General features: G+C 44.8%; 8 protein-coding genes and 1 long non-coding RNA gene across 13 annotated transcripts; 4 read left to right on the plus strand and 5 right to left on the minus strand.

The window, feature by feature from the left end:
• Positions 1 to 3,904: 3,904 nt before the first annotated feature.
• On the plus strand, positions 3,905 to 7,437 carry TUBA8 (tubulin alpha 8). The gene is made up of 4 exons (XM_030238139.2): positions 3,905 to 4,166; positions 5,198 to 5,346; positions 5,897 to 6,577; positions 7,096 to 7,437. Exons 1-4 carry the CDS (start codon positions 4,139 to 4,141, stop codon positions 7,381 to 7,383), a joined length of 1,146 nt encoding a protein of 381 aa, XP_030093999.1. The 5' UTR covers positions 3,905 to 4,138; the 3' UTR covers positions 7,384 to 7,437.
• Positions 7,438 to 10,448: 3,011 nt separating this feature from the next.
• Positions 10,449 to 24,629, plus strand: USP18 (ubiquitin specific peptidase 18). Of its 2 annotated transcripts, none has more exons than XM_050969798.1 (11): positions 10,449 to 10,719; positions 13,528 to 13,725; positions 14,384 to 14,480; positions 16,164 to 16,309; positions 17,842 to 17,921; positions 18,720 to 18,866; positions 19,279 to 19,374; positions 19,879 to 20,049; positions 20,769 to 20,900; positions 22,498 to 22,547; positions 22,920 to 24,629. In XM_050969798.1, the coding sequence occupies exons 2-11, from the start codon at positions 13,557 to 13,559 to the stop codon at positions 22,996 to 22,998; spliced, it is 1,167 nt and encodes a 388-aa protein (XP_050825755.1). In that variant the 5' UTR covers positions 10,449 to 10,719; positions 13,528 to 13,556; the 3' UTR covers positions 22,999 to 24,629. The 2 variants fall into 2 exon arrangements, with proteins under 2 accessions (XP_050825755.1, XP_009093454.1); XM_009095206.4 differs by having other exon boundaries at positions 10,451 to 10,719; positions 13,549 to 13,725.
• Positions 24,630 to 27,593: 2,964 nt separating this feature from the next.
• Positions 27,594 to 39,021, plus strand: LOC103820473 (aldo-keto reductase family 1 member B1-like). Its single transcript, XM_050970074.1, has 9 exons — positions 27,594 to 27,659; positions 30,774 to 30,941; positions 32,214 to 32,330; positions 32,990 to 33,067; positions 34,422 to 34,544; positions 34,761 to 34,867; positions 35,640 to 35,721; positions 36,191 to 36,274; positions 36,677 to 39,021. Exons 1-9 carry the CDS (start codon positions 27,594 to 27,596, stop codon positions 36,761 to 36,763), a joined length of 912 nt encoding a protein of 303 aa, XP_050826031.1. The 3' UTR covers positions 36,764 to 39,021.
• A 4,958-nt stretch (positions 39,022 to 43,979) lies between these two features.
• Positions 43,980 to 53,188, minus strand: LOC103820474 (aldo-keto reductase family 1 member B1-like). The gene is made up of 10 exons (XM_009095145.4): positions 53,026 to 53,188; positions 52,605 to 52,772; positions 52,029 to 52,145; positions 50,909 to 50,986; positions 50,388 to 50,510; positions 47,083 to 47,189; positions 46,854 to 46,935; positions 46,221 to 46,304; positions 45,328 to 45,410; positions 43,980 to 44,606 (listed from the first exon to the last, which is right to left on the minus strand). The coding sequence occupies exons 1-10, from the start codon at positions 53,089 to 53,091 to the stop codon at positions 44,564 to 44,566; spliced, it is 951 nt and encodes a 316-aa protein (XP_009093393.1). The 5' UTR covers positions 53,092 to 53,188; the 3' UTR covers positions 43,980 to 44,563.
• A 5,103-nt stretch (positions 53,189 to 58,291) lies between these two features.
• Positions 58,292 to 66,086, minus strand: LOC103820526 (aldo-keto reductase family 1 member B1-like). Its single transcript, XM_030238075.2, has 10 exons — positions 65,967 to 66,086; positions 64,124 to 64,291; positions 63,694 to 63,810; positions 62,299 to 62,376; positions 61,630 to 61,752; positions 60,433 to 60,539; positions 60,230 to 60,311; positions 59,432 to 59,515; positions 58,608 to 58,690; positions 58,292 to 58,334 (listed from the first exon to the last, which is right to left on the minus strand). Exons 1-10 carry the CDS (start codon positions 66,030 to 66,032, stop codon positions 58,292 to 58,294), a joined length of 951 nt encoding a protein of 316 aa, XP_030093935.2. The 5' UTR covers positions 66,033 to 66,086.
• Positions 66,087 to 66,702: 616 nt separating this feature from the next.
• LOC103820475 (aldo-keto reductase family 1 member B1-like) lies at positions 66,703 to 72,345 on the minus strand. Its single transcript, XM_009095147.4, has 10 exons — positions 72,239 to 72,345; positions 71,990 to 72,157; positions 71,572 to 71,688; positions 70,297 to 70,374; positions 69,932 to 70,054; positions 69,323 to 69,423; positions 69,089 to 69,170; positions 68,524 to 68,607; positions 68,044 to 68,126; positions 66,703 to 67,323 (listed from the first exon to the last, which is right to left on the minus strand). Exons 1-10 carry the CDS (start codon positions 72,311 to 72,313, stop codon positions 67,281 to 67,283), a joined length of 954 nt encoding a protein of 317 aa, XP_009093395.1. The 5' UTR covers positions 72,314 to 72,345; the 3' UTR covers positions 66,703 to 67,280.
• A 123-nt stretch (positions 72,346 to 72,468) lies between these two features.
• On the plus strand, positions 72,469 to 106,381 carry BPGM (bisphosphoglycerate mutase). Of its 4 annotated transcripts, none has more exons than XM_050970251.1 (4): positions 72,469 to 72,752; positions 87,280 to 87,327; positions 94,568 to 95,223; positions 103,208 to 106,381. In XM_050970251.1, the coding sequence occupies exons 3-4, from the start codon at positions 94,623 to 94,625 to the stop codon at positions 103,399 to 103,401; spliced, it is 795 nt and encodes a 264-aa protein (XP_050826208.1). In that variant the 5' UTR covers positions 72,469 to 72,752; positions 87,280 to 87,327; positions 94,568 to 94,622; the 3' UTR covers positions 103,402 to 106,381. The 4 variants fall into 4 exon arrangements, with proteins under 4 accessions (XP_050826208.1, XP_018775359.1, XP_030093936.1 ...); XM_030238076.2 differs by lacking the exons at positions 72,469 to 72,752; positions 87,280 to 87,327 and adding exons at positions 91,005 to 91,081; positions 92,107 to 92,199; XM_018919814.3 differs by lacking the exon at positions 87,280 to 87,327.
• On the minus strand, positions 74,047 to 75,471 carry LOC127059073 (uncharacterized). Its single transcript, XR_007776644.1, has 2 exons — positions 74,783 to 75,471; positions 74,047 to 74,340 (listed from the first exon to the last, which is right to left on the minus strand). It is a non-coding gene; the product is annotated as an uncharacterized LOC127059073 (long non-coding RNA).
• On the minus strand, positions 75,739 to 80,378 carry LOC103820476 (aldo-keto reductase family 1 member B7-like). The gene is made up of 6 exons (XM_050970252.1): positions 80,171 to 80,378; positions 79,629 to 79,796; positions 78,525 to 78,641; positions 77,324 to 77,401; positions 76,552 to 76,674; positions 75,739 to 75,822 (listed from the first exon to the last, which is right to left on the minus strand). The coding sequence occupies exons 1-6, from the start codon at positions 80,234 to 80,236 to the stop codon at positions 75,817 to 75,819; spliced, it is 558 nt and encodes a 185-aa protein (XP_050826209.1). The 5' UTR covers positions 80,237 to 80,378; the 3' UTR covers positions 75,739 to 75,816.
• Positions 106,382 to 139,072: the final 32,691 nt, after the last annotated feature.

A 139,072-nucleotide genomic window follows, 5' to 3' on the forward strand; every position in this document is an offset into this window, starting at 1 on the left:
AGCACAGTGTACCATGTGTTACATGACCAGGCTCCAAATCAATAAGCATGCCAGCCCTGGCTGCACTGAGTTTGCAGCCTGGGGTGTCTCTGAACCCAGGCTGTGTGGGAGGATTTGCCCAGGAGGGTGCTGGAGGCAGCAGGGTGACCTCGTCCTGCGGCGCTGTGACGCTGAAGCGCAGCAGCAGGTGCTGGTGCCCGGCCCTGGGAGCCTCCTGCCCTGCAGCCCAGAGCCAGGCTCCTGCACAGACCTGCCAGCAGTGACCCCAAAGGGAGGGAAACACCTCTGGAGACACCATGGTAAGGGGGATGGGGGAGCCCCAGGCACAGGGGGACGGGGAGGGCAGGGGGTGAGGGAAGGCAGCGGGGTCTGCTGTCATTATCAGGAGGTTTTGCCACCAAACCCTGATCTCACACACCACTCATCACATAAGAAAATGGGAAAGGAGTGCAGAAAATCTCACTGAGGCATTACTGCATTAAGTTTCTTCAGAGAGTCCCTAACTAGTGGGATTATAAGCTAATTTAGGTGTGGAGTCTTAGCTGTTTGGTACTTTCTGTTGTGACCACATTTTCTCAACACCAGTTCATTTTCATACGAGACAATTCTTTTTTTTTAGAAATAAACCAAAAAAGTTATTTACCTTTGTGTCTGTTTCAAATTAATTTAGCCCCAATGGCTATACTGTCCATAGCTATACAGGGTATGCATGTGTGTTTCTGGAGTCCATTAATTCTTTTATATATGTATGCATTTAAGTAAGTGAAAACTTGCCCTTTGTTTTCAAGTTTTGGTGGATTGCTATAAATTCATAGAAATCTCTCAAAACCTCTTAAAATGTGAAAAAATCCATTTCACCTTGGACCCCATTATATCTCTAGCACTGAGTCTAATTTTGGTGCAGAGGAAGAACTATGTTACTGCCTGCCAGCTCATCTCACAGGCAAAATACTTCCAGGGGCTTCCCAGACCTAGGGACGTGAGCGAGTTTGTGGAACAGCTGGAAGACTGAAGTCTCCCTTTTACAGTAAATCCTGGAGAGAGATTGGTTTTTTTAAGAGTCAAAGCTGTCCCAGGTGTAGTTTCACAAAGGATCTGGTCCTTTCTACTGTTTCTTTGTTAGACCTGTCCTGGGTCTACAGACATGAGTGGTGGGATGTGAAACATGAGTTTGGAAAGGGCTCCAAATTAAAATATCACGTAAAGATCAGTTTACTCTGACTGGGACGCTGAAGAAGGCCCACCCTCTTCCCTGCTAAAAGTCTGGCATCTGTTTTAATGCTGTTCACTATGCAAAGTCAGAAACCTCTTTCTCACTGTCTTCTCTCTTTGGCAGAATATTTCCAAATTACTGCTGGGGAAGGAGGAGATGAAATAGCTCAAAAAGCAGGGTCGAGATGTGGTTTCAAACTAGTGCAGCTGAAAACTCAGTCTGAAAAGTCTTCAACTCCAGTGCTGTATGAAGCTTTACAATCTTAACTTCTTAAGACAGCATTTACTTGTTCTATCTGTGAAAAACAGACCAATTCCCCTACAGACCTGAAGAAATGAGCAAAGCAGCTCTTAGTTAAAATACTGCTTGACTTGTAATTGTAGTTTTGCTTTAAAAGATATTCTTTTTAAAAGCCAGCTGGCCTCATTGCTGTGTTGGAAAAGAAAAGAAACCCTTATTTTTCTTGCTGCCTGCCAGCCTCACAGATTCACAGTGGGATTGGAAAGAAAAGGCAGGAGCCTGCCCTGGGGAAAGTCAGAATTAATTGAATTCTCTAAGCCCAAGTATGCCTTTGGTGTGTCCTGAGTAATCTTCCAGATTGCAACACGCTGACTTTTGAAGCCCCACTGTCACTCAAATCACTCAGAGACTTTTGCACAGCTCAGTTATGCACAGCAAAACAGGATTGTGCAAGTACACTTGAGAGCACATGCATTTGCAGAGTCAGCAAAAACTTAAAGCTTAGAAATTAGTACTGAATAGAAATAATATATTTCATTGAATAAAAGATTTAAAGAGCTTTCATGTTCATTTGAACTTCTGGGGATGACTAGCTAGGGCAGTGGTGACTTTTGAAATTCTAGTTGCTTCTGAAAAAATGTCTTCAGTTATGTTTCTTAAACACAAATTTATGTCAATTTGTGAAGAAAACACTGCTCCAGAGATGTTGCTGGTCACACATTGTGACTGAAAATTTAGTTTATGGGGAGGATACATTTAATTTTCAGGTCACAGAATGATTTTGCTGGGTAAGCAGTTACAGAATTTAATTAAAAAAAAAAAAAGTCAAATCTGACAGTGCCATTGGTTATCTCTAAATGCAATATTACAAAACAAGAATGAGTGAGGACCATCCTCTGCCCTTAAAGCCAGGCCTGCTTCACAGCTGGGCATCTCAGTTCTCCTTCCCTCTCCAAAGCCTGGCAGTGGTCAGTGAGATGCTCACTGGAAGCCATTCTTGACAATGAGTTGTTTTCTGCATGGTGCCCAAGCATTGTCTGGAAAAATTTTTAGTGTCCTAAGCCAAAACTCTGCCAATTTTTTTGAATTATCAGTCAGCACAGGAGATCACATGCCAGTGTTCAGTACTATGTCCTGACTTTTTTTTTACTCCCTAGTATAGACAGGGCCCTGGGGATCACAAAACCAGAGCTCAGGCAGCTTTAATTGCTCCAAAGCAGAAACCAAATCTGAAAAAAATCCACATGCCTGAAACCACTCTCTCCTCAAAAAAATGCCTTTCACTGCATCCAGTGTTGCAACTGCTGGGACTAACCCAGAAGCATTTGCTTTATGATTGTTTGTGAACTTATGAAATCCAGCAGTTTTTACAAGCAGTACTTTTGAGTGTACAGGATTTTGGAGCAATTGACACCAGCCTACTTTAGGCTGGTGTTACACAGTTTTCTCTTCCTGGCTGCCACTGAAATAATGCTGGAAATGATGCAAATACACTTCACTGCAATGGCACTGCCTGACAAGCAATGGACCCATGACGTAAAATTAGTAAAATTAATAAAATTAGTGGCTGCTCAGAAGCTGGAAGGAAAATTTATTTTGACCAAGAAAATCTGGAATAATTTCCTTAGGTGAAAGCAGCTCTTCCAAATTTCCACTCTAGCCTGCTGTCAGAGGGTAGAAGGATCAAAAGACATAATCTGCCTTGGCTTACATAAGGGTGAGGGATGCCACATGGCTGTGTCAGGTTCCAGCCAGGAGTAAAAATAAACTAAACTGGGATGTGCTCCTCAGCAAGGCAAACACAGGAAGAAAGGTGGGGTTTGTGTCATTGAAATTTATTTTTCCTGACTGTTTCAATATACTTCTGTAGTACAGCACACAGATCTCAATTTTTTAAAGAGTTGTCGTGCCACCGCCATATTTTCTGAAAAATCCTCTTTGCCCAGGATTCTTCTCCTGGGAAGCTGAGAAGCCTCAGAGAAAAAGGGAAACAATATTATCTCCTTTGCTTCCCCTGTTTGCTGCTTTAGAATGTGGCTGGAGATTGTTTATGCAATATGTGGATTGTTTTGACTTAATGACCAATCACGGTCAGGCTGTGCTGGGACTCTGAGGAGAGAGTCATGAGTTTTTAATTAGTATCTTGTTTAACCTTCTGTAAGTATTCTTTCTCTATTCTTTAGTATAGTTTAGTATAGCATTCTTTAATATAATATAATATCATAAAATAATAAATTAGCCTTCTAAAAACATGGAGTCGGATTCATCATTTCCTCCCTTCGTCGGGGAACCCTGAAAATAACACACTATCCCAGTATCTGGCATGTGCAGTCTCATGGTGCTCGTGGGGCTGAACAACCAAACAAACAGCTGACAGTGACAAGTCACTGATTTTTTGGAAAAGCAATACACTGGGAAGAGGTAACCAGCAGGAACAGGGAGGGCTAAGGTACACTGATTTTTCTGACCCTGTCTCCTCTCTCTCCTCAGCGTGAGTGCATCTCTGTTCACGTTGGCCAGGCTGGAGTGCAGATAGGAAATGCCTGCTGGGAACTCTTCTGCCTGGAGCATGGCATTCAGCCTGATGGCACCTTCAAGGACCTGCAGGACAAACTCAGCTCTGATGACTCTTTCACCACATTTTTCAATGAAACAGCCACTGGGAAGCACGTGCCACGGGCTGTAATGGTGGACTTGGAACCAACTGTGGTAGGTCAGTATAGAAATAAACCTGCAAAATGGAGATGAGATTCTTTTCCTCACACCACCGTGGTGTGCCTCCAGTCTCCACTGGCACAAAGTGGCCCTTTGCACCTTGGGCTACCACTAGGTAGCATGAAATCAATTTTCTTGTGACACAGGGTGCCAGATTCTGTCACAGGTGTTACAAACATAGGAACAAGAGGATCCCCAGCAGTTTAATGGCTGGTACATGTGGTGTGTACCACTTCTCTTTGCATCATTATTTAACTTTTGGGTTTGTTGATCATGACATTTTTGCCATTCAGATTCTGCTTTTCTTCAGTTTGGGTTCAAAGCAGGAGCCTGATCGCTTCCCTCCCGTAGTAGAAGAATGTCTAAAAATTGGGACACCTGAATTTTTTCACTCTGTTTTTTTTCTGGGGTCTTGTGGATGCAGGCTGTACTTGTCACCAACAAGCTCATGAGAAGATAAGTGGCTGGACTGAAGATGCACAGTAAACAAATGCAACAATGAAAAAATGCTCTGGAGACACTTCCCTTCTCCATCAGCATCTGTCTTTTGGCATCACGAGCTCCTGTGACTTGAGAGAATGCACTGATGCCAACAACAACCAGAATTTGTTGGCACCGGAGCATATTCTTACTGTCACTGTGATATTTTCTGAAAAATCCCGTTGCCAGGATTTCTTCTCCTGGGAAGATGAGAAGCCTCAGCTTCTCCATGTTTTCCTGCTCTGGAATGTGGTCTGGAGATTGTTTGTCCAAACATGTGAATTGTTTTTTGTAAATGACCAATCCCAGTCCAGTTGTGTCAGACTCTGAAGAGTCAGTCACGGGTTTTTATTATTCATTCTTGTTAAGCCTTCTGTCTGTATCCTTCTCTTTCTTTAGTATAGTTTTGTATAGCATTTTTTAATATAATACAATATCATAAAATAATAAATCAGCCTTCTGAGAATATGGAGTCAGATTCTCATCTCTCACCTCATCCTGGGGACCCTCACAAAGACCACATTCTTACAATTTCATTTTCTTCTTCAGATGAAGTTCGGGCTGGCACCTTCCGGGAGCTTTTTCATCCAGAACAGCTGATCACTGGAAAGGAAGATGCAGCCAATAATTATGCCCGTGGCCACTACACCATTGGCAAGGAAAGCATTGATATGGTGCTGGATCGTGTCCGTAAACTGGTAAGTCCCAGCAGCTCTGAAACAGCAGTCTGGACTCTGCAGAAGAAAGAAGAGCAGAACTAACAGCTTGTTAATTGCAAATGACAGCAATGGTTCAGCAAAGAGATTGCAAGTCATACAGATGGCATCTGGGACATGGTACAGAAGGGAGAAGCCCAGTAGTTCACTTCCCAGCTGCATGCCTCCAGGCATTTTTATAAAGTGGTTAGGAATATGTAATTTTTAATTATTAGCACAGCCCTTCAGCACCAATACTGATACTGAAGGGTGGATTGTGCAGTTGTACATTGCTGGTTTCAGCTAGAATAACAGAGCAGTGTGAAGTTCAGAGAGAGAGAGGCCTGGACAGATCCCTAGGTCGTAAGTTGAGACAGTGAGGAGAACAAAGGTTGGAACTATCACCAGCCCCTCCCCAGGAAAATCTGACATGAAATCTATGCTGTATACTGCCTATGACTGATCATTCCTTCAGCTCCGGATAAGCTCACATAGCAAAGTCTTTTCCACCTTTTTCAGCTGCTGCTGTTTCACTTCCTCTTTTGCTTTCTAGACTGATGCTTGTTCTGGGCTGCAAGGATTCCTGATCTTCCACAGCTTTGGTGGCGGTACCGGCTCCGGCTTCACCTCCCTGCTGATGGAACGCCTCTCTGTGGATTACGGCAAGAAGTCCAAACTGGAGTTCGCCATCTACCCGGCGCCTCAGGTCTCCACTGCTGTGGTCGAGCCCTACAACTCCATCCTGACCACACACACCACGCTGGAGCACTCGGACTGCGCCTTCATGGTGGACAACGAGGCCATCTACGACATCTGCCGCCGCAGCCTGGCCATCGAGCGCCCCACCTACACCAACCTGAACCGCCTCATCAGCCAGATCGTGTCCTCCATCACCGCCTCGCTGCGCTTCGACGGCGCCCTCAATGTGGACCTGACGGAGTTCCAGACCAACCTGGTGCCCTACCCGCGCATCCACTTCCCGCTGGTGACCTACGCCCCCATCATCTCCTCCGACAGGGCGCACCACGAGCAGCTCTCGGTGGCCGAGATCACCAACGCCTGCTTCGAGCCCAACAACCAGATGGTGAAGTGTGACCCGAGGCACGGCAAGTACATGGCGTGCTGCATGCTCTACCGGGGCGACGTCGTCCCCAAGGATGTCAACGTGGCCATCGCTGCCATCAAGACCAAGAGAACCATCCAGTTTGTCGACTGGTGTCCCACAGGCTTCAAGGTGAGTAGGGCTGCTAGAGTAGATATTTTTGCCCGATGTCTGGGAGGAATGGTGCATCTGACTCCATCTTAACCAAAGGCTAATGAATTACTTTATTATACTATAATATTCTATATTATAATACATCTATAATACATCTAAACTGAATCTGCCAAGCACTCCACTGCCCAGAAACTCATGACTGTCACTTCAACAATGAAAACTTCCAACTGGGAACCAGCTTTTTATGTTAGTTCCTACAGAGTATTTAGGTGAAACTCTATGTTTAGTAGCTGTCTATGTTTAGAAAGCTACAAACTCATCAGTGTGCATTAAACAGTAGAATACTATAGATATTAGAGTGTTTCATGCTCTTTGACATTTGTAATGGCCTTTGCCACCTGGCACCACTACACCCCACCATCTGTAACTTCACTCACCTTTCTTCAGCTCTTTGACTGCCTCCTGCTCCCGCTGTTAGGAAATAATTTCTACATATAAATAAGTTGTACAGCCTTCTCTCACATCCCTGTTTCCAGGTTGGGATCAACTACCAGCCCCCTACAGTTGTTCCTGGAGGAGACCTGGCCCCAGTGCAGCGGGCAGTCTGCATGCTGAGCAACACCACGGCCATCGCCGAGGCCTGGGCAAGGCTGGACCACAAGTTTGACCTGATGTACGCCAAGAGAGCTTTTGTGCACTGGTATGTGGGAGAAGGCATGGAGGAGGGAGAGTTTGCAGAGGCCAGAGAGGACCTGGCTGCCTTGGAAAAGGACTATGAAGAAGTGGGAACTGACTCATTCGAAGAGGAGAATGATGGGGAGTAATTAAAAAATGCATTTTGTCTGTGAATCACTGTATGGCATGTGTCAACAATTAGCTCAGATTTTCTGTACGTTGTAAACATAAATTTAGGAGAGGACATTTTTTATCACATAAATGACAGGCAAATTATCCTGTAAGATATCATCAGCTGTAGTCTGGGGTCCCTGGGGCACACTAGGGAGGGATTGGGGGGCACTTGAGAGGGACTAGAGGCACTGGGATAGGATTGGGAAGATGAAATCAAAAAGAGAAAGAAAAAGGATTTTCCCTGCACCCCCACCTGCTCAGGTGTGCTGCTCCCCTCTCCTGCGCTGCCCTGGGGCACAGGGATTGTCCCTCTGCACACCTGAGCAATGCCCCAGGAGCACCCAGGGGTTCCCCCTGCCTGCAGATGCTGTCACTGCTGTCCTTTGGGAGATTCTCGGGTATCACCCGCTCCAGCAGGTACAAGAACCCCCCTGAAAGCAGCCCTGAGCAGGGCCAGCCCTTCCTCATCCTCACTGATCACACCTGGGGCTGCCCCGACCCTCCTCATCCTCACTGCGCACCCCGGGGCTGCCCTGGACACGGATTTCCGCAGGGTTTCGCTGAATCCCGCTCTGAGCCTCACTCACCCAGCAGAGCAAACCTCGCTGCTTTTCACATTAAACCTGAGGCTGCCTGAGATGAAGGAAACCCGAACCGATCCATCGGGATCGCAGCGGCACCGTCCCAAAGTTACCGGGATGGGCCGGGATGGGGCATGGCAGAAAACCCGGAATGGATTCACCTGGAATACAGAATGGGGAAAAACCCGGACTGGATTTACATGGAATACGAAATGGAGAAAAACCCTGACTGGATTTTCCCGGAGTGTGGAATGGGGAAAAACACGGTCTGGATTTTTTTTTTCCTGGAATACGGAAAGAGGAAAACCCGGAATGGATTTGCCTGGAATACAGAATGGGGGAAAACTCAGAAAGGATTTTTCCTGGAATATGGAATGGGGGGAAAAAACAGACTGGATTTTCCCAGAGTGTGGAATGGGGAAAAACACGGTCTGGATTTTTTTCCTGGAATATGGCATAGGGGTAAACCTGGACTGGATTTACCCTGAATTTGGAATGGGGGAAAACATGGACTGGATTCTCCTGTAATATGGAAGGGGGGAAAACCCAGACTCGATTTTTCCCAGAATATGGAATGGGGGAAAACTCGGACTGGATTTTTCCTTGGAATATGGAATGGTGGAAAACCCGGACTGGATTTTTCCCCAGCATGCAGAATGGAGAAAAAATCCAGACAGGATTTTTCCCAGAATATGAAATAGGGAAAAACTTGGACTGGGTTTTTTTTCCCCTGGAATAAGGAATGGGGAAAACCCGGACTGGACCTTCCTGGAATATGGAATGGGGGAAACCCAAACTGGATCTTCCCAGAATACTGAAGGGGGGAACTTGGACAGGATTTTCCAGAATACGGAATGGGGGGAAACAGGGTTTGATCCAAGTCTTCTGTACAGAGCTGTATGGCAGAAACAATGTTCCTAAACCAAAAAACCAAGTTCCTAAACCAAGCAAACTAAATTGTTCCAGCAGTGTGTGCTGCTCAACACTCAACCACCACTGGAACCACCCAGGTGCTGTAAGAGACCGGGCTGTCAGTGCTCATGGCTTGAGCAATCACTGGGTGCTTCTCCAGCGATGCACGGAGGGGCCTCCCAGGTGCAGAAGGGCGTGCACACCTGAGGCTTCAGCCTGGGTTTCCAGATAAAGAAGAGGCTGATAAGAGGCAATCCTGCAAGGTGGGATAAGTCCTTGTCATCCCTCCCTTACACAATGACTCAGCTGTGGAAACTCTCCGGAGAACTGGGACATTCACGTCTCAGATGAGGCAATTCATGTCGGCTGATTTGCCATTACACTGGATGTGGATTTCTAAACTTCCCAAAGGCTTTTTAGATCTCATCCTGACCACCAACATTACAATTTATTTTATTTGCAAGGACACAGTGATCAGGAGCCCTGCTCTTGAAGCAGTCAATGCACTTTTTGGAGCTATTTGGACATTAGGAGTGCTGTGGCAATTATCAGCAGCTAGCAGCTTTTGTCCCAGGGGCACTGTGTTTGGACACTCAAACACTGCACTTTTCAGTTTGAGCCCTCCCTTCGAGCCCATTTCCTGGGCTCAGCCTCTGCCTGCTGCCTGCTTTGGAAGGGCTGTGTCATGACTGAGTTCTGCAGCAAAGCTTAAAACATTCTTAGGACATAATACTCCTCCAAACTGAGCGTCCAGGCTCTCACACAGGTCTCCTTACCAAAAGCTGTTTTAACTGCACGCTGCTTTACCAACTTCCACCTGGCAGATCTAGCTCCTGTTTAACCTCCAGTGTCCTTTTGCACTTTGCTCAGGTGGTTTCGTTCTCTGTGGGCAATTGATGGCTTAGAGGTTCTTTCTCCCTTCCTTCCTTCTATCGGGCAGTCACCACACAAGCCAGTAATAGAAAGAGAACATCACTAAATTTAAACTATTACTGAGAGCCTCTGCCACAAGCCAAGGCACTGAGTCATTTGTGCCCTTCTGCTCAGAAGTCCCTACAGATACCCACATCCCCCCTGTGACGATTCAGGACAGTTTTCACTGTCCCTGTGCTTCGACTGAAGACCGTGTACTGCTGAGAACTGAAGAGTTGTGTTGCCTCCGGCAGAGCCAGGCAGTGTGAGCAGATTCCCCAGGGGTTTGCAGCTGGGACCTCTCCACAAGGGCAGCTCTGATGGGCTCTGATGACCCCTGTGAAAGCCTCCCGTGCGTGTCTCCTCCCCACGGCTCAGTGGGGGCTGCACAGAGGTCCCTGACACAGGGCTGGCAGCGCAGCTGCGTGCAGACAGTTCAGCCTCAATGCTTCCCCCAGAAGTCACACGCGTGGCGATCCGCATTAAGGGACAAAGAACCGGCAGCGAAAACTCCTCGGCCCATTTCTCCCAGCCCCCTCCGTGCCGCGAGGCGGCGCAGGGCGGCTCCGAGTTTCTCTTTCTGTGCCTGCTCCCGGCCGAGCGAGAAATGAAAACTGGGCGGCTTTGAAAGCGGGGCGGGCTCTGCCGCTGCCTGACGCGGCGGGGCCGCTCCTCTCCTCTCCTCTCCACTCCGCTCCGCCCGCTGCCCTGCCGGCTCCCGCTGCCCTCCCGAGCTCAGCTGCCGTCCGGAACCCCGCAGCCCTCCCGAACCCCGCTGCCGTCCGGAATCCCGCTGCCCTCCCGAGTCCCGCAGCCCTGCCGCTCCCCCGGATGAGCGGTGCCGGCAGACGCGGTGCGCCGTGCGGTGCTGCCCCGTGTCAGCCGGTGCGCTGCGAGAGTGAATTGGTAAGAAGGCGTTTTTTGCTGCTTTGTGGGATTGGATGCCGGAGGTGTGTCAGGAGGGGAGGAAATAGAGAGGGAAATAATAACGGAGAGTAGTTTAGTAGCTAAGTGGGAAGTCTCCTTGCGGTTGCATCCCATTGAGGTGCGGAGGTGATGCGCTCTTAAGTGTTTCCTTCCCCTGGAGGGTGGTCGTCACACCGAGTCTCTACTGCAGCCAGCACCTCAGGGGGACCATGGAAACAGAATAGTTTGGGTTGGAAGGGACCTTGAAATCATCTAGTTCCAGCCCCCATGCTGAGGACAGGGACACCTTCCAGGAGAATAGATTGCTCAGAGCCCCATCCAGCCTGGCCTCCCTGCTGCAGCCACTGCTTGCCTTAGCATCACCTGCACCCCAGGATCCCCAGGGAGAAAAAAGAGCTGATGGAAAGGGACAAGAGTACCAGGCACCCCAGATCCTCGGGGAGAAAAAGGAGCTGACAGGGAAGGAATGACAAGGGCCAGAGGTGGGAGCCCTCTTGGGCACAGTGAAGGGACAGCTCGGGGTTTGTGGTGAGAAGCCGGTGTCTTGGGAGGGCACATGGAGACTGGAGCAGGCCAGGGAGAAAGGGAGAAAGGGCTGGCTGAGGGAGAGGAGTGTGAAGGTAGGTAATGGTGGGCTGGAAGGTACCAGGGGGTATCACTGCTCCCTGTTCTCTGCCCGGAGCTGGTGCCAGCTGGGGCACTGAGGTACCAGTCCGACCCCCGACCTGCAAAGGAAACCAAAGCAACGCTGCTGCTCCAGTGAGAGAGGAGAAATGGGGGGCAGGAGGAGAGCCTGCTGCTCAGCTCCTTGGCTCACTCACCTGTTGTTTATGGACCTGTGCAGGGAAAAGGAGGTCAAGTGCAAGTCTTAGGAAGGCTGTATTTCTGAAAGCTGAAACAAGGAGTTCCAAGGGTTGGGAAGTTCTGTTTGTATCCCTGCTCCCGCAACAGGATCCCTTGCATTGGTGACTGGGAGAGAATCTTATGGAACCAGAGACACAAACCCTCTTGTATCCCCCTGCACCTTCCTGCCCTAAGATCTTTCCACCTTTTCCTCAAAGCTGTTCAGTGCCACGCTCGCTCTTTAATCCCACTCTTAGTCCTCCATTTCCTGACCAAACCTGTGTCTTGCATGTTTTCTTTATCCCCAGTACATCCCTACCTATGTTTAGCTACCTCTGCACTGCTTGCCCCTCTCCTTTCTGTCTCTTTCAACATCCCCACTGCCTGGGAGCATCCCCTACCTCCTGAATTCCATCCCAGCTAAACTCCATCTCAGCTTTCAGAAACCTGAACCTGTTGTTAAATCATCCCCAGGAAAACAGGCAGTCAGTGTTCCGGCTCTATTTTGAAAGAAATAGAGAAAAGAAAGAAAGAGATCAGATTAAATTTATCTTTGCCTGTGTAGCTGTTCTAATCACCATGTTTGGGTATAAAAAGTAATGCTCTTGAGTCTGTCTTTCAGCGTTTGGTTTTTTTTCCTCCTAAAAAAAAATTCTCAGCAAATTCGACAATATTTGGTGAATCTTAGTGTGTGACACTTAGAGATCAAAAGTAATCTTCAAAAGTAAACAATCAAAAGTAAGGTGGAAACAAGTATACTTAAGCTTAAAGGTAATGATCAGGGAAAAAAAAATAATTTCTAGCTTTTCTGCCTGAATCTTCAGTAACTTTGATATCTGACATTATCAGGCAAAGTTAACCCAAAACCATGCTTTTAACACAAAGATTTTCTTTTTATTTTCATGAAAGGCAGAACCAGGATTTTGCTTATTTCCTTTTCTTAGTAACTTTTCTTCATTCTTTCAGTGCTTGGCCTTAGGTTGATTTTATGTGCTGTTTAATATTTGTAAAATAATAATTTCTGAGCGTTTTTTGGGTCTCCAGCCCCCCCTTTCCCCATGAATATCCACTTTTTTCTGATTCTGTCTCCACGTTGGCAGTAGGCTTTTAGAAAGTTTCATTTTTGCATAGTTGCATATGAACTTTTTTGATTGTTTGGTTTGTGTACTTTTATTTTGCTTTAGTAGCTGAGTCCCAGGAGACTGTGGGGGTAATGGTCTGTTGAATACTCCCGTAAAAATCAAGGCATTATAATGGTGCTCTTACGTGAACAGCTACTTTGCCTGTGATCACTTGAAGGAACAGAAAAAGAAACTGGTTTGTTGGTACTTAAATATCTTTCAAAATTACAGTCCAAAGTGCCACAGTAGTGCTGTGTCTCAGGGCTTGAAAGCAAGGCAGGGAGCCCAGTACAGAAACCAAAGGTGCTTATCTGGCCAGAAGAGAAGGTGAAGCTTGACCTTTTCAATACTTGGGCTACATTTTTTTTATAAAACACTGCTTTTTCCAAAACAGAGGAGTTTTGCAACATCTGCTTTTGGGCAATTTTAATCACCTTATTTACCAAATCTTCCTGGACAGGGATATGTGGAGTTCCTTGGCTAGATGGAGCTGTTTCTGTGGAACTGAAGGCTCATTTATTTATTTATTTAGCCACAAGAGGAAGACAGGATGAGCAATTGTCATCAGACTCCGCTTCTGTCCCTTAGCAATAGCCTGCACACCTCAACACCCATGTTAATTCAAATACCCCACATGCTCTTGCAGTAATCTTTCTGATTTTATTGATATTCCAGGCTGGGCTGGATGGGGCCCTGAGCAGCCTGGTCTGGTGGGTGACATCCCTGCCTGTGACAGGGAGTTGGAATTAGATGATCTTTCAGGTTCCTTTCCAACCCAAACCATTCAATGGTTTTTTGATTTCACCTTTTTCATAATGGAAAGGTCTCTTCTGTCCTTGAGCAGAGTTGTTGATGGGACAAACGAGTGGACGTCAAGAAAGAAGCAAGAAACCAGAGGTGGCACCAAGAGAGGTCATGGAGGCAGAAATTGAAATACAAAATAATAAAGACGAAACCAAAGAGGTGAAGGCCAAAAACCAGAAGCTGACATCAGTCTTTGGTCTGGCAGACTTAAAAAATGGTAATAAATGTTTTGCTTATTCTTCTCTGTCATATTTTCTTTTTCTCGTGCCTGCTGTTCCCTGTTCCCTTCCCTGTCCATAGGCTTAATTTTCTCCCATTCCTTATCCCTTCAGTGAGAAATATACAGATGATTCTCATTTTGCCTTGCCAAGTAACCATTCTGAGGTTTTTTTTAAATGGAATGCATGAAGATCTCAAAGCTTTTTCCATATTTAAGTCCTCAAATTGGCCATTGCATCCAAAAATGCCTAGCTGCTGGCTCTGTCTCTGTCCAAACACAGCCAGCATTGCTGGATTTGCTAAACCATGGACTAGGCACAGGTTATTCCCCTCATACAGGCAGTCTTTGCCTTCTGTTGTTCTATTTTATGTTTAGATGTGTTGTGAGAGGACTGAAAAAGAGGAACTGGGAGATATCTGAGCATCATTAGCCAGGTTTCCTTGGATTTTTTTCTGCCAGTTGCCAAAAAAACCCAAATGTTATCTGCTTGAACAACAGAAGAATAGATTGAACACTTTTTCAGGTCTGACCAAGATGCTGAGCCCATACACTGAACACCTGGATATGCACAAGAAGAGTTTGCCACTTTCAGATAACTTTCACTTTCTTTTCTTGTGCCTATCCCAGGCCTCACTTGGTTTTTTCTCCCCTGCAGAGGCCATTGGACTGTACAACCTTGGGCAGAGCTGCTGTCTGAACTCCCTGCTCCAGGTGTTCCTCATGAACATCCGCTTCACAAGGATACTCCGCAGGTACCCCCTGCTGGAATCCCTGAGATTCCATTGCTGCACTCCTGTCTCCCCTCCTGCTGTTCTAGGGGAAGGCTTGCATCCCTGAGGTGCTATCAGGGTACCTTTGTCCCTCAGCAAGGTCCCTGCCTTGTCCTGTCTATCATGCACTGACAGGCCCTGCAAAGGCAGAAGCTGCAGTGTTCAGACTTGTAAATCATCTCTGGTTCATGTCCTGAACTGACACTTTATGGCTTGTGTCTCTCTCTTTTCCCTAACAGGATAAATTTACATAATTTATAATTTTTAAAGAAATTATAATTCATACATTTAATTATAAATTACAATACTATTATAATATTATTATATTTAATATATCAATTATAAATAGACAATAATATATTCTATAATTATATACAATAATATATTAATATTATAAATGCAAATAATATGTTATTATATATTATTTTATATATAATTATAAATAGAAGTACATATAATTATAAATAGAATATATAAATATTAAACATATATTACATTTATACATTATTAATAAATTATAATATTAGATATATACATATAATATAAAAATTATAAATTATAATTTATAAAGTATAATTTATAAATTAATTTATAATTCTTATTCTATACATTAATTTATAATTTTATATATAACAATTATAGATAGTAATTATATTTATTTAATATATTTATATATTATAGAAATATATATATATTTACAAATCTACATAATTTATAATTATGTATATTTATATATATATATATAATATATATATATATATATATATAATATATATATATATATATATAATATATATATATAAAATTTATTCCAGGATTACTCACAGACTTTATAATAAAGGATATGTCATGTGTAGCCATATCCACTATTAATTTTTCACTTGAAGCTCTGGGCCCTGGCTAGCCCCTGACAGAGAAGTGTTGCTGCAGATCATGAATATCTAGCATTACTTTGTTTTGCCTGACTGTTGTCCCGGTGTGTTTTGAGGAGAATTTGAGCTTCTGTCTCCCTCCTGACCACAGTAATAACTGGTTTGATTTGTCTTCAGTTTACTCACTTCACTGCAGATTTAGTAATCTAAGTGGATCATGTCCTTTTTTACACACTCACTGCTGAGCAGAGGAGAAAAGAGAAATTTCAGACATGCAGAAATGATAATTGTCATCAATGGGCAAAGCTAAATAATGTAGACTGTAGGTTACCATGCTTATTTGAAGAAAAAAAAACCTGTGGGCTACAATGAATTGAGGGAGAATTAAGATGTTTTGTTGGCATGTAGTTGAAATAGAAGCATTATGAAATATGTGCCCAAGAAATTCTGAGGGCATGTTGAGAGTAAGGACATCAATGGGTGGGAGGCAAAAAAAGTCTGGAACTGGCTGTAGCTAATGTTGTTTCTAGAGGCCAGGAAGCACCTGAGGTCCTGCTTGACTTGTCTCTTATTCAGGAACAAGCCAACTTAAAAGTTTGGCCTTTTATTTAGAGCTGCCAGCCTGCACTGTGGGATTCCCTTTCCCTTTTCCCTTCTTTAGCTGAAAACGTTCCCATTCTGGTTCCTCTTGAGCTGCTGTCTCTGCCACTGACCTGTGCTCCTTCAGGTACGATGTCTGACATTTCTCCTTTGAACCTCTAACCACCCCTGGTGTTGCTTCTGCCCCTTCCAGGATCACAGTGCCCTCCTCTCCTGCCCAGAGGAGGAGCAGTGTCCCCTACCAAATGCTCCTGCTGCTGGAGAAGATGCAGTGTGGCAAGTGCAAAGCTGTTGGTCCCACAGAGCTGGCTTGCTGCCTTTCAGAGCACAGAGTGGAATGTAAGCAGCCCTGCCTCTTGCCCACCTCTGTCTGCATTTATCCAGCACTTACAAGCAACTCAAGCTCCAACATCTCCTCCAGGAATTCAGAAATGCCAGGAGTTAGGGACACAGTGACACAGGGCTCCTTGTAGCTGCCTCCCAGCTGAGTGCAATGCTGTGTCTTACTTGTGAAGAGAGGCAAAAAACAAACCCTGCTGGATGTATTTGCTGATATCCAAAGATCAGCAAATAGAAGATTCAGCTAGGTGAATCTGCTAGAAGATTCAGCTGGGGATGCTGTGCAGGGCAGAGAGGACAGTTCATGGTTTGATTTCTCTTGCCCTACTGGCATCATGATAGTGAAATAGCTGCTGTTACTTATTGGAAGAAAGGGATGGTGTGGAAAAGAGAATGAGTTTGCACAGATCCCCCTCCTGCTCCTTCTTATAAGGGCAGAGAGAAGAATTTGCAGACTAAATTTCCCAGCTGGCCAAAGTTCTAAAAGAGAGAGGTTTTTAATGCATGAGTGACCAGTGACAGAGGCATGCCAAGAGTCTCTCTGTGTGTAATACACTGGGTATAACCAAATGCCCTTATCTTTGTCATATAAAAGCCCAAACAGCAGTTTTCAGAACTGAAAGGGGAGGTGTCCTGACCTTTATCAAAGAGGAACACAAGACAAACTCAGTATCCCTGTTTGCCTCATTTTTCTCCTGATTCTGAGTGGCTTTGAAGTCAGCCATCTCTCTCCCAGTTAGAGAGATAGGGATCAAGGGGTTTATCTTTGGTGTGTGAGACATGGGGATAGGGCCTGCTGTCATTTTAATCTCAGCACTCAGGAGCATTTTAGCCTTCCTGGGGCAGGAGGGGATGGGGAAAACAGGTCTGTGGAGTAATAAAGGTGAAAAGAGAACAGAATCTTCCCTGTATTGTTTCTGAGGAGGATTCAGTGGGGACTGTTCACAAGGACATGTGAAATAGAAGGGATAGGATAAAGGGTTATGGCTTGAGATGTGAACCAGCTTGAGAGCTGGTTTAGATTGAATATTGGGAAGAAATTTTTTACAGTGGGAGTGGTGAGGCACTGATGCAGGTTGTCCACTGTGGGTGCTGTGTCCCTGCAAGTGTTCAAGCCAGATTGGAAGCTGTTTGCTGGTCTAGTGGAAGGAGTCTTTGCCCATGGTGGGGGGGAGTGAACCATATAAAATTTAGGGCTCCTTCCAACCCAAACCATTCTCTGATGCTATGAATGCACTCCCCAACCCAGTGAGCCATCTGAGCCCTCCTCTGGTAGGTATTGAGCATCCTCTTGTCCCTGCATCTGGTGACACTGGGTGGTGCAAACACTCCTGTCTTCTCCCACTGCCTGCTCAGGTCACGTGGAGAAATTGCAGCTGATGCCCAATCCAAGCTCAGTCCCTGCAGGGAGGAGCAAGGGACAAGAAACTGGGTCTAAGGGAGGGAAAATGTATCTCCCTTTGCCATTGTGGGAAATCTGTGCCTGGTGCTGTTCATGACACTGACTGAGGTTGTGTTTTCTGCTCATGCAGTGTTTGTGCAGCACGATGCTGCTCAGCTCTTTCTGACTCTCTGGAACTTGTTAAAGAAGCAGATGAAAAAGCCAGAGCTGGTAAGGATGATGACTGAAATGAACCTTTGCCCCTTGTCACATGTGGTTTCCTCTGCTCCTTGAAGGAACCCATTCACTTGCAATTGTCCTAAGTTAAAGTTTAAAAATGATCTTTTCTTTCATTGCATCTTTCAAATGGGACAGAGAATTTTTGTTTCATAAGCTTTGATATTTTGAATCACAGGTAAATTTTGCTCATCCTGCTTCCAGGGCATGCCAGTGTCCATTCTAATGGGAGAGCTGATTAATAACTAAAAGACTGATCTTTTTGCAGCATTGCATTTAGTTATATTTAATTTCTTTCACTCCCCAAATTTCTGTAAGCATTTATTGGTATATCTTGACACAGCTTTTTTATTCTTTGAAGTCAGCCACGTGCATTTCACTCTAATTAGTCACTGATAGAATGTGATGTACACAACAATTCCTCCCATGGGAATGGGAAGAGAAAAGTGACTCTTCCCTGACTGACTGTCACAGTTTTAGTAATGCAGAAGACAGGCTCCTGTTGCAGTTTCAAGCAAAACAGAACAGTTCTGCATCAAAGCAGATATTTAACTCTCTGATCTTACAGGCTGTGTCTTTCCCCTCTGATAGGGAATGAGGGGAAGGAGTTGTTCTCCTTTAGATTGTGGGAAGTGCCCTGTCCTCATAAGTCATTGTCACATCTTGGTTCCAACCTCAAAGGAATAACCTGGCTTGAAATGTGTGACCACAGGGACTTTCCCACCCACAGGGAAACAGCTCAGCTCTCTTCTTCATAAACCTTTTTTTGGCCTTTTTTTTTCACCCCTCCAGGTTGAAGAGCTGTGTGATTTGTACACGATCTGCATACAGGAGCATGTGGCCTGTCAGAAATGCTCTTTTGAAGTAAAGAGCAAAAGCACCATGTTAACCCTTCCACTCCCAGTGCTGGATGCCAATTCTCACAGGCTGAAGACTCTGGTAAGTTTGGCAGAAGCACTTTTTCCTTAGGAGAGGATTCCCCCCTGTTCACAGTGGATTTTTCAAATGCCAGTGGACCACTGGACCTTATAGATTCTCTGACCACTTTACACTGTTCCAGCATAAAGGAGCTGCTTTGGAAACCTTTAAGGCTTTGAAGTAGGTACATAAGGCATTTATACATCAATACCTTCTTTGTGGAATATGTGTATCCCTTTTTCCCCCAACTTTTATAATCACAACAGCAGCATTTGGGAGAAATGAGATACCTTTTGTTTCAGGCTGCAGTCTTTTGTCCTTTGAATAAAATATGCCTTCTGTAACTTTGCTGTTTTCTTGGACCCTCTGAAATAATGTAGAAATAAAAATTCAGCTGAAGGAATTCAGCTGAAAGAAGTTTCTGTCTTCTTAGGAGGACTCTCTGCAATACTTCTTTCGTCCAGAGGAGCTGACTGGACAAAACATGTGTTTCTGTCAACAGTGTGGGAGGAAAACAACTTTTCTGCAGGTGACTGGAGAATTATTTCCCCATGTCTCATACCCACAACTCCCTTGGGGACTGGGGAGGGTGGGGAAAGGACTCAACCATAGGGAGTTGAAGAGGAGATCAACAGCTCAGATGTGCCAGCACAGCAGTGCTGTAAGATGAAAACCACAGACACCTTTCCTCCTGTTAGGAAGGAGGTCCTGTGGTCTGATGTCCCAAGGAACCTGATTTGCCTCTAGTGCTACCAGCATGGGGCTAGGAAAGCACATGAGAGGTGCAGCAGCCCTTGAGACAGCCAAGGCTGGGTGCTGATGACACTAAAGCTGAGAAACTTGGCTGTCACAGCTCTGCCTTGTGTGCAGATGGGCTACCAAGGTTTGGCAGCTGCTGTCCGTGGAATTGGCAAATACTCACTGGGGCACTGGCTGTTCTCCAATCTACACACACTGGCTGGCAGTGGCTGGTTGCACCCCACCTCCCCAGGGTTGGGCCCCAGTTTTCAGCTGCATTTTTGATTCTTTCCAGAGCATGAAGCTGGTCCATCTGCCACAGACCCTGACCTTGCACCTGAAGCGTTTCTGCTTTGAGAGATCCTCTCGCACACACAAGCTGAGCCACTCCCTGCCATTCCCACAAGAGCTTGATCTCAGGCAAGTCTTGACAGAAAGTCAGTGCCAAGCAGAAGACAGTGAAAAGGTGAGATACTCCTGTTCACAAAGGGCAGATTTTCTTCTCCTCTCTGCTTCATTCTCATAAAAACTTAAGAGATCACACCAATACTTCTCTCACTTCAAAGTACCTGTCTTAAAAATTTGTGTCTCAAACTTTGCCTGTGCCTGGTGTTGTCTCACATCCCACAGTTTTAACTGGTTCAGCCACTATTCAACATTCTGTGCCCAGATTAAATCACCAAAGGCTCCATAGCTGGAGCTTGCTGCCTTAAGGACAAAGCCAGGCTTTGCAGATCTCACCTGTCCAAGACAGGGCAACTCTGCTCTTGGTATTTCCCATGCAGTATTGTTGATATTTTTGGCCACAGAGTTTGGCACTGTTGGCCACACCAGCTTTGCTAGGTAGCTGAGATGGATCTGCCCCACTGTGGGTCTGTTTCTCCTCCTGGGAAAAAACAAGGGGAAGTGTGGCAACAGCAGAAGTCACCGCTGCAGGGTTGGCTGTGTGAACCTCTTTGCTGCTCCTTGTCCTGCTGCCTTTTTCACAATCCTCTGGTCTCCAGAGGATGGAGGCTGCCAGCCCATAGCTGATGGGCAGAGGTGAGGGTAGGAGCAAAAAAAGGCAGGATTCTTAAGGATTCTGATTTTTTTTCCTTACAAAATGCACGTCCTTGCTGCCCTGGCCGCTGCTTCTCTAGGGTGAGAATTGCTGCCCTGGAAGTGTCTCTTTGTGTCTCTTGGCAGGCTACCTGGCAGTATGAGCTCTTTGCTGTGGTTGCTCATTCAGGATCAGCCAGCTGTGGCCATTACTGTGCCTACATCCGGAGCCTCACAGACTGTAAATGGTATTGCTTCAACGATTCTGAGGTTTGCCAGGTGAGCAGAGCCAGCCACGTTCCCTCTGTGCCTTCCAGGACACCCCTCCAGTTCTCATCCAGTCTGACTGGTGCTGACTAGAGAGAACAGGGAAAGAAACTGAGGCTGCAGAGCTTCACCCACCTCTGCTACAGGATACTCTGGGCTGAGGGCAGAGTGACTCTCACTTCTGCACCAAACGAGGCCTCAGGTTCTGTTTTGTGTGGGATCCACATTCTCTGAACCTGAAAGAAGCAGAGAAAAGAATGATCAAAGCAGTTCTCCTCTCATTGGCTGCTCCTGTGCTGTGCCAAAGTGGAATGCAATGTGGAGATTGTGTTCACCCAGAGTGATGGGGTTGTGCTTCCTTGGCCTGTCAGGGCCAAGGGCATGTCCAGACTGCTGGTCAGGAGACAGTGACATAATTTTGTTCAGTGGAGTTGAGTGCTTGTGCAGTTTCAGTTTAGATGAGGGATAAGATAATCAGTAAATAAATAATATAAGATAATATAAGATAATAAGAGAATAGATAATAGAATAAAAAAGAATATAATAGAATATAAGAAAGATAATAATAACAATATAAGACAATAGATACAAATATACAAGAAATACAATAGAAACAGAAAGACAAGAGACGACAATACTACAAATACACAATCGACAATACAATACTACAATACAAAACAATAGACTACAATGACAATACAATATACTACAATACAATACAATATACTACAATACAATACAATATACTACAATACAATACAATATACTACAATACAATACAATATATACAATACAATACATATAATACAATATAATATAATATATACTACACTATAATATCATATCATATACTATAATATAGTAATTAATTAGCCCTCTGATATCACAGATATCAGATATCCTGCCAATCAGGCAAGAATTACTCCAATAGTTTTGTGCATTGCAGAAAGCAGAAGCATTCTGAATATTGCAGAACATTCAGGATATTTGCTGAATATCCTACTTGATGCACCCTACATGTGTTTAATGCATACTATTGATGATATTTTTGCCCCTGATGAGGGGGAGAGAATGATGCATCTGACTCCATCTTATCAGAAGGCAAATTACTTTATTATACTATATTATTCTATATTATATAACACTATGTTACATTAAATCTAAACTGAATCTGCCAAACACTCAACTCTGCCTGAATCTCGTGACACTCAGCCCACAGTCCCAACAAACACACACCTGGCCCTGACAGGCCAAGGAAACAAAACCCCATCACTGTGGGTAAGCAATCTCTACACTGCATTCTGCTTTGGCACAGCAAATGAGATAAGAATTGTTTTTCCTTTCTCTGAGGTTCAGAGAATGTGAAGCCCAGAAATATTCTTGGGAAGAATTGTGCCTTGCTTTTCTCTGTGAAGAGAAATGTGGTGACAATATACATTCAGAACTGTTTTCCTCCAAGAGTAAAAGCAATAAACCAATTTACTGAAAGGTGTTTAGTTCTTGGAAGTGCCACTTACACCACTCCTGTGAGAATTCCTGGGATGGTATCAGAATTTTTCCATCTCTTTGAGTTTTTACCAGCCTCCTCCAGTGTGTTTTTCTTCTCTAGGTATCGTGGGATGATGTTAAATGCACCTATGGACATTCCAACCTCTACTGGTATGCAAATGTATCCCTGATTTTTCCTAATGCTGCTCTGGACTTTGGAATGAGGGTAGCAAAGAGAGGGGAGACAAACTGGTCTGGGACCGGCCTGGGGGTGTAGGGGGGGTGCAGGAGAGCTGCAGGAGAGGTGTTAGTCAGGATTTCTCCATGCTTTTTGTTTTGATGCATGGTAAGAAAATGAGCCTTCAGGAGGGAGATAATCTCTCCTATAAACCACAGCACTGCCAGCAAATCTTGGGAGCACTGGAGAGGACCAGCTTAGTTGACCTAAAGCTCAGAGAGCTGAGCAGGAGCAATTCTGAGATGTTACCTGCAGCCTAGATCTTCAAACATACCTTATGATGTGCTTTCTCTTTGCCTCCACAGGAGAGAAACAGCCTATCTCTTGTTTTACATGAAGAAGCACCCTCAGCAGCCCTGGCCAGGAGTATCAGAATGTCTCTGACAGCTGAGCATTGTCCCTGGAGCTCAGCACCTCTGTGCCACTGAGGACATGCACAAATGTTTCACAAGAAAATGTTTCTGCACTCAGCAACCTCAGGCTTCACATTTTGTGAAGAAAGTGCAGCAGACACTCAGCTAGAGAAAGGATCTAGGAATTGTTGCAACTAGAGAACTTTTTTTTGGTGTGATTTTTAAAAAAATATATATTTATGTGACTCCACATGTTCATCTCTTTAAAAGATGGTGAAGTCAGTCCTTGTCTCTGCTGCTTTACTGTTTTCCTTAGTGCTGATGCCTGGATCCCATTCCAGGGGAAGTGTTTGGCCTGACAGCCTGTGTGATGCTCCAGGGAGGTGTGTGCTATGACTGGAGAGCTCTGGGAGCCATACAGAACCTGGAAGAGTTTGAGACTTACTTTGTCCTTTTAGCACCATGTTAGGTGCTGGCAGGCTGGGCAGGAGACCCCAAAAATCACCCCAGAAACAACTGGGGGAAGGATCAGAACCCTAATGGCACACACTCCTCAAAACCTTCCTGAAAATGAATCACTGCAGGGGCTGGGATGTGTCAAGAGCTGTCTTAAATCAGGAGCTATCAGAGCAGTTCTGATTTCCAAGATGAGTTTGTTTAAATTTGTGCAGGTGATTATTATTTCAACAGGCTTATCAGGCTTTTAGATGCATTTTCTTTCCTATAGAGGAAAATATTCAGGGCAGCAGAGATTCTGGAGCTGGTTAGTGATTTTGCACAGTACAGGCCATACATGGTGATAAGGGAAGTGAGATACCTTGATGTGCTTGAATTTTTGGGATTTCTGGTTGTGTGGCTTTTAAAACACTCTTGCTGATCCTCTTGGATTGAGGATCCCAGCAGTTTGGGATCTGGAAGTACCTTCACCCTAATACACCTTATGACTGTATCTTTACAAGGGTGCTGTTTTTGTGAGATTGAGCAATTCTGAAATTATATTAAAATTATATAAATTATGTTAAACTATAAAACTAATATAGATATTCTGCCATCTATGTATAACCTAATTTTTGTGAAGTTCACAAACCATGTCCATTTTCTGAAGGTAAACTGGAAAATCTTAGAGCATAGCTGTGGAATTACTCTTTCATGGTGTAGCAGGTATTTATTTCACTGTATTGGCAAGGTCCATTCATCTGTTCAGCTCTGTATTTGTATTATTTATTCTGTGGGAAAAAAATCCCAGTGTTAATTGCCATCAGGATGAGGAATTTTCAGCCTGTTCACCTTCAGGAATGCATTGCACCCTTTCTAAAGCATCTTGCAATGGGTGAGTAAGAAAACAGTTTCTGTTTGCTTTTTCAACACTTTGCCTCTGTGAAGGAGCTGAAAAAAGCTGCATTTTTCTTAGCTGAATTCAGAAGTCAATGGGATAAGACACTGACATTTCTAATTCGCCATAACTTGAAATTTAAAAACTTATGCTTCTGAAAAATGCCTTAAATGCATCAGAACCTTCCAGGGATAACCCATCAAGGAAACAATTGCAGAGATATATTTAAGAATCTTTTCAATCTGTGAAAAAACCCCATTCAATTCCAATGAAAAGGAATCAGTAGTTTTTTTTGAATAAAATATTATGGGATACATCCCTTAAAATCAGTCTTGTGGTTTATTCTTGATCTGTTCTTCCTAAACACTGAATGCAGGTGGAGTATTCAGGGTGGAGCTGCTGCTAATGTTTATCTCCAAGAGCCCTGGTGTCTTGGTTTGAAAAGACAGGTCTTTGTTCAGAGGCAAAGTGTAATGGAAATGGAAAATGTAAACCCCCTCCCTCTGAATTATTGTATTTTTTGAAACTAAGAGGCTCTCAGGCAAAGAAATGGGAATAGGAATGACAGTTCTTTAGCAGGAAAATTGAAAATACAAATGTAATAGTTAAAAAAAACAACCAAAAACCAAAACAAAACAAAAAACAACAACAACAACAAAAAAAACCCCAAACCAAAACAAAAAAAAACCCAAAAAACAAACCAACAAAAAACCACTGCCAGAGTGAGAAGAGGAGCTGCCCCCTGTGTGTCAGGGTGGTGGCACAGTCCCATCCCAGGGGGGCTCAGGGTGGTGGCACAGTCCCATCCCAGGAGGGCTCAGGGTGGTGGCACAGTCCCACCCCAGGGGGCTCAGGGTGGTGGCACAGTCCCATCCCAGGGGGGCTCAGGGTGGTGGCACAGTCCCTTCCCATGGGGGCTCAGGGTGGTGGCACAGTTCCATCCCAGGGGGCTCAGGGTGGTGGCACAGTCCCACCCCAGGGTGGTGGCACAGTCCCATCCCAGGGGGGCTCAGGGTGGTGGCACAGTCCCATCCCAGGGGGGCTCAGGTTGGTGGCACAGTCCCATCCCAGGGGGGCTCAGGGTGGTGGCACAGTCCCATCCCAGGGGGCTCAGCCCTCCTGCAGTGCCAGCTGTGGCTCTGCTGGAGCAGGGATCCTGCACAAGGGGGGAGTTTTCCTCTGCAGCTCCAGGGCTGCTGGAGATGGGCCTGCTCTCCCTCTGGGAATGCAGGGCAGCAGAAAGCTGCTCCTCTGGGAATGCAGGGGGCAAAGGCTGCTGGGCTGTTCCCAGGGCAGATTGGATCCAGGGAGGAATGTTTGGCTCCTCCCCTGGGCAGAGCATCTCCCCATGGGATGGTGGGATTTGATCAGCCCTGCAGGGACACTCAGTGGCCATGGACAGCAGAGATCTCCTGGAGGGAGGATGGGCTGTGGGGGAGATAAAGAAAACTGCCCAATTAACAGAAGATAACTGCCCAGCTCTGACAGATGGCAAATAGAATACTGTCACCTGTTTTTTCAAGTTTTTCTAAGCCCTGTGATGTTTACATTCTTTATGTAAATAAGTTATTGATTTGCATTCTTTTGTAGAGGAAGAGAAATTTGATAGACTGTTGGTTTGTCCAGTTGCACTGGAGAGGTGGCACTGTCATCCTCCCCAATCCACTGTCACTTTTGGAAATCTATAAATGTTTAGGTTAAAAATTAAATACCTTCTTTTTTACCTTGAAAAAACCAAAGAAAACAAAATAAACATGCAAAAATCAAACCAAAACCCAAAAAACCCCAAGAAACAAAACAACAGAATACCCCCAAACCACATCTTACACCTCAGGACACAGGGAAAACCAGCTAAACCTGGAGACTTCACCCTTGAGCTGGAGGCACTGTGAGTTTGTTTTCAGGTTTGCTGTCACTTGAAAGCTTCAATTGCTTCCACACAGAGCTGGGCCACGGGAGAAGCAGGGGGTGAGTGAACTGCAGGGCAAAAACTCCAGTTTAAAAACTCCCAAGCTGAGCTGCTTCTGCAAAAAGCCACCCTGGCTGCCCCTGTGTGCACAGCAAAGCTCAGCCTTGTGCTGGATGAACTGCCCAAGGAGTTATTTTCATTTCTGCCAGAAACACTTTTCTACCAAAAAAGTGCTGCAAAGGAGCTGGGATTATTTGTCCTGTGTTTGAGTCACTGTGCAAATGAAGCCCAGCACCAATGGCAAGGGATTTGAAAAGCCAGATAAAGCCAAGAGGATGTGTTTGGAGAGATTACTGCAGGTCCTGGTAATTCTTCATTTCTGTTTTTTGTTTGGTTTGGGATTACCATGAAGTAGCAAATTACACATCCTCTGCTCCATCCCTGACTGGCTCTTCCTCAGGTTCAGGTATTCCTCACCTTCAAGAAATGCACAGAAAAGCAGGGGGACAAAAAGTAAATACATGTAATAAATGTCTCACAAAGGTATAATTTCTAAAATGTCAATATGTAATTTACAAAATCACTGAAGGACGGGGAAACAATGATTCAGTCATGGTCATCACAGATCTCTCCTCTACATAATCCCCTTTTCTCACAAAGAAGGAGAAAATCCATGTAGGGGAAAGAAATCTCTACCTAGCAGCTCTGGGCACTACAACTGCTGGTTAAACCCTGCTCTCATTGCAGAATTCAGGTCATCAGACCTGAGCTTTTTGAAATAAACCTGATCTTTCAGAAATAAAATTAAAAGGGTTCTGAATGGAGTGACCACTCACCACAAAGTGGCTGAGAGCAAAAGCTATGGGGAGTCTTGAGATCAAATATATATATATATATAAATAAATATTAATAAGTACAAAAACATAGGTGCCTGATGCTGTGGGGATGAAGGCACATTAGGGATTTAAAAAAATGGTTCCTCCTGTGGAAAGGTTAATGCTTCCTCCTGAGACAAGCAGCTACCTGGCACCTTCTGGTGATGTGTTCAGGACAGGTGAGATGAGAAATGCTTTTGGGGCATGTGCCAACTCCCCAAACACCACTTTTCTTGCAGGAAAGCAGAGACTGTGAGGTTTACAAAAACCTGCAACCTCCACCAATGTAAAATTGCCAAAATTGCCATGATGATCTCACTCAGTGCATTCTTGAGGAGTCTGCAATCAGTTTTTATGTTCTTCAAAGGGTGAGCTAAACCAAAATCCCTGCCTCCTCTTATGATAGCCCATATTTTCCTTGTCTGCAGCCAGTCACAGGCAGGAGGGAGGGGCAAAGCTGATTTAAAAGGTTTTGCAAGATCCCACAGCCTCTCCTTGCCTGACTGCACATGGCCACTCACCTGGAGCTGCCCGCTGGTGGGAGGATGCCCATCCTGGGACTGGGCACCTGGCAGGTACCTGGGGACCTCTGATTGCTGGGAATCACAGTAGATTTTATCAGCCATCTCCTCTTTGGGTCAGGAGAATGCAGCAAATCCTCTGTGCAATATTTCCTTTTGAAATGTCTCAGGTAATGCAGGTATTTATTCCCAGCCTTCAGGAAATCTCAGGAGTGAGTGGAGGTAGTCAAGTAGGTACAAGATATTTTAGCTATGGAAAAAAAATTGCATGCTACAAAAGTAAAAATTTCTGCCCAGCTAATTTTTCTTTGTATTTTTTGTTTTGTTTTCCTTTGGTTTTTTTAATTTTTTTTTTCTTTTGGCACTGGGTATTAATATCTCAGCATGACACGTAGGTGTCATCTTGATGAGTGTGTGTAGATATGGGAATTAAGGGGCAATAAGTAAATTTGGAAATGGGAACTCACAATAATCCCTTAGAGACCTGAGGATAACTTGTTTTTATTGGCAGCAGATGAGTGTGCAGAACTTTGCAGGAATATAGTTTGGGTGGTTCTTTACCTGCAAATGTTACCTAATGGACTTTTGGTAAGAGAGAGTAGGTTAAAGAATATACTGAATTATAAATGTAAAAAGAGTCTGGAAATGAGCTGAAAATTTGAAGAAACTGATATTAAGAAAGATAAAAGGATTTTAAAAAGTGAACTTTCCCCTGGATGTGAGACTGGAAACAAAATATTCAAATCACAACTTCCCAGCTCCATGAAACACTTTTCCAGTCACCATAAAAATATCTTTAATTCTTGCCATATTTTTGGGCCAGTTGATCTAACCAGCATTTAACTTTGTGTGCATAAATGGGGGTGAGTTTGTTTAACCCTTTCAGTCTTTATTTTTCTAATGACAAAGGACACTAAGAAGCCTAAAGTAATTAAAGTAGGTTTTAAAAACCAAAGTGTGCCTTGGGGGGCTCTCAATGCTGTGATGGGGCAGCTCTCTGAAGGAAACTGTTAAGTTGCTAGTAGAAACTGGTTAGGAAAATTTTGGGCACAAAATCCCTGCCACCACAAAACAATGTCTTCTGTTATGCAATGGAAACAAGGCCCAAGCCCATGGTGATAATTTCATTAAAGCTCTTTGATTTCAAGGTTCTCACAGCTCTGACTCGAAGCTGAGCTCAGTGAGCACCTGGGGAATGAAACAAAGGATTATTTTCTCTGGAAAACATCTCACATGACAGAGTTTTATGTAATCTCAAGGGCAGGTTGTTGCCTTTGCTCTCCAGCCCTCAGCAGCTTTCCCAAGCTGCAGCAGCACCCAGAAATGTGGGGGGCCAAAATGCCTCAACTTGGCCCCATTGCCTGTGCCTGATTCCTCCTGCTGCACATCCAGGGAGGGATGGGTGGGGAAAGGGACTGCACAAAAAGAAATCCTGTAAAACTTTCAGGTGGGTCTTTAGTTGTGTGCAGAAAAAAATTGCTGCATTTTCTGTGTTTTTGTTGTTAATTTAGGTGAACCAACTAAACACCCTTCGACTGGAAAAACTTGGAGTAGTGATGTAATTAAAAAAAAAAAAAAACAAAGGAAAAAAGTAGGAGGTTGTTGCTGTCATGTTTTTTGAAAAATCCCTTCACTAAGATTTCTCCTTGTGGGAAGTTGAGAAGCTTCAGCTTCTCCAAGTTTTACTCCTCTAAAATGTAATTTGAAAAACTGTTTACCCAGCAGGTGAATTGTTTTTAATTAATGGCCAATCACAGCCAGCTGTGTCACTCTGAGTCTGTCATGAGTTTTTATTATCATTCTTGTCTAACCTTCTAATGCCTCCTTTCTCTTTCTTTAGTGCAGTTTTAGTATATAATTTTCTTTAATATAATATAATATAATAAATCAGCCTTTTAAAAAATATGAAGTCAGATTCATCTCTCACCTCGTCCTAGAGACACCCACAACACCACAGCAATTAATAAAATTAATAACCACAGGAGGGGGTCCTGGTTTTGAATCACGTTTCTGTTGGGAGTGCCATTTTCTGGATTCAGTTATCAAACAGCTCTTTGGTGCCTCCAAGCCAAGAATCTCAAGTGTTTTATTTTGCTGTCAAGCACCGAGTGTGTGTTTTTCCCAGGAGGTGGCACTGTCTGTAGTGCTTTGAGTCCCCTCACCTCCCTGTCCTGTGTCAACAAGAGCTGGGGTGTTTTTGTGCAGGGCCACCATTCCAGAGGTGATTGGTTTCCTCGTGGCACCAGTCTGTCACACCGAAGTTGCTTTTAATTTCTTGGGAAATTAGAACTTATTTCAAGATAGCCTCGTGTCCCAGGGTGAACTTCCAATACTTAGAAAAGGGTGGATGAGCTCAGGCACCTCACCAGTAACTCCCTTTGCCATTTATCTCACAAAACTAATAAAAGCCAGATCTAGGCTGGTGTTGGAACCCTAAATGCTGAGAATTTTAAACTTTCTGTGCTGAAAGGCACAGACTTGCAAGAGAATGCTACATTTGACCTGAGGCTGTGAAGAAGGCTTCCAAAATTGATTAATAGCATTGGGATTATGGGTGTGTAGCTGGTTAGAAGTGTGTAATGTCACAGGGTGGAGATTTAGAGTCTGCAGTTTTAGAATATAGTAATAAATATAAAGCAGGATGGAAGTTTTAGGGCAGGAGCAGGTTGTTCTTCTTTACCTTCTTCTTCGTAAGTTTGGGTGATATTTTGTAATTGAACAGAAAAGTCCGCAGTGAGGACTTCAAGGAATCAGTTATTAGGTTAAAAATGAAAATAATTTAGGTATAATTTCTTTATTTAGATAGTTTAGTCTTAAAAGACCTTGTAACAAGAGATAGCAAGCCATTAGCAAGCCATTTTGTGCCTTGCTTAGGAGAGACTACAGAACTCACTACAGTGAGACTATAACATAAATAAAAATAATAAACACCTAAATCTAAACAGATAATAATAATAAACACCTATATCTAAACAGAAACTATATGCTCAAATACCTTCAATCCTAACCCCAACAAAAAAAACCCCAAAAAACCAACAAACAAACAAACAAAAAACCTACAGCTGGTTTATATCTTGTTATTCCGGGGGCTTAAAATTGCCAGATTTTCAGAACAGCAAAACTCTTAATTGTTATTTAGCAAATCACTGGCTTCTCTTGTGGTTTCAGTCTCTGCAGGGGGCAGCCAGGGAGGCAGTGAAGTTTGCCATCGACGTTGGGTACCGACACCTGGACTGTGCCCACCTGTACCAGAACGAGAGCGAGGTCGGGGCCGCGCTGCGGCAGAAAATGGAGCAGGGCGTGGTGAGGAGAGAAGAGCTCTTTGTGGTCAGCAAGGTGTGTCCTTGGGAATGGCTCTCACATGGGGCCAAGCTCAAAGTCCCAGCATGGGAAGTGCCATGGGATGTGTTGGAACCCAGGAAATTCCTCTGGCTGCCCTAGGTGATTCGAGACCCTGGCAGGGGGGTTAGAGACCTTGGCACAGAGTCAAAGACACCTGTGCCTTCATTTTAGCCCATGGAAACAATTCCCAACTTTGTGCCAGGAGTTACAAGCCACAAGGGTTTGAGTAGAATGACAGTGAATTTGTCACAGAGTGAAAAAGTAGAATTTTGGGGTTTTTTAGAATGTGGGTTCAGGAGGGAAGATGGAGGAATCTGGGCACATCCAATCTTTCTCCTTCTTCTTCTTGTCCTCCATCTTCTGCTGTGTTGGTGGCACTTCTGGATTGGTTTAGAGACAAACTGTCTAACATAGGTGATAGGTAGTGGAAAATTATTGTAAATAAAGTACACGTAGTTCTTAGTATAAAAAGCCAACACCACTCCAAGGCAGTCAGTGTGCCACAACCTGACCTGCTGGACAGATCTCAGCAGGTCAGAGAAAGAATGTGATAGATCAGAGAAAATAAACAACCTTGAGAACCAGAGCCAAGGAATCCTGACTTCTTCTTCGATCTCAGGGCTTGGAAAAAAAAGAGACTTTCTAACACCTTGGGGTCATCTTGACACCAGAGACCTCGTCAGGGATGAAGCTGGGAATTACCTCCTCTCTGTCAGGGCAGAGCAATCAGGGGATGGTGAGGGGAAGGAATAGTTCACCCCCTGAGAAACAAAAGGCTGGGTTTGAGAGGGGTTTTTTTGTAGTCCATGTCCATTGTCAGCCATGGAGACAGGAACTGAGGCTGTGCTCTCAGTGGCCTCTGGGAGAGGAAGCAGGGCTATTGTTTTTGTGGTCACTCCTGCTGTGCTGCCGGCCTCAGCCTGTCAACTCCTGTATGTTATGCTTTGTTTTGTTTTTTCCCCCAACAACAATGGTAGGAAAAATAAAGTAACTTCTATCTGCTGGAAGCTGGTGGGTCGATTTTCACCAGGTTCACTTATTTTCTTTGTTTTAATTGTTGCAATAATTGATGGAATTTCAGAGTATCCCATTCTCATTTTAGTTACCAGTACCACAAATAAATTGAGGTGCCTTAAGTGGCACTTCCTCAAGGTGAGAAGATGTGCCACACCCTGAGCTGCCTCTGTGCTCTGTGTTTCCCTGCCAGGGATGCTCTGCCATTGTGAGGGCAGGAGAGCAGCTCCCAGGCTTTGTGTTTCCCCACAGCTGTGGTCCACCTTCCACGAGAGATCCCTGGTGAAGGAGGCGTGCCAGAAAACACTTGCTGCCCTCCAGCTGGATTATTTGGATCTGTACCTGATGCACTGCCCCATGGGATTCAAGGTATTGCAACTTTAAGTCCTGGGATCCATCTGTCAGGGCTCTGCCCCTTTTGCCTTTGGGACCAGACACCTTTTTAACCCTCTCCAACGAGGAGTGTTGGTAAACTTCATTAGAACATAATGATAAACCTCTGCAGGGAGAGCCCAGGAGGAAAGGAGAGCTGCTCAAACTAGTCAGTCTTGTAGTACAAAAACCACCTTGTTTTTCCCTGCACAGCATTTTCAACTCATGGCTCTAATTACCATCCAGATCACATTCCTCTTACAGTGTGGGCTTTGGCTGCCATTTCCTTATCAAGAACCAAACGTGTAAACTACTTAGTTCAAGAGAGATTTTTCTCTTCTCTCTCTACCCCCAGGTAATATAAATCCTGGTTTCCTCACTGTGTCACCTCCCTGGCCTTCTCCCAGCCTGAGGCACACAGAAGTGCCTGCAGGACAGAGTCTCAAGAGACAGATTGAGAAAATTTCTGTTTCTTGAAGATTTCTCTGTTGATACAGGCTAGCTGTTTCAGCCATGTCTCACCCCACCACAAACATAATTCAGAATATCCAGCTCAGTGTCTCCAGCTCCACTTGCTTGCCCAAATTTCTGAATGATTTCTTGAAGTTCTTAAAATTCAGCTGACCTTCAGGTTGCTTTTCCTTTTGTGCTGCTAGGCAGGAGAGGAGCTATTTCCTGCAGATGCAAACGGCATGATCATTCCCAGCGACACAGATTTTCTGGATACGTGGGAGGTACATTCATTTACAGGCCAAAAATATCTTGCTAGTTTGAAATAACAGCCTGAAAACTCTAAGCTTTCCACTGTGGGAATTGTTCTGAGAGAGTTTCTAACAGAAAGTATTTGAGATTGCTGATTTCTCTGCGTCCTTGGGCTCCTTTTTGTGTCACTGTGCCAAAATTTAGGTATTTTTATATCTGCTGCTTACTGAACTGGCTGGGTTGGCATGACAAGAGGAAATCTTTGACTGTGTGTACCCTGCAGTGCCTTGAGCTAACAAATGCTGTCTCTCCCATCCCTACCCCACTCTGGGCAACTTTTTGTGGCTTTAGTTGTAGCCATGCTTACCTCTTGTTGTACCTGAGCTGTCCAGACCCCAGCAAAGCCAACACACCTGTGCCAATGTACCACAGCACCCAAATTTCCGTCTCTGGAAGGTAGTGGGACTGGCCAAAGTCCTTTGCTAAGCTCTGTGTGCAGCACAGGCTGCCTGGGAGGCCAGGCTTGGTGAGTTCAAATTCCTGCTTGGCTGAGACTTTGGGCTTCCATTCCTTTCCATTCCCATGTGCTCAGCACAGCCAGGCCAAAAGCAGGTAAGAAACTCACCAGAGTCAGAAGAATTCACTGGTGCTTTTTGCCTTCTGTCAGATGAAGAATAAGGCACATTTCTGTTGTTCATTTGAAGGAAAAAAGTGGAAATTTCAGGCTGCTGCTTATGACAGCAACTTTAAACTAAAATTATTTCTGCTTTGGAACAAGGGTATCACAACACAAGGGTATCTTCTGTTCTAAAGGCTGCTAGCAGATTATTTTCCCATTTCTTTTCTGCTGGATGTAACAATCTAATTAGGGCTGTCTGGCTGTTTTATTGCTCCTTGGTGTGAAAGAAAATAGGTTATGGAGGGGGAACACAGTGCTGCCTATCCTATAATCCAACTGCTAAATGGTACATCTCTCTTAGGAAATTAATCAGTGTTGATCACCAGTATCCATCCTGTTCCAGATGTCTTCTGACAGTTCCTTGTTAAGCTGCTCTGTCCCAAAGAAGGTGCTTTTTATGATGGGCTGATTATTTGGTTAGCTGAGGAATTACTCTAAAAGAATCTCTTTCATCTGTGTGAAGGTCTGCCTGGGGATAGTATTTCAAAAAAGTCACATTTTACTGAAATAATAACAGTTCAGGAGTAGTGTGAATATTGCTGTTATTTATCTGTATGGTGACACACAATGAGAGATCAGGTACTGTTCTCACAGCACAGGAGGAGTCCAGCCAGGAAGGTTTTTACCACTCAAGTTGTTGTGTGAACATTTTTTCCATATAAAAATGGAAGAACTTGATAGGAAGTGTGGCTCTGTGGTGTTTCTAGGCTATGGAAGAGCTCGTGGATGTGGGAATGGTGAAGGCTATTGGAGTCTCCAACTTCAACCACAAACAGATCAATCAGCTCCTGGGCAAACCAGGCTTAAGACACAAACCTGCAAACAATCAGGTAAATTGTCCTGCAGCTCCTCAGCACTGACATCACACCTGTCTGGGGTGTTGCACTGGATGGAACATCTCTTAAAAGTCCCTTAAAAACCCCACACCTCCAAAAAGAAGCACCTTTTCAAAGCTGATGTGGCACAGTGATGCTAAACCTTGAAGTACCTTCTGCTTTTGAGAGGTGAAAGATAATTTTTTTCCTTTTTTTTTTTATTTATTTGAGATTGAGAGCCACCCTTATCTTCCTCAGGAAGAGCTGATTAAATTTTGCCAATCCAAAGGGATCTCTGTCACTGCATATTGTCCCCTTGGAGCACCCAACTGGCCAGGGTAAGAATGTTTTGTGAGATTTCTTTCTTAGATGTAGCTTGAAATCAATGCAGAAAACCAGTCTTAGGAGGTGGATGAAACCTCAGAGAAAAACTGCTGTAATTAGAAAAAGACTCACTAATTAATTAAAAATCACATCCACAGAACCTCACACTTATTGTGATATTCAGTCCACTAGTTTAATATTTTGAAGAAAAATGATCAATTGGTTGATGAAAGCAGAGAAAAGAATTCTTAACTGAGCTTTGGTGAGTTTATTAAACATGTAGGAGAATTTCTGAAATAAAAAAACTCTACCCACAACAAACCAAACAAAAAACCAAAGCAGATGCTTATGAAAATAGCAACATTGCAGTCCTGCTGAGACAAAGGGATTAAGTTTGTAAATGGGGAAGTTGCAGAAATTTTGCTTTTACTCCCATCCCCATGTCTTTCTCTGACCTGGGACAGGGCTTTTGCCAGAGCAGCTGTGCTTGTGAAGAACAAGATGAAATTCTTGGGATCTGGATCAAAGAAATTCCCAGCCTGATCTCAGGCTGGACATAAATGTGTGACAGTGACCTGTTTTTACTAGAAACCACAAGCCTCTTCTCATGTGCTCACTTGTTATAAAAGGAAAGAATGAAGGCAGCAACTGAAGTAATGAGATGTTGAATTAAAGTGTACAAGATTATGCTTTTTAATAATTTAAACAATGTTATAATACAGGGCTTGAGGGAGAAGACAGTGGGTTCTTCAACTACTGAAGCCTGGGGTTTTTTTATTTTTACAGGTCCAAACCTGACCATATTTCCCTTCTTGATGATCCTCAAATTAAGGAAATTGCACTCAAGCACAACAAAACCCCAGCTCAGGTTAGTACTGGTCAGAGTTGTTTTCCCTGCTGACATGTATTCTCCTCACTTGTGCTAAGACAACTACTTACAGAGGTATTATGGAATAATAATGTGGAGTTCCAGCTGTGTCTTGTACACAGTTTAATGCTTTAGAAAAATAGTCTCTCTACCTTAGTTTTAGTGATGGACAGAAGATTACCAGTGGCTTTGGGCTTTAATTGGCACACTGGCTGCCTCTCCACACAGCATCCTACCAATCCTGAACTCTTGCTCAATGCACTCCCTTGCTGTCATCTCAGCTTCGGAGATGGATAAGGATTTAATGAGTTCATGCAGTAATTAGGAAGGGTTTAGGTAGTGCTTCTCTGTGAGCCCTCTCTGGTTACCAGTAGAGCTGCTCTGTGTGACCATGCAGACACCTTTGGTTTTCAGCTTTCAGAAGACAGGCAGCACTTCTCATCTGTAAATTCCCTGTGTGCTCCTGCAGGTGCTGATCCGGCTCCAAATCCAAAGAAATGTGAGTGTGATTCCCAAATCTGTCACTCCACAGCGTATTGAAGAAAATTTTAAGGTAAGAGGGCACTTTACAGAGTCATTAATGGAGTTAAACTACAAAGGAAAAAACCCCACTCTGCCAATGGTACAAACCATCCCCCTCAAACTTAGAACTGCCAAAACCTTTGCCAGATACCACACAGATTATTACTTCTTTATGAATGCAAAAATTCACTTGGAAAGTAAAGAGCCATGTCCTTATTAGAACACATCAGGTAAGAGCCAAACTCTTCCACCTTGTGGTACCATTTTGCTGCAGGCAGAGCCCACCAGCACTGTAACCTTACACATTTATTACTCACTGCTCTCCCTGCACACCTCCTAGTGCTTCAGCCTGCTTCTGCTCTTCTTTCTGCACAGAAACTTCCTTGTCTCACTACAAACTGAACTAACCCAGCTCTCTGGGACCTTCATGCAGGTGTTTGACTTTGAGCTGACTGGAGAGGAGATGGAGACCCTCCTTGGTTTCAAGAAGCGCTATCGCATCTGTGCATTAAGCCAGTGAGTACCTCCTCCTCCTCCTCCTGCAGGCTTCAGAAGGGTTGGGTTTCCACTGGATAGCTTGGATTACCACTGGGTATTCTCTTAACAGGCACTATTTAATAGCCCCTTAAAAAGAGAAGGAGCCTCAGCCAACATCTGGTCACATCTGCTGGAATTTCACCCTGGGGTTTATCAGAGCCCATCCTGTCCAGGTTGGGAACGCTGGGATTTCTGCAGGCACAAGGTTCCTAAGATGTCCTGTTCTGGATGCATACCAAACTGCTGTCTGAAAATCAAAATCAGCTGGAAATTCCAAAAATAAATAAGCAGCCATTTCCCCCCAGCGTTTTCTTTGGCTCCTTTACATAAGGGACACTCAGAGTAAATAAACTCCATTTTAAGAATGAGAGTTGTAGGGTTTTTTTGAAGGTAAGAGCTGTGCCTATGTACTCCTGCCAGTGTTATCTAGATAACAGAATGGTTACAGACTCACCAAGATCTGCATTTTATTCTGTTTTTCCCAGGTTACCCACTTGTCTAACAGCACTCTGGGGGCTTGGGAATTCCCAGGAGAGAGGTTTAATATCTCAGGGAACTTTGGCAATTTCATCTGAGCATAAGATACATTGTCCTTTGAGAAGGAGGTCACTGATACATGTGAAAGTTACAGAGAATTCACTTTCCCTGCCCTGGATACACTAAGCAGATATGTGCTTTTAATGTTGTTCAGTTTCAGTTCTTTTACCAGGGAAAAAAAAAAAAAAAAAGCTTTTCCTCTAAGCTATATCCTTAAAATGTTTTAATCATGCTCTCTTTTTCTAGATGCAAAAATCACAAGGACTATCCTTTTTTAGAAGACTGACATAGCCATCAGCTTCAGAGCCTCTGGGGGATCCAGACCATTTATTGTTATTCCAAGCAATTTGCAATACTTTGTGTATTAATTAATAGATAAAAGGGGAATATGTATTAAAAAATGGGAGAAGGTAACTCACAGATATTCTCAAGAGTCATCTTTGAACATGGAAACATTTGCTTCCTTAGTATCAACCAGTTGCATCACTCCTTTATCTGCTCTTGTAACACAATTTTCAGTTGCAGCAAAATCTATATTCTCTCTTAGTTTAGTAATGATAATGAAGTTTAATAAAGCCATAGATTTGTATTAGGGAAAAGCATTTTTTCTCATAATTATAAATCCTGACTAATTTTAGAGAAAATTATAATTCTCTAATTAGTTATACTTTTGGACAAAGGGTCAATACATTTACTATGTTTTAATTATCAGTACAAGACAGTCCATTTAACATCAGAAGATCTCAATGACATGACAGGCTGCTTGAGATGCTAAATTCAGTAATTTCAGTGTAACAGACTGAAAGCTCTTTAGAGGACACTGCTGAATTATGAGTCAGGAGCTCTTTTCTTAATGATGTTTCCTATTTATGAACTGCTAAAAGCTAATAAACTACTAAGAGATTTGGATGTTTGGTTTATAGTATCTGCAAGAGTATATAAAAACTGCCTTTATCAGTAGAATGGCTGCAGTTGAGACTGAAAATCTAGAAAATCCAAAATCTGATAAAAGAGACACACAGGAATTATTTTGTTTGGCAACTGTCATATTTAGCAAGCAGAAAAGCTGGGCAGCTTCACAGCAGCCAACAGCAGATTTTCACTCTCCTGTACTGTTCCCTAGGTACTGTTTGCTTGTGTTTTGACTCAAAGGATGTCTCTGGATGCTGTTGTCTCTGGTTAAAAAAATAAAAAAGGCAGTGCTGCTGCAGCCCATGCTGGTGTTTTAATGAGGTGTCTGTTAATTAAGACTTGCTCTTTAACAATTGACTCAAAACTCTTGTGCTTGCTTTAGGCTCCTGCAGATCAGGATAAGAGCAATGTGGCTCTGCATTGCATGCAGAGAGAGGGACAATGTGGAATTAAGGTTCAGGACTAGGATACACACTTTATGGCTATCCTTTTCCAACTGACTTTCTTTGTAGTTAATAAAGGAAACTATGACATTATCTTTGAGCTACTTCAGGCTTTTCCAAGATGTTGGAATAACAGGTACTCTAGAAACAACAGGGCAAACTCCCATCAAACTGGATTTCTCACAGGGACTCTTCTAAAGAAAGAGATCTGAAAAATCTACCAGGAATTACCACTGAACAATTATCTGCAGTGATATGGACAGGAGGGTGCCTGTAATGGGCATTCTCTTTTTTTCTCCTCCTGCACATGCTACATTTACAAGGCCAGTTGCAGGATATCATCCTAGATGCAATTAGAAACTGAACTCTGTGGAAGGTGCTCTGCTGCCTGTGGTCACTTGTCAATCCCCAGGAGTGGCAGAAATACCTACTTGAGGCTGTAGCACACAGCCTGTCTTGAAATATTCTCTACTTCATAGGAATTTTCTAACCACATTCCAATTTAATCACAGCTATCAGACTTGAAGCTATTTACAGGATGTTTATAGACTGTGGTAGGCAGGAAGTCAAACTAGATGATCACAGTAGCCATATAATAGTAAAAAATTCAAAACAAGTTAGAAGCCAGAGATTGTGCATTTGTTTCAGAGACAATAGATCTTTTTCAGCTGCAGAGACTTTAGTAAAGGTAAAAGGAGAAGAATTTGGGTGGTGTCAGTTGCTGGGAAATAAAGCCCCCCTGTTTTGCAGCAGAACCACAGCCCTATTTAAAATGTGCCTTTCTTGAAGAGAGTTGCTGCCTCACAGCAAGCACAGCCCTGAGCCTGCTGAAGGAGCTGCACGGAAAGGTTTACAGTATCCCAAGTTAATTTTCAGTTTCTATCAGCTGTGCAGCAGTGCTCTTGCACCAAAGCCACACATACATCATTCCTAGTCAGCAGTGACATTATCTGAGCCCAGTAAAATGAAAACACCTTAGCTTAGCAGTTTGTCTTTGTACCACAACATGTTGTCCCATGACTTCAGCTTTTTATTGTGGAGTTCATCCATTCTGGTAGAGTCAAGCCTCATGAAAAGTTCCAAATGGGCTGGGTGAAAAAAAGTAAAGTGTTATGTCCATGTTTTGGAGGGAAAACTGGACAACACAGGTAATGAACAACAGGTAGAAATCCAAAACTCTTTGCTGATCATCACTGCTCAAGTTCTCCATCTATGGGAATTCCAAGCTCTCTCATATTGCTCAAAAGAAAACTGATTGAGAAGCCTAAAGACTGTCAGATACAAACCTACTTCATGAACTTTTTGCATGCAGTCCTACACAAGAAGTACTGCTCTTTGCCTTCCTCTGAATCAAAAAAAAAAAAAATACTTACAGAAGACTGATTAGGATAATCAATGGCCTAGGAGTAATTTCTACAGATGGCAATTAAGTAGACTAAGGCTTTTCTTGACCTGTTACCAGTACAAGGAGCTGTGTCAGATGTTCATCAAACCTGCAAAGTGTAACTGGAAATATACCAGTTATTATTTCCTCCACCAGCAGAATCAAATGAATCTATCAGCAAATCAGCCCAAAACAAATAAGAGATGGCAATTCTTCAAACTGTGAGTGTGAAGCATCATTCCCTTGGAACATAACAGAAGGTAACTGAACAACAAAGAGTTAACTGATGGCTGTTAAACACAAAAGAACAAGCTGCTGTCAGAATATTTAAATAACACTCTGCTGCAATGCTCAGTTTACTCATCTTCACCAACTTATTTTGACCACAGCTGGACACAAGGTGCTGCAATATGTGGATACTTAGTCTGATTCAGTTCAGCTGTTCTTAGGAGCAATTTCCAGCTGGCTTGCAATCAGGCTTGTTTCAGTTTAGAAAAGCTTGATTTTGCAATCAGCTTTTCTTTTCCCTTAAGAATTTGGGGGGAAATGGAGTTTTGCAGCTGTTTGCACTAGTGGTTCTGTATTATGCACTTTAACAAGTTAAAATGCAAGAGCAATGTGGCCTATTTAAGGGTTTTAAGAGCTGCCTCACAGCTAAAATAAACAAGGTCCTGCCAGAATAAGACAGGGCTCTGTACTTTTAAAGAAACCAAGGGCAAGGCAGAGGGAGGGATGACAAACAAACAGTTACTGACAGTTTGTAGGTGACACACTAGGGGAGTATTAAGCGCCTGAAGTGAAAATAATTTGTCCCAAGGTAACTGTTCTGTGCCCCAGTTAAGCAAAAGACTCCAGATTTCTAGCTGTATCTTCAGCACAGTGAATACACATAAAAATCCAAAGACAGGATTTTCTCTTCCCATTTTATACTGGAGTCTCCTGTGCCCCACTTTTCACAAATGAAAACTGAAACAAGTGCATTCCATTTGTGCAAGTCTTGTGAGCTGAGCAAGAGGAGAGGTCCTGTCTCCTTTTTCCCTGAGGGAAGCAAACACCAAGTTAGAGAGCATCATATGAGAAGTGATTCCAGCCAGGCAGGCCTGTGTATTTGTGTTTCCATACCAGAAGTAAAGCTATTTTCTCTCAAAGGGACATCAACTACAATCTGAAACAAACATGCTGTGCCTGTCAGACTATCTGTGCTGTCCTACCTTCAACCATCAAGATGCCAATTGCAAATAATTCTTATGTTCTCCTCTATTACACAAAAAAATCTGCAGAAAATAGTATCTTGATTTCTCTAATGAGATAATTGCTAATTTTCTCTACCTGTTTTCCCTGATAAATCAGTTCACCATCATTCCTTGCTACTAAGTAAATGGATTTGTCCTGTGAGAGCCAATTTCTCCTAAACATGAAATAAAGGCCTGATAATCTGGTATCATTTGGAGCAGTGAGTGCAGCTGGAAGTGATTTTGTGCAAGTACTGCTTTTACCAGTTCCAAGGACATGTGTTTTTTCTGTTAATCTTTCCTGTAGGCTGGAAATCCTCTTCCCAGGGTGTGCTACAGTATCACACCAGCTCAGCTGCTGCAGCAGAGTCCCCAGAATGTCTAGGAAGAGGCCAACAAGGTGGAGCTGAACTACAAGTTCTTAAATTAAGAACACAAAACAAAACACAACCAACTTTTCATTGGAAGAGCTACAAGACTCTATTTGTCCTTAAAAATGTCTTTGATCAGAAACCCAGAGATCTGTCAAATCACAATACAAAAACAAATGCTGTGAACAGTTTCAGCAGGAAGAGCTCAGCTGGCAGCAATGCTGAGCTCCGGATATTGAACTCTTTGATCTTTCCACTTTACCTTTTAGGAGATGAAAGGAAATCTCTGCCCTTGCAGGCAGAGAGTATGGCACAAGCATGGGGGTACAACAGGCTCTATTTTACTGTAACAATTCCTAGATCAACTAGACTAAAGGAAAACTGCCTCTTCCTCCATCTCACCTTAATTATATGCTTGGAGAAGCAATCCAAAACCATTAATCCAAATCCAAAGCCATTAAGGGTGACAGGGTTTCCAGTCACTCCCTTCCCAAGCTGACAACAGCCTGCTTTCTGTTCAAGCTTGAGCATCATGACCCCTACACTCAGGTGTTTCTCTGCTTTCCCTCTATTCCCACTCTGACACTCCAAGATCCAAGCCCTCTGCTGGCTAAGTGCTGCACTGTGTCCCAGAACGACCCTTTCCAAATTCCTTCCCACTAAGTCATGCAGTGAAATACAGAGAGAGCCTGTTACAATGCCACTCCACCCCAGTGCTCTCCCTTCTGCTGTGCAGCAGTCTGCCTCCAGTAAAATTCCTACTTCCAGAATGGAAAATTTCATTTCAAACTTCCAGAAAGCTGCAGTGAAATGAAAACAGAGGAAGCTAACAGAACCTGATGTACTATTTTGGAAACCCTGACCCTCAATGTAACTTCTTGCCAGAACACACTTGTCACAAAAAATGTTATTTGCAAGCAAGTCAACATTGCCCCAAACAGTTTTCTGTCACAGCTCAGACTAAGCAAAGAACATCATCTCTTCTGGCTTTTCTACATGCCTTAAGGCTTTTGTTTATCACATTAGAGATTCCCAAAAACACTTGCAGAGTTGAAGCTTTCTGTACGTGCTTTTAAGTCCAGAATTTAAAGTGATTTATAATCAATTTATCTTAGAAGAACCAGCCTTAGAGGAGCATATTGCTTTAAGTCAGGCACTGATAATTTCCTCCTCATATTTTAAGTTAATTCAATCTTGTCTCTTCAGCCTATTGTAAATTACTGTGACCAAAAACATGTTGCATGCTAATTCTGGTCATAGCATTACTGGAAAGTTTTACAAAAATACTTTTAAAATTTTCTATTTAATAAATACTAACTGTTACATTGAGAAAGCAAAATTTTTTGTAATTTTCAACCAGTATGATTCTTTAGTCAACAGTCCTTTTGCTCAGAACCAGGAAACAAACCACCTATTTCACAAATACTTGGATATCAAATTGCCTTAATGTTACATTTTAACCTGGCCAAGTTCACTTTAAGGTTTCCTACACAGTTATGGAATCACAATCCTACATTTATGCATTAACAGCCCTGGTGTCTCCCTTCTTCCATCTGTTCAGAGAGAACCCCCTTTCTGCCAGGCCTACACAACCTCCTCAGAGGGACCACTCACATCCCAAATCTACTCAGACATCTGAAAAACTCACAGGATTATGCAAGAAAGCCACCCAACATTAGCCACTGCTTTTACCTGTGCCCAAATGCATTTTGTGAACAGTCTTGAGCAGCTCTCAGGTGGCAGCAGCTTTAAAATCACTATGTGCAAGCATTGTGAAAACCACAAAAGGACAAACAAACACAGCTCACAAAACAGAAGTTCAGTTTCAGCCTGTTGTTCTGTGCTCCCTGAACAAAGTTTTACACAGGATTTTCTTGGAAATCCATTTTTACTATATTTGCCAATGGTATCTTGTACAATCACACAATTACTTCCTGCATCATGTGCTCCCTGCTGGAGAGGGCAAGTTTTCTACTGCTTATTAAAGCAATGCTGTGTAGGCTTCAAGTCTTCAGTGGAATGAGTTTTCTATTAGCAAAAGTATAATATCACCTCAGTAAGATAAAAACTGAATTAAACATGACTGCATTGCTTGTCAGAACCATACTAGTTCTATTTAAAGAGAGGCACAAACAGACTCACTGGCCACAAGCTCAGCCATGAGAACAGCAGGCAGCTCCCAGGGCACATGTAAGAAGTCAACATCAACAGATGATTTTGTGGGGGATGGTAATTTTCTTGCTTTTGTGTCATCTCTAGAGACAGCTGATATTATACAGCTACTCCAGCATGACTGAAATAACCATCTCATTACACACAGTAATGAAACTGTATTTTATTATAAGCAAAACAGCTTTTATATCACTGAGAAACCAGGATCTATACACTTTTCAAAGAGCTACCCATGTAGAAATCACTTAGAAAACAACTTATACTTCCAATTAGAGGGGGGAAAAAAAAAAAGGAATGGAGTGTTACAAAGAAACAAAACCAACCCCAAAAGTAACCAGAAAAAAGAAGCAAACCTCATTATGCAACATCTGCCAATATCCTGGTCCTTCCAGACAATAATCACCAGCTCCAAATCACAGTATTCCAAAATAAAAGTGACTGCTTGCTCAAACTTTCTCAATGCTTTCTGCTTAGCAATTCCAGACTTGCTTTTGGCAAAGAAAATCTACTAGTCCACAAAGTGTGCTCTTCAGAACCACTTCAGCATTTCCTTCTTCCAAAAAAGAAAACAGCACAAAGTCACACAGTACATCTACTGCATCTTTGTGGGGGAAAAAGAAAGGAAAAACTGGGGTTGTGGAGGGGTGTCTGATGCAGTGAAAAAGCTACACAGACTCAAAGGCAACAGCAGAAGCATATCTGGGAAGCCTGGAGAAAGGCAGGGAACCATCTTCAGTATTCTGCATTGAAAGGGTAGCCCTTGTGAGTTTTGCACCTGGAGGAAATCAAAAAGCAAAGATTATCTCACATCCCAAAGGCATTGATGCATCTGTAACCTCTTCAAAGATCCACAAGGGAAGAGATGAATGTATAAAAGCAAAGTCTGCTTCTCTTTTCCTTGGTGACATGCTGCATTTCCAGACAAAAGATTCTGAGTGCCTTCTGTTGTTTGGATGATAGGACCTAGAGGTGCTTTGCAGATAACTAAGTCAAGGTTTTGCTATTTACTGACAGGAAGACCTATTTTGCAGCCTTCCAAAAAAGATTTCATATCTGGATCTACACTTCCTAGTAGCAAATCCTCATGTTATATTTTGAATGTTCATCTGCCTTCCCAACAACTCCTGAAGAACACACAGATCTTGGAATGTACTTCAGACAAAACACCACAAGCAAAATTAATCAAGTTTTAAAGTCTGCATCATGCTCATTCCTCCAATATGGACAAAAAAATTACAAATAAGAAGCCTCCTGATGCAATTTCAGCTACAAAGAGTTTCTTGGCAACTGAACTGAGTTTGTTCAATACTCATCATGTTTTGGTTCACAAAATGAACATTTAAAAACAAATTTTACTCTGGAAAGTTATTTTGAAGATGACCCCTTTAAAAATGGAGTTTGCATATCCTGAATTTCAGTCAAGACTACCATCTGTAACTTCATTTACTGAACTATGTGATAACTCAATAGTTTAAAGAAAAGGAAGTGCCACTTACGTAAACATTTCACAGGCTCTCCAGTTTCTATTAAAGCCGAGAATAGTTGCCATCTCCTCTTTAGTCAATTCAAAGTCAAACACCTAACAGGAGAAAAAGCCAGAAATCACCTCTTTGAACAAAACAGCACTTGTAAGCAAAAAAAAAAAAAAAAAGGAAAAAACCCCCACAAAATTACAGAATGAGTCCACAGTGTAGGCGCTTGTTGGAGGTGACTGTTTCACAAAGGAAAGGAAAAAGACAAGACTCCCTGGATTTGTGAGCCTTCTCTAGCTGGAGTGGGAGAGGGAGGTGAGCAAGGAGAGGCAGGAATTAAAGAATCTCAAGCTGCTGTTACACATGCCAGTTGCTTGAAGAATTTGGGAGCACTGTGTAGCAGAATGCCTCCATCTCCCATTTGCAAAGAATGCATCTTTCTGTGCTAAGCCAAAATTGTAGCTGCAAGACCTCCACATTCCACCTAAAGTCACTGAGTGTTTGGAAGCAAAATCCTAATACTGGGTCCAGTCCAGGACCACTGAATCCAGAGCAGCAATATTGTTTATGGACACCAGGACTACTTCCTTAAAAGTGCTTGCTCTACAGAAGTCTTTTGGGGTGTGCTACACTCAGGCCCCAAATAAGCTGTCAAATGACTCATTCACATGACACAAAACAGGAACAATCACAATGTGACTGCTTAGATTATCAGGATACAGCGTTTCCCAAAGCTTTGGTCACTCCTGCTCTCCCACTGTAATCTTAAATTCAACCCTCAGGAGACTGTAGGTAAACACATGGAGGAAAAGCCCAGGAGAGCACCTGGGAAGGGTGAGAAAGTCCCTGCTGGCTGTGCAGGGAGAAGCCAAGCCATCCCTGGACATGCCATGCATCAGCTCACTCCACTGACTCACCTGGAAGTTCTCCACAATGCGCTGTGGGGTGATGGATTTGGGAATCACAACCACGTTCCTCTGGATGTGGAACCGGATGAGAACCTGCAAGAGGCACAGCACTGCATCAGAGAGGGCATGGCTCCTGCTCCATGCAAGCACAGCCTGTTCAGCTCTGCTAAACAGTAAGTAATTTACAGCTACTTACTGTAAATGGTACAATTCAGCAGAATTAACCCACTCCGTGGAGCTGCTTTTCAAATTTTACCTGAATTCTAAGCAGCATTTCCTGAAGTGCATGTAGAGGAGTTGTGGAATCACACAAGGCTTCCTTTCTCCTCTCCCCTGCCATTTAGTGACACTCAATTCCTTTCCTTCTCACCCAGATTTTGAATAGGCTATTCAAATGTTCCCTTCTTTGCAACAACACTTGAGATGCCAAGACAAATAAACACAGCAGCATCTGAAGATGAGTCAAGAAAATGTTTTTTTGTGATGATCAGAGCACCCTTGCAAGCATGCATGGAAGGCCACATAAGGAACAAACCTGCGCTGCTACCTAACACCACAGGTGACAGGGGATGAGGAGCCAGCCTGTCCTCTGCATTGTCATTAGCTTGTGCTACAGGAAGGGGTACTGTGGCACCTACCCACCTGTGCTGGGGTTTTGTTGTGCTTGGCTGCAATCTCTTTGATCTTGGGGTCATCCAGCAGGGAAGGATCCTCAGGCTTAGCCCTACACAGAGAAAACAAATCAGTGGCAAGAAACCCCCATAGGTCCAACCTAGTAAAGATCTGTATCTGGATGAAAAATCAATGCTGTACACATAGTCTTAGTGCTTCCAGAATAATCCACACCAGATCCCTGGCAAAGCAGGCTCACCATGGTCTGTCAGGAGAGCCCAGGGGGCTGTAGGCTGTCACAGCAATCCCTTTGGATTGGCAGTACTTGATCAGCTTCTCCTGGGTAAGGTATGGATGACACTCCACCTGCCAACATAAAAAGTATAGAGACTGATAATGACTTAACTGCTTTAACATGTTCCAGGAATCAGTTTAATTAAAGGCTGATTTTTGTGCTAACTCAATAGTCTCTAAGCAATATTATAGTCTTTATTTTCTCTATCCCCACCCCCTTACTACTAGTTATAGGAGCTCTCCTTGCAGTGAAGGGTCCAAGGACTGTGAAAAAACTCCTTAAAACTTTGCTGATCTGGATCATCTCCAGCATACAGGTGACCAGCTACACAATTGCTTCAATGAGACAGTAAAATGCACACCCAGGAGAGCTGTAAAATCACAGCAATAGGATTGCAGACCAAAGTTCTTTTTTCACCCCTAATTAAACACACCATAATATTTTTTTTACAGCTACCATATTAACTTCAAGGTCAGCATTGTTTCATTAGTCTTTATTTGCTTTGTGTCAATACTTACACTAAACACCTCTAGTCTGAAATTGTTGAGAATGGTTGCCTGCTCCAGATTTTAGACCTTCAGCCCAGTGCCCATTACAGACCTTTTACAAACACACGTGCACTTAGCATGAACTTCCATAAGAAGAGTTGCATAATGGAATACAGACTCCTTCCCACTGGGTAAGTGCTCTGGCAGGCACATTCACAGATAGGGAGTGTGGAGCACGAACTGCTCACGTGTCAGGTGGCAGTGAATGAGCATGAATATTTGATACTTTGCACAGAGGGACTTTCAGGATAGCTGCACACCAGGGAGCACTACTTTTCTTCCAGCAGGCAACAGCAAGAACCACTTGGACTCTGCTGCCATTTGAGCCTCCTGCAGCTGCACTCTGAGGGCAGTCCCTGGAAACTCGTGCTGCTGGCAGGTGGAGCAAGGCAGTGCAAAACATGGAATCAGTTTACAGCCTGGAGCTCTTTATTTGGTTCTAGCTGCCTGCTGTTATCAGAGGCCTGCATGCCTCTTTCCCCTCTGAGACATGCTGGAATATTAAACAGAACAGAGAGCTCCATTTTTAGGACATATTATACATATTTATTTTGCTTCAGCAGTTGCAGAAAGACAGCTATTTAAGAGTAATAGAGCATCTAGTTTTCTCAACTATTCAATAAGCAGAATTTATGCAACATAAGCAAGGCACAATCATCCTCACCTCTCCACTGACACTCAAGTTGAAAAATTAAATTAAGTATCAGCATCATTGTTATGTAATTACTACCTTGCCAAATTAATTTCTCAGCACAACTGAAACCAACACAACCTGGCTGCAGTCAAATAAAGAATGAAAATGACAAGAAAGACAGTGGGTTACATATGAAGTAACTGCACAGAGAAAGTGTTTTCAGGAAGCACTCTCACTATTAGCCCAACTGGTAGTGTTAGTAACAGCAAGCTTTCAGGCTTGCAGGCAATTCTTCAGAAGCCATAGTTCATATAGGACAGGGACCAAAGACCCAATGCTTTGTGCTAAACTTGATTATAGTCAATAATAATTTAGAGCCTGAGGGCATTGACAAGTTTGAGAGGACAAAGACCAGTGGTCCCTATGCCAGAGAAGGTAATTGATATGATAATAATATTAATGATATTATATAAATAATAATAATGTAATTGTCATATAGTGATCGTGGCAATGAGCTGTGGCAGATGTTGAAAGGTTACCACAAAACTTACACTAAGTTTTCTGAAAGTGCTTTGGAGCAGATAAGACTCAAGTTACCACAATAAATGACCCAGTTTTAATAATCAGTAACTGACTAGAGTCCTTCAAATGCCATAAGAGTCCAGTCAACTCTAGGCAGACCCCACTGGGGCCTGTCCTGGGACTTGTCCTCTTCAGCAACCTGTGCCAGTCTATAATCATGTCAGTCTTGAAGATGATGTCAAACTGGGGAAAAACCACTCAAGGGCAGGACTGCCACTGTAGCAGGACCCATTCAGGAAGAAACAACAAGCAAACAAAAACCTGAAGGAATTTAAAAAGGCTGCACACAAAGCCATACACCTGAGAAGGAAAAGCCCCTGGCAATAGCATAGGCTGGAACCTGACTACCTGTAAAGCAGCCATGCTAGAAAGGACTGGGGGGGTCATAACAGACTGAGCAGGACATGAGCCAGCAGTGAGCCCTGGCAGCAGGAACACAGCCAGTAAATTGTGAGAAGAGATCATTTGCCTCTACTCATCCTTGCCAGACCACCTTCATAATACTGTGTCCAGTTTTCCTCTTCCCAGCTCCCCTCAGTAGCAGAAATATCACAGATTGCCAACAATTCAGCAGAGAAACTCCAGGATGGCTAAAGGCTGGAGAACCTGCCAGACTGGGAAAGGCTGAGAAAGCTGGGCTTGTTGTGCCTGGGGAAGGGAAATCTTCAGGCCTCCTAGTAGCAGCTTTTCAGCACCTAAAAGGGGTCATTCAAAGACAAGCCAAGCTCTTTAGTGCTGCTTGGGGGAAGGCAACAGATGCAGGCTGAAAACAAGAGAGGTTGAGATTGGATGTAGGAGAACTCCCCCTCCCTGTCATACACTCAAGGGGGTCAGGGAGCAGAGCACACTGCCTAGAGAGACTATGCAGTCTCCACCCTCACAGGTTTTCAAGATGGATAAAGCCCTGGACAACCGGGTCTGATCTCAGGACTGGTGTTCCTCTGAGCAGATCATCTCCCAAGGTCTCCTGCCACCTGAATTTTTCTAAGATTTCATTCAAGTGCTGTCTATACAATTTCTACTCTATGGCCCACCCTGCAACTCCATCTCCTCCTAACCCTCATGAACTCTTGAGTCCATAAAGCATGTTCCTGATCAATTCCCTCAGTCATCTGCAACAGGAACTGGCTTCTCCACGAAAGTGTCATGAAAAAGTCATCCAATTCTCTCTATATACATACACCAAGTCTTACTCTACTGCAAGGAAGTTTTTCCAGCTCATCTGAGTTCCCCCTCCTTTCCTCCTACAAGGAGGGATTCTGGAGCTGCTCATTACCAGATTTCCAAGCAGTGGCACAGAGTTCATAAAACCAGCACCTTGGCATCACCTGGAGGGTGAGATTGAAGAATATGTAGTCTTTGAAGTAGAATATGTCTATTCCAGTCTCTTTCTATAACCTTTTTTCAAAGTAAGATCTTTGAAATTTTCTTAAAAATACCCACAACAGACCACCACACAAAAAAGAACACCACCAGACACTTGCCTCTGCCACTTTGCAGCTCACCTGATTATTTGCAGGTTTGTACTTCAGTCCTGGCTTGTTCAAGATTCTTTCAATCTGCTCATGGTTGAAGTTGGAGATTCCAATGGCTTTTACCAGGCCAGCATCCACCAGCTCTTCCATGGCCTGGAGGAAAAGAAACACAAAGTCAGCATCTAATATACAAAGGCAGGGCCTGAACAGCACATGCTTCCTGACATGCCTTGTTTCCTTCATACGATAACTAAATGAAGTGTTTAGACTTTCAGAGTTCCAACCTTGAGGGAAAAAACCCCAGAGCACTGGTGTTTATGTGCCATGCCTCCCATACTCAAAGGACTCATTCTTTGAGATTATGGAAATTCACAAGTCAGAAGTGGAAAATGATGAATTGATACATGACAATTTGCTATTGCACCAGTGAGTCTTTCCAAGTAATTCCAAGTACATGAGATTGCCCTCTTACATGAGACTGCTCTCAGCAGTCTCTGATGCTCTCATTACCTTCATCAATCTAAACCTTCTCCTGCTGTGGCTGAACTTACCTCCCACGTGTCTAGAATATCTGTGTTGCTGGAGATACCAATGCCTTTGTCATCTACAGGGAACAGGTCCTCTCCTGCCTGTCAGTGAGAGAGAAATTGCTTGAAACACACATTGTTGGGAGGTTGGGTTAACACCAGATGAAGACCATGATCCAAAAGCACTTATTATACTGATTATCTACATATGTATCAGACTTTAATACTCACTATCTATAGTCTTCAGTCTTTTGTGTTCTCATGGTACTGTGGTGGTTTTTTTGCCTACACTCAAGCCAGTAAGGACAGATACTTCTGATGGACACTGTGTCCACTGGCTCATTGAAATCCATCTAGTTGAAACTTAAGTCTCCACTTGTAACACAGAAAGTAGATTCACAGCCAGTTTACAAAAATACACAGTTGTTACCTGCTCATAATGAAGTGTTTTAGTGAAATGCATAATAAGGACCCACTTAGGACATGTAATATATTCACCTTATACTGGACCAGATCTCCTTCATGGGGAGTCTCATTGTTTAAGTTGCTGGCACAGGGGAGGTTAGAACACCCTGTGCCCCTGTTAGGACTATCTGCCAGGTATCAACTTCATTCAAAACCAGTTATTTTCTACTCATTCATTATTTACACCACAACACATTTCCACTTGAATAGTTCTGTCCATGTGAAAATAATTTTAAAAATAAAGGTCTTATAAAGAACAGTTCATCTTGGTAGCAAGAGGTAGAAAGAAAATTTTGGTCAAGTTCAACAGCAAAGTAGAGCCCTCTTCCCACAAAGAGGGAACCACACTGAGTGTAGCTTTGGATTTGTAGAAGACAACACAAGCAATAATCAAACAGAAAGACACATAACTTCTGCCCCCAGCAGGTAAACCCATCCCTAGGGTTCAAGGTCTGCCTCTTCCGAAAGGGCAGCAGATGCCGTGCAAGCAGGGATCTCAGAGGCAAAAATCAACAGCCTGGCTCTCATGGCCACAGTAAAGCCGAGCAGCAGATCAGTGCTGTTACACAATACACATAGAATGATCTGTGCAACTGAAGCAATCACTGGGCTATAAAGCCATACAGCTCCTCATAATTGCCACTCACAGACAAAGCTAAGGGCACTGATATTACTGTACCTTCAAACCAAGAGGCCAGTGGATGAGGTACAGATCCAGGTAATCCAGTTTCAGGGCAGTAAGAGTCTTCTGGCAGGCTCCCTTCACCAGATGCTTCTCATGAAACGTGCACCACAGCTGGAGACAAAAAGCCAAGGCACATTGTGACCTCTTGGGTTAAAGCTCTTGGAACTCTTCTGTACTGCTCAGCAGGGTGCCTGTCCCCTCGGGAAAGTGATGTGAAACCAGGACATTCTACAGCTCTTCCAGTGGGGCTGTTCTGTGAGTAGCACTGGCCTGTGATACTGGGCCATGTGTGCAGTGGCAGCACACATGACTGCACAGTGTCCTGGCAGACAGCAGAAGTAGTCTTGTTTCACTTATTAAGACTAAAGCTGAAAGCATCACCCAAATCTGGGATATAGACCCTGCATAATTCTCAATACAGGATGAGGTAAAGCAGGAGTCTCAGGAATGGCTTAAGTCATGCTCTGAATTGTTCCACACTGCACAACAGAAGAGGTAAGTAAAGAAGCAGGGAGTTACTTGAAAATAAAAAGGTATTCCCTGGTATATCCTATATCACCAGACCCCTACCTTACTGACGACAAAGAGGTCCTCTCGTTTCACAACACCTTCCTTGATTTTCTGCTGGATCCCCTCCCCAACTTCGTTCTCATTCTGGTACACATAGGCACAGTCGAGGTGGCGGTACCCGGCATCGATGGCAGCCGTCACCGCAGCTGTCACCTTCCCTGGGGGGGACTGAAAAAAGCGATGGCAAGAAAAGCTCTCATCAACACAATATTGAAGACCTCTCTCACGGCAAGATAACACTGAGAAAACCACTACATCCAAAGCAAACCCCAACTACAATAAAGCGAAATCGCGGCGGCGGCCTGGCCGGGTGTCGGTGGCACCGGCAGCGCTCGCAGGGCCCGAGCCGCGCTCCTTCCTTCCTTCCTTCCCCGCTCCCCATCGCCCTCACGCCGCCAGCCCAAGGGAGCGCCTCCGGTACCTTCCACGTGCCCAGCCCCAGGATGGGCATCTTGGCCCCGGTGTTGAGCTGCACGTAGGTCGCCATGGCCGCGCCAGCAGCACCACCACGGCTGCGGCCGAACCCCGCGCCTTTAATAGCGAGCGGGGCCGGGCCCGCCCCGCCCGGCGCGGCGCGGGGCTGCCGGGGCGGCGCCGAGCCCGGGGCCGCGGCCGGGGTGCGGAGCAGGCCGCGACTGAGGCTCGGGGCTGGGGCATCGACCCGCAGCTCCCGGGCTGTGCTCACCGCACACGGACCCTCCCGCAGAGCCTCGTCCCCGGGGCGGGGGTGACACAGGGGACGTAAGACACAGCTGTCCACCGCGCCCCAAGAGCTGAGGGCGCTGAGCCCCGTGTTCCCACAGGGGTGGCGGCCCGGGTTGGTCCCCCTTGCCGGAGTCTTGTGGCCCTGTGTGCTGATGCAGCGACACGACAGCAGAAACCTCGGTGGTTTCTGAGAGGCAGGAGAAACCTCGGTGGTTTCTGAGAGGCAGGAGAAGCTGTTCCTGTCAGCCAAGGGGGACAAACACGGCTTCCACTGCGAGCTGTGGCTTAGGAGTAATTTAAGGTAGAGTGAATCTAAGAAAACCCCCAGCTCTATTTTGAATTTTGGAAGAGTTTTTTTTGAAACTGTTTTGAAAATCTCAGAAGAGGAGCAGTGACTTTTTAATGAGTGACATAATGATCGTGTTGTCCCTCTGTCTTTAGGGAGGTGCTGAGGACATTGCAGAATAAAATGCACAATTGTAATCACAGGCAGTAGTGGCCAGCAGTCTCCCATCACAAACTGGCTTTGATGCTCTTGCAGACAAGCATTTGCTGTTCTGCTGAAGACGTCACAGCGCAATGGAAAAACCCAGACTTGCCTGGGAGGCTTTGCTGCTTATTCACATGTGAAGAGTTTCTTCAGGTGCGAGCATTTGCTCTGGGTGCCTCTCCCTGCTATCTGCAGCTTCATATTTTTTGCTCCATTTAGCTAAGGACGGCAAGGTAATTGGTTTTCCTCTTTAATGTTCCTCCTGTTTCATGTCAGCACCATCAGGCATCCCGGCAGGATGCGATGTGCTTTCACTTGGTTCACAAAATTTTTACACAACTTGGTGCTTATCTCTTGCTGATTGGATTGAATTTTCCCTTGTGATTTCAAGTCAGAGAGATGCCTTCATCCTGTCACAAGAGGCTTCAGGCAGAAGTTCTGTATTTTGTTTTTTCTGTTAGCTCTTGCGAGCTGGAGCCTTTCCCCTCAGAGCTGTAAGGCCACTCAGCTTTCCAGTGTTTGCCTCTCCAGAAGGTCTGGTGGGGACCTTGGGGGAAGAAGAAGTACTGCACGTGTCACCACCCTGTGACAGCCAGCCTGGTAAATCTTGTGCCCTGTGTCCTTGATAACATGGCCATGCCTTTACAGAGACCACTGACATTGAGGAAGTGCAAGGCGGAGGAGGGTCTTGCTTGCTTTTTTTTTTTTCCTTGATCCCTGTCCACTGGAACAGGAGGAGTAATCTCATGAGTTTTCAGTTTGTTTTGCTGACTTTGCATTTAGCAACTGTAATTTCACCACAAGTTGTGACTTTGGGGACCAGCAGTGTTTGGAATCAGGACCCAAAATAAGGGAAGTGGGTATGTCCTTATGGGCAGTGTTCACCGGAGAGACCCACTGAGAACACATGAAGGCAAAGTAGGGAGATGACAGTGTTGTGAGGTGTGATCATACCTACAGCTAAGGGGAAGAGCTGCAGGGGTCTGTACAGACACAGACATAGCTGAAACCAGAGTTTGGAGGTGAGGGCATGCAGGTTTCACGCTTGAATCACTGGGAAGCACAGCAGGAATTTCTGCTTTGCTTGGAGGGGAGATTTATCTTGCTCAGTGGGGGTTCCAGTTCCACCTCTGGATGCCAGGAGGCAGATCTCAGGGGCTTGGCCAGCCCTGACTGTAGAAGGTCTCGGCCTCTTTTTCACTCTGAGCTCAGATCAGCCCAGGACCATATCTTGGTGGATCTCCCTTATTCTCAGAGCTGATGAAGCTTTTTGTCCTCATGCTTTTGTCCTTTAATTGCACCTGCTGAAATAACAAGCTCCAGGCACAGCCAAGGATGAGGAAGTGATCTTGCCACCCCTCTGTGGTGATTATTGTGTGGGAAGGGCAGGTTTAGTGCAGCAGGGGAAGCCTGGACAGGGGGAAACCATGAACTGCCCCAGACTGGTCAGGGCTGATTCTGGCAGGCTCTGAAACTCCTGCTGTACCTGGGATGACTGAGTTCTGGCAGATGGAAAGCACCTGTGTGTCCCTCACAGTCCCCCTGGCCCCTGAGGAGGAGGGCAGCACCTCACTCCAAAGGGAGCTCCTGTGGGCTGGGCCACCCCTGCTGGGCAGGACAGCAGCAGTCCTGGGGACAGTGGCAGTCCTGGGGACAGCAGACTGCCCACCCAGGAGCTCTAGGACACGGTAAGCAGGACTGAGTGGTGAAAGAAGCATCAGGCACCCAGCATCACCCTCTGAGCCACCCTTTGTTCCAGGGAGAGACTGGGATGGCCTGGATGTAACTGTAGTGACAAAGGCAGGGTGGAGAGGAGGACAGGGAGTGGACTGGTGTTTGGCTTATACAGAGGCTGGGGAAGGGGGAGAAAGGCATTTAATCATTTGTTTTTCTGTGTTCTTTCTTCTCTCCTCAGTTACCCTGAGCCACAGCCCAGAAGTGGAGTAGTGAGAAGAACTCTGGAAGGAACAAAGATCCTGGCCCTGGGAATACACAATCCTGGAAGTGGAGCAGCCAATGCATGTCTGGGGGGTGCACACAGTTTTCAAGTGCCTGAAGAGAGGAGGCACCTGGGCAGACCAGTGCTGGGTGGGAAGGTGACTTGGAAGAGAGAAACAGATGCTTTCTGAAAGCTGACAGCAAAGTGAAAACAAAGCCTCTTCAGGCAGCCTGAGTTGCAAGGTTAGGTAGGCCTGTGGAGGTGGGAGTGCTGCTCCCCAGAATCTGAGTGCTCTCTTGACAGTCCTTTGCTGAGAATGAAATTGCAGAAATATTGAACACTTATTGAACTGTCCCTGCAGTGACTATCCATGCTCAGAAACGGAAGCAAATGGGATAGAGGTTTTTGCTTTGTAAGAGCAGAGTTCTGGGAAGTTTGGGGTCTCTGCTACTAGCAGGCACTGTCCTTCCCAAGGGAGGAAGGCTTTAGGACCCACCATTGAAGGGCTGTGAGGAGAAATCATCTGATTCTGCTGATCCCATAGGTGAGACTCCCCTGCAGTTGCTTGGACTGCTGAATTGTGTTTACAGGCAAGGGGGAAGGGACCCTGAAAAAGTGGTGATCACTGATGCTGTTGCCTGAAAGCTGCAAGGTCTGAGCACAGTTCCTGCTGGTATCACTTGATAAGCTGTTGGGACACCAAGGGGTAACTCACACGCCTTGTTCTGGATGGTGCATGCCAGGAGATGGGCAGAGTAGTGGCACAAGCAAGAATAGTGCTGGGAGTTCAGCTTGGAAAGCATTTTAGAAGTGGTTGGAAAATATGTTGACTGTTGCAGTGTTGATCCTGATAATTTTGTCCGTAGGAGAAGGGGTGGGTTTGGGATATGTGTCTTATGTTTGCACTGGTGAGGTGTTAACTACCCTGGTCTGCAGGGGCAAGGGTTGGAGTTTATAGTGAATATGCAGTCAGATGATGATTATGTTACAGATGGAGTTTGAATAAGGGTGAAACAATTCTTAACTTACCTTTCAATAAAGTGCAGGGTGGAATGTAAAGAACATAAACTGCAGATTGTATCAAGGGATGGCAGTGGCGACCTGTGTGGAGACCACTGAAACAGATATAAACACCTTGTCCCATGCCAGAATTGAAGCTCACAATACTGTGACTCAGGAATACTCCTGGACACACAGGTGAACTTTTTGAAGGAGATCCATGCTGAAAGGACTTAATTCCAAGGGGACTGCAGCTGGTGGATGGGATGAGTTATGCTTGAACAAGGACACCACTGAGGGCTCTATGGGCACTGGGTAACCCTTGCTGGAGAAGGCATTCTCTAAAAAGACAGTGCTTCAAACTTCTGCATCATAGTAACATTGTACCTTTATTATTCAATAAAAATGTGTATTTGATCTCTGCAGAGCTAAGTCTCACCTCAGCCTGGGGGCTACAGAAGGTTTTATGGGTTGCTTCCTTTAGGAAGCTGCAAAGCAAACATTCTTGGATTACATTTTCATGAACTGAAAGTGGAAATTTTGGAAAGAAGTCCACAAGGTGCTCAGTTTCTTCAGCAAAAGTTTTGATCTTTTGCCTTGAAACCCAGTGAGCAACTTCATGATTGTGTTTAGCCACCTGCCCAGGCACTGGGAGTGGAAAGGTGACACAGCCCCAAAAGCAAATAGCTCCTGATGTCACCTGGGGCTGTGGGGCCACGGGCAGTGCAGGTGGTGGCCGGGCTGAAGGGGGAGGTGGATGGAGCTAGAGAGGCATTGGAGAGCTTGGTCCCGAGGCTGACAGGGCCAGACGGGATGCTTGCACTTCGGGGGCTGAGCTCTCCGTGCCAGCAGGCAGACCCCTGAGCTGTGTGACACCACGGACATCAGTCCCTGCACTGCCGGGGAGGGGACAGCGCGGGTGGCTGAGGGATATGGCCGCCCTCTGCTGCCCGCAGGGAGAGGGGAATGTGCTCTGTCCCAGGGAAAATCCCCTCGTTCAGGAGGAAACCTGGCTGAGAATACTGCCGACCACGCACCTCTGTGTTTTCTGCTTATGGAGTTGTGGTTTTTTTTTTTTTTTTTTGGTGTGTTGTGGGTTTTTTTTTTTTTTTTTTTTTTGTTTTTTTTTTTTGTTTTTTTTTTTTTTGCCTAAGGGAAAGTTTTCCCTAAGTAGGAAAACTCCTTTCTCAGTTACTTCTGGAGTGATTAAACTGCTGGCCTTTAGTTCACATTTCTCAGATTTTTCTCCCATAACTGCCAGTTGTCCTCCTCAGCCTGTTGTGTTGAAGCAAGAAAAATTAAAAATGTGAATATGTAGATCAAAGTCTCTCCCTCGCTAAATGTGGATTACCCAATCTACATTTTGACAGAAAATTAATACAGCCCCCATTTTATTCTTTTAGAGCAACTTTACTGTTTCTTTCAGAATGAATAAACAAAAGATGATCACTGAATACATACGCTGTGACTTCACTGGCTGCAGGAGGAGAAATGCAATAAAAAAGTCAGATAAATTGATGGGAAGGATATCAGACCAGGCTCTGATGAGCATCTTCAGTATTCTGCATTGAATGGGTAGTCCTTGTGAGTTTTGCCCCTGCAGGGAATAGAAGAATTTCTTTTAGTCATAATTTTCCTTTCTAGTTTTGCTTAAAGAAGCTACTAAGGTAGGATCTGAACTCTGAAATTGGAGGATGGGTTCAGTCCAGATTTGTTTTCCTCTGTAGTCTTTTTTGTACACTTGGAACATCCCAATTACTTCATCATTCAGGCTCTTGGCATTCTAGGCAGTATTTAGATGTAAAACTTCTCTGTATCTAGTATTCTTAATTTATGGGTTTGGAGAAGAATAATGAATGCTACCACTTACATGCTCATTGTGTAGACTCTCCAGTTTCTGTTAAAGCTGAAAATAGTTGCCATCTCCTCTTTGGTCAGTTTGAAGTCAAACACCTGAAAAGAGAAACAGCTGGGAATCACCTCTCTGAACAAACCAGAGGCTGTAAGCAAAATCCACAAAATTATAGAACAAGTCTGCAAGGGAAGGTAGCTGGTTAGAAGACATGACTACTTCATGAAAAAGGCATCTCTGTATCACCAAGAATTCACTGGCAGAGGGAACAGAAAAATTCATCCAAAGTTGCAATTGCACATGCCAGCTGTTGCAGGGTACTTGGCAGCTCTTGCATCTGCCATTTGTGAGAGATGCATCTTTCTGTCCTATTCCATAGGCACATCTACAAGATTGCCATATTCTACTTAATCTATCTAGGCTTTTTGAAATCCCAGTGACCAGTTGCAGTCAAAGACCATTAAATTAACAATAGTGCAGCATGGTTTGTGAACACCACAGCTGTTTTCATAACACTGCTTGCTCTACATAAGCCTTTTGTGGTGTGCTGCTGCACTCAAGTGCCAGTGAAAAGCCATGTGGCAAGTCATCTCCAGTCTGCAGAATACAAGACACCACGTAAAGCGACTGCTAGAATTATCAGCATACAAAAAAAGACTTGGTTCATTCCTGCTGTCCAGCTGTAACCTTAAGTTTAGCCCTTAGTAGAGTGTGTAAACAGACAAAAAGCCTGGTGTTCTTGCCTGAGCAGGGAAGAATGATAAAGGATCTTTTCCCTTGCTGTACAGGGAGAAGCCAAGCCATCCCTGAGGGGCAGCTCCTGCTCACTCCTGATCCCTCACCTGGAAGTTCTCCACAATGCGCTGTGGGGTGACAGATTTGGGAATCACAATCACATTTCTCTGGATCTGGAAGCGAAGGAGAACCTGCAAAAAGAACAGACAACTGAATCATTCCTCTTGCTCTGGAGGAAGCAGAGCCTGTTCCAACAGCTGTTATCTCTGTTTCAAATCATTCCTGTCCCTGCAGCCCTGGTTGCTTTGCCTGAGGAGCAGAGAGGGAAGTGGTGGAGCCTCACATGGAAGGGCTCCTTTCCCATCCAAGTTTGGGCCAGTCAAGCCTTCCTGCTCTCCCAGACTTCTATCAAAATCTCATTCTCTGCAAGAGGACTTGAGATGAAGACTGAAACATTCCAGCATTTGAAGATGGGTCAAGAAAATGTTTCATGATGACAGTCAGAGCACACCTGGAGAGTGTGCATTGCAGGCTACACAGAAAACAGAGCCTGCACTGCTGCCTCTCACACAGGTGACAGGGAACAAAGAGCCAGCCTGTCCTCTACATTGTCATTAGCTGTCCTGTGTTACAGGAAGGGGTAGCCACAGTCTGTGTAGGTCAAAGTCTCTCACTAGTTAAATGTGGATTTAATGATTATGATTACAGCCCCCATTTTGTTATTTTGGAGCAACTTTACTGTTTCTTTCAGAAAGAATAAACAAAAGATGATCACTGAATACATATGCAGTGACTTCATTGGCTGCAGGAGGAGAAATGCAATAAGAAAGTCAGATAAATTGATGGGAAGGATATCAGACCAGGCTCTGAAGGAGGGCAGGAGAGGGCATCTGGCATCCATGTACCTGGGCTGTGGATTTGTTGTGCTTGGCTGCAATTTCCTTGATCTTGGGGTCATCCAGAAGGGAAGGATCCTCTGGCTTAACCCTACACATTGGAGAGATAACACCAGAAGTGTGTTTTGAGATCAGTGGCTAATAGTACACTCACTGTCTCAGTGCTCCAAGCATTATTCATGCCCTGTCCCTCACAAATTGCAAAGTCTTACCATGGTCTGTCAGGAGAGCCCAGGGGGCTGTAGGCTGTCACAGCAATCCCTTTGGACTGGCAGTAGTTCACCAGCTTCTCCTGGGTGAGGTATGGATGGCACTCGATCTGCCAGCAGAAGAGTACAGAGATTGATGGAATCCAGCTGTACCTCACTGCAGGGATTATCCCCTAATGCTCCTAAAGGCTGCTCTCTGTCCTCATGGGCCACTCTTTGCAAAGTATTATCAGCTGTAGTGTTCTACAGCACCTGCCTCTGCAGTGACATTTCTTGTAGCTCTGGGTCTTTGCTCTGGAGAAGGAGCATTTCATTAGGCTCACCTCTGGTTTCTTTGGCATGTTCTGAGGTCCTTCTCAGATTTCTAAGCAGTAGCTTAGCAAATATTGAAAACTCCAGTGCCTTGTATATTCAGCAATAATGTGGAGTGGGATGAGAAGGACATGCTGCATCTGCTCTCTTCTCCCTCCCATCTGTTCTCAACATGAAAGTTCCCTTTCTTATGAATTGGTGCCCCTTTCTCATGTGCCATAGGTTAGGAAAAAGATGCTTTTTTTTTGCTCTTTTTTTGTAACTACATGCAGAGGAAGGACTGGCAGGTTCTGGAGACTGAGGGAACTCAGTACTCTTCGTGAATATGCAAAAAGTTCTGTATTCAGAACTGTAAGAGATGTCAGAGTCTCTGAGTCTGTCCAAGACCCCTTGAAGAGATAAACTTCTGCAGCTCCTGCATACAAAGGGGCAGTGGCTGCTGTATGCAAAGACTAGGTGATCTTTAATATATATATATGTGTATAAAACCCCTTTATTTTTTATTTTACTTATAAATATAAATCAGGGTAGATACCAGGAAGCCACTACTGTGTCAGTAAATGCTGCTTCTGTATAGAAGTTAAAACTGACCTCCCTTTCCAACTAGGTGACTGAATCATGGATTCCTGCATGACAAAAACCACATGTTGTGTCAACAATTATATTCTATTAGTACAGATTGGTGCCATTACTTATAAGTATTTTAAGAAGTTCTGGTTGGCATACCACAACTTCATTCCCTATCAGAACACAGATCTACAGCATCTTTATGAGTACTCAAATAATCACAGGGTGTAATTGTGCTGTGTCTGCTTTGTTCTTCCTCCTCAGGCAGCTGTAATTGGATTTTTATAATCCCACAAAACCTGCAGTCACTTTGCAGCTCACCTGGATGTTTGCAGGCTTGTGCTTCAGTCCTGGCTTGTTCAAGATCCTTTCCATCTGCTCGTGGTTGAAGTTGGAGACTCCAATGGCTTTTACCAGGCCAGCATCCACCAGCTCCTCCATGGCCTGGCAGAAAGGGGAGCACAGTCAGCACCAGTGTACAAGACAGGCCCTGAAAGGATTATTCCTTCTGTGGCTTCATTTCCCTTCATTGGCAAGGAAAGACAACTGTTTGGAGCTGCCAGGATTGTCTCTTGGGGGAGAGTGACCTCTGGTGTATTTGTGCCATGACTTCCATCTCACCCAAACCTGAGGGCTCCTTTCTTGAGATGGCAGAAATTCACTCTCAGTTATTTTCAGATGAGAAATAAGGATAATCAATGATGTGTTCTTGAGCCAGCACCAGAGGGCTGTAGTGCAGGCTGTGGGTAGGATCACAACCTAATTTACTTCAGCAGAGTGTATTTGAGCAATTTAAGAACAGTGGTGAAGACAGTTCTGTTATGGTCAAGCAGTCTGGCTTGCAGGTTCACTAAAGATGATCAGCTTGATTGAGCATGTATGTTTTGGTGTAATAAATACATAAGAACTTTGTGGCTGCTGAAGGCAGTGAAAGCATGGAAAAGACTGCCAGCAACAGAAAACATGATTTCCCACCCTGGCTGAACTTACCTCCCATGTATCTAGAAAATCTGTGTTGCTGGGTATAGCCATGCCTTTGTCATCTGCAGGAAACAGCTCCTCTCCTGCCTGTCAGTAAAAACAAACAAAAAAAAAGATTTAAGCACTCTTTTTATTGGCAAGTTAATACCAAGACAACCGAAGACCATGATGGCTTTGGCTACTATTACAGAAAATATTAATATTTATCCACATTGTTCCTGGCAATTTTGCTGGCAATAATTCCTAGTAGGAATTAGGCAGAATCATTCCTACTAGGAATATCAACTGTATCTCCTAGACCAAGCAAATGGTGGTTCACTAAAATACATACAGAGAAACACTTGAATTATTTATTGTGGAACAAACAAGGTTCCTGTAGTCCTCTCCTATTCCTTTAAGAGAGAACTGGAGTAGTTTTTTTTTTTTTTTTTTTTTTTTTTTTTGAAGGATCTGTTAAGGCCCCAGGAACATTTAAGGTTTAAGCCAAGCCACATCTACTGAAGAAGAAATTATGTAAACATCCAAGGGGCCTGTAAGAGGAGCCTCAGCTTAAGTTGGTGGCAAATCAGAACACCCCAGATGTACAAACTCAGAAATAGAGCCCCACATCTGCACATTGCTCCACATCCAGAGTGCAGCTGTCAGACTATGATGCCATGACACTTACTCAAGCTCTTTGTTCACATAAAATTAACCATGACAGCTTTGCAAGTGTGACAAACAGCTGACAAGCACAAAAGCAACAGATAGGATGGAGGTCTTAACCTGTCTGCAGTGGAAAGAAAAAGCCAAGACTAGACACAGACTGAGACATCAGATCCTTTGAAGTACATGAAGGATGAGATGTATTTCATGTACCTCTGACATGGATGTCAGAAAGTCTCACCTTTCGAAATCCAAGGTCTGTGGAACTACTTTAAGGCTCCTACAGCAAAGGTCTCAGTATTAAGGACTCAGTGATTAAAGAAAGAAATGGAAGACAGAAACATTCTCTTGTTCTGTGATTCTGTAACATGCAGAGGAAAGAATTTCTGTCAGGCAGCAAAGTACATCCTTCCTTCCCTCGAAGCAGGAAAGGATGACTTAGCCCAAAGTCAAGCAGCATGAGTCAGTCTTGCAGCCAGAGGCCTGAGCTTGTTGCTGGGGCTGCCCCTCTGTTATCAGGAGGGCAGAGGACACTGTGCAGGCAGAGCTCTGGGGCAGAGATCAGGGGCACAGCAGGGCAGGGTGGGCAGCACTGGGGCAGAGATCAAGGGCACAGCAGGGCAGGGTGGGCAGCCCTGGGGCAGTGCTGGCACAGCAGGCACAGGCTCTTTCTGGAGCAGCAGTGGTGCTGCAAGTGCTTCTGGCTCTGCTGAGGAGCTCTCCCAGGAGAGAAAACCAAGGGCCCTGCTGCTACTGTACCTTGAACCCCAGAGGCCAATGCATGAGGTAGAGATCCAGGTAATCCAATTTCAGGTCAGCAAGAGTCTTCTGGCAGGCTCCCTTCACCAGAGACTTCTCATGAAAAGTGGACCACAGCTAGAGAAAAATTCAGGCCAGACTGTGAGCTCCTGGGTTAAAGCTCTTTCCTGAACAAGGAAAGAAAGCTAGCACACTTTCTGGGACCATTTCTGCTTAACATGTATTTTGAACAGTCCCATAAAAATGGAGAATGTGGAACACATCTTAAATAACGCTCTACAAAATACAGTGACAAAAAGAGGATTCTACCAGTATGGGCCTGAACTATTCTCCTAATTACTCCACACTATAGCACACAGCCTTTCCCCACTACTCTGAATTTCCCTCTATGCATATGCAAAGCTTTCCCCTGGATCCTAGGTCACCTCACCTTGCTGACAATGAAGAGATCTTCTCTTTTCACAACACCTTCCTTGATTTTCTGCTGGATCCCCTCCCCAATCTCACTCTCATTCTGGTACACGTAGGCACAGTCAAACTGGCGGTACCCGGCATCGATGGCAGCCATCACTGCAGCTTTTACCTGCCCAGCTGCAGACTGGGAAAAGAAGGTTAAGAAGATCCCAAATCAAAGCATACAGTCCATTTCTTAGTTATCTAGCAACTAAAGAAACATAAAATGGGGGTTTAAGTAGAGTTTTTCCATGCCATGTTCTTAAGGCACTCATCATCTTAAAAATGTAGGCTCCTATAGGAATGTGGTCTTTGTTGATGGAGTGACAAAACTATCTTTTGTCCCTTCAAAAAGGAAAGAAGTTCAGAAGTTTTTCTCTTCAATTAAGTGAAAAAGCCACTTCATAGACCTAGGGAACTTCACCTCAAACTTAAGGATTGGGCAGAAGCTAAAAAGCTAAAGCTAATTGTACAGAAGCTAAAAAGTCCTGCTTGGGCAATTTACTAGAAAAAGAAGAGAAGAAATAAACTAATCGCTTTTTGTGAGGTGTTTTACCAAAAGCAAGAACCTCTTGCACTTGGCTGGGTTTTTCTCTGTTTGTTATTTTGCCTTTTAATAAACTTTTTTGTTTCCAACACTGCAGCTGAAGCTATCTTGCTGATTTTATGTTTCTATTTAGTAGAGTTTTTCCATGCCATGTTCCTAAAGCATTCATCATCTCACAAATGCAGGCTGCTGGGTTTGAAGCAAGCCTCCAACCATTTATCCATAAGCCCAGTCCCAAGCAGCCAGATAGAGCAGAGCCTCCAGCACTGCCTGAAATGGACCAGGGAAAACCAAGCTTTATGCCAGGGAGCTCTGCAATGCCCCTTGCTCAACACTCCTTGCTTCCTAGTGCTGTGTCCAAGAAGAGAAACAGTCAAATGGCCCAGCTGGGAGAATTTCAGTTCTTTGGGGAGGGCAGTGGTCTACACCTTAGTCATCCACATCACTTTGGAGTGTTACACTGCGGTCTAGCCCAGCTAATCCTGAGGCACATCCCACCTGCAATTGGAACCTTATGTCAGCTGCTTTCTTCAGAGACAAGAGGGGGTGTGCAATTCTGTGTGTTTCTGTACCCTGCAAGGGCGTGTAAGAGCTGTGCACAAGGAAATGTTGGCATATCTTGTTCACACAAATCCAGCAATGTTTGTTTCTAGGCATTGTACAGATCAGTGGTTTTGTAGTCATCGTAACAACAGTGCAAACCTCTTTGTCAGAACTTGCTCAAAACGCATGAATGGTCTTCTAAAGCCATACCTTGTTATCGGGTGATTCCCGGGGACCTCGCCCAGATTACACAGCAAGGAAGCAGCAGAGAAGGGCTCCAGTGCAGTAGCACGGGAGAGGGGCCCGGGGAGCCGCGGTAGCCTGGTCGGGATAGCAGGGAGGGGATGGGTGGATGGGTGGATGCATGGATGGATGGGAGGGATCCGGGCATCCCTGGCGGCTACGGGAGGGACGGACCCACCGTCCCAGGCTGGGGACACCCAAGGGTCACCTCTCCCCCACGGCAGGAGGGGACGGCGGGGACGGAGGGCACGGCAGGAAGCGCGGCTTCGAAAGCAGAGCCGGTGCTGTGCTTGCGGAGACCACCGGAGGGACAGAGCATCCCCAGCAGCATCCCGGGTGGGATGGTGGGATGGCACCGGGGACGGGTCACCGAGCCGAGCTGTCCCCGCTCCCTGCGCACCCCCGAGCGCTCCGGACCCCTCCTGAGGAGATGGCACCGGGCGCGGAGCCCGCCCCGCTGAGAGCGAGCTGCCGCTGTCCCCGTTACCTTCCATGTGCCCAGCCCCACGAGGGGCATCCTGGCCCCGGTGTAGAGCTGCAGGCAGGTGGCCATGGCTCCAGCCGGGAATGATGCCCGCTAGTCCAGCCCGCCGAGCCTTTAATGACGGCAGAGCCGTGCCCGCCCCGTCCCGAGCCCCGCCCGCCCGCCCGGGACAGCCGCGGTCCCGCAGCCCGGGGCACACCGGGCCGGGCTGGGCTGGGCCGGGCCAGCGCTGCTTCTCCCCGAGCCGCCGCAGCTGCAGGTGGGCTCTGGGCTCTCTCCGAAGGTGGGATGATGTTCTGGGCAGCAGCTCAGCATTAACAGGTACCAGGTCCACCAGGCACCCTCTGTGTCTGTGCTGTACCAGACACCTGTTTAACACTGCTGATCTCCCCTCTCCCCCAGTCTCTGTTACTCTGGGCTTTTAATAGCCAGGCAGCAGCACTGGCTACCACATCACTCCACAGTGATACCAGTGCAGAGGTTTCCAGCAGTTTCAGGTGCTGGCTTCCTGTTGCTTGTTGACCCCATAGTCCATACTAAGGCTTGTCCTGCTCAATTGTTCTTTTCAGCATTGCTGTGTCAATGCTTGCTATACCAGATTATTCTGATCAAGACAAGATCTTAATGCTCTTGTGACATAATTGAAAATTGAATAGGGATTATTATTTCCAATTACATTGTTAATGCAAGCTTCTTGGTTTGTTAGTTTTAACATTAGAATAGAACTTCCAAACCAGCAGTAATTCAAATATTTTTATTTTGGTCAATAATGAAATTGAACATCAATCTCTGTCCAGTTTCAGCCTGTAAAAAAAGTGACTGAAATAAGGCCCAGTATGAGTTATTATTCATCTATAGGTCTGGACACTTCTCTCATTTATTCTTGCTTCCCAGAAAGCTTTGGGCTGTACTCTAGAAGTTAATTTTGTCTTTTATCTTCAGCAGCGATTATGTGTATTCAGGATGGATTTTTCTCCTGCACTTACATATCCTTAACCCTCAAGCCTTAAGTGGTGCTGATGCAAGACAGTAGATAAAAATCAGTTGCTAGTTCCCTCTTCTGTTTTCTCCTTTGCTATTTCAGCCATGCAGACACACTCGTGTAATGAGAATTATCATAGCTCACATTTTGTTCTTCAGAACAACTGTACAATTTCCTTCCACCAAAGAAGAAAACCCAAAGTCACTGAACACATATCCTGGGCCTTTGCTGGGAGGAGGGATACAGTGTGTCAGCTACAAAGTGAACAATTTGAGGCAATGGTAGAAGGTCATTAGACCCTGGAGGCCTGAGAGAGGGCAGGAAAAAAACCATCTTCAGTATTCTGCATTGAAAGGGTACTCCTTAAGATTTTTGCACCTGGAGGAAATCAAAGAGGAAAGATTACTCAGGGCTAAAATAATTGCTATATAGAACAACAGTGGGTGTACAGAGGAGCCTTCAAAGGAAGCTCTGAACTGAATAACTGCAGAGTGAACTTGAGAGACTTGATAATATAGAAACAGCCTACAGGACCAACGAGTTCCAGCCTTTTTCCATAATTCAGGCACTGAACAGTGGTGGGACCAAGTTACTTTGTAGATACAGAGTTAAAATTTACACTGCTTACAGAGACAGCAGCAGTTTCTGTGGCCTTGCAGCCAACACTTCCTGTCTTGGTGCATATCTGCAAGCAGCTGTGCTTTATACTGCACAACAGATGGTCATTCCCCACCACAACCACCTGTGTAAGAGCTGACATCAATTTATAACACTTCACAGAAAAAAATTACCCTCAGTTTAAAACTGCCTAATGCTTGTTTCTCCCATATGGACACAGCCAAAGTTATCAGCTAGAGATCTCATTTTGGAATTCCAGGCATACAAAGTTTCCTGGAGAATGGATTCCCAATGAACACACAGCATGACTTACCCTTGCCTTTCAGTCAATAAATTGGAACTGTAACAACAGATGCTTCATCCCCAAAATTATTTCAGATTTCAAAATATACCCAATTTACCAGCTATACCAGTTCCTGTGAGATCAGAATAAACATCATTGAAAATGTAAGAGTTTGAAGGATACAAACTATCACTTACGTGACCATTGCACAGATTCTCCAGTTTCTGTTTAAGCTAAGAAGGGTGGCCATCTCCTCTTTAGTCAGTTCAAAGTCAAACACCTAAAAAGAGAAAACCAGCTGGATTTAACTTCTTTGAACAAATCAAATCAGAAGCAAGATTCACGAGATTAAAGAACAAGTTCATATCAGAAAGGATGCTGGGTACAAGTGATGGATTCATGAAACACAGAAAGGAAAAGAAGTATCTTTGGATTTTCCAAGCTCTGCTGGCAGAGGGAAGAAACAGAAGAACAGGAGATACCATGTAAGGGGTCATAGTTTTATCAGCACACTGCTTCCAACAGCTCTGTCTATTCTTCACTGTAGTTTTCCCTGTAGCCCTGACTTCAGACAGACAGAAAGAGCCCAGCCCTCTTGCTGCAGGAGCCCATGGCAAGGGTGATAAAGGATCCAAACCATCCCTGAGGGCAGCCCCTGCTCACTCCTGATCCCTCACCTGGAAGTTCTCCACAATGCGCTGTGGGGTGACAGATTTGGGAATGGCAATCACATTTCTCTGGATCTGGAAGCGAAGGAGAACCTGCAAGAAGAGACAACTGAATCATTCCTCCTGTTCCAACAGCTGTTTTCCCTGAGCTATGCCACTTCTGCAGAGCTGCATTTCAAATCATCCCTGGCCCTGCAGTCCAAGTGCAGTGCCTGGAGAGCAAAGAGGGAAGGGGTGGAAGCCCCCATGGAAGATCTCCTTTCCATTCTGGCTTTGGGCCAGTCAATTCCTTTCCTTAGCACCCAGAATTTTTGCACTATATACAAGGTTTTCATTTCTTCAAAAGGACTTGAGAAGTGACAACTGAAGATGAATCAAGAATATTTTCTTGACTGATGGCCAGACTTAGTAGTAGCATATCTTGCAGGCCACAGAATGGACAGCCTGCACTGCTTGTTAACAAGACAAAAAGCAGCATTTTTCACAGGTAACACCACAGAGGCTGTTCCTTCTCTTTAGTTTCCTAAATTGCTGTGTTACAGGAAGGGGTATCCAGTGTCTGGCACCTACCCACCTGTGCTGGGGTTTTGTTGTGCTTGGCTGCAATCTCCTTGATCTTGGGATCATCCAGAAGGGAAGGTGCCTCTGGCTTAGAACTAGACAAAGTGGGGGAAAAAAGGATGAAACAATACAGAATCACTTCAGAAAGATTCTATATAGCCCCATTAATTTTTAAAAATATAAATATATATTATACTGCACCATTACACAGTTAGTCATAAATCACATGAACCCACTTGGAAATTACCCATCAGGACGTCCAAGGGGACAGTATGCTGTCACAGTGATCCCTTTGGAGTGGCAGTAGTCAATTAGCTTCTCCTGGGAAAGGTATGGATGAGATTCAATCTGCCAACACAGAAGCATAAACTGAGAGCTGTAAAAACTACTGTAGTTTTCCCTCGCTCCAGAGGTTTTTCTGAACCCTAATTTCCTAATTAGAGGTTGCCTTCACCCCACCCTGCAGGTGGCCTATGTGACAATACAAGACTATAATTCTATAGGGCACCACCTTTTATACTGAGTCTTTATGTGCTTTTTGGATTTTTTCTGAGAAGCTTTATAAGAGTCAATCATTATGTCAGAATGATCCCTCATATGTGGATTCTTCATGCCTCCAGAGAGAGTGGTTCCTAGGCAAACACTCCAAAGTTAGTGGTTCAACTAAGTTAGTGGTTCAAGATGAGACAAAAAGGAAATATTCTGGTTCTGTTTGTATGAAGAAATGCCCAGAGAGAGGGATTTAAAGTACATGCTGTGTCTACTTTGTTCTCCCTTTTCCCACCTCCTCATTCAACTGTAATCAGAACTTTATGATCCCTGAGAAGCATTCCCCTGCAGTCACTTTGAAGCTCACCTGATTATTTGCAGGTTTGTACTTCAGTCCTGGCTTGTTCAAGATTCTTTCAATCTGTTCACGGTTGAAGTTGGAGATTCCAATGGCTTTTACCAGGCCAGCATCCACCAGCTCCTCCATGGCCTGCAGAAAGGGGAGCACAGTCAGCATGCAGTGGGGTAAGACATGACTGAACACATTTTTCCTGACATGCTCTGTTTGTCTTCATGGGAAGCATATTTTTAAAAGCACATTTTAAAAACTGTGTGCATCTCTGAGTTCTTTCCAACTAATTCTGCATCCATGGCTGAACATTCTGCAGCTGCTGAAGCCAACACCAGTGCTGAGGACAGGAGATGTGACTCTTCCACTCAGGATGAACTCACCTCCCACGTCTGCAGGATATCTGTGTTGCTGGGGATGGCCATGCCTTTGTCATCTGCAGGGAACAGCTCCTCTCCTGCCTGTCAGTGACAGAGAAAGTGCTTGAAAAATCTCTTGACAAATCCACTTGAGTGCTCACAACCACAATATCTTAAACTTCTAGTGCAAGAGTGCTGATTCTTGTCTACACTCAGACATTCCTTCCTGAGAAGAGGGAGGAATTTAAGGCATTTTTGCCAGTGACCATTCCCAGTAGAACAGGTTTTTCTGCTGGACCCCTGGAGGTGATGGCTCACCTAAACTTCCACAGGGAAACAAACCAGTCAGAGCTGCAGCCTCCAGTCTCACATGTGCTCCCTTCAGGGGCTGTTCTTTAGTTCCCACTCAGCAAGAACTGTTTTGTTCTTGCAAACATCAACACTTTGGTCTACACAACACCAGGTCTACTGAAAAGAGCAGTTGTGTGCACTGACAGCTCTTCCATGACAACACTCAGTGCAAAGCCACCAACACTAGGAAAGTTGGAAGAGTCTCTGTGTACAAGTTATGAAAAGATGCCAAGACTGAACTGTCTTTAGCAGCTGTTTGTTGCTGTCACCATGAGACAGTTTCATCTTCACAGCTCTGTTCATATAAAGTTAAAATAAAGCATGCAAAAAAGATGAACATCTCAAAGGCAACAGTAGCATGGGGAGGGATCAGACTGAGAGAGGATAGAAAGGCTGTGACTAGAAATATTCAGACATCAACCACTTCACTGAATCACTCAGACACCAATTCCTAAACACTCTCACAGAAATTTCACCTTTTAAATTCCTGTCTCAACGGAACAACACTAAGGCTTCTACAAGCAAGGCCAGCTCAAAGAGAGAGATGGAAAACAGAACTGCTTTCTTTTGCTCTCTGATTCTGTAGGACACAAGGGAAAATTGCAGAGAAGCAGCAGAAAGCAATCCTGTTCCCACAAGGGGTGATTTTGAGATGTACACACACTGGATTTGCAAGAGAAAAGGAAAGCTTCCTTTCTTATGCTTGGAGCTGGGAGAGCTGCCTCTGGTTTCTCTGGTTTTCAGGCCATCATTCCCAGGATCAAAGGGGTATGAAAACAACTGCCTCTGGAGCAGAGACCAAGAGCTTGAATCACACAGGGTCAAGCTGAGCACCAGGGCAGTGCTGGCACAGATAACAGCGCATAATTGTCTTTGTCAGCCAGAACAATTGTTGGGCTGTTAAGCCAGCCACAAGAAACAAAGTTAAGAGCATTGCTGCTACTGTACCTTGAAGCCAAAAGGCCAGTGGACAAGGTAGAGGTCCAGGTAACCCAGCTTCAGGTCTGCAAGAGTCTTCTGGCAGGCTCCCTTCACCAGAGGCTTCTCGTGAAAGGTGCACCACAGCTGGAGACAAAAGCAGGGCAGACTGTGAGCTCCTGAGTGAAAGTTCTCGAGTGCTCTCCTGCATAGCACAGGAATGCTCCCTGTTCTATGGAATGAGGCCTGCCCAGTGCTCTCCACACGCAGTGAGGCTGGGCTGTGTGGCAGCACAGAAAACAAGAGAAGGGTATCAAAAATGAACTCATTTACATTGCAAACTTCTCCAGTGCTACGGCGTTTAACTGTGTTAAATGTTAGATGTTCCAGCTGTAAAAACAGCACAGGTAAAACAGGTGTCCATAATCCATGACCATCTGATCCATACCTTACTGACCACGAAGAGGTCCTCCCGTTTCACAGCACCTTCCTTGATTTTCTGCTGGATCCCTTCCCCAACTTCCTTCTCATTCTGGTACACATAGGCACAGTCAAAGTGGCGGTACCCGGCATCGATGGCAGCCATCACCGCAGCTGTCACCTTTCCTGGGGGGGACTAGAGGGAAAAAGGACAGGACAGGTCTGGCTGAGGGATTCTCAGGTGCTGCCCCGTCCCGCAGCGCGGCGCCCGCCTCACCTTCCATGTGCCGAGCCCCATGAGGGGCGCGCTGGCGGCAGCCCCGAGCCGCACGTACCCCGCCATGCCTGCCATGTTTGCCCCGCGCCCGCAGCCAATCAGCGCCACCGCCCCGTGTGAGCCCGCCCCACCAACCAATCAGCGCCCCCGCTCCGCGCCAGCCCGCCGCGCCAGCCAATCAGCAGCGGAGCCGACAGCCAATGGAGCCCGCTGGGCGGCCATGGGGGCGGCAGTGATGGGGGAAGCCCGTGTGGGAGGGAGCTCATGTTGGGGGGGAGCTCGGCGCGCTCCGGGCATCCCCCCGGGAGAAGGGTGACATTCCTTATGGAAGGATAAGGGCTGAGCGCAGGGGTGTCCCGGCCCGGATCCTGCAGGGATCAGCTCCTGCAGCACCCTGTCCCTGTGCCACGGGCTGTCCGTGCGCATTCTCCTTGTGCCATATCCCCGGGTGTTCTGACGCCGGCTCAGTCCCCTGAGAGTGACACCGACATGGGACAAGCAGTTTCACTTTGGGGTGAGTTTGCGAGTCATTTCGGAAACGATCAGTACAAATCGCTTCCTTTTAAATGCTGAGGGAAAGCGTGTTTTCGTGTGTTTTCCAAACTCGTGAAGAACGCTGTTTTCAGCGAGTATCACAGCGATCACGTTGTCCCCGTGCCTTTAGGGAGGCGCAGACCGAATTTCAGAAGGAAACACACAACTGTAGGAATAAACGGCAGGCGGCCTTTTAATTTCACTTCAGAAACTGACTTTGCAATTTCTTAGAGGCAAAATACGCTGTGCGCATGGGGTGTTGAAAGTGCAATGAAAAATAAATTAATTTATTATTTAATTAATCAACAGGATCCTCCAAGTGCTCCATAATAGCCTGTCGGGGCTGCTTGGGAGGCTTTGCTGTTTGCTTGTGCTTGGAGAATTCCTTCAGGTACTAACATAAATCTGAAGTATGTACCGTGGTGTGGGTTTCTCTGGATGCCTCTCCCACAGCAGATACCCAAGATTTTTCTGCTTCGTTTAACTGAAGGCAGACAAGATAATTCGTTTTCCCTTTAATCTTCCCCCAGGTTTCTGGCAGTGCTGTCCTCTGCAGGATGTGGTGTTGCAGTTGAACCACACAGGAGAGCAGGGCTGAGAAATGCAATTTGCTCTTTCTCTACTTTCTTCACTGAACTGATGTTCTCCTGTGAAGGCTGGTGCCTGCTTTTCCCAAGGCATGCTGTGAGAGACACCTTGGTGTTTTAGGAGAGGATTTTGGGCAGAAGGTTTTGTGTTTAGCTTTGTTTGCCTTGCCCAGACCGTGCCAATCCCTGGGAGGTGACACTTGTGTCTGTCCTGAAGGTGTGTCTGGGGCTGTCAGATGATGGCAGGGCCTTTGAAAATAGAGTAAATGTTGGAACAGAATGTTTACATTGCAAAATGGTGTACATTGGTTCAACTTTCAGATGCTTGTTAAGGCAGGAATAAAACAGGGGGGTAGAGATTTAATCTGATTTTAAGAGACTGGCCTCTTTCTTGCATTGAGTTCAGATCAAGCCAGGAGCATCCTCTGAGGTTCCCACCAACCTCTCTGTGTTTTCTCAAGAGGTTTTTTTGCAAGATATGTGATAATTCTTGTATCTGTCTATTAAAAACAGGGCTGTGGCTGGTGAGGGGGGGACAAGGTGGGTTCTGAGGGATGGTAGAGGAAAATGCTGAGTGTCCCAGGCAGGATCTGTGTCCCCACAGTGCAGGTGACCCCACCCCTCTGTGCATCTCTGAGTAGGAGGGTTTTGGGTTTTTCCTACAGTAGACAGAAACCTTTCCACCAATTAGGTTTTTGCATTTCAAAGTTAATTTTATTTAAAATGCAGACACCTCTGATGAAATAGTGGATCTGTGGGGTGTGTTTGTCAACATCTGGTTTCTGCTGATGCAAGACTGAAGGCAACCAGTGAATAGTGGTGCTGTAGAAAATCCTCTTTCCTTCTTCCAAAAACCCCAAATGTTGTGGGATAAACATCCCATGTCTTCACTGGCAGATGGCACCAGAGGTCTGGTGAAAGGCATGTTACAAGCCCCTTCAGTATTCTGCATGGAAAGGGTATTCCTTGAGATTTTTGGACCTGAAAAAAATGAAAGTGGCAATGTTATTTTCACACATGATCTAAATGTGATGTAGAGATATGTTGTGTGCATGAAAGAGCCACCAAGGGAAGATCTGCATCACAGAATTACAGCAAGAATAGGTGGAGATACATGTTCTCCTTTCTCTAATACACACAGAGATGAGTTGAACATCCCTTTTTTTTTGTAATTCAAGAGAGTTTCCTGAAAACTAAGAATTAAAAATTAGAATGTAGTTTGGTTTAAATTTTATTTTCTTTTGAAAATGAAAATATTAAGCCCTCTCCTGAAAATGGTCATTTTTTTGGGATAAACCAGTTGGAGTTTGGCATGGTATTAAAAAAAAAAAGAATGTCACGTTACCGAGAAGGTGTGACACAAAATTCCTTGTAAAGAATATTCACAATTTAAGATTTAGAAGAAACAAGCAGCATCACTTACACGTTCATTGCACAGATCCTCCAGTTTCTGTTGAAGGACAGAATAGTTCATCTCCTCTTTGAACAGTCAGTTCAAAGTCAAACACCTGATTAGAGATACAAGTGGAAATCACTGCTTTGAACAAACCTAAGAGAAACACAAGAGCAGCTCCACACTGGAGAATCCATTTTCCACATGGACCACTGAATTATGAAGAACAACTTGTTTTATGGACATAAGGGATGATTTTATGAACATTGCTGATTGATGTTTCTGGCACGTTCCTGTGTGGGGATTCCAAGCAAGCTGTGATCATGATATTTCCTGAAAAATCCCTTTGCCAGGATTTCTTCTCCTGGGAAGCTGGGAAGCTTCAGCTTCTCCCTGTTTTGCTGCTCTGGAATGTGATTTGGAGAGGGTTTATCCAGCATGTGAATTGTTTTTAATTAATGACCAGTCATGGTCCAGCTGTGTCAGACTCTGAGGAGTCAGTCACGGGTTTTTATTATTCATTCTTGTTAAAGCTTCTGATGCATCCTCTCTCTTTCTTTAGTATAGTTTTAGTATAGCAGATAATACAATACAATATAATAATAAATCAGCCTTCTGAGACATGGAGTCAGATTCATCTCTCACCTCATCCTGGGGACTCTCACAAACACCACACTCATCCATCCACAAGCCATGGAACAGGGAGTGATATCATGTAAGGATTGGCATTCCGAAGCCTTAAAATCAGATACCAATCATTTCCTGCCTTGGGGGTCACCTGTGATTACTATAGAGGGGAAGTAACATCTGAAGGTGGTCAAGAATCTTTTTGATGGCCAAAAAGTTAATAGTGTGTCCTGGAGGTAATATAATAAAAAAATCTGCATTGTTAGGGAAAAATCAGAGGAGTGCCACAATTCATGGGGAAGGGATAGAGGTTCTACCCTTTCTGGAGCTCTGTTTTCCTACCTAGGGAAGGAGTACCCACCTGTGCTGGAGTTTTGTTGTGCTTGGCTGCAATCTCTTTAATCTTGGGGTCATCCAGCAAGGAAGGATCCCCAGGCTTAGCCCTACACAGAGAAAACAAATCATTGGCAAGAAACCTCCAAAGAAAGATTCAGCACAGCAAGAGAGATCTGTGTTTAAATAGGAAATGAGTGGTGTATGTGTAGTCTCAGTGCTTCAATCATAACCCCCACCATCTCCCTGGCAGATTGCAAAGCAAATTTACCATGGTCTGTCAGGAGAGCCAAGGGGACAGTATGCAGTCACAGCCAGCCCTTTGGACTGACAGTACCTGATCAGCTTCTCCTGGGTGAGGTATGGATGAGATTCAATCTGCCAACACAAAAACAGTCTGACAGTGGCAGAATATTATTGTGCTCCATAAATTATCTCCTAGTCCAATTAGAGGCTGCTTTTTTTTCCCTAATTTGACAGTGGCTTGCATGATAATACCCATCCTTAGTATTAAAACACCTATTTTGATACAAACTGCTTATACAGTTTTTGCTGGGGGGTTTCACAAATCTCATCTCTGGGTTCTTCATTATTCCAGAAAGGCTGTTTTCAGGGAATTTCTCCAACATCCTAAACCAGTGGTTGAGCAAGGTGATACAAAAAAAAAAAAGAAAAAAAAACCCAGTATCCAAGTGGTGTACTCTGAAATATCCATAGAGAGGGATTTAAAGTGCATGCTGTCTCTTCTCTGTTCACCCTTTTCCCATCTCCTCATTCCACTGTAAATGGATCTTTATAATCTCACAAATCCAGTCACCTGCAGTCACTTTGCAGCTCACCTGGATGTTTGCAGGCTTGTGCTTCAGTCCTGGTTTGTTCAAGATTCTTTCAATCTGATCGTGGTTGAAGTTGGAGACGCCAATGGCTTTTACCAGTCCACAGTCCACCAGCTCCTCCATGGCCTAAAACAGCAAAATCATCATCCAGTGTGCAAGGCAGCTCATGATGATGATCTTCCTAATGTGACTTGTTTCCCACCACGAGCAGCACAAAAGAACTATTTAAAGTTGCAGAGTTCTCTGAGGGAAAAGCAGGTGCTGGCACGTTAATGCCATCTCACCCAAGCCCAAATTCTCATTTCCTGAGCATGCAGAAATTCACACTGAGTTGCATGAGGAGAAGAATGATGATACTCAGTAATCCACTGTTGTGCCAGCATTGGAGGGCTGTCCCATACATTATAGGCCAGATCTCAACCTAAAATATCTTTATTTCTGTGAAATTTGTTTGAGCAACTCAAGAAAGGCACAAGAACTGTGGTGAAAACAATTGTACAGTTGTTATTGTTCCACAGTACTCTTCCAGCTTCAGTCTGGTGTGCAGCTCCACTGGAAGTGCTTATGCAGCTCAAGTAAGACACTCAGAGAATAGGAATAACCAGGGAAGGATTAAGCATAGCCATTATGAAAAGCTATTTTGTACTGCCTTATGTTCCTTCCAGCTAATTTTGTGTGAACATGACAACAGTTTTATGGCTGCTGAAGGTAATGGAGGCATGGCAAAGACTGATGAGGACAGAGGACATTCCTCTTCTGCTCTGGCTGGACTTACCTCCCATGTCTGTAGAAGATCACTGTTGCTGGGTATGGCCATGCCTTTGTCATCTTTGGGAAACAATTCCTCTCCAGCCTGTTAGAGAGAGAAAAAAGGCTTGGAGTAACCTCTCCTGAGACATCAGCTGTGTAAAATCACCATACAAGGATGGAAGGAGCTAAAGCCAATACTGCATGTAAAAAAAAAAATCAAGTCATTGTCACCATAACTAATTCTTGAATCACTTCTTAGTTCATGCATTTTGTCATCTACTGTCCCAATGAAGACAGGTGTTTCTACTGGACCCTCTGAAGTGATGATCCACAAAGTGCATGCAGGGAAGTGGTTAACTTATAGAACAATATTCTGGAGTCTTACATGAGTTCACTTCAAGTATTGTTCAAGTAACAGTTTCTTTAGGTGTTTTTAAAAAGCCCTGTAGAGGATTGACTTTGGCCCTGTGAACACAGACATTTATACTGGAGTGCATCTGCTGGCACATGTCCCATGAGGAGGCTCACTGTTGAAATTGCTGTGTTAGAAAGTTTAGAACAGCCTGTAACTAGACAGTATGGCCAAAGTATTTTGAATTATTGGAATTGTCTAAATGCCACGATATTGTACAGTTTCACTTGACTACTTGGTCCACATAAAGCTAACTAAAACAATATTGGAGGAATGGAGTTGAGCTGAAAAGCATAAGGGAGAATAGAGATTTTGATAGGTATCTTCTTGAAATCCAAAGTCTATGAAAGAACACTAAGGTTCCTACAGGCAAGGTCAACTCAATCTGTTCTGTAATAAGGATTTGGTGATTAAAGAGAGAAATGGGAAATGGAAGTATTTACTGGCACCTGTGTGATTCTGCAACCTGCAGAGGAAAGAATTTCTGTCAGGCAGCAAACTGCACCCCTCTGTCCCAGGGGCTTTTCTTTCAGCAGAGCATGCCTTGGGGTTTGTAAAGGAAAGGGAAAGAGGCACAGCTTTTGCTTGCGGCCAGAGGCCTGACCTTGTTGCTGGGGCTGCCTCTCTGTTATCAGGAGGGCAGAGGACACTGTGCAGACAGTGCTCTGGGCAGAGATCAGGGGCACAGCAGGGCAGGGTGGGCAGCTCTGGGGCAGTGCTGGCACAGCAGGGCAAGGTGGGCAGCTCTGGGGCAGTGCTGGCACAGCAGGCACGGGCTCTTTCTGGAGCAGCAATGGACCTGCTGCTACTGTACCTTGTAGCCAAAAGGCCAGTGCATGAGGTAGAGATCCAGGTAATCCAACTTCAGCTTGGCAAGACTCTTCTGGCAGGCTCCCTTCACCAGGGGCTTCTCGTGAAAGGTGCACCACAGCTGGAGACAAAACCAGGGCAGACTGTGAGCTCCTGGTTAATGCTCTTGGGTGCTCTCCTGCACAGCACAGGAATGCTCCCTGTTCTTTGGAAGATGATATGGAATGAGACCAGCCTAGTGCTCTTCAGATGTGGCAAGCTCTGGGCTAGGCCTGGCCTTTGGCTCTGCAGGCAGTGTCAGTGCTGGTCTCTGGTTCCATGAGTTCACCCATCATTTGTGCTACCCTTTTCCCAGGGTCTGCCTTGGCACTAGGGGGCTTTCAGAGGCAGTGCTGTATCTGAGTGTTGTTCCTGAGCATGCACAGAACTCTGCACTGCATGTAGCAGGCAGTCTTATACCAAGAAGGTATAAAACAAGCCACAAAGAGTGGTTGCCACCAACCTTTACTTAGGTAAGAAGTAACTCCAGATTCCAGATAAGAAGCCTGATTTTTGTAGTAAGAAAGGAAACCCACCAACCCCACCTTCCCTGGGACATATGCTGAGCTGATTACTGTGTCCCAAGGTGCCCAGAACAACTCCTCCCATGGCAGGGACACCCCTTTGGCAATACTCTGAGCCCAGCTGCTAGAACAAGCAGCAGGCAGTGACAGCCTGTGTGCTCTGCTGTGCTCTAGCATCAGCAGGGGATCATTAGCAAGCTGCTAATGACACTGAGTGCTCTCTGACCTCTACATCACTACCTTGCTTGGGGCTACCCGGTCCCCTCTGCCTTTTCCTGCTTCCCTTCTTTTGTGGGAATCAATCCATCCCCCAGGACTGCTGGGTCACAGCAGGGTGCAGACACAGTGTGTCCTTCCTAATTCTCCCTGCAGGATGGGGTGAAGCTGTAAGCTTGTGTCAGGAGCGACCTGAATGCTGTTCTGATTTGCTTTATCCTACAGCATAAAGTTTGTCTCCAGTATTACTTACCTTCCTGCTAGGAAAACACTCCACACAAAGCATTCCCTCTGCTGTGCTCCAGGCTGCAGGATCATTGGATCCTTACCTTGCTGACAATGAAGAGATCTTCTCTTTTCACAGCACCTTCCTGGATTTTCTGCTGGATCCCCTCCCCAATCTCACTCTTATTCAGGTAGGCATAGGCACAGTCAAAGTGGCGGTACCCAACATCGATGGCAGCCATCACTGCAGCTTTTGCCTGCCCAGCTGCAGACTGGAAAAAATGCATAAATATTAAGAATCTCAAAAGAGTTCTTCTTAAAGACCTGTATTCTAGCAAAATAAAACCAGGGAAACCATGTTAGGGAAAGCAATCCCCCCCCCCACACCAATCCAGGCTGGTGGTTTTTTTTCCTTTACATGAATGCTATTTCTTGCAGTGATAAACATGGACTCCAGGGCTGGAAATCCACCTCCAGCCATTTATCTGTTGCTCCACTCCAACTCAGTCTCAGTTTCAGCCCAACAGCCAGGCAGAGCAAAGCCACAGGCAGGGGGGTCCCACACCAGGACAGCTCTCCAGAGCTGGACCAGGGGGCAGTTTTGTGCCTGGGAGCTCTGCAGTACAGGTGCTTTACTCTCTCTTACCTTCCAGGTGCCCAGCCCCACGAGGGGCATCTTGGCAGAGGTGTTTAGCTGCACATAGGTTGCCATGGTCCTGCACTCCCTCCTGACTGCCTCACCACAGCTGCCTCTTGCCTGTCTGGTTTAACAGTGGTCACTGGCCAGGGCAGGGGACGATGCTGGGGCATCACTGGTGCTCTGGGTCCTCCCATATCCAGCAAACAAGGCTGTGGCTATTCCCCTGTACACCCAGCTCACAAAGGTTAATGTGAAAGCTGAAATCAATTAAAAATTGACGAGGTGATTTACCTGGGGCATGGCAGAGGCGTGCTCTGCGGACTTTTCCCTTATCAAAAGATAAGGGTTGAGGGCAGATGTGTCCTGATCAGGCTGGTGTTTCTGCTGGGATCAGTTCCTGCAGTGCCCTGTCCCTGTGTCTCTCTTGTGCCATGTGCTGAGGTGTTCTGACACCGTTGCAGTTCCCCCCATAGATTTCCCGAGAGAGAAGGTTTCATGCAGTGGAAGTGCCCAGGTTTCATGCAGTGGAAGTGCCCAGGTTTCCTTCCTGCCCAGTCCCAGGGCAGGGTGTGATGCAGAGGCCCCTCCTTCCCAGAGGTGCTCCCTCACTGCTGGGTGTGTGAGTGTGGGCTGAGCCCTTGGCTGGAGCGTGTCCCCACCACAGTGTCCCCCCCTACGCTGGTGGCCTGGGCTGGTCTCCCTTTGACAGAGCCTTGTCACCTTGTGTGCTGATGCTGGAGAATCCTCAGTGTGAGGCTGACGAGGAGGGAGTTCCTTTTCCCCCTCTCCAAAGGTGTTGGTAACCACTCCTCAGGCTGAAATGTGAGGCAGAGTGTAGAAGAGGGAAGTTCACACAGGGCATGCATGCCAAATGTGAGAAGTAAAATTAAGTCTCTGTTTTCCCCAGTCTTAACAGGATCATCCCTCTGGAAAAATTCCAGAATTGCTTTTTTTTTTCTTTTCTTCACTTCTTGTTTTATTATTGTGGGCAGGAGGCATTTCACTATGGCTTGTTTTTTTAGCAGGCAGTGCAGTCATAAAGGAGTTTAATAATGCAATGACATGTGAGTGTAGAAGAGGAAAGGTGTCCAGTAGCTTCATGGTCATTTGGAATGCCATATATTATCACTGCCACAAGCTAACACACCCTTTAGCACAAAACCAGAGCAGGATCCAGGGTGGATAGATGTGTTTTAATGTTTGCACACACGGGGGCAGAGTTAAACTTGTGTGTGGCCACTGCTTTTGCATTTCTTCAGTTTTAACTCAGCAGATTGAATTGGGTATTGTATTCCTTAGATTTTGTAATAATGAGAAGTTGGAAGGTCTCTCTTCCTCTGCTTCTTTTCCTAAAAAAGGAGAAGAAGAAAAAAAAATCAAGGTGGCTTACATTTGTAATAAATAGACTTGAAAATTTTCTGGTAGGGACTCAGAAGTTAAAAATGTGAGTTTAAAGAGGAAATTAGCCAGTCATCACCAATTTTCTGAATTGTCTGATCCTTAAATTAAAGACTCAAAAAAGAATTTCCTTTTCCCTGCTGTCTTTTGCATTGAAATGTATGAGGCAGTCTCCTGCTTCAACTCACCACTCTGTCTCAAAGATGTTCCCAAACTTGCACTTTTAAGTGTTGTTATGCACATGGAGGGGAAATCAAGTCTGTTTTCTCCCTCCTGTTAACAAGGCACTTACTTTCAACATTTATGTCCAAGGAGAAGCAGGAGGATTATCTAAAATTTAGTATGGTTGGATTTACTACAGCTGGGAGCACTCTGCTGTGCTCAACAGCTCCAGCTTGTTTTTGACTGCAGCTACCTGTGGGGACTGTGGGCCATGTGCAGCTGGTGGGAGGCAGAGTGTGCTGCACAGACCTGGGTTGTTAACTGTGCATTTGCAGCCAGGGGCTGCTTCCATTGGGAAGTTTGCCATGGATTCAACAGCATGGAAACGAGCCATTTGTTAAAATGTCTGCCAACAGTGCCAGCTCTTTGTTCTGCCAGTGCAGGACCAAACTCTGTCTAACCTATTCTGCATGTTGGCCCTGGTGTGCTCAGAATGGCTGCATGCTGGGATTTCAGCACTGTTTCCCAGTGCCTCATCCCCAGAGATCTCCTGTGCTCCCCCCTGCAGCTCACAGTGCAGCAGTGGTGGTGGCTCAGCAAAATGGGCAGGGAAAATTCCTCAACTCTGCATCCCAGTGTTGGCCTGGCCATGCTGGACTCTGGGGGACAAACCAAGAACAGAAAGAAGAAGGACTGACCTTTTCCTTCTTCCCAAGGACATTGACCACTCTGTAGTGTAAACCAGTGAGCTCAAGAGATGCTGGGATATCATGCAAAGCTGAAATGTAAAGCTCAAAATGGCCTTTTTTATACTTTTTCTCACTCACTGTGTGTCACCTTCTGGAGCAAGATGGGCTTTCCAGAAGGAAAGGTCACAGTCTGACCTTTCTGGATATACTAGAAGTTGTTTCAGAAGTTGTTTCTGAAGACTGAAACAATATATTTTGGGTTCTGAGAAAACCCCAACCAATTGTGTTCTGAAGCTGGAGTAACTTTTACTGCTACAAATAGAGGAAAGGGGAAAATCTGGGGAACACCAAGTTGAAACTACCCTGAAGAGGAACCTTTTAACTTAGCAGAACTGCAGGAAGCTACAGTTCTTGAGAACTACATCAAATAAGGTGGTGGTTTGGTGATAAAGAGAAGTGTAACTTGCCAACAAGTGGGTACCTGAGGGTAAACAGGACAGGAAGATATAGTTAATAAAACTGTCAGGCAGTGGGGAGCAGACCCCTGGAGGCAGTGGAGGAGGTGTTGACAGCAGACAAGGGCAAAACAAGGCATGTTCATGATATTCCCAAAGAATAATATAGTTACATTTTCTTCTCAGTCTTGTCTACATGAAAATCTTGCACTGTTTCATTATGCTGATGCAAATGCCTTTTTTGGACACATATCAGTTGAAGTATGTTGTGTATTGATTTAGCTTAAATCCCTTCCTCACCACTTCAGTTAAAACAGTAGAAACTACTCCAGCAAAATAACATTCATCTTCCTAAAGACTTCACATTAATTTAACAGCATCAGCTTTTGAAATGGTTTAATTAAACTGCAACTTCCTTGCACAGGCCAGGACTGGTTGCTGTGGAAGCAGAAACATGTCAGTGTCTTTTGTGTCTTTTCTTTAACTTGTAAAAAGAAACCTTCTGATCACAGACTGGAGAGGTGGATTAATGTGGGACTGGCAAATACTTTGCTTGATTTTCTCTAGGTCAAGCCCTGGAAAAAGAGCAGGTACCAAAACATCAGCACAGACCAAACCTTCTTAGTTGTTTCTGTGGGAGAATGGGTTTTGTAATGAGGGGATAGGCAACCTCAATTAAATAGGAAGAACACCATGGCCAGCATCCAAACCCATCTCATCTATAAATGGAAAATTTGCCCATCCCAGACCTACATTCCAGTCCAGTTATGTTGGTAGGCAAGGTTATCACAGGAATGGGATTTTCCTTTCCCCTATATGCAGACTGTAGGTTTTCCAAAGCTCATCACTTTAAAAAACAGTTGACTACTTTTCTTGCCAAGTAGAGGCTCTTGTTCTCATGGAAAAATATTTTCATGCCTCCTTTCAAGTTTCAGCAGTAAGCCATGTCTGGTTTTGACAAGGAAGGGGATGCTTTGAATGTCATAAGAGTGGAGGAAGAGACATGTTTTCCCTTTGAAAAAACACAGAAGTTTTGAAAAGTGTTGGAAATATTTTCCTCATGTTTGGAAAACAAAACAAAATGAAGCACGCAGTAAAACCAGTGAGTTCATCTTTATTAGGAACAACATGAAAAATACCAATGTGGAATCTGTACAGTTAGAGCTGAATAGAAATTGCTTTATAACCTGAACTCGTTCACAACAGGGGAGCCAGATTGTTTTAGCTGACTGAGTTACTCAGGTTTTGTAAATACGAGAGCAGAACCTCATGTGGTGTTTCTCCCATCACATGGCAGGACCCGTGGGCAATCTGAACATTTAGTGGGGATGTGGAAGGTCCAGTGACTGCCACAGAAGTTGGCCTCATTGTCCTTCACTAATCCATGGCTGTGCAGTTACTGCACTCTGTGCTCCAGGTCTGCTCTAGGCTTGGTCAGATGGGCTCCTGCACTCTCAGCATCTGTCATTTCCAGAAGGAATTCGGGATGTGCAGGGAGGGATTATTTAGTATTTAGGTTGCCTCCAGATGTAGGAAGGAATGATGAATCTGACTGCATGTTCTCAGAAGGCTAATTTATTATTTTATGATACTATATTATATTAAAGAATGCTATACTAAACTATACTAAAGAATACAAAAAGATACTTAGAGAAGGTTAAAAAGACAATAATGAAAACTTGTGATTTTTTTCCAGAGTCCTGACATAGCTTGGCACTGATTGGTCATTGAGTGAAAACAACTCACACCAGAAATCCAATAATACAATCACCTGTGGTAAACAATCTCCAAACACATTCCACATGTGAGCCCAACACAGGAGAAGCAAATGAGATAAGAATTTGTTTTCCTTTTTCTCTGAGGCTTCTCAGCTTCCCAGGAGAAAAATCCTGGGAGAAGGGATTTTTCAGAGAATGTGAATGGGACAGGGAGGAGACCATGAACTGAACATTGTTCTAGCACGAGGCTTCCAGCACTGGTCTTGGCTGGGGACTCTGCTTGTCCTACAAGCAGGACCTGTGTGGGGCCCCAGGGGCTGGGAAGAGATGGTGGCCATGTGTGGGCTGCTGCAGAAGCCAGGAAAATTGGTTTGGCCTGTGTGTGCTCCCAGCTGTCCCCCCAAACTACATGTAACCATAAGAGCAGATAAAGTGGCTTCTTCACCTCTACAGTTTCTGTATCTTGAGAAGGGCAAGAAGCCTTGGTCCAACAGTGTGGGCCTCAATTTGTGGTGAGTTTTAGAGACATTATACCCTTCCCCAAAAAGAACACAGGTTGTTGCCAGATGTTATCTCCTTCTGTAAATTCCTTCTTAAGGGCAGGACCATAGTGCCCATTTTTTCCCTCACACATCCCTTGTAGTGATCTTTGCTCACTCCTCTCTTTGACACATTACAGATGCAGACTTGGACAGAGAAGAATAAGGGCAGCAATACTGAATGTTTAAACAAGTACTTGACCCATCCAAAATGTTGAATGTTGGATAGTGCTGAAGCAGAAAGGTCTCTTTCTTTGTAAGGTAAAAAAGAGATACTGAATTACAGGCAAAACATTTTTTTCCTGGCCCTTCCATGGATAGGTGACAAGACAGAGGAATAAACTAATTCTGAATAGAAAAAGAGTGGAAGTCAGGCACAAAATTATTTAAGTGAATGGTTTTCTATGTAAGTAAAACAGATGAAAATTAGAATTGAAAAACTCTGGGAAGTTGGGTATTCTGACTCCCCATCATGCATGATTTATTAGTCCTGTCTGACTTTCCACTCATGCTCCTTTTTTGTTAAAGAAATGAGGCGGGGTGGAGGGGGAGGAAGCATGAATTAATTTGTGATACACAGCTATTTATTTAGAAACCTGACTCCTAAAGTTTCCTGGGAAACAATCCTGTAAAAGAGAGGCCTGATTTTATTGCTTTTTACGGTCAGGAGCAGCCCCAGTGAATTCTGAGGAGTTACAGTAAAAGTAGAAGAACAGTGTGACTCAGTCCTTCTCTTTATATTATCTAACCATGACACATAGGACAGACTTTTTATGTAGGAAGCTCATTTTTGTGCTCCATTCAAAACCAAACTGAACTTCAGCCAGTCTTGTTTTGTAAACTGCTGTGATGCAAGGGAGCCACATACCATGGACAGAAACATAAGAAGCACCCGAAAGGTCTTTGTGATCTGTAGAGTGTTTGTGAGAAAACAAACATCATAAATACAGACAGAGATAACTCTACACACACATCAACAAGGTGGGGTTCATTGTAACATGGAAGTAAAAGACTTTAGAGCAGCTTTTTTTTGAGGTGAACCATTCATTTTTCATAGCATGACATTAATACACACGAACTTGAGCATGTGTGGTGTGTGTTTGTTGTTCTCACCATTCTCTGCAATGACACTGAAGTTCCTGTTTTACCCTTTTTGGTTGTATTTGCCCTGATTGTTATGGGCTGTCATCATGCTCTAGTATCAGCACTATCCAGTCTGTTTTCAAAATAACTTATCATGACTAGACACCACCCTGCTCTTTCTTTTTTTCAAAGCCCTTTAAAATTATCTCTTCCCAGACAGTTCCTTACTGACGTCTGGTGTCTGGAGCACTTTGTTTATCATGGGGGGGAAAAAAAAGCAGATTAATCACAGGATTTTCTTTGGTTTTGATGCTGCTACAAAAAGTTAATTTGTACAATACTGTGACTAAAAACCAGTGAAATGCTCCAACCCAAAACCTGAAATGTAAACCCCTCCCAACCCACAAAGTTTAAAAGTAAACCTTGTAAATCTTCAAATTGTGTCTCTGGCTCTAGAAATGGGAAAACTTTTGATTGTGAGGAAGAATTTTGTTTTCCCAGCCATTGACACCTTGTAAAACTTTTTTTTAGAGGCATTTTTGAAGACTAGAACTGTATCCATGAGGATTTCTTCAGAACATTTTGTTCCACACACTTTTTTGTATGTTCTAGGCACCTGCTGTGCTGAGGTGTTTATTTGAAGATGTCAATGTAATGGTTTTAAGGGCATAGAGAGTATAAGCTTTTTTCCCATGCTTATGTTCTCAGTTTGGGATATACAGAAAAAAAATTTTTTTTTAGTTAATATTTCAGAAGAACAGACAGAAGTCACTTTTTTTTTTTACTTCAGAATAACACTATCAGTACCTAGCCATTGGGATTACATAAAAAATTCAGTTCCCACTTCAGGTTTAGAATATGATGCCTCCCAAAGCAGCTTCCCTCCATCTGTTTTGCATATAATGAGGGCTTTTATGTATTTTCTTTCTCCTTCTCAGTCATTTATTTGGTATTAATGATTCAGAAAAACTTCTGCACTTACTTAAAGACTGAAGCTCTGATTCTGGTGACAAATGCAGGGTGAGTTTAAGTGCTTACATGCTCATCTTTTTTTTTTTTTTTTTTAAACAGATTTTCCCTCCAAGTAATGGAGTTAGAGAGACAGAGAAGAAAAAAAAGGTAGAGTACTTAATTTTCTCTTCACACGGACTTACAGTTCTGGTTTTGATATAAAGAGAATCTACTGAAGTTGTGCATTGCCTCCATACACAAACAAGATGAAATTCCCACTGTGTTAAAACACTAAAGCAGCACTGTATTAATATTAAGCAGGTGTCAAACAGTGCCTAAACTAGTAAAACAAAAGGTGAAAAAGGGCCTTTGCTAAGGAGCTTAAATTGCAATTGGGTGGCTGCCTGGTGTGCAAGGTGTGCCTCTGGGCTCTGTCAGGTGCACCCCCAAGTTTGAGGTAATCCTAGGCTTGGTTTAAGATGTGGTGGTGTGATATGTTGACAAACAGGGGGAGGTGTGTGATGAAAAATTCCCCACGCACAGGTGAGCTGGAGCCAAGGAAATGCTGAAACCACGTGTGTGGGTACTGCAAGAGGGGTGAGTGGCTCCAGGAGAGAGAGGGGAGCCTGGCACGTCCTTGCCTGCTCCTGCTCCCTAAGCTCTGAGGAAAAAGGTTCATTTTCCTTGTGTTACAGACTGAGGTCTGGTGGGTCGAGATGGATTTAGGCAGGGTCATTTTACAGTGTTGGAATTCTGAATGCTCAGGGGGCAGTAAGGATGTTTTTCTCCTTGTAGTGTGGTAGACTCCCAGTGTTGTAATTCTGAATGCTCAGGGGGCAGTAAGGATGTTTTTGTCTTTGTAGTGTGTTAGACCCCCAGAGCTTTCTCTGTACAAATTTGTCTGTGGGTGGAAATGGGCCATCATCAATTGTGGTTTTGTGAGGTCCCCAGGACGAGGTGAGAGATGAGAATTTGACTCCATGTTTCAGAAGGCTGATTTATTATTTTATGATATATATTATATTAAAAGAAATGCTACACTAAAACTATGCTGAAGCAAGAGAAAGGATACATCAGAAGGCTTTACAAAAATTATAATGAAAGCTCGTGACTGACTCAGAGTCTGACACAGCTGGCTGTGATTGGCCATTAATTAAAAACAATTCACATGGAACCAATCAGAGATAAACCTGTTGGTAAATGATCTCCAGAGCACATTCCCAAGTAATCAGATAATTATTGTTTTCTTTCTTTTCTGAGGCCTCTCAGCTTCCCAGGAGGAAATCCTGGGCAAAGAGGATTTTTCAGAAAATAGCATGGTGACAATCAATAGAATAGGAATGTGAGACAATAGAATGGATAGCAGACAGTATCTGGGTCTTCTCTAGAGGAAAAAATGTCAACTGTTGGAAATGAATGGGCCTGTACCCCAGAAAAAGGGGAGGGAGGATTCCCTGGGCACCCATCTGAGTGGCAGAGAGAATGGGCTGGAAAAGAGTAGGGAGGGTCTAGAAAAGGAGACAAATTCATACAGTAGGAAAACACACAGAAGAACTCTTAGAGAGAGGGTTTCAGGGTTATTAAAAAGTGCAAGGACTTGATTACAGAACTTTCTTTTGAACGTGAAATTATTAATGAAGACAGATCATGCATCACATAGCTGTAAACAAAGAGCTCAGCGTTTTTTGGAAATTAAAATGGGTATGTCTGCAATGCTCTGTGGCAAACACTGGATCTGGCTTTGAACAAAGTAACTATTCTGTGAGAGAGTACCAAGGGCATAATCAGTGAAGAAAGCTCCTGTTTGCCACAGTTTTAATCAATCATTAATCAGCCTTTCTTCTTTCCACTTCTGTTTTCTTCTGCTTCTGCCTTGCTCAGCTCCAGGCCTTTATTCAGAGTGGTGCAGTTGCACTGGTGCCCTGGCAGAAGTTTATGCATTGAGGAAAGGAGTTTCCTGGACTAATTCTGCCACAAACATTCCAGCTAAATGCAACAGCCTGGAAGGGCTCCAGAGCAGAGACCCTGAAAAACACAACCCAGCTGGTGTGAGAGATAATAGCTGCCAAGTGAGTGTAGCTGTCTGCAAGAAGTCACGCACAGGGATGTGGCTTTGACTCTTCTGTCCTTGGGTATTTTGAAATGTGAATAATCCAAGTAATTAGGCTGCTTTTGCCATGCTAATGAAATGGTCTTGCCTAAAGACTAAAGGAGACAAAAATCTGTATTTAATGGCCATAGAACTCCTGGATTGTGGCATGGGTTACTGTCTACTCACTCACAACTGCATGTTGGCATAGAATGTTTCTTTCTGTTAATTGTATTCTTACAGTGCTCATATTCAAGAAAAGACATTTTTCCTTCTATCTCTAGGAACTTTGCTTCTTTTCCTTACAAAATCAATAGACCAGTTTGCCTGAAGGCGTGGTGACTGCAGGTGTGTGGTTGTGCACACACAGTGGGATGGGGGAGCATTTCTCTTCACCAGCTTGAGCTGATGGGTGGCAAATCAAACCTCTGCACTGTGAACTTGAATATTGCTTCAGTTACATAGGCTGCACTGGGTTAATGCTCTAAGTTCTGGCTTAGACAAACCTGACAGAAATGAAAGGTAGTTGTTCATATTAAAATTGGTAGATGAGGTGAAAAGGATGTTTTATGTAACTGTTAAGAAAAATGCACATCTAGTAGAAATATTCTGCAGAAGCTGCAGATTTTATTGTGGTTCTGTGTGAGGTCAGGAATAGCTCTGTCAGGAAAGGCATTGAAAATATTCTCCCTGAGATGCAGAATGCTTTCTGGAGCTTCCCAAATGAATGAGGAGCAAAGTGCAGTAGCCACCAAAGAGAAGCAGGATGCTGCTCATCAGCAGCCTGGCCACTCTTAGCACACAGTACTGTGAGCCCAGCAAAGCAGGTTTCATCTGGATTAGCTTTCTTTCCCACTGAGATCTTAGGATCTGGATATCCTTGTAAATGTAAAAGTAGACACCTTTCTCCTCACAGCACACTAGAGACATTTTAATCCCTCTGCCCCAAATTTTCTTAAATTTACTCCTGTCACTTTTTCTTATCAGAATCTGAATCCTCCATCTTTTATTGTCACGCACTATCTTTTAAACTTATTAAAAAGAGAAGATCACCTCTATCCCCTGTAGGGAAGAATGACAGAGCACATTTGGTGTGCATCCAGTTTGTGGCCCTCTGAGCTTTATCTTGTGGCTGTTCAGGGGTAAGCATTTAGAGAAGAAAATGTGACTGATGGGGTATGAAAGATGTGCCCTGCTTCTTTTTAGAAATAAAATCAGACCTATGGCAATAGGACACTCTCTTCCCACACCACTTCCCTCTTTTTGAACCAGGGCTGCTCCATCCACTAGTTTATAATAACTTCAGATTGGGATTACATCCAGTGGGAATGAGGGAGCTAACATGATCCTTAAGAAGACTCATGTCTGTTTTGGTTTTTTTTTTCTGGCTACTGATTTACAAAGTAGAATTTGGCGCCTTGCTTTTCAACAAAACCAGAAGGTTGTAAAGCGGTTTCGGGAGTAGCCGGAGGTTTGGACGCCTCCGGTCGTGCTCTGCGTGCCCGGACCCGCGGGGGGAGCCAGTATCTCTGCCGGAATGCCTGGTGGCGGCCGGGACTGCCGCGGCCGGGCTCGGCGGGGCGCGATGGCCGCAGCATCCCCGAGCCCCGCCGGGCACGGCAGCGCCGGGCCGGCCCGCCCGGGGCACCGCGTCACCGCCCCGCGCCGCGCCCATTGGCTGAGCCCGCTGCCCGTCCGCCTGGTCGGCCAATCAGAACGCTCCGCTCTCGCGGGCGCGGAGGCGCCGCGGCCGCAATAAGACGCGCGGTCCGCCCATCGCCCGGCCCGCCCGCGGCTCCGGCGCTCCCCGTGAGGCGGCGCGGCGTCAGCCCGGTAATTCCCGGGAGCTCGGGGTTGGGCAGGGGAGCGGCCCTGGGTTCGGGGGGGTTTCCTCGGCGGGGCTGTTCCGGCGCTCCAGGGAGGGATGGTGGTGCTGTCCCCCGGGCGAGGGGGCGGTGGCTGCGAGGCACCGCGTGTGTGCCCGTCTCCTTGCGAGCCCATGGCTGTGTCTGTGTTTGTGTTCGTGTGCGGGTCGCCGCCCCGCGCTGGCGGCCGCGGTGTTTGCGCGGGTCCGGGAGGTTCTGCCCTGCTTGTGGCCGAGCCTCCGTGCTCGGGGAGGGCTGGGACACGCAGGTGCTCCGCTCAGGGACGCCTTGGAAAAGGGATGAGCAGGGGAGCTCGTCCCGGCTGGAGCAGGAGCCCTGGCAGTGGCCGCCTCTGGTGTTAGACCCTAAAGCTGTGCTTGGCCCAGAGATTGGCCGGTGTAAGATGTTATCCGGAGCGCTGTGCGCTCCTCTGCTGTGCTGAGCTGGAGCTCTGGGTTTCTGTTCTCTCATAGAGTGAACCGCAGAGTGGTTTGGGTTGGAAGGGACCTTAAAGGCCATCTAGTTCCACACCCGTGCCATGGGCAGGGACACCTTCCACTAGACCACGTTGCTCAAGACTCCAGCCAGCCTGGCCTGGAACACCTCTAGCGATGGGGCACCCACAGCTTCTCTGGACAGCCTGTTCCAGTGCCTCTGTGCTGGCTCCAGGTCTGCTGCCTGTATCCTCCGTGGCCCCCCAGAGCTTTTGGTAGATTGGTGCACACTAGAGCTGTGGTAATTGCAGTCTAAACAAATCTTAGGGAGCAAATGATGTCCCGGGGCATGTGGGAGACTAGAAACTTTCCCTTGTTGGAAATGCAGGAGGTGTGCGTTGGCATCTTTTTGGGAGAAGGCATTTGGTACCTTTCCCAGCCCATACAAGCCGTGTGTGCTCCATTTTTTTAACAGCTTTGAGAACAAATGGTGGCTGGCATGGCCATTTGCACTTGTGGGCTCTTTCTGTGAGCACTGGTATTTATTCTTTCCCTGCAGGTAACCAGCCAGCAGTGTGTGCTGGCCTCTGTATAAAGCAGCTCTTGAGCCTGTGCTGGGATTTGTGTAGGTTGTTCCTTTGCTGTAGGAAAGGTGAGTAGGATTATTTCCATGTGTTGCTCTAAGGCTTTCTAGTTTAAATGCTTCCAGAAGTGGACTGATATTCAAACAACACTGTGTGACTTGCTAGTTCTTTCTAAATTTGTTTGAGAATTGTGCTTCTGTCTAATGTTTTATATGAGTGAACTGGAGTTCATGACACCCAGATACTATTTGGTCTTTGTGTAAGTGTATCTCTTATATTAACTAAATTTTTTGTTGCTTTTGGCTAAAATGCTAACTAAACTTTGGCAAAGAGGTGCAACACCCCTATTGTTGGGTCTTAATTTGGTTTTGTAGATTATGTAATCTATTCCTGTGGATAATAGAATCAATTAATCTGAATAATGAAGTGTTTGCAGAGATAGAGCTTTCTGTGGAGCTGTTTTATGTGTAGTAGCTCATGCTGTGAACACACTGCAATTTTTAAATTTTATCTGTGGTATGTTGAGTAAGGATCAGGTGCTTTGAATGGAAATGCTGTCAAATACTTGTTTTTGTTATAACCCTGGGATCTTACAGGGTGCAGTTTCGGGTTGGATCTGCTGTGACACCTGAATCCTGACAATAGCTGATTTCTTTACTTAAAGTTTAGCTGATTATTGGGAGTGGAAAAAGTGGACCATGCAGGGGATTTTGTCTGAGATGTTTCTTGCCCTACACAAATCTCAGCCTGCCTTTGCATGAAATGAGATTCCTTTTGTATTTTTCAGCTGTCAAACAATGCTTCCTGATATCCTGTAAAAATCTCAGTCCTCAAAGGCTTTTTAATCCTGAGCTGTGCCATTAGGCAGAAGTCAGCACTGGGGGGTTTTTGCAGAGTGCCCTTGTGTGATGTAGATTCTGCCTTAACGTGAGATTAGAGGAGAGCTAAGCTGCTGTTACAAGCAAGATCAGATTCCTGAGTCTGTTAATGAATTCAACTTTTCTAGACACTTTTTTTGAAAGCCTGTTAAAATGAATGCTTTTATTGTGCTGGATGTTTCCCAAAACCCAGAATGCATGGGTCTACCCCATTCTGCTGACCTAATTCAGGGTCACAGAGGGCCTGAATTTGAGACTCTTGGAGTGTGACTGAAGCAGCTCCAACTGATTTGAGATGAGGGGAGCTCCTTCAGTGTGTCATGGAAATCTAGCCCAAGGTTGGGAGTGCAGAAATCAGAGCTCAGTCTCCCACTGCCTATGGTTTTGAGAGCACTTAATATTCATCTGAGGTACAGCAGTCCCCCCAGTGCAGAGAGTTGTATTTTTATATTTTTTCCCTTGCTCTGTCCATTGCTATCTAGCCTGTGTCTCAGGTGGGAGGGATCAGGTGGAGTTTCAGAGTTGGCAGTCCTGTGTTAGATGGGCCTTTCAGGCATCCCATTGTCTGCTGGCAGATCTTTGCCCACCTTGGCAGACCCTTGGGTGTGTGGTCAAAAGGTATCTGCCATGGAACACCATCTGGAGGTGATGTTGCTTGAAAGAAAAAGAGGAAGGTGCTGTTTGACCTTATGAATGTGTAGCTATCTGACTTAATGAGGACGGCAAATAGGCTTTTTGTGCCCACTCCAAAAGTAAAAACATTAATCCTGGTGCCTAAGAATCTGGCATTGTAATTCACAGACAGAACAAGAAAAATAGACTTAAAAGTCAGGAAGAGGATGGGATAATCTGTGAGGTGACTTGGGGATTCAGTGAAATGAGGACTCAGTAGCTGTACATTGCATCCCACAATATCTGTGTTGTCACACTTGTGTGTGGAGGCATGATGGAGGAGGTGGCCTGGGGAAAAAGTCAAGCATAGACTGGCATAATTAGCAGGACAGGATGGGGATATGAGGAAATTATGCAGAGTGTGACTCTGTTGACACCTCCTTTGAGAAAAGCTGATAAGGTTTTGTGTGTTGCAGTCCTGTGGTCCCACTCTGCAGTTCATCTGGCTGAGTGCCACAGCTGCTCTCTGTGCCTGCATTCCCTCGGAGCAGTGAGGATCTGATAGCCCTGGTGGGCTCCAGCTACATGGGGCACCTCAGAGTTCCCCAGTGAGGGACATCTGCTGCTCTGGGAGCCTGGGATACTGAGTGAGGCTCTGTTTAAAGACTTGAGGGAAACTGTAGGCTGGAACAGCTTGTCCAAATCTGCTCCTAATCAATTGTTTTAGTGGGCTAGTTGTAACAAGCTGGGTGAAGGATGGCACTTCCCACATGAGCTCTCCTGGTTTGGAATTCCTCCCACTCTCAGTTGTAAAATCACACTCAGCAGACACTTGTTTGTTTGCTTGTTTTGATTCTGATAGTTGTTTACTTTTCACTGCCTTATTGCTACTTGTAATGCATTATCTGTGGGATGTTTGATGTGTCTGTCTTGTGTCTTTGTCCAGATGTATCACTGTTAGATGCCAGACCAGCTGCCCTCTGTGCTAAGCTGCAACCAAAATGGCAAAGTACAGGCTCGTTCTCCTGAGACATGGGGAAGGAGCCTGGACCAAGGAGAATCGCTTCTGCAGCTGGGTGGACCAGAAGCTGAGCAGTGATGGCATAAAGGAAGCTCAGAACTGTGGCAAACACCTCAAAGCTCTTGGCTTCGAGTTCGACCTGGTCTTCACCTCGGTGCTGAGCCGCTCCATCCAGACTGCCTGGCTGATCCTGCAGGAGATGGGCCAGGAGTGGGTCCCCATCCAGAGCTCCTGGAGGCTGAACGAGCGTCACTATGGAGCGCTGATCGGGCTCAACAGGGCAGAGATGGCTCTGAACCACGGCGAGGAGCAAGTGAAGATCTGGAGGAGGAGCTACGATGTCACCCCGCCTCCCATCTCTGAATCTCACCCCTACTACGCAGAGATCTACAATGACCGCCGCTACAAGTGCAGTGATGTCTCTCAGGAGAACCTCCCGAAGGCTGAAAGTCTCAAAGATGTGCTTGATAGACTCCTTCCCTACTGGAATGAAAAGATAGTGCCAGAACTGAAAAGTGGCAAAATGATTCTTATTTCTGCTCATGGCAACAGCAGCAGGGCGTTGCTGAAGCACGTGGAAGGTAAGGGCCTTTGTTTTAGCCTTCCCCTCTCCTTGCTCAATGCCTTGGAGCTTTATGTATTGTTCTGTGGTGTGTATTACATAGCTGGGCAAGGTGAGAGTGTCTGTGGTCTCCAAGGAGAAAGTTGGTCAAGGAAGCAAACTGCGAGATGTGTAAAGGAGAGGGTGTAGTAGAAACAGGTGATCCCCCAGCCAGGGAATAATGTGCTCTGACTCCATGACTCAGGAGGCTGAACAATTGCTTCATTGAGCTATACTATATTTCACTAATACTATACTAAATTACTTACTAAAGAGATACTATACTAAAAAATAAAGAAAAACCTGTGGCTGTCTGAGACAGTCAGGACACAGCTTTGAATCCCAACTGGCCAAGGAAGCAAAACAACCTTCACCAGTGTCCAGTACCCAAATCACTTTGGGTAAACAATCTCCATAACACATTCCACTTGTGCAAAACAACAGCAAGTAGAGATAAGAATGGTTTTCTCTTCTTCTCTGAGCTTCTTACTGCCTTCCTCAGGAAAAGTCCTGGGAGAGAGTTGTGCCTGCTGCTCTCTGTGAAGAGAGCTGTGGCCACAGGGAGAGAATTCGTTAGGTTAATGCAGTTAAGGAAAGGGCCAGATGCTTTCATTTTATTTCTCATTGTTCATTTACAACTACTGTATTAAAACAAAATTTGTGGTTGGTTTACATAGACAGAAAACTCTGCAGACTCACGTTATTTTTGTTTCTTTTCAGCTGCCTTTGTCCGGTTTGTGATAATCATCTCTTAATTAAAAAAGCATTGCTGTAACACAGCAGAATAAAAGTGCTTGGCTTGGGTTGTGGAAGATGTTCTTGTTACTTCAGTGGGTCACCCTGATAGTTTTTACTTAAAAGTTACGTGACAGAGAGTTTTACAGAGAGTAGGCACTTGCTAAAGCTTGTGCCAATACTGCAACATATCCCAATACAGAAAATGCTTCCCAGTAAACAGCCAAGTTTGTAGCTTAGCATAAGGTTGTTGATTTACCACAGAATGGTTTCTGTTGGGAGATATCTTTTAAAGGCCATCTAGTCCAGTCCCTGTGCAATGAGCAGGGAATCTTCAACTAGACCAGGTTCAGCCTGGCCTTGAATGTTTCCGGGAATGGGATATCTGCTGCCTCTTTGGGCAACACATTCCAGTGTTGTACTAGCCTCATCAGAGAAACTTTCTTCCATGTATCTAGTCTGATAGGATCTTCTTTTAGTTTAAAACCATCATCCCTTGTCCTATTGCAAGATGCCCTGCTAAAAAGTCTGTTTCCATCTTTCTTAGTGGCCCTCTTCTCCAAGCTGAACAGCTCCAGCTCAGTCTTTCCTCACAGGAGATGTGCTCCATCCCTCTGCTCATTTTTGTGGCCCTCCTCTGGTCCTGCTCCAAGTCTTACCTGGGCTGAAAATCCCAGAACTGGTCTTGAAAATGACTTATTTGGAACTTTAGGATAAAAAAACATCCTTTTCATTGTTAGATTCTTCCTTCCCTTCCTCTTTCATCTCCTGGTTTCTTGGCCATCCTAAACTGGAAGTTGAACTATATTAATTTCTTTGTGGGTAGAGCAGAATTTAATGATTATATATGTGTGAATGCAGCCTACTACAGTTGTAGTTAAATATGCACAGACTGGATTGTGTCCACTCAGGTTGTTTTTTTTAGTTATAAAATCCTCTGTTCTGTGCCTCTGCCTGCTGATTACTTTTTGCATTTGGCCATGCTGGAACAGTCAGGACATCAGGAGTCTGAAGGCTGTGAAATGAGCAGGTACCAATGGCTTCTGGGACTAGAGAGGCTGTGAATCCTGGGGTGCAGATCATGGATGGAGGAGGAAGGGCTGGTTCAGTCAGTTCCATGATGTGGTCAGAGTGGTTGTCCACACTGTGTGAAGTGATAAAGGAGGAAGGGGAAAGGGGATCTGCAGTTGTGGTGACTCCCCTGCCTCCCAAGAACTGAACCAGCTCCATGAAACCATGCTGGCCAAGCCCTTTTTGGGGTGAAATGGTGACAGCTGAGTGTAGGTTCCAGGAGAGATCCTGGGCCACCTTCTGTGCAGGCCTGCAACAGGGGCTGGCAGCCTCAGGGACTGGGAAGGGTTGCTTTGGAGTTAGCATGGCTACCTTGGATTTCTTGCTGCACTGAGTTCAGGGAGGAGCAGAGCTGCAGAACTTTGGGACAGTTGCTTACTCTGTGTAACTCTTCCAGGACTGCCCATACTCAAGGTGTAATAAAGCTGTCCTTTGTCTTGCAGTATACCTTCACCCTCCCACCACATGGGAAATTACCTAGGGAAATGTGAGCAGTCCTTGGCAGAGGATCTGGGTCTGTTGACCAAGGACCATTGGTGAGCTACCCCGGCTCCCACACAGGAACAACTGGCAGGTACCTGCTGTGCTCTCCTGCCCTTTATGTAGTGGAGAATGGATTTCTGAAGAGCTGGCCTGAAGGGTAGCATGGGCAGAGCCTTGGGACCTCTAGTTACAATTTGTCTTTGTTGTTTTGTTTTTGCCTTTTTTCCCCCCACCCCCAGCCTTAATCTAGCTGGATCTAAGAGGTTCTTTGGCTGCATTGCTGTCTCTCCCTTTCTCTGCTTGAAGGTTGGAGTTGCTCTGGAACCCTGCTAGAGTTGGACCTGTCTCAGCAGTTCTTAAACTTGGCCAGTCTACTGTATTTATAGCACCCACTCTGAGATGGGCTGTGTTTTTGTGGATTTTTCTTTTTTATAAGCTTAGTGTGTCCTGCACTTCAATGGAGGCCCTCCAGTTTAGCTGGAACTCTTTTTCTTTTCTTTTATTTTTTCTTTTTCTATTTTTTTTTTTTTTTTTTTGCATTTTGAAAATTGGGTTCCAAGTGCCTCAAGCAGCAATCTTGTATGGCTGCTTGGATGTCTTAGTCATGGTGTTAACTTGATCTTGGAAGAAGTAGATCAAACTTTGAATGGCAGGAAATAGCAATGTTTTCATTCAGTTGGATCTGATGAAACAATTCTAATTGTTTTAGTATCAATTTGAATTTATTTCTTAAAAAACTACAGAGTATCCCTTGAAGTTATTATTTCAAGGAGGTATTTTCTGGTAGCAGGACTGCAGTTCTCTGAATCTGTGTTTTCCTTGTTCTGAGTAATTGGTAAAGAGCTGGAAATGTAGTTCTGCTTTCTACTTGCGTGGGCCAACAGTGTCATGCTCAAAAGGCTTTGATTGTGGGTTTGGATTTTATTCTTGTTTTCTCATTGCACAGAGTGGGCCTCATTAAGATGTATGAAATGTCTGTAGAATCTGTCATGCTAAATGAGTATCCTGGATGCACAGGATGTGTTTGCAGGTGTTTTTTTTCCCCAGTTCTTTGGGGGAGGATAGTTTTCTCTTTATCTAAAACCAGTGCTTCATATTGAACCCTTTTGACAGTGTCCCTTTATGGAGATGTTAGTATAATACTTGTGACCACCTTGCCCCTTTTCTGTTGAAGTGCTGATAGGAGACCAAGCCCAATGGACTGATTTACCAGCTGAAGGATTGGTGGGCTGTCTCAACTTTTCTTTCTTCCCAGCCATTTAACCCTGGGGACTGGTGTCAGGTTACTCAAAAAAGGGGTGGGTGGAATGCCTGGTTGTAGTATTTCCAATAGTATTCCAATAGTTTACATGCTGGAGCTGCTCATTGTGATCTGGTTTGGATTGTGTGTTGAGAGCTTCTTAATAAGATTATTTCACTGATTTTGCTGCTTAGGCTTCTTCAGGAAATACTGCTTATGTGAGTGTGGTGTTGTGAATGCAAGTGCAGGGAGCAGCTTGAGATCTAACAACTCTGTGGTCTTGAAGTGAGATGGTCTTGCTCTCCCTGTCATTTCCCCCAGTCTTCGCTCAGTGTTTCTGCTGCTTATTTCTTCTGAGCTTGCTGGGCCTCTTTACAAATGACCTTGGCTGTGTTTTGGCCACTGCTAAGCAGTGCTCCCACAGCATCAGGAATGTGTCTCCAACATTGTCCCCAGATGGGCTCGGATTGGGCAAACTCTTGGGAGGGGACATAGCCAGGAGAGCTGACCCAAACTGACCAAAGGGATCTTCCTTAGCCCTTGTGATGTCTGCTCAGCAGGGAAAGCTAAGAGAAAGGAGGAAGGGCATTTGTGATGGCATTGAAGCAATAGCTCTGCACACTGAAGCCCTGATTAGTGGCAAGTGATTGGATTGCCTGCTGATGGGAAGTGGAGAATAAATCCTTTGTTTTTCTTTGCTTCTGTGCTTGGCCTCTACCTGTGCTTTAGTAAACTGCCTTTATATTGACCCACAAGTTACTTTTGCATCTCTTCTCCCCACCCATTGAGCTGAGGATGGAAGTGGTGGAGCAGCTTGGTGGGCACCTGGTGTCCAGCCACACCACCAACCCACCACAGTTCTTTTTTGGTGCCCCCCTGTAGCCCCCTACCACTAAAGCCTGGCTGTGCAAACCTAATGCAGACAGAAAGTCTTGGCAGATGTGAATGAAACAAATGCAAATGATAAACTACAGCTGTGGTTGTAGCCCACCCATCTTTCTTCCCTTTAAATTTGCACAGCAAGGTAAGATTCTGTCAAGATGAAAAGCCAGATTCTAACACTGTGCTTGTTTCCTTCCTCTGCCCTGTTGAAGTTAGATCTGTCTTTCAGGAAGGGCAGAAAGTGGCTCTGAATATTTACCTTACTAGGCTAAAGCTTTATTGTTTTCATTAAGCATATGGGATGCTATGACCTGATTTAGAGCTCAATTACAAAGCACTATTATTAAACAAGCTTTTGTGGATGAATTGATGCATTTGATCCTGTGTATGATCTTTTATTGGATGAATCATCTGGCCTCAAGTGCAGCTGACGTGCAGAGAGGAGGGTGTTGTTATTCTCAACAGCTCTTGTGGGTTTGGGGTTCCTCTGACCATAAGAATAGGAGGGAGGAACTTGGTAAGAACAGGTGAGAGGGGAGGGGGAGCTGAACCAGCCCCTCTGAAAGTGCTGTAAGTGCTCAGAATCTGGGGTTTGTCTCTGTAGGACTTTGCAAGGTCCAAATATTTCAAAACACTCCATGGGCTACCACATGTAGGTGAATTCTTAAGCTTGCCTGGAGATATTTCCAGTTTGTGTGTTTGCTTACCCAGTTTAGGTAAATGGAGGATAAGTGAGCTGGGGAGGAATTCTGAATGTGATTTTGAAAGGTCTCTTTTATAAGAAGTGCTGTACCAAGTTACTGTAGTGTTCCTGTGCCTAACTGCTCCCTGCTGTACAGGTGAGGAGCAGTGTTCTGAGGACAGAGCATGGGAGATGGCCCCTTGAGGAGTGCAGCACTTTATCTGAGCTCCTCAGGAAGTCATCCTGAGTATTTCAGTAATGTCTGTGGTTTCTCACAACTATAAGTAGGCAAGACCTGGTTTTTAAACCTTCTTGGGTAAAAACTGCTTCCAGCAGCAGCTCAGTATTTCAGCAGTGCTGAGACCCAGACTCTGGTACTAAACTAGAGGGGAAGCATGTTACTACTTCAGTGGTCTTATTTACCATTGCACCTTGCAGTCAGCAGTTGAGGTCTTGCCCTGATTTCACCCTTCTTCCCTGTGCCATGGGCTGGGTTGTGACACAGGTCAGCTCAGATGGAGCTCAGGAAAAGGTCAGCTGGTTCTGGTTACAGCACATGGAGTAACTGGATAGCAGTCAGCTCACACTACAGCCACTGGTGTGATCTCTTTGCTGTCCTCCTGGTCTGCTGGCTGGGGAGTGTTCTGGTGAGCTCTCCTGCAACCAAAGAGCTTGTGTGACCAGCCTGCTCAGCTTCTTGCTTCCTGAAGAGCAGAAATGCTATACACAGCAACAGGCACTGCTGTTTCTTTAGGATTTTCATCTGATTTCAGCTTGTGTTTCCAGACTTCTGGCTGTGGGGCTGCACTTCCATATGGGGAAAACTCCTGAGGAGAAAACCATCATGTTTGCTGCTGTGTGTTTATCCTAGGCTGCACTGTTTTGCTTTGTAAATCAATCCTGGTTGACATTGTGGTCACTTTGTGTTCTGTAAAAACAGTAAAATGCATTTCTGAATCCATGTAGCTGCAGCTAGTTTTGTTTAATCCATTTCCAGGGGAAACTTTTAAATATCATGTCTCCTGACCACACTATGTGGTTTGCCTAAACTCTCCTGCATGACTTCATCTGCTGTGTGTGTATATGAATGGTTTAGTCTGGGAGACTGAACTTAGGAGGTGGTCAGAACACTTCCTAGGCATGGATTCTCTGGGAATATACATGGGGATGTGGGTGTTGTTAAAATCTAATGCTTCAGAATCCTTGAATGAAGAGCTCAGGCAGCTTGGCTGCTTGTTTTGCAAACCAAGTCCTTGAGAACGGTGGCCTGGTGAATGGATGCGGTATTTTTCCCATCCATTTCTGTGCCATTTTAAAATTTTAGGTATTCTTTGAGGCTTTTTCCCTGTAGGTCTGATTCTGTGGCCTACACCAGGTGAATTATTTGTCCCTTGTATGCAAGAATTGCTTGAGCTGAGTGTGCCTTGTTTCAATGGACTGATGCTCAGTATGTGACAAGGTGTAAGTTCTTTGCCGAGGTTTGTTTCTGGTGCTCCATGCCCTTCTGAAACTTAGGGCTCACCCAAGTGGTGAGCATGAAGCAAGAATGGGTTACTGCAAAAGTTGGGTGCTAGTGCAGTCTCTGGGCAGGAGCACATGATCCTCACCTCATGAACAGTTCTGTTTTTTCTGACCTGTTGTCACCCCACTGTTGCTGAGCTGCTTGACTTGTGTGTGTTTTCCTGTTAACGTGATGGCTCTGCTTTTCTCCTTAATGTGCAAATCCCTGGTAAATTTACACCCCTGTGTTCTGAGGACCATCTGTTTGGTCAGCTGCTCCAGGAGGATGTTTGCTTGGTGCACCTTGGTCTAGTTCATATGGTGTCATCACTTCAGAAGCTCGTGGTGTGCATTTTCTGAGAGCATTACTCAAAGCTGCCCTGCTTCACAACAGCAGGCTGCTGCTGGGACCTCAGTGCTTCTGAAAAGGAGGGGAAAGGAAATCTTGACATTCCAATGACACCAGCTTTCTTTTGCCTGATTTTTTTTAGGGTTAATGTCTTTGCAGTCACTGCTTTTAATGCAATTATTTAGACCTTGTGTGGAAACTTTACTGGGATGTTTGGTCTTGAAACTCACTTGGAGGCTTTGGATGTGTGTTCAATGTAAAAATAACCAGCAATTTCATTGAATGAGAGCCCAAAATATTTTAATTACATGTCTGTATAACATAAATATTATTTTCCAGGTACACATTCCTTTAGTTAAGTGGAAAAAAGAAGAATGCTCCAAGCTCTACGAGTTGACTTTCTACCTCCTTTTTCTTCCCCTCGTTTGAAAGTGGAAATGAATATTTTGTATGTAGGAATTCTGAGAACAGTACTGTGGGCCCTGCTGTAAACTTGCTTGTGAGAAATCAGACGTGGGCAAAGAGTGATTCTCACACAAGTAGAATTAAATCCTGATTTTCATGACAGTTTGTGTGATGAGAATTGCCCAGAAAATTTAAGGGAAAAACTAACCTTGTTGTCCTGCCTCTTTAAGAGTGTATGGGCTGTGTAGCAGAGGTTGTTTCATGCTGGAGTAGCACATGTGGACTCCTGTCTTTTGTGACATGTAAGTTGGGAAATGATGGAGGGGAACCTATTGTACTCCATGTCCTGTGTTAAAGGAACAGTGCAGTCTCCAGGGCAATCTCTTCCTGTTTATTTCACATGTGGAGGCTGAAAAAGTGAAGAAACTGTCTTCACCTTGATGGGAATTCTCTCCTTCAGGTGTTCCTAAAGGACTTCCTAAGCTGTGGCCTAGCTGGTAATTGACCCTTGAGTGGCTGGTGATGTCCTTGACTGTTTTGAGACCAGGTAACATCAGAAATAAGGCAGCAGGCAGTGAGGAGGCTGGAGGTGTAACTGTTTTGTTTTTCTTTGGCAGGCATCTCTGATGAGGACATCATCAACGTCACCCTCCCCACTGGTGTGCCCATACTTCTTGAACTTGATGAGAATTTGCACCCTCTGGGCCCTCACCAGTTTCTGGGTGATCAAGAAGCTATCCAAGCTGCCATCAAGAAAGTGGAAGATCAAGGGAAAGTAAAATCTGCTGAGAAGTTAAATCCCAGTGTCTAACACAGCTGTGTTCAGTGTGGTAGTGAGTGATGATGTGTGTATGACTGCTAGGATGCACTGTGTGAATGTCTCAATTTCAAGCACTAAGTAATTGGAAGGGACAGTTGTTGAGTCTCAGGTTGGTTGTTTAACCCTCTGCCTTTTCAAAAACTGGAATTTAGATTGCAGTGTGAAGTTTTCAATACTGGAAAAGGAAGAGATGATTCAGGTAAAGGAAACTGGCAGGGCAGTCTGCCCCAGATCCACACTGAGGATGGCCCAGTAGAGAAATAAAGGGATGTGATATTGGTGTCAACAGCCATCAGTCCTGGTCTGTTAAGGAGAAAAGCACCAGCTTACTGGACTAATTTAAGTCCAGGGTATTATAGGCACTAAAACTGTCACTGACAAAAATGTCACTGTTACCAACTATGATTTTTCCGTGTCACAGTAGCTGTGTCAATTTGTTCTCAGTGGATTTCCTTCAGTCTTTCAAAACACCTTCAGCTGGACAACTCTCTGCCTTTGTTATTTTGAGTCTTCTGTGGCCAGTTCATGGTCCAGAGAATTTTGTAGAGATGTTCTGACTACTAGAGTTATCATAGTTATCTTTTTTTACACTCTATTTGGTTTTTAAGGAATGCAGATGGAATCCCTTTGCCTCCACCATCTTTGCAAAGCCTAGCATCACTGCATTTTGCTGGCTTGCAGTAATAGGATTTAAGTCAGTTTAGTCCACAAAAGAAGCACAAAGGTTTTCTTCTGCTCAATTTTGAAATTATGTAGCTCCTAGTGAGGGACCTGAATACCTCTGAAACACTTTGGTAACGTGTACTAGATGTTTCATCACCTTTTAGTCAGTTGATAAATAATTCCTGCTCACCCCAGCCAAAGTGACATAGGAAAAACCCCTCTAAGCTTTCCTGAGTTGCAAAGGTATCTTGATAAATGTGTTCCACAGCAACATTAATGTGGCATTATCTGCATCCAGTTCTCTGAAGGGCTGGAAGAGATGCATGCAGCCTGTCACAAGTGCTGCTGGGTGCAGCTCATTCAGCCATCCTGCTGGCAAGGAAAGCTCTTCTGCCATGCCTGAAAGAGTTCTCCTGTAAACCTCTCCTCACAATCACAGCTTGATTCCTGCTGAGTGTTTGGCCCTGGATTGGACCAGTTCACCCCATGGCTGGATGCAGTGCAGCAGCTGTGGCAGCCTGGTGCTCTCTGCATGTACACCAGCACCAGGGTAATTCCACTTCTGAAGACTCGCTCTTAATCCTACCTGCAAATATGAAATTGTTAAAAAGTTTACATCTCACCTACTGTCTCAACCTGATTGTGACCTTGGATATCAACATGGGTGACACCTGTGTGTGCTGCTTGAGCTGAATATGTTCTCAGCATGGCCCAGCTACAAATCTCAATGTTGATGGGAATTTCCTTGATATGAGTATAAAGTTTTGAAATCCTGGAGGAGCTGCTGCTTTGCAGTGAGCAGCTCTATAGCTTGCTTTGTAAGTATGAGAGGATGTTTTTTTCCTTTTGAGGAGAGCAGTGTGACAGTGTGGTGTGCCTCTGACAGTCTTGCTGGCATGTGGAGCAAGACTTTGCAGGTCTGATGCCAGCTCACATTAGAGTAGCACATACTCCATAAAAGACTTCTTGTTAGAAGGTAGTTTCTCATGCATGACTGGTGCTTGGGCTTCTCTTTGGTTTTGTTTTTGTAGCCCTTGCAGTAGAAACAAAGTTACATGTTTTTCTTTTTAAACATAAAACTGATAGGTTTCATTTTTCTTTGTACAAGAGACATATTTCAGTGTTTTTGGTTGTTATGGTTGTTTTTTTTTCCCTCTGAAATGCTATTAGCAGCTTCTCTGCTACTTGATTTGATACTGACTTAGTTTCTGGGGTTTTAGTTTCTGTGCTTAGAGTACCTCTTGACTCTTGATAGTTTGATAGTTTCCAAGTGAGTGTTACAGTGTTAGATTGCTGATCAGCAAAAGTTCACCTGTGAAAACCCTGGGAAGGGTCACTGGCACTCAAGTGAGTAAATTCTTCCCCAAACATTATTTAATGTGTGAAGCTTTAATATCAAGTAAATGTTGCTGTAGGCTTGTAAACAGAGCCACCTGTTGCCAGTGGGAGCTGGGTGCATCCAGGTGTGTGAGCACACAGGCCATGTCCACATCTCTTTGGCATTGTGGAATTGTAATGTAGAACTGCTTCAGGATGTGACATGCAGCTGGAATATCCTTGGAAATGAACCCAGCTGAACTGGGAGACAGCCTCTCTCCTCCCCTTAGAATCCATGATCTCTTCTGTGGGTGGAGAGGGGAATGGAAAGGTGGGTGAGGGAATTTAGGGAGCATTAATTGTAGCTGAAATCATCCCTTGAGTCATGGCCAGGAAGAAGAGAACACCAGTGTGATGTTTGCAGGAGGTGCTGTTTCTACAGTGCTGCTTGAGATGTGAACAGTGACAGTGCCCTGGGAAGTTTGACTTTGTCTGGGTTGTGGCTCCACAGTGATGACAGGATTTTATGTGCACATCTGGCAGCAACACCACCTTGCAAAAGTATCAAATGGAACCAACCAACTGGGGATTTCATTCTGCTCTTTAGGATTATTTCAATGCCTTGCAATTCCAAGTAACCTATTTAAAATCCTGATTCATAAGCAATGTCTATTGAAGAACAGACACCAAGTTCCAAGGTGTCAGACACCAGGATCTTCAGGCATAGCTACATCAGAGGGAGAAATGACAATCTTGCTTTGGAGATCAGTGGTTGGGAAGCGTTTTTCCCTATGTTTGAGTGTGCCTCAAAGTCCTATAAGGTAAATGGTGTTTTTAACATAATGGATGTGGTTGATTTGGTTTGTTTATGCATTTTTAACATGTGGTTCAGTAGCAGTAATAGCTCTAGATCCTCTTGAAAACCTTTGTAAATATGGTGGAGCTGGCAGGTTCTTTTTAACTCAATAAATTCACCTCAAATAGAATTTAATTTGGCTTCAGTCTTTTTTTTTTTCCTGCTCCTATCCCCTTTGTTTCCTTTTCAGGGCTGATAAGTAAATAAAACTGACCTTCAGAATTCCAAAACTTCTCAAACAGTTGTTTATTACCCATCATGCAGTCAATTGGGTGAAAACAGTGCTGGAGCCAACACTTCCTTGTGTTTACATGTCAAGAAGCTGTGCTGGAGAGAACACATGCCCCTTCAACACTATGGGGTCATTTCCTTAGGAACAAGGAACTTTACTTCCAGAGCAGTGCATCTAAACAAATGCTTACTGCTTCCCATGCTTGCTTTTCCTCTCAGTAAGAAGCTTTGCTTTTTGATGGTGTGTTTAAAGCTGTGGCTTCTGGAGACAAAGCCAACCCTTCTCTCTCCAAAGCACTTGGATGCCAAGCAGAGTTGGGACTCCAAGGACAAGCACATGGAACTGCAGGCCTGCTGAGGGCTGCTGACCTTCACACAGAAAGCCTTGGAGGCTGGGATAATGGGAGGCTCTCTAAAAGTCCTAAGAAGAGTTAGACATGGGGATAGAAGTGGGGAAAATACAGCTAAAAAAAAGCATTCTAAAGAAACTGACTTCTTAAAACTTGGTCTTGTGATTGTATTGAGGTTGAGTGGGGAATGGAACAGATCTGTCTGAGCCATTTGTGTACTGATGCTTATAATAATGTGGCACTGCTGCCAACCAGTTCAAAATTGTACTGGTATTTTATGGTGCATTCCCTCCCTTTCCCCAGTCACTTTTTGTACTTTGCTTTATTTAGTAACACCTCACATTGTTCCACAGCCATGCCCACTGTTTCTTGTGTTGGGAAAAGACCATCTGAAAGCCAGCTTGGTTTCAGTCTGCCATTCTTTTGGGCCAAGGACTTTGCTAGGAGCCTGCTCTGCACAGCCTGAGGAGAGACTGACTCTATCTAGTCACCTTTTCAAAATTTCAACTTTGTTTTCTTCTTTGTTTTCTTCCTTTAAAAAAAAATAATTTCTGGAGAGTGGTCATTCTCAAAGTTCACAATAAATGACACTTGCCTTGTTTGTCTTCTCTGCTGCCCTCAGCATCTCCTCAGCCTTACATTCCCATGGGCAGGAGTTGACATGACAACTCTGCTGCTCAAGGAAGCTCAGAGCTGTGGTGGGAACTCTCTAATGATTCAAACAGAAAGATTTGGAATCTCCCTTTGACAGCTGTGCTGAACAGATGTTGCTGCCTCTTCTTGTGTGAAGGTGGCCAGAGGTTCTGGGGGTGGGTGATATAAGAGGGAAGTGCAGCTTAGCCCAGGGAGCAGGATGGGTCTGTCATGGCACTCCTCCTCCTCCCCCTGCCTCACTCCTTGTTACCCAGCCAGGACTCCTGGGGCTGTTCCAGCAGAATTGAGCAGCCAGGTTATGTCCCCACACTGCAGGAAAAAAGGGAGCAGGGGAAGAAGCTCCCTGTCCTTGCTCTTCCCATTCTGCTGGCAGAGCAGGGGAGGGCAGCAGACACCAGGCTAAGGCTGTAGCTGTGCTGTGCTCTCCCAGTGCAATGAAGTGGCCTGGAGATCACTTCTGCTGGCTCTTTTGAAAGGAGGGGCATTGACCCACAGCTCAGTTGGAGATGGCAATGTAGATGATCCTTGTGGGTCCCTTCCAGCTCAGGTTATTCTGTGCTTGTTGCTGTGGTGCTGTAATTGTTCTTACCAGGCTTCAGAAAGCAGTTGTGGCCATAGTGGGAGCCCAGCACTACAAATGCTGTCTGCAAGCATTATTGCCTCATTAACAGAGCCATGATCTTCCTCAGGTCTGTCCCAGCTCCCCCTCAGCACAGCACCTGAGTGTTTCCCCACCTTTGGTCTGGTATTTGCAAGAAATTTGGGAAAAGAAATTCTCTCTCCCAGGAAAGCAGTGTGACTCCAGAGGCAGCAAATGTGTGCATTTGGGCTGCTCTTGGCCTCAGAGGAGCCAGGCACTACTTTGCTGCCATCTTCCAGCTTGGCCATGTGTGCCCATGAGGGGCAGATGGCACAGCTGAATACACTCATGGAGCACCCTGGTGCTGCCAGAGCTGCTCAGTGGAACTGCCTGTTTCTTGCAGTAAAAGCCATTTTTTCCTCCTTGTTCCTGGTGATAATCTAGCAGAAGAGCTGGAAAGCAGGAATGTGCATGTCCTATTAATCCCTTAACCTAGACTGGGGATGCCTTGCTGAGTGATAAACTCCCCAGTGCATCCTGCTTTCCTGGCAGGCACTTGCCAGGCTCTCAGTAACTACTGTGATTGAACCTGAGCTAGAGCTCAAGAGCTGTGGTTCTTCAGCTGCTCCTGAACTGCAGCTTGTTTTGTTCCAGAGTCTCTGTGGAAGGCAGTGATACTGGCTGTGCTAGGGGGGAGGAAGCAGCCATAAAGATCCCTGAGTGTCCCTGAAGGCAAGGAATTGCAGAAATTGCAGCTGCAGATGGGCTTGTAGAAAAGCAAGTGGACAACAGGTGGAGCAAGTGCATTGTGGTGAAGGATGCCCAGGAAAAGGGGTGGATTTTACACTCCTGTGTGCACATGGGGACAGCGAGGTGTCATCAACCTCTCCTGAGAGGCAGCACATTTTATCTCACAGCCAGAAGTGCCCTGTGGTGTAACAAGTGGTGTGAGGGTGAGCTAGTTCTGCTGGGGAATAATTTGCAGTCATCATGTTGGGTTGCTTGTGCAGATTAATCCTTCTTTAGTCTAACATCAGCAGCTTCACCAGGGCACTCAGTGCTGCATGAGAAAAGGTGCTCAGCAATGAGCAAATGCCAGATTAAAAAGAACATGAATTGGAAGGTGCCAGATTTCAGGGATCTGATTTCAGACACTTGTACTAATTTTCTCCAAGGGCTCTTGTATTCTATTCTCTCCCTGTCAGAATTTATGGAAATTTATAAGCATTTTGCATGCATGCTGTCAAATTGAGCTTTGAGAGAGACAGTTCAGACCCCCCTTACACCTTGCCATAACTTGAAATATGTGAACTGATGTGAGTTATCCAAGTAGACAGAGCCTGTAGGTGTAGCTGTTAGAAAAAGGCTCCTGCAAAGTAAATTCTCATTCTTGCTCTGCAGCCTTCCCTAACACATTAGTGTGAAAAGTGCTGTTAGTGATGCAAACCTCATGAGCTTTGTGTTTGTACTTGGTGTATGTTTCAACCCATACCTCTAAAGGAATTTTCTGAGTAACAAGCACATTTCAGTTTCATGAGATGGTGTGGGAACAGATATGTAATTTTTGTTGGACAATAGCAAAGGAGAATAAACTTTCCCAGACCTCATTTTCTCAGGTGAAAGCTTTAAGAGGCCCTATAGAAATGAAAAGTACTTTGTTTCATACTGGAAATCTTATATTCTGTGCTTTCTCTTCTGTGTGGCTGGCTTGAGTGTTTTCCAGGGCCAGAAACACCTCCTTTTAACTGGCTCTAGTACTTTGTATCCTATTGTCCTCTAGTTCCTTATTTAACTTCTCTGCCCTTCCCTTCTGATACCTTAGAGCTCAAATTCCACAGGAGCTTGGATTTTGGTCCTTTTTTCTTAGCTTGGAAAGCATGAGTCAGATTTGGTCAGAATCCACCAGAAATACTGACATCTTTGTTCAGAACAATGAAAAAATAAAAATGAACACTGGCAAGTGCCAAAATGGTTTCCATTTGTCTGCACAGTGAGGAAACAAATTCCAGTTGGCTGAAAACTCACGTGGTCCTTCATGTTCGTTTGGGGGCAGGAGTTATCACTTGGCTCTGGGGGATGCCTTTGGCTACTGTGTTTCTCACATCTTCTCAGGTTTGTGGTTTTTTCCTTGTCCCCTGATGTGGACCTGCCCTAAACTTCTCCATCCGACCACAAGGTACCTCCAGGTGTTCCCACAGAGCCTTCTTCATGGCACCTTCCTCCATGGGGTGTCCTGCCAGCTTCAGGCTGCTTATCTGAGGTGCTGAGATGGGGGGAGATAGGGTCAAGTGTGGGAAAGGTTTGAGAGGGAGATACATCTGAAAAAGCCTGAGAACTGCTGTGCTGAGGTATGGATTTCCAGCTGGATCACATTTTATATTTTACAGTTCTGTCTGCATTCCAACGACGCACAGGGGAAAACGAGGATTTTTATATTTGAGCTGGAAAAAGCCACCCACGTGAGAGAAACACTGAGTGACCTGTTTTCCTCTGAACAATTTTTATCTGCTTGTTCTGTTCTCTCTGTTCCTCCAGTGGAGCTCTCCCACCATGATGCCCAGGGGCGCTTGCAGTGTTCCTGTTGTGCATGGGCTCAGTGGTGCTGCATGACAAATGACTTTGTGCTGCTGTGGCTGGCCAAGGACCAGTGTGTGCCTCCACCACTGCTGCTGAGATCTGTGGTTGTTCATCACCTCATGGATCAGGTCTTTTGTTAATGATACCCCTCCAAAAAAGCCTCATACTTAACAGGCATTGCTTGATGTTAATTCCTTCAGTGTCCAAGGGTGGTGTGCCAGGAATGAAGAAGAATTGGTTGAGTTAACAAATGGAAAAATCTATTACAGAAATATTAGGGGTGCTGTATTAGATATGCCTGTACTCCCCAAAGGATCATCTAAAGGCTGTCAAAACACTGGGCAATCTATTTTCCAGTTTTGTGTAGCTTTGACTTGGTTTTCATGGAGATGAGAAAAAAGGCTCCACAAAGCCTGGTTATTTGGTCTCGGTTCAGAAGGTGCTTAATAGGTTTGCCTCCTATGTCCCTGTTTTTGAGTGTTATGCACAGCAATTTCCACTGAACTCAGCATTTCTGTAAAAGCAGGTCACTTGAAGAGCTGTCTCAACTGGATGCAGAGTGTGAATGAGTGATGGTGCCCAGCTCTGGGACAGCCCAGGGAAAGGAGGAGGTGCCCTTGGCATGCAGGACCAGCTGCTGGACAAGTGCTCAGCCCTTCTGTGTTCACTGTGTCCACTGGTGACCACAGAGCTCCTGACTGGAAACACAAAACTGAATTCAGCTCTTTACACTCTCCTCTTGTACGTATGGTCTTTCAGGAAATACCTTTTATCTCCACCTACTCATGTTTTGCCTCATTTTGTGTGGAAAATGGGGTTGTTGCTTGTGCACCTTGCCCCTGTCCCTGATATATTTTGAAGCCCCCTCCATTCCTGCATGTGTGCATTCCAAGTTGCTCCTAATTATCCTCACTGACCTCTGACTTTGAACAAAGCAGCTCCCAAGCATAAATCATAGAATCACAGAATGCTTTGCCTTGGAAGGTTAGGGAAAACAAAGCCTCTTGTCCTGGGCTCCCACCCAGAGCTCAACCTACAGCAGCTGCAGCCCCTGCCCTGAACGTGGTCCTCAGCAGGAGGAACCTTCCAGAACATCCAGTTCCAGCCCCTGCCATGGGCAGGGCCACCTTCCTCTAGACCAGCGTGCTCCAAGCCCCATCCAGCCTGCCCAGGGCATCCACAGCTTCCCTGGGCAACCTCTCCCAGGGCCTCACCACCCTCACAGCAAAGAATTCCTTCCAAATATCCAACCTGGAGCTGCTCTCTTTCAGCTTGCAGCCATTCCCCCTTGTCCTGCCACTACCTGCCCTTGGAGTCCCTCTCCATTTTTCTTTCAGGCTCCCATCAGATATTGCAAAGCTGTTCCTGTGAAAAGCTGTGTCTGTGAAAAGCTATATCTGTGAAAAGCTATATGCTGTGTTCACCTTGATTTTTTAAACCTGGGATCCTGATCCTTGTTTTCCTTGCAGTGAATTGTGGAGGTCCAGCTTTGCAGAGGGAGAGGGCCAGACTCCCCTCGAGCTCTTTTTCCCCCTGGATGCAGAAATGAAGAGCAGGCTATGAAATGCAACTTTTGTATCTTGTCAGAGAATTTCTTGCAAGATTCCTGGGAGGGCTCTTAATGACAGCAGCCTCCATGGACAGACAGGAAGAGGGCTAGACATTGCAAAGCATGAATAATCCTTAATTCTAGCCTGGTCATCAACCTAATGGAGCTCTGAGTAATAAAATGAGGTTTCTGGGAAAGCCTGAGATTTCTACCTTGCCTTCTGTTTACAACAGCTTTGTGCATTTTATCTTTGCAATGTGCTCAAAAGATCAATTTGTTTTTGAAGTGGAGTTTCCCTGCCTCTTCACTCATGCTACAAGAACTGTAATAAGCATTTATTCTGTAAAAATTGTAGTGAGACTAGAGCTGGTAGAACCATGCCATGGGTATCTCTGCAAGAGTTCATTCATGCATGTAAATCAATGTCCAAAAACAGCCTGGCCACTTCCAGCTCTGCAAAAGGCATGAAGATTGTTCTCACAAGTCCTTGTAGTGCTGTTGCAAATGGCCAGGAAGTTTTTCAAGTTCAATTTCAACAACCATGATGCCAAGTTGGAAGTAGAGGAAGCGTTCCTGCTTTTTTTGATGAAGCAGTTCAAGGCTTGTTCCTGATAACAGTGTTTTCTTTACCAAGGGGGACTGGTGGGACAGGCTTTACCTCACCTCCTGGGACATGTCTGCAGTATAAATATCCCCACTTGAGCAAGGCTCTCCCTTGGCTCCTCTCATTGATAAGAAGGACTAGCAGTCCTTTTTGGGATGTGACTCATCAGACTTTTTTTAGACATTTCATTTAGGTGAGATTAATAGTGGCCTCCCACTCTTTTCTTCTCTCCAGTGACTCAGGGAGCTCCAGTGTGACTAGGTCTGATTTAAGATGTGTATTACAGAAGCCTCTGTCTGCACAGAGGCATCACCATGCCTGATTAGATTGGTTTCTGAGCTGCAGAGTTGATTTTGGTAGGTGACACACGTAGCATGCAAACAAAACCACGGATTTATACATCTATACCCTTTTAAATGATTTGTTCCACAGCTGGATTTTGGTGTCCATAAAGGTGACCCAGCAAATCTGGTGTTGTGTATGACTTCAGCTCCTTTTCCACCCCATTTAGGGCCGTGGCTTTTCTAGCATGCCTTGCAGTGTCCTGTGCTGCCCAAAACCACCCTGAGAGGATGCCTGCAGACTGATGTCTCTGCTCCTCAGCTGCAGCACAGGCAAATCCAGTGCCCAAAGCCATCCTGGGGATGTGACCCTGCTCCTGGTTCTGGGCTGTGATTGCACGAGCAAGGAGGATTTCATCAGGGTCAGCGTGGCTCAGGAGAGAAACACATCCACATCTTTTCTTAGAAAGTCAAATGCTTCACAGAACTTTGCTTTTCATTTTCTGTAGGCTCCAGCAGGTCCTGCTGGGGACACGGGTCAAGGTGGAGGGAGCTCTTTTCTCTCATTATTGGAGTGTTAAATGTTTTGCAGAATTCTGGTGTTGAAAGCTGCAATCTGAACAGTTGAGAAAAAGTTCAGACCTGCATACTTAGCTTCCAGAAAATGCCCACATGAATTTCTCTGATTGAAGTGGAGCAACCACAAGGGAAATTCTCAGGACAGACAATTTCTAATTCTAAATAGAAATGTAACAGGAAATTAAAGTGAAAAAGAAAGACCTTTGACCAATATCCATAAAGAACCATTTGACCAGTGTCTACATTTCAGCTTTGTAACAAATCTAGGCAAACCACCAAGAAATATGCATTTGTTATGCTTTCCCAGTTATGTTTCTCCAGCTCAAACCACTTGAAGTAAATAAAACAGCCTCAGGAAATTAGTGTATTACAGTTCTCATTGATGCAATTGTAACTGTGAAACACATTTGACAGAATTAATGTCAGCATCCAGTCATTACTTTGCAGTCAGTTTAATTGGAAGCATCTGATCATTAAGAGCTCAATCCTGACCCCAGTGATCCTTTCAGGACTTCTTCCTTTGCACAGCTGAGTCTGTGTTTGCTGTGTATAACCAGCAGGTAGGAGAGATTTCAAATCATGAAGCTCCAGTCTCCCTGGCAGCAACTCTCAATTGCCTCTCTGTTTTTGGGACACACTGGAGATGGCACAGGAAGGACATTGACCTGTTGGAGCAAGCCCAGAGGAGGCCACCAAGGTGATCAGAGGGATGGAGCTCCTCTCCTATGGGGAAAGGCTGAGACAAAATTGGGATTGTGCAGCTTGGAGAAGAGGAGGCTCCAGGGTTACCTCATTGTAGCTTTGCAATATCTGATGGGAGCCTGAAAGAAAAATGGAGAGGGACTCCAAGGGCAGGCAGTGGCAGGACAAGGGGGAATGGCTGCAAGCTGAAAGAGAGCAGCTCCAGGTTGGATATTTGGAAGGAATTCTTTGCTGTGAGGGTGGTGAGGCCCTGGGAGAGGTTGCCAAGGGAAGCTGTGGATGCCCTGGGCAGGCTGGATGGGGCTTGGAGCACGCTGGTCTAGAGGAAGGTGGCCCTGCCCATGGCAGGGGCTGGAACTGGATGTTCTGGAAGGTTCCTCCTGCTGAGGACCACGTTCAGGGCAGGGGCTGCAGCTGCTGTAGGTTGAGCTCTGGGTGGGAGCCCAGGACAAGAGGCTTTGTTTTCCCTAACCTTCCAAGGCAAAGCATTCTGTGATTCTATGATTTATGCTTGGGAGCTGCTTAGTTCAAAGTCAGAGGTCAATGAGGATAATTAGGAGCAACTTGGAATGCACACATGCAGGAATGGAGGGGGCTTCAAAATATATCAGGGACAGGGGCAAGGTGCACAAGCAACAACCCCATTTTCCACATAAAATGAGGCAAAATAGGAGTAGGTGGAGATAAAAGGTATTTCCTGAAAGATCATACATAAGATAATAGATATAAATACCTCCTCCCCATGCAGGAGCATAAAGGCAGCACAAAGTTTGACAGTGAAAACCCAAGCAACCCTGAGTCAGAGACCTCAGCCTCACGGTGTGCACAGATATTTATTGGGACAAAAGAGATCATGCAGCAGTTCGAGGTGTGCAAGCTGCCCTCTGCTGCAGAAATCCTCCTGCCACCTCCTGTGTGACCTGGGAGTCTTCCATCTAATCCTGCAGCAAGGTCTGCCTGTCTCTAAATAAAAGAAGCCAGGAACAAGCCTGTGCTGCTATTGTGAAAAGCTGGTTATGGTTTTATTTTCCTCCTTAGAGTATTTCAGAAGACAAAAGTGGTTTTTTCTTCTTCCTTTTTTTTTCTTCCCCATGAATGTAAAAAAATGAAATGAGACACCACAACTTTGGGGTATAAATATTTTGTTTATAAAAACTGGAAATTATTTTGGGAAGGTTTTTTTTTTCCAAAATTGTTTTTAAATAGAAAATTGTCTAAGAAAACAGGAAAAAATTCAGTTTCAAGTCTGTACTTCTTTGTCCAACAGGAAAACATTTAGTGAGGACAAAAAGATGGAGGGGAAAAAAGCCATTGTAATCTGCTACAAAAATATTTGGCATTTTAAGAACATTTTATGCCTTTGTTTGCATCTTGCTCTGCCTCTTTTTTGTTGTAATTTAGCCTTCTCAAGATGCAATTTTATTTACCCAGGCATTTTGTGAAATACGTCACGCTCTGAAAGGAAGGTGGCAAAAAGGACAGTTCCTTTCCCAAGACAGCATTCCTGGGGGAAAATCACTGTGCTGCAGCTCTCTGGAAGGCAGAGAAATATGTTACAGAGGAATCTCATCCCACTAAGAATGTTTGCTGTGAGTTGTCTTTTCCTCTGAAGTACGGCACGCACGTCATCTCGCCAAATGATTGTTCTCACATCAGTAATTAAATTAATGTAATAATTCCTGGGTTGGGAAACTGAAAATCTCTGTGTAAAACTGCAGCTCCCTAAAGGCTGAAAGTTCAGGATGGGACTGGGTTAGGGGGCAGAATAAGCTGGGGAGAAAGGGGATTTTTTTCTCCTCATGTTGCACCAAACTTGTTCTGATCCTCAGCTATGAAACACTGGGGAGAATCGATCCTTGTTGTAGTATTTGTTGTTAAATAAGACAGTTTCTGTAGGACTTTGTAACTTTCTGTGCCTGTGTGTTGGATTTCTGTTTGTCCTGCCGTTTCCTCTGGTGGCTGATAATTAAGGTTGCCAAACATTTTTTTTAAAAAAATCCTTAGACTTGTCTACATCCTATTTTATTTTGTTAATATTTTTGTTGAACTTCAGCCCTAGAGAATGGTGGTGTTATTGTCCACACCAGAAGCTTTTCTCAGAATAGGATATCAGATGCCAGATCACAAAGGGCTTGCTGAATCTCAACTTAGGAAATAATCAGGTTTTCCACTGTAGGGGCTCAGGGAGGAGGAGGAGAGGATGCAGTCTGCCTCAAAAGGGTTAAACTGTGACATTTTGCCACAGATCTAAGGAGGTGGGAAAACAGGAATAACTCCAGTGATGGATTTAACTGGAGCTGCCAGACAAACTGCAGAAAATATCACTCCATCAATCAGTACAAGCAGCAGCTCCTACCCCAGGAGACCCTGCAGCCCTCCAGGTATTTCTGAACCAGTGGGACTCTGTGTTAGACCCTCTGTGCTGGTAATACCCAGGAGGAGTTTTACCAGGGACTGAAAATTGCTCTTATTTCAGCAAGGGAGAACCAACAGTGGCATCAAGAATCAAATCAGCTTCCTGCCATACTGGGTTTGCAGTAGCTGAGGTGTCCCTGCACTATTGTATTTGTGGGGTGCCCCGTGGCAGGAAGGAGTGATGAATCTGACTGCATATTCTTAGAAGGCTAATTTATTATTTTATGATCTATATTATATTAAAGAATGCTATACTGAACTATACTAAAGAATGCAGAAAGGATACAGACAGAAGGCTAAAAGATAATAATGAAAACTTGTGACTCTCCAGAGCCTCACACAGCTTGGCCCCAGTTGGCCTTTGAGTCAAAACAACCTACAGCAGAAACCAATGAAACAATCAGCTGTGGGTAAACAATCTCCAAACACATTCCAAAGCAGCAAAACACAGGAGAAGCAGTCAGATAATTTTTGTTTTCCTTTTTCTCAGAGGCTTCTCAGCTTCCCAGGAGAAAAATCCCAGACAAAGGGATTTTTCCAGAAAATGTGACTGCCACACCTGCACCACTGGTAACTCAAACCTGTCCCTGGGGGTTGAGCTGGACCAGAGACACCAGCACTGGGCATTCCTGTTCCTCCAGAAACAAAGCCAGCAGGAGCATGGCTTGTCTGGGTCTGTCAGGCACAGCATTACTGAGGCTGGGAACTAGGGAAGAATTGGGTGGAAGAACCCCTCTCAGTTTGAAGGCATTTACCATATCAGGGAATTCCCCCTGGTTTTTGAGTTTTGCTCAGCCACTGAAGCAGAGCACTGGCATTGCTGGAATAAAAGACAGGAGCTCTGAGGTTCTCCAAGGCCTGTGCATGGAGTTGGGTTGTCCCAGTTCTCAAAGTCCCATTACAGAACTTAGGCATGCCTTCTACTATCTAGATGCTCTTGCTCCATCTAGTGAGGAAATTTATTGCTCATCCTGGCTTAGTGTTGGCTGTGGAAGAGGCCTGGGGGAAAAAAAGAACATAATTTATGCATTTGACCTATGCAAAGATGGGAATTACCCAGGAAGATTCTAGTTTTGATTTTGTTAGAAGAGTGAGAATGGCAATGATTTTAGCTTACAGCTGCTCATTGACGTATCTATTAAATTACTTTAAAAAAAAATACTTGAGGGTTTTTTTTTTTAATGAACTTTCCCATGAAAATCTATTTATGTTTATGTTCATTGGGTGGATTTACTTGTTATGTGAATTGAATGGGGGGGGGGAGGGCAAAGAGATAAAATGAAAAAAGTTGGTTTAAGGGGTTTAACTGTGTCTGTTACAACCCATCTTTGCTGTTCTTGCTCAGCAGCCAAAACACATTCCTCTTTTATAAAAGAAGGAGCAGAAGGGCACCAGCTCCCAGATCTTTGGTGCAATAAAGCTGTCTCTGAAGGCTGTGTGAGGGGCTTGTCCTGCTGGGCACAGAAGAGCAGGGGCAGGGAGAGGAGCACAGGGGTGCTCAGGACCCTCCCTGCTGCCTGCCAAACCCTTGGTGAGCTCAGAGGGGTCAGGATTTGCCCATTCCTTCTTCTCCCCTGCCTTGCATTTCATGTCATAGTCCCCCTTCCCTTCTCCCTTTCTCTTCCCAAAAGACATTCATTCAAACCATGAGTGGAAAGGAGGAAGAACAGGTAAAAAAAAGCAGACAAAGAAATGGCAGTTCTTGCTGGGACTTTCATTTTTGGGTACACTTGAGTGCCCAGTAAGTGCCATTTTCTTTGGGTAGAAGTTTCCTTATTTTATTTGAAAACCCTTGGTATTACTTCTGAGTTTGTTTAGGCTCATGCAATGGATGCCACACATATATGGTGTGTGTATATATATATATATATATATATATATATATATATATATGCACACCATATATACCATATATAAAATATATACACACCATCTATTAAAAAGTATGTATATATTCTGCAAACATACAAGCTGAAGACACAGGGTTGCCATGTCAAAAGGGATTCTTTTGACTTTTTAAGTGAAAAGAGTTTTCTGGTTTTAAAAAAAGATTTAATAAAGAATGTTCCCTTCCTCCACCAACAAAAACCAACCAAACACCCAACCAAAAAAACCCATCAAGCCAAAAAAACCAACAAAACCAAATATGAAAAGATATTATCTTCAGAGATAAGATGTTATCTACAGAGTGTCTGATGCACTGGTTCCCTCTGTACAGTGCTCTGCTGTTAAATGCCCCTGGTAGAATTCTTTTTGCATGGTCCCATTTTCATCTCTTCTGGCTGTCATCTTCAACACCATCATCAAAAATTCACATCTGACCCAATGAGCAGAATAGTGTTTGCAGGTAAAGTTACAGCAAAAATCAAAAACTGGCCAAGGGGAAATCAGAATCTGCTTTCCTGAGCTAAGGAACACATACAGAAAGGCAGAGGGAAAGGATGCAGGAGGGGAAAAGTTCTGGATTGATTGGAAATTGTAGAAATCTGACAAACCAATATTGTTTTTCCTCTAGGGCAATGCTAAATGCATCCAAAGCACAAAAGACAGCATAGAACAAAGCTGATTTTTTGACACCATGGAAGAGGAATGGATGCACTTTGGTTAGAAAACAGCAAAGAGAAGCCTTGAAGCCAAAATATCTGACCTTGGAACCTTCTGATGAAGTTCAGGAGTTGGTGGGTGCCCTGTGGAAGATCTGTGCTGGTCCTTAACCACTTCTGCCCCGGTAGGGTCTTGAAATGTTGCCATGGGGTTTAGACAAAGGTAAATTCACTCTGTATTAAGGAATTGGGACAACAGGACTGAGAACTGCTTTTTAAAGACCAAAAACTGCCCTGGAAGTTTTGTATTTAATGAACCAGTTTACCTAAGAGATAACCAGGCCTTTCCTGTCATGAGCACAAGCAAAGGCTTTTAGCTGTGCCTGGGAAAATGGGGTTGAGTTAAAGAAGCTCAAGTGGTTCCTTGGCAGAGGGAAGGAGGAGGATGGATGACAAGGGAAGGACAGAGGATTTATGGAGTTCCTGTGGTGAAGAAAGCAAGATGTTACAGTGGGGTGGCAGAGCTTTAGGGTGGCTAATGTGTGTAATTTATCAAAGGCAAAAGAGACTGTCGAGCTTTGGAAAACACACCACAGTTCCTGAGTACCAACGAGGCAGCAACCAACTCTTTCTCAGATCTCTGGTCCTTTGGAAGCTTCATGTTGGAGAACATTCACTTCCCTAGAGCTGGTTTGTGTGTGCTGCCATGGGGGAATGGGAATAGGGACAGGGACAAAGGTTCCTCTGGTGACAAAACTTCTGAGGGCAGCTTTTCATGGAGCACAAATCTTTAATCTCTTGTGAGAGCCCCAGTTTCTTAGCCCTAAGAAGCTCCTGATCCAGTTGTCTGGGGGATCACTGCCATGGAGTCTGCCAACACTTGTGTTTCCTCTGGGAGAATCCCAGCAGGGCTGTGCTGCTTTCCAGGAAAGGAAAAGGAAAAGGAAAGGAAAAGGAAAAAGGAAAAGGGAAAAGGAAAAGGAAAAGGAAAAAGGAAAAAGGAAAATGAAAAGGAAAAAGGAAAAGGAAAAGGAAAAGGCTGTGCTGCTTTCCCTGAAAGGAAAGGAAAAGGCCGGTCTTTTCCAAAGGTTTTCCAGCCCTATCCCACAATTCCTGCAGGATGTGGAAAGCTCCAAGGTGAGATTTGCCTCTTTAGGGTCTTTTCCCAAGGTTTTCCAGCCCTATCCCACAAGTCCTGCAGGATGTGGGAAGCTCCCAGGTGGGATTTGCCCTTTTCAGGATCTTTTCCCAAGGTTTTCCATGGCTGATGTGATGGAATCACAGCCCAGATTGTCCAGAGCCAACTGATTGTTGGCAGAACCCAGCTTAGCTCAGACTGTGCTTTAAACAAAAAAACCAAACCAAACCCCCAGATCCTTTGCTTTTCTTTTTTAGCACCCTTGACATCTATTCCAGAAAAAGAAAAATACATTTATAAAAAGACATTTCCACAAAAGCTCAAAGGCACTTTATGGAGTTCAATGCACTCTGTAGCTGAAAGGCCAAAATTTGCATTAAATTAAGATGGAGTGTCTTGTCTAGGGTATGAGTTGGCACCTGAGATCATCCCCTTGCACCCTTTGCTTGTGGGCCCAGGGGATTCCAGCTGGGATCCAGCCTGAGCACAGGTCTAGTCTGAGCCTGATCCAGGCAGGCCTTCATCCCTGTCTCAAGTCCCAGCTGGAGCTTGGCTTTTAAGCCTCAGATCATACAGGGGATGGGCTGATGCCTCTGCACTGTTTCTCAAGTCCTAAACTTGGTTATGCATTTTTATTCAAATGTTCCTCTTTCAAAGAGTGAGCAGTGCAATTCCACACAGAGCATTTGGATGCACTACAGAAGTACAAATGATATTGGCAGCCCACTGCTGTTGTTTCTTGCAGTTTATTTTAATTAGTAATCAAATATAATTTTTCAACTCTGTGTTTTTTATTCCATGTCTTTAATGTCTTCCAGATCCACTCCAGGTTCACTAGACTGGGTGGTAACAAAATCTTAATTTTGATCCAGAGGAAACTGCCATGCCCATTTTGAGCTTTCCTTATTTGCTTACTTTTGCTTTTTTATTTTTAGCCATATTTTGTACTGCCTTTCTTTCTCTCTATATACTTAAAAATTATTTTAGACTTCTCATTATTATGTGGCATTGATTCTTGGCACTGAGGTTAAAGTCTGGAACTGAGCAAACCATGAAATTACTGCCTCAGCACAACCACTTGAAAGTCTCTGTCATGTACTTGGCACTGTGTTTGTCAAAGCTCTGCTCACCCTTTGTGTAGCACCCTACAAAATGTATTCCTCATCCTACAAAATGTATTCCTCATCCTACAAAATGTATTCCTCAGCCTGGGAGAGGGAGGAAAAGGGAGGGCTGAGAACACCAGTCACTCGTCATTTACCTTCTCCAGGATTTGCCTGCTGAGCCCTGACATGAAAAGTGTTCAAAGCTTTTCCTTGTGAGTGAAACTCTGCAAGCAAAACCCTCTTCCTTTTTCCATGTTCTGCACCAACCAGTGCCCCAGCAAGAAATTTGCTTTACCAGGAGGAAGTGCAGCAGTGATGGCTGCTGATGCTTTGTTCAGCAATGCCCAGGATGGAAAAAGTTCTGGGCTGGTGACTGATATTCCATGCATGGAAATTCCATGACTTTGGAATCCCATTCTCTGCGTATTTTTGAGAAGCTGGAAAAAAGGAGAGGAATTCCCTTTGCATAGGAATTGGGGTTCTTCATTTTCCTGATTGCACTCTGTGCTTCAGGAGAGCAGTCAAACAAAGCTGTGACATTCCTGCTTGGCAGAGGTGGTAGAACTTGGAAAAAGCTCTTAAAATCATCAAATCCAACTGTAAATCCAGCACTGCCAAGCCCACCACTAAACCACATCCCTAAGTGCCACATCCACACATCCACTAAATCCCTCCAGGGATGGGCCTTGAACCTCTTCCCTGCTCAGGCTGTTCCAGAGCTCGCCAAGCCTTTCAGTGGGGGAATTTCCCCCAAAATGCCACAAGCAGAGGTGTCTCAGCACAGCATTTCTGCCATTCCCACTGCCATTCTGCCATTCCTTCACAGCACTGTGCCTGGGGAGAAGCTGAGGGGCTGCAGGTCTCAGGGTGGAAAACCCAAGGGGTAACAGGGACCATTTCTAGCCCTGAAAATCTCCACCAGGGTCATGGGACTGTGGCTTCATCCCTCCCCTGGCAGCAGGGTGGTGTCCCCAGTGAAGAACTTTGCTCTCTTGCCACTGTCATATTTTCTGAAAAATCCTCTTTTGCCAGGGCTCTTCTCCTGGGAAGCTGAGAAGACTCAGAGAAAAAGGAAAACAATATTGTCTCATTTTGCTTCTCCTGTGTTTTGCTGCTTTGGAATGTGGTTGGAGATTGTTTAACCAACTATTCAGTGTTTGATTGGTTTCATGTGAATTGTTTTAACTTAATGACAGTCACAGTCAGGCTGGGTCAGGACTCTGGAAGGAGTCAGGAATTTCCATTGTCATTCTTTGTAGCCTTCTGTCTGTATCCTTTCTGTAATCTTTAGTATAGTTTAGTATAGCATTCTTTAATATAATATAATATCATAAAATAATAAATTAGCCTTCTGAGAACATGGAGTCAGATTCAATAATCTCTCCCCTTGTCGGGGTTGCCTGCAAATTCAAGTTTCTCCCTTGTCAAGGGCTGGTGGCCCAGCAGACCCCAGCCCCAGCCCCTCCTCTGGAAGTGCTCCTGGCCAGGAGCAGAGCCAGGAGGGGGAGAAGCCAGGCTGGCACAGCAGGCAGCTGGCAGCAAGGAGGCCTCATGTTCCCAGAGAATTGCATTTTTCTTGATGTTAAATTAATATACAATGGAGTGTTATGGATGTTCCTTCTACATCTTAGCCACAGTTGGTTGTTAATGCCAAGTATAATAGAAATGTTTTCTAATCTTGATGGAGTTCTCCCTGAGATCTTATGTTTCACTGCCTTTTTTAACTTCCAGCACTTCTCTTTCTTTCTAGATTCTTTTGTGTCTTGGCTTTCATAATCTGTGTTCCTTTTTAAGGCTTTCTTCTGTTGTTTGCAAAGTGCATTTTGACTTTTTTGCTCTTCCTTTGTTAACATGTTTGTTTGTTTACAGAGAAACAGTGAGGGAGTGCTTGGGGAGGATCTCTGCTTCTTCCTTTTGCTTTAATTTTCTGCCCATCATTTTGTGTCACCTCCCCCTTTCTGTGTTGTGGAAACCTGTCACAATCTCTGGACTGATGACAGCACTTCTTGACTCATGCCAGGTTCCCCTGTGCTGTGTCCTTTCCCTCTGATTATTTGCAAAACAGAATAACTTCAGCCTTGCAGGTTGTGGGATGTGCAAGGTCCTGCAAAGCAGCAGGTGAATCCATGCAAAATAGAGGTATTTCCCTAAAATCCAAGCTACAGCTGGGTAGGCACTGCTTCTGCCAAAAGCACCAAAGCAGCAAAGTCAGAGAATTATAAAGGGGACAGCAGCAAAATGGGGGTTCTCCACATCTTTGTGGAGAGTGATGACAGGGGCAAGTTTGAAAAAATATTGTGATTAAAAATAGCTTATAAAAATTCCTTGTCCTTCTCTAGACCCTAATTGGTCCAAATCCTTGTCTTTTCTTTCTATTTTGTCCTCTAGTGCACAAACTGAGGGAGGTTTCAAACAGTTCAAACATTTCCAAAAGATTGGAAAACCTGGGAACATTTTTTTCCTGAACATTTTATGTGAAAACTTTCTGGTGTTTTTTCCTTTTCTCTGCTGCTGACTAGAGAAGCTTCACCATGGAATAATGACGTGTGCCTTGCCCTGTGCAAGCTCCTGAGTCACTTCTGAGCCCATATATAGGGATCATTGCCTTTACCCTGGACAGGAGGCAGTGCCACTTGGACTTCTCTGCAGAGGGGAAGTGAAGAGGCATTTTGGCTCTGGAGTGGCAATGGAAAGTCTGACGTGGACAGCAATGTGATTCCCTCAGCCATCATTTACAGGAGCACCCAGGACTCCCTCTCAGCAAACAAAATGTGTTTAATGACCAGAGATGTTCTCAATGCCTGTGTAACACGTGGGCTGGAGGACAAGTCTCCTCCTTCCCTGAGAAGTCACCAGGAGGTTGATTTAAAGTGGCAATAAGCATTTTGGGAGGCTATAGGAAGATCAAAGGATGCTAAATATTACAGCTGTTTTCTGAAGTATTTTGCTCAAAATATTTGGTATAATACCTGATACCTGATCCTCTGCCTGGTGGAGCTGGTGGCCACATAAAATGCTGCTTCATGGGTCACTGGGGCCAGGATGCTGGAGGTAACTTTGGTATTAGCCTTTCTTGCTAACCATCTGTCTGTCATCATCAATAACCCTCCCAATCTTTCACCATCCAGGTTCTTGCTTGATCTCCGCCCAAAATTGATTGTTTGAAATGTTGAAGTCATTCATCAGCCATTCCTGAAGCCAGATTTGGGGGGCAAAAAAGAAAAAAACAACCAAGAAAAAAAAGTGTAATGGTTTTCTTTGTAAGAAAGAGGCTGCAGAGACAGCAGGGGCTGCCTGAGAGTGTCCAGGGCCAGCCAACAGTGCTTTAGTTTGTGTCTGAATATAAAAATGGGCTCTGGCAAGAGCAGAGAACAAGGAAGGAGCAAATCTAAAGCTGGTTCACCTCAGCCTCTACCTGTTTCTTTAGTCACTTGTTCTTTCCTCTTAGACCAGGAGCCCTGCTCATCCTTCCCTCTCCAGCTGAGATTCTTGTCCTTCTCATCAGGATGTCACTTGTCCCCTGCCCAGCAAACACTGCTGTGGCAAAACATCTTCAGGGCAGAGAGGGACAGCTTTAATGCCTGCTTCTCGAGAGGGTTTTTATGAGCAGTGCTTCCCCTTTGAGGGGGGCATTTTTGGCTGCAATCAGAAGCACTCAGATACTCCAAGGTGAGACAAGCTCCCTGTCAGTAGGAGCATCACACAAGCCTGAGTCAGGAGGGGACAAGAAAGGAGACTGGGAGGTGGGGATTTGTGTCATTCACATTCTCTGAACAGAGAGAGACACAATTCCCTCTCTCAGGATTTCTTCCTGGAGAAGCAGGAGAAGAAAGAGAAAACAATTCTTATCTCCACCTGCTGCTCCTGTTGTTTTTACACATGTAGAATGTGTTCAGGAGACTGTTTACCTGAAGTGATTTGTCATTTAGATCCTGCTCAAGATTGTTTTGTTTCCTTCAATCAGTCAAAGCTGTGTCCTGGCTGTCTGGAGACAGCCAGGAGCTTTCTTTAGTCTTCTTTGTAGAATGTAATTTGTATAGTTTAGTATCTTTTTAATACAGTACAGTAGAATGTAACATCATACAGTTTAATTAAACAATTGTTCAGCATTCTGAATCAATAGAGTCAGATACCAATCATTCCCTGCATCAGGACACCCTGGTTTTGACAGGGTTTGTGGGGTCAGAGGCTGTCAGCAGTGAAATGAGGACAGGACACTGAGAAGCAGCACACTTCTGGTTTGGTTTCTGTTGTCTGTTTTGGTCAGGAAAAGAGTTCTGTGTTTGGAAGATAAAGCAAGCCCTGAGGAGAAGGAGCTGATCCAGGCTCCATGGGTGGTGTCAGCCCTTCCCTGGCTCAGAGCTGGCCCAGCCTTGTACAATGGAGTGCATTTGTGTGTGTGTTTGGGCTGAAACCTTGCCATGTGCTTTGCCCCAGGGGATTGATGCTGGTTGCACTGCAGTGCTCAGCTCCCAGAGCAGAAGGGCAGCCACCAGGGAGCCCCTGTGTGAAATGCACTGCTCAGCTCTGGCCTTGCCATGCCCAGCAGGGTGAGCAGGTTCATCTCTGTGCTGTAAATGCAGATCTGCTGGGAGGGGAACGTTTGGGCTGTTCAGATGCAGCTCAGGAGTTTGCCAGCCCTGGTGTAAGGCATCCCTGGATAATTGTTATGGGGGCTCCTTTTTTGTTTAAGTGTTTGTTTTTAGCTTCAGCTGGCAGGGTGGTAACTGGCTACTTCAAGTCAGTAGACTCAGGGGTACACAGAGCCTGGATTTCTCCCAGTTTCTTTTGGAATATTGTATGAAACTGTACTTTTAAAATATCTACTGCTCTACGCTCCTGTGTGGCAGCAGCTTCTGCTATCACAGGCTTTGTAGTGTGTGTGCTGTAGCTCCATTTAACATTTAATAATTTAAGAGCTGATGAGCAATTTATTTCACCCTCTGTAGCCAGGCAATAATGATGATCAGCAGTTTTATTAAAAGGATGGGTTGGACTCTGACTCCTTTTGCTGCAGGTTGTAGACTTGCCAGCCCAGTTACTTTCTGCAAAAAGCTGCTTGCTTTTCTTGGCAATTCAGTGGCCCAGTCAGCTCTGGACATCTGGCTGCTGCATGATTCCAGATCAATTGGTGCACCTGTAACAGCTCAGCTTTGAAAAGGGGATGCTGCACATTCATGGGGATGCCAGGGTGGGTGTTCTGCCTTGCTGTGTGTGAACAGGCTGGTCCTGCCAGCTGGTAGCTGACCTCCTGGGTGCTCACAGGCCTGAGCTGGGTGAGTGCTGTGTGGCAAAACTGCTCAGGATTCCAGCTGATGGAGCAGGAATCCAAAATATCCCACCAGGACAGGCTCAGTCAGTAATACACTGACACTTCTGCTGTTGCCATTCAGCTCAGGCTTTGTGGGTAGGTGAAAACTGATCCAGAGCTTGCTTATCCTCCATGAGCACGGAGTGAAAATTGTCCTGAATTAGAATGTCAGATGTGTTTCCTAATAAGATCTTGCAGGACAGGATGAACACACTCATTTTGCATGTAAGTGACATGGTCAAGAGATATAAATCTTTTAATGCCTGTACAGCTCAGGCTCAAAAGCAAATTCTAGTCCCCAGGATGTGATGTGCTGCCATCTCAAAGCTGTGACTTCACATTTCCATCCATTGTGTTGAAAACCTGTCGCACTGAGGGACAAAAAACACAGCTCAGAAGGAAGAACAATGCTTGAACAAAGACTTTTTCCCCTGCTGTCCTTAAGTAAGCCAACCCCCCCATCTAGGACACATTTAGGAGCTCCAGCTGAACAGTGAGCAGGAACTGGTGTTGTTGTTGTGCTCTCTCTGCAATGCCTGGTAGCCCTGGCACTCCCATTTGAGGTGGTGTCACTGGGGAGAAGCTGACATGCAAGTGAGGAGCAGCCAGTCTGAGGTGGTGCAGGATGGAAAAAGCAAAAAAAAAATCACCATCCCCCTGTAGCAGTCCTGTTTTATGGAGCTGGCAGAGGAACAGGCTCTCTAGGAGTTCCAGCTACAGGGAGCAGTGCTGCTGTGGGAATTTCTCTCTGGTTTTATAGTCCCCAAATCCACTTTTGGCAGCTCTGGAGCTTCAGGCACAATGGCAGCTCATTAGGGGCCTTATCCAAACCCTGTGGATGTCACTGAGAGTCGGTGCCAGCAATGGGACTTGGTGGAGTTGAGTTGGGAGCCTTTATCTTCTCTGCACATGTGTGGAGGTCTGGGATGAAACTGCAGGTGAGTCCAGGTGAGTCTCACCACCTGCTCCTTCTCCGTGGGGTGGCTGCAGGGCTCAAAATTGTGAGTTCAACTTCCCCCCCCCCTCAAAGGCTCATCCTTTGTTTCTCTCTGCATCCATTAGCCAAAAAGACACTATCTCAAGTGAAAACACATTCCATTATTGTGGTTCTGCTCCTTGGAATGTTATGACACATCCCTCAAATATCAGCTTTGCTAACTGTCAACAAATTGGTGTCCTTTCACTCCCAGCATGTGCACTCGTGGGTCCTCTTGGCTCCTGCCCTTGCAGAGAGCAGGACCAAGGCTGCAGTCCAGGGAACACTCCCTCTCCTGACCTTCTGCCCCCAAATTCACCTTCCTGCCAGCTGAACAGTGGGACAGCATCCCATCAGCTGGGAAAGCTTCTTCTCCTCTCCAGCATCAGGAGAAAATGGCTGGCACTGAATTTGCTCGCTGTTGCCAGCAGAACTTGAGGCAGAAGCTGCAGGGCCCAGTCCTGAACCAGCTTGGTTGTCCCTCCCATCCAGATTTGTTTCATATCCTCATTAAAGCAAATAAGGGCCTTGAACAAAACCACTTGGATGGTTCTTGCAGCAAAAAGTTTATCTGGGTGCCTGACCCAGCAGAGAAACTGGGGCTAGTGGGGGAAACCACAGCCCACAAAGGCAGGGGAAGGCAAAAATCCACCCCAGTTTATCTCTGATCTCATGTTCATCTCTGTTCAATCTCTTATCTCATGTTCATTTTATCTCTAACCTCGCTCACTTAGACAACTGGAGAAGAGAGTTTTCTACACCAGCCCTGGTGAGTTTTCTGCACCATCCTACTGAGTTATGGTTGGACAAAGGGCTGAGCCTGTTTTGCCTCAGCAGATGAACCCCAGCCCCCCTTTTCCCCCTCTCAGTGGCTCCCAGGGTACCCTTGGAATCCTGGTGCCATCCAGCAGAGCAGCTGGGCTGGGGAAGGCTGAGGTGGCTCTGCTCCTGCAGAGTTGGGGCTGATCTCAGGCTTTAAATCAGTGCCAGAGATCCCAGGATGTGGCTCTGGCAATCATAATCCAGGCCTTTAAATCACATGGTCAGAATTTAAACACTCAGGGAGGACCAAGGCATGTCCCCCAAAGGCAGTGTCAGAGGCTCCATCTAAGGGAAAGGAGAGGGAAACAGCTTTGTCCCAGCCCAAGGCTGGTCCCAGAGGTGTCCCAGCCCAAGGCTCCAGGCACTGCAGGAGGAAGCTCAGCCCTGCAGGCTGCTTCTCTCCATTCTGCCTGCAAAATGATGGTGCAGCTTCACTGCAGCCCCAGGGTGTGCCAGGCAGCTCAAGTAGCTATGCCCAAGGTCAATAAATATTCATGTTAACTGTGCACTGGATCTCTGCTTTCTGCTTGCTCCTCAAGAGGGTAAGCAGCTGAACTAGACCTCAAAAAAAAAAAAAAAAAAAAAAAATCAAAAACCCCAAAACAAAAAACCCAAACAAAACCAACCAAACAAAACTAAAAAAAAAAAAAAATCCCAAAGCAAAACAAACAAAACCCACAAAAAACCCACCAAAAAACCCCTCTGAATTTTCTTGCTTAGAGATCTGAATTTTAAAAACAGATGTACCATATCTGAATTTCTGGGGGGCCTCCAAGCATTCAGACTGACCATAAGAGTTCAGCAGAGCAAATGAAAGGGAATTGGGCATGCTTGTTAGTCAGCTCTGCTTTTTCACCCTCACTCTCATTGTCCATCCTGCCTTTTCTCCTCTTTTGAAAGACAACAGGTAAATTTAAGGTGAATTAAGGCACAGAGGAAATGTTTTTGGATTGTGGGTTTTCTTTTTTAATTTTTATTTTTTAAATTTTAGTGCCACTCTTGCTTTTAAAGTATAGAAAATGCTGCATGGTCTGCTGTGAAGTCAGTTTACACTGCAGTCAAAGCCTTGCAAATATTCAATTTTAGGAGACCAGTCAAGTATGTGGGATTAAGTTGTTTATATAAATGTTTGCAGAACCAGAGTGTGAGGTCACAGGCAGGCATGGGAGCTTTGGTTTCCCAGCTGATCCATAAAAAGGGTCAAACACAGTATACTGATAAATGCAGCATGCTTACCAAAAAAGCCAGCCAGCCCCAATCCAGTCCTGACTGGAGCTCCCAGTACCAATTCCCAGTTGTTTATCAAAGTGAAGCTGGAGGCTGATGAGTTTGCAGGATGTGTAATTTAAAAACAATTTCAGAGCCTTCCCTGGGCAGCACTGCACATCTCCACACTTCCATCTGCAGTTGGGAGCTAAAAGCAGATTCTGCTTTAAGTAAACAAAGAGCTCCCACTGATTACCCAGAGGCAGCCCTGGTGTGAGCAGGAGTGGAAGAGGCCCCATGGAATGAGGTCTGAAGATACAGGGCAGCATCATTCCCTGGAATTTTCTGCATTTCCTCCTCTTTGTTTCTGCTTCTGGCACCAAATTCCTGAGAGAAGCTCTAGAAAAGTCCTGGTGTTCAAACCCATGGCTAAAGTGTGGAGGTGAAAAAATTCTTATTATAAAAATTCTTATTATGAGACTCTCAGAAACAAAAAACATGGCTAAAATGTAGAAGATGGAGGAGAAAATTAACTCCTCTTATGAGGAGAAACAAAACTTTCTCAGCTCCAGGTAGAATTTTGGTGAGCCCTGGTGGGACTGGTGGAGTGGAAGAAAAAACTGAGCAAAAGAGTAAAAGGTGAAAAGAGGAGAATTTCACACAATTATATTTCTAAAACTTCATTTGGGAGTGGTGTCATTTTTGCAATAAATTTCTCCAGTCTCTCAGGAAATAGAGAGGAATCAAGGACTGCAGTGCCCTGAAGGTGCTGGGTGCCTGTGCTGATCAGGACAGGGACACATGAAGCCATCAGCAATCAGGAATTTACCCAACCCCAGAGGGCCAGAAGGAGGAGTGACTGCATCATGACTGGTTTTTTCCTCTCTGATTAACTGGCATGAAGTCAGGACGTCCCCTACACCCTTGTATTTATTTTTAGGGTAGGTTCTTTAGACAGGTTGTGCTGTTGAGAGTGTGCAACTGGTGTCTTTTGGGATGAAAGGTGCTGTGTCAGTACAATATGTTGCTTTTTTCCTTCAATTTAACTATTTATATCTGCAATGGATTTATTAATAGACTGAATTGTCCAAACAGGGATTCTTCACCACTCCTGCTGCAAAATACAGACTGTGTTCCTGTTGCTACAGCATATACTGCTAAGTTACAGCTAGTACAGTCTGTTTTTCACTAAGTGCATCAGTGAACAGTTTAAACAAAGTTTAAAAAAAAGTACTGGCAACAAAGAGATGACTTATCATTTGCAACTTTAAAAAGGAGCCTGCAGCTATACGAATCTGGAAATAATATAAACTTAACCCACAGGACTGTTGCATTGGTTTTAGAAGAGCTTACTTTAAAGCTGGTATGTGGGCTCACTAAGAGACTGAGTGGTTGGCAGGGATGCTAACAATTTATGGAATGTGTCTTTGGAAAGGATTAAAGCAAAAAACATGTTGCTTCTTACCAGCTCTGAGCTGGGAATATAGCTCTAAGGGGCGAGTGTTAAATTTTAAGCATCCAGTATGTAAAGCTCTTAGAGAATAAACTTTTTTCTTTCCTTGCCCTGCTGCTTGGGATCAAATTGAGTCCAGACAGGATAGACTAAAAATCATTCCCATCTGACATCCAGGAAAAGGTCAGGAGTTGCAGCAGAGCTGGCAGTGCTGGAGCAGCTCCCAGCTTGCGTAAGGACTGTTTGTGAGCTGCCCAAGAGAACAGTCAGCATTTTAGCTCAGAGTGTTCCAAGCCCCATGGAGCTCTGCCTGTTCATTTTGTCCCTCTGAGCTGCTTTCTGTACCCAAGTAAAAGCACAATTAAAGCTGAAGCCTGAGAGCCCAGTCAAAATGCAAGATTCCCTATGACTTGGTTGGGAAATCTTTCATTTTCTACTTCCATTTGCCCTGTTATGACTCTCTCTCTGCCTTAAATACCCATGGTCCAGCCCCTCACTGTGTTGCCTTCTTCCTGTGGCACTCCCTGTCCCAGGCTGTGCTTGAAAAGACAGTGAGGAATGTCTCTGAGTGGCACCATTTTCCTCTGACAGAGATTCCCTGTTCCTGATGAACCCACCCCATGTTTTCCCCCTGTTTGTGGGTGGTTGTGCTCCTTCACCTGCCAAAAGCACTGAGAGGGGACTTGCTGCCAGACCCAGTTTTGTCCCCAGTGTGGAGGAGAAGAGAAGCATGGTGCTGATCCCAGCCCTGACATCTACCAGCAAAGATCTCCTCTAAACAATCTGCCTGTCCAGCTGCTGCCTCTGGCAATGCAGTGGCCACAGCTATTGGGCATCTCAGAGCCCAAAATGTTTGCAAGCCTACAGCCACTCCCACAAGGTGAGGCCAGCTGCTGTTGGGAATAGATGCCTAAAAGGTGTTGGAGATAACTTCCAAGGGGGGACAGTGTCTCTTTTACAAGCACCTCTGCCACCCCCTGCCATCTGCTCTTTCTCTGTCTCTGTGCAGGGACAGCCCTGCTGGGGTGGTGTTTGAGGGTCCCCAGGATGAGGGAAGAGGTGAGGATTTGACTCCATGTTTCAGAAGGCTGATTTATTATTTTATGATATGATATTATATTAAAAGAAAATGATATGCTAAAACTATACTAAAGAAAGAGAAAGGAGAGATCAGAAGGCTGGAAAGGAAGGAATGGAATGAATAAAAAAATCTTGTGACTGCTCAGAGTCCTGGCACAGCTGGACTGGGATTGGTCATTAATTAAAACCAACCACATGAGACCAATCAAAGATTCACCTGTTACATTCCACAGCAGCAGGTAATTATTGTTTACATTTCATTTCTGAGGCCTCTCAGCGTCTCAGGACAAAAATCCCGGTGAAAGGATTTTTCAGAAAAATCTGTGACAGCCCTGGTTGATGGGGCAGTGCAGGGTGATGCCAGGGTGTGTGGCATTTCTGTTATCTGCTACTTATCAACACCCTGGGGGTGAAACCATGGGTGAGTCTGAGCCTCAGGTGCAGGGCTGGGGGCTCTGGATGTGGCAGATCACACCAGTGGGTCACAGTCATTGGAGAGCTTCCACTGACTCTGGGAATTTCTTAACAGGATCCTTCCCCTAAGAGATTTGAGGTTTTCTTTTTCTCCAACCATTCATAAAACCCAGAATCCACTCCTGTACCATGAGGATGTGAGACAGGATAGGCTCAGTTTAGGAGTGATCCAAGTCACTCCTCAATGTCCCTTTAGTTTAGGAGTGATCCATGTCACTCCTCAATGTCCCTTTAGTTTAGGAGTGATCCATGTCACTCCTCAATGTCCCTTTAGTTTAGGGGTGATCCATGTCACTCCTCAATGTTCCTTTAGTTTAGGAGTGATCCATGTCACTCCTAAATGTCCCTTTAGTTTAGGAGTGATCCATGTCACTCCTCAATGTCCCTTTAGTTTAGGAGTGATCCATGTCACTCCTCAATGTCCCTTTAGTTTAGGAGTGATCCATGTCACTTTGGTGCCTTCCTGTAGAATTGGCACCAAATGGCTGCAATGTCTTTGTAGCCTCACTTTGAAATCTTTGGTGTCTTGCTACAGAAACTGGCTGTGACAAGGTTTGTGTGTGACTCTATTTTATCTGTTTAGTAAACAGTCTGCCATGCTTTATTTGACAATGAATGTGTACATCAGTCCATGAAAGCATGATATCACACACTTATTATGAGGCTCTCAGAACAAAAAACATGGCTAAAATGGGGAACTGAGCACTTCTTTCTTCTTTAATGTGAAAATCCTAAAGCTGTCTCTTCATTGTTGAAAATAAGTGAATTTCCTTCCAATTGAATTGCATTCTATTGAATGCTCACCTTTTTTCCCCCCACATTGCTTATGCTGATGAAGTGCCAGAAAAGGAAACACCAGCTGCTCATTGTCAGGGCCCCAACTGGCTCTGATGGCCCTGATCAACTTCACCTGGGTCCTGCATCCACTCCCCTGGCCACAGGAGCCCTATTTAAGCTCAGCCCCAGGAAGGGACTGCTGGTTACCTTGCACTTGGCTCTTCCTCCTGAGCTGGTGTGGTTTTGGTGGCTGTTTTCTGCATGGAATTCTCCAGGGTGCATTGTACATTTCCAGCTCTCTGACTCTGTCCTCTGCTGCCCTTGAGAGCATCCCTGGATGGGCTCTGGGTGTGCTGTGCCTGGAGCTGTGGATGGGCCCTGGGCAGCATCCCTAGAGGGATCTCATCTGTGTCCTGCCTCCACTGCATTGCCCTCAGAATTTGGGAAAGTTTGTGCTCAAGTGCTTCACAAAGGTAAGAGGAAAACGTGTAGCTTGAAGTTAACCTGGTGATGATAGAGTCAGCAAAGCCTGGTTGTATTTTCCCCCTTCCTCTGGAGTTTAATGATTAGAGTGTTTTGAAGATGCTTTCTCCCACACAGAATGTTTGCATCCCTCAGTTACTGGCTGAGGGAAAGGCAATAGTGTGTCTGATTTTGGATTGCATGTGTACTCTAGCTACCTAAAAAAGGTCAAGCAGCACCAGATAAGCTGTGCTGTAGTCTTGTTCTTGGGATGGGTGCAGGTAACTCGCAGAAATCATAATTGCAGTTGAAAGGGTGTTAGGATAAAAAAAAGGAAGGTTTGGATGAAGTTTTTCCAAGAAGAGTTGCACCAGAAGGTCCTTAAGAGCTCAGTGAGATGAATAGCTGTCTTAAAAAACACTGAATGTAGGGCTGGGGCAAAGAGAGGAACTTTTGGGGATCAATTCCCTTGTTTGTACAAAAAGGCAGAGGGAGCTGAGGATGGTGCAGAGCATCCGTGGTTCCTGGAGTGCTGCTGTCCAGGTGCACCCCCTGCCCTCCCAGGAGCGTTCCTGGACCCCTTGGATCTGCTGGGCTTCTGCAGGAGGGGTTCCAGTGGGTGTGCAGCCCCATCCCTGTGGCCCTGGACAGAGCCTTTGGAGAAGGGCAGGGCAGGAAGGCTGAGCTGGTTCACGTGGAGCTCTGGGTTCAAGGACCAAGCTGTTCCTCCACTTTTTCTTCTGTGGCTTTGCTGCTCTTATGACCCCTAGTAAAGTTTCTGGAAAAGAACCTGAAGCTAATTAAGAGGGTCATTTTTGTGGCATTGGCTACATGGGAAATGGAATTTCTCCCCATTTACATAAACAGAGATCTGGCAGCAGCTGGAGCCCACTGCTGGAAAAATCAAGGGGAAGAGGTCTGAAATTGGTTTCAGAAGAAACAGATTTGTTTGAAATGAGGGTTTACAGATCTGTGTGCCTAGATAAGAAATATGTGCCCTGACATGTTCTGTTCTGGCCCTTGGTGGTGAGGTAGGTCTTCAGGCATCTGCCCCTGTGGGGAGTTTTCAAAGCTGTGTAAAGACACTATTTAATGCCCCTATGCTCTGCCTCTCCTGCTGCTGCACAGCTAATAATGTGAAATTAAAGTGATTGGATGCCATCATTGCCTCAGGAAGGGGATTCTTAGGCTGCCTTTTGTGCTATGATGTAACCATAGCCCTTCTGGTTTATTTTGGCAATGGTTTGGACTTGAAACAAGCCTGGTTAATTTGAAATTAAAACCATTGGGGTCCTTTATGCTATTTATAATTGGTTTTGCAGTAGTTGCTTGCTTATAAAGGTGATTTCATTGTCCATTGGGGGTGGCTCATGACTGCATGGTTGACATGATTAAATTTGATCATTGATGGATTTCTGGGTTCCAAATCCAGATCTGTGCTTAATTCTGTTGTCCAGGCTGAGATGTAGAAAGGTGTGACAGTGGCTTTATTCCATATTGATAACACTGAACATTCCAGTATCATGAGTCAGACTCCTCCCAACTTCTGTACTTGGTTTAAGTTAATGAGACTTAGAAAAATATCAACTTATCCATTTTTGCCCCTCTGCAATAGTCTGACCATCACTTCCAATGAAACCTGTAATTCTCCCATGAGCTTTTGTCTCCAGGTGCTCTAAAATATTGCCAATTTTTGAAAAACTTGAAGTTAAATGTTATTAGTCCTTCTGTTTCTGAGCTAGAACAATGGACCTGTAAAAATATTTATAGCTAATGTTAGGGCAGCCTGTGGGAATTGGGTTTGAGAGTTTCATTCAGACTTTATTTCATACATACATTTATGTTCTTTCTGAGTAAGCAGTGGTTGCTGCAGAGCTGGGAGATGGGTTAGGTCTGACACCTTTGCATTTTATTGTCTTAGCTGTGAGCTGTGGCTTGGGACAGTAAAGAACATTTCCATTTTTTGTTTAGCATGGAGTACAGCTGATGGTCTGGTAAATGTTTCCCTGCTGGTTTCTCCAGGCAGTGTTTATGCCTTGCTATTTTCTGCCCTCCACAATTCTGCACTCTTGCTGCCCCTGTCCTGAAAGCATTACCAGTTCCCCATTTTTTAGTGCTGTGATGCTGATTTCATTTAAAGAGAAAACCTGGAAGCCTCAGAATGCCAGGATGCTTGCCCAGATTAGCCAGTAAGGTGGTTTAATTTATTTTTTTTTTAATGGTAGTGCAAACTGTGGGAATCCTGACTTGCAAGGTTCATTTGCACCGGGAACGTTTTTGTTGAAATACCACAGAAATTGGTGAAGGCTTCCCTCAGCTCTTTGCATCTTAGAGGATGACATTTTTTCTAAGCACACACTGGATCTTCCACCCAAGAATTAGCAAAAATTAGGCAGGAGCTGATCAGATAATGAGTAATTCCACTGAACCAACCATAACTTCTGTGAAACCATGCTAACAAAGCAGTGTTCCTGTTTCTCCTTCTCTCCAGGAGAATGTGTCCTCAGAGGAGGAGAACACTGCTGGTTTCAGTGACTGCTCAGCTGCTGGTGGTTTTTTTTTACACATGAGTTTTATTTCAGAGGACTTTGCTAATTCTTCAGTCTCTTTCTTTTCAAACCAGACAAACCCATGTAATCAATCTCAGATTCAGTGTTCTGCTTACCTGCTGCTGCCCAAACCCATAGACTCTGTTTGCCCTCAAGCTTTTTTTGTCTTTTGGCAGCTGCTCTCATTCCAATTACAGAATATCCTTGGAAATTCAATACCTCATTTTTCTATTATTTAAATTATGGCTCACATTGTAGTTCCATGAATTTAATTACAGCATTTCCTTACACACGTGGTGTCCATGTGGGTAGGGAATAAGAACTTTTAATCCTTTTAATCTTAAAACTGGGCATATGGAATAGTTACAGCACAAGAGATCATTCCTTCTTATTGCATCCTTCAGGTAAGATGAATGTTCCTGTTGCCTGGAGGAAGACATAATCTGTAGGAGCTGGCTTTAAATCCTTGGGCAGCAGAGGGAATAACCTGTTTTGAATGGCCCTGCTGTAAGAGGTGACCTAGATCTTGGTGGGGTGGGCCAGGACCTGCAGATCTGGGGGTTCCCCAGTGGAGTTTTGGCTGTTGTTCCTCAGCCCTGGGGCTCCCACCAGGATTACTGGCTGCTGGAGGGAGGTTGTGATCAAAAAATCTCACTTTTCATCACAGTGAAGGTTGGCAGATCTGAGTGTTAATTTTGTGGCAGTTTGTCTTCAGAATATCCAAAGCTGGCTTCTAAGCTTTCTTTTTGATGAAGTTATTTTTGCTAAATCCCATTTCTGATGCCCTGAGGAGGATGCTCAGCTAATATCACTCTCTCTCCTGCACCATTCTGCAATCCTGTTGGTTCAATTTGATTAAACTTCCAACCTTTGACCAGCTTCAGTATCCCTTTTTTTTCTTTTTTAAGGCACAATTCCAAGAGAGAACCAGCATTTATATGCAAGACAAATGCAGCATGGGCCTGATATGAGTTTGGTTTGTCCCAGCAGCTGAATGGTCACCTGTGGTCCCTCAGCTCCCCTGGAATCTGTGCCTTGGCTCCTTGGTGGCCCCATACCAGGAGGTGAAGGTGCTGAAATGTTTGTTCCAGGGCAGGGGGAAGTGAATTTGCAAGGAGTGAAGAAGCTGTCAGCATTTGGTGCTGCTGGGAAGGGAAGCTGAAGGATGTGGGCTGTAACCCATAAATGGTGGCCTTCAGCTGTGCTTTTCCTTTTGTGATGACTTGTTCTGCTTCCACTGGAGTGGGAGAGTTGTCCTGATGGGCCAGGCCAGGGGTCTGCTCATCTGTTACCATCTCTGAATGGGCAGCAGCAGAAGCATCCAGGGAAAATTGTAGCTGGCACTTGATGAAAAACTCCTTTGGGCTGAGCAGCTGCTGCTGCAAACCCACCTTCCCTTCCCATCCTTGGGCACCACTCTGTTTATTGCTGCTTCCTTCAACAGGCTCTGCTGTCAGGGCTATGTGAGCACTGAAGTTGATTTTGTGACTCCACAGTGGAGGCTCTTTGCTCTCTTGTCAAGCCTGGGCTGATTAACTCTTTTTCCTTTGCTTCCTTTTTTCACCATTCCATGTGTTTTCCTAGAAAAATGACAAAGTAAATGCAAACCCAGCTACTGCATATTGGAGATAACACAAGTAAACACATGCAACAAATTAATTGGTAGCTGTATTTGATATACATTGGATACCAAAGTCTTGTAAGGGCAGGAAATTTGAGAATTGTGAAATATGCAATTTCACCATTTCCCAACCATGTACTTTATTGCTTTTTGAAGCATTTGCAAAGAGGTTTTCTCAATCCCTATCTGAATGTCAGTGATTTTATTTCACCATGGTCATGCTGCTAGATGGAGTTGCCATAAAAATTTAGCATTCTAGTGAGATGAATTCCAAATGTAACCACCTGCTTGTGTTAAAAACCCCTTTATTTTACCAGGTTCTTCCCTTGGTCATAGCTCCAAGTGTGGATATGGACACTGCTTGTCTCTTCTACTTTAAAAACAGGCAGCTGGTTTGCACAACTTGGAGAGCAGCTCTGCAGCTTCTTTTTTTTGCCAGGTGCTGCTAAATGAGAGAAAACATTTTCTTATTTGAAGTTCTCAGGAGTTGTGGCAATTCTGGTATGATGTTGGTCACACTTTTGGGCACAGAGTAGTCAGAGGCATATTCAGGATGCAAATTGTGTCAAGTATGTTCTTAAACAAGGGAAGTGCTGTGCAGTAAATAGGATTATAACACCTTCAAGGCAGAGTAGTGTGACTCCATGGTACCATCTGCACTTGACAGCTTGTGATAACACTGAGTTAAACCACTGCTGTGGCTGTACAAACCAAGGAAAAGCAATTTTTAAGGATAAACTAATTATGTACACAACTACAGGACCTCTGAACCTTAGAAGTGAGTCA

Source organism: Serinus canaria, chromosome 1A (genome assembly GCF_022539315.1).
Source record: "Serinus canaria isolate serCan28SL12 chromosome 1A, serCan2020, whole genome shotgun sequence".
NCBI classification, from domain to species: Eukaryota; Metazoa; Chordata; class Aves; order Passeriformes; family Fringillidae; genus Serinus; species Serinus canaria.

Bases quoted from the DNA above. Each gene is read 5' to 3' on its own strand.
- TUBA8 (XM_030238139.2), top strand. From the start codon at position 4,139: ATGGTGGACTTGGAACCAACTGTGGTAG. The intron at 5,347-5,896 runs GTAAGTCCCAGC...TTTGCTTTCTAG, and splicing joins TGGATCGTGTCCGTAAACTG to ACTGATGCTTGTTCTGGGCT. The intron at 6,578-7,095 runs GTGAGTAGGGCT...CCCTGTTTCCAG, and splicing joins GGTGTCCCACAGGCTTCAAG to GTTGGGATCAACTACCAGCC.
- USP18 (XM_050969798.1), top strand. From the start codon at position 13,557: ATGGGACAAACGAGTGGACGTCAAGAAAGAAGCAAGAAACCAGAGGTG. The intron at 20,901-22,497 runs GTGAGCAGAGCC...TTTCTTCTCTAG, and splicing joins ACGATTCTGAGGTTTGCCAG to GTATCGTGGGATGATGTTAA. The intron at 22,548-22,919 runs GTATGCAAATGT...TTGCCTCCACAG, and splicing joins GGACATTCCAACCTCTACTG to GAGAGAAACAGCCTATCTCT.
- LOC103820473 (XM_050970074.1), top strand. From the start codon at position 27,594: ATGGCCACTCACCTGGAGCTGCCCGCTGGTGGGAGGATGCCCATCCTG. The intron at 30,942-32,213 runs GTGTGTCCTTGG...GTTTCCCCACAG, and splicing joins AGCTCTTTGTGGTCAGCAAG to CTGTGGTCCACCTTCCACGA. The intron at 34,868-35,639 runs GTAAGAATGTTT...TTATTTTTACAG, and splicing joins GGAGCACCCAACTGGCCAGG to GTCCAAACCTGACCATATTT.
- LOC103820474 (XM_009095145.4), bottom strand. From the start codon at position 53,091: ATGGCGACCTACGTGCAGCTCAACACCGGGGCCAAGATGCCCATCCTG. The intron at 52,146-52,604 runs GTAGGGGTCTGG...TTTTGTCTCCAG, and splicing joins ACCTCTTTGTCGTCAGTAAG to CTGTGGTGCACGTTTCATGA. The intron at 44,607-45,327 runs GTAAGTGGCACT...GATTTCCTCCAG, and splicing joins AGAGCCTGTGAAATGTTTAC to GTGCAAAACTCACAAGGGCT.
- LOC103820526 (XM_030238075.2), bottom strand. From the start codon at position 66,032: ATGGCCACCTGCCTGCAGCTCTACACCGGGGCCAGGATGCCCCTCGTG. The intron at 63,811-64,123 runs GTGAGGTGACCT...ATTTTTCTCTAG, and splicing joins ATCTCTTCATTGTCAGCAAG to CTGTGGTCCACTTTTCATGA. The intron at 61,753-62,298 runs GTAAGTTCAGCC...CCTTTCTGCCAG, and splicing joins ATTTTCTAGATACATGGGAG to GCCATGGAGGAGCTGGTGGA.
- LOC103820475 (XM_009095147.4), bottom strand. From the start codon at position 72,313: ATGGCAGGCATGGCGGGGTACGTGCGGCTCGGGGCTGCCGCCAGCGCG. The intron at 72,158-72,238 runs GTGAGGCGGGCG...TTTTCCCTCTAG, and splicing joins TGGGGCTCGGCACATGGAAG to TCCCCCCCAGGAAAGGTGAC. The intron at 68,608-69,088 runs GTGGGTAGGTGC...CTCTTCTTGCAG, and splicing joins ACAACAAAACCCCAGCACAG to GTTCTCCTTCGCTTCCAGAT.
- LOC103820476 (XM_050970252.1), bottom strand. From the start codon at position 80,236: ATGGCAACCTATGTGCAGCTAAACACCTCTGCCAAGATGCCCCTCGTG. The intron at 79,797-80,170 runs GTAAGAGAGAGT...CATTTTTTCCAG, and splicing joins TGGGGCTGGGCACCTGGAAG to TCTGCAGCTGGGCAGGCAAA. The intron at 77,402-78,524 runs GTACAGTAGCAG...TCTCTCTAACAG, and splicing joins ACTGGCCTTTTGGCTACAAG to GCTGGAGAGGAATTGTTTCC.
- BPGM (XM_050970251.1), top strand. From the start codon at position 94,623: ATGGCAAAGTACAGGCTCGTTCTCCTGAGACATGGGGAAGGAGCCTGG. The intron at 95,224-103,207 runs GTAAGGGCCTTT...TTTCTTTGGCAG, and splicing joins GTTGCTGAAGCACGTGGAAG to GCATCTCTGATGAGGACATC.